This window comes from Phascolarctos cinereus, unplaced genomic scaffold, assembly GCF_003287225.1.
Source record: "Phascolarctos cinereus isolate Bilbo 61053 unplaced genomic scaffold, phaCin_HiC Scaffold_1;HRSCAF=81, whole genome shotgun sequence".
Lineage (NCBI taxonomy): Eukaryota > Metazoa > Chordata > Mammalia > Diprotodontia > Phascolarctidae > Phascolarctos > Phascolarctos cinereus.
Genome location: NW_027555514.1, coordinates 42731042 through 42856465, shown reverse-complemented (window position 1 = coordinate 42856465; position 125424 = coordinate 42731042). Strand labels below are relative to the sequence as shown.

General features: G+C 41.2%; 1 protein-coding gene across 1 annotated transcript; it reads right to left on the bottom strand.

Annotated features, from left to right (window-relative positions):
- Positions 1-28034: 28034 nt before the first annotated feature.
- CDCP1 (CUB domain containing protein 1) lies at positions 28035-110347 on the bottom strand. Its single transcript, XM_020987338.2, is given in 11 exon segments — positions 28035-32504; positions 32507-32790; positions 36372-36412; positions 36414-36460; positions 47970-48335; positions 49626-50006; positions 54456-54677; positions 67897-68265; positions 69990-70346; positions 72989-73195; positions 110083-110347. Coding segments are annotated over 11 exon segments (2514 nt in total). The 5' UTR covers positions 110174-110347; the 3' UTR covers positions 28035-32355.
- Positions 110348-125424: the final 15077 nt, after the last annotated feature.

The following is a 125424-nucleotide window of genomic DNA, read 5'->3' as shown; positions in this document are numbered from 1 at the left end:
TCATATTGTCAGAGAAGACACAGACCAAAAAAGCCTCCACAAAAAAAATTAAGTGAAAAATAGTATGCTGCAACCTGCATTCAGATTCCATCAGTTCTTTCTCTTGATATGGATGGCATTTTTTCATCATGAGTCCTTTGGTACTGTCTTGGATCACTGTATTGCTGAGAAGCGCTAGGGAAGGGGTGGGGAACCTGGGGCCTTGAGGTCAATGTGGCCTCCTAGATCCTTGGGTGCCACCTTTTGACTGAGTCCAAATTTTACAGAACAAATCCCTTTTACAAAAGGGATTTGTTCTGTGAAGTTTGGATTCAGTCAAAGGGTCACACTTGAGGATCTATGGGGCCACATGTGGCCTTAAGGCTGCAGGTTCCTGCCCCCCATAAGTCATTCACAGTTGCTCATTATACAGTATTGCTGTTACTGTGTACAGTGATCTTCTGGTGGTACAGCCATTTTCCATTTGGATTTTAAGGCACTGTTCTTCCTGTCCTCATCTCTTCCTCCTCCCATTACCTCTCCTGTGCCCTTATCCTTCTCTTCCTTTCTAAGATGATCATTCCTAAAGAATGAGAGTCAATATTGAAAGGAGCCTCAAGGACACACAACCTGTAGGTGGACCTCTGCCATGTTCCCTGCCCCCAGTGAGTGGTCATCTGGCATCTACTTCACTGAAGAAGCAGGGGGGAAGAGGGTCAGAACATTTCAGGAGCTGGTCCAGGTTTCACTGAGCTATGAAACAGAGATAAGGATATTTCTACTATTTGCCCCACAGGGTTGTGAGGCAAGCCACTTTGTAAACTTTAAGACATTATTTCATTCTCAATTAGTATGAATAGTTATATGCCCAAAGCTCCATCTTTAGTGAAGTGAAAAATTAATCTGGATTTTTTAAGGTTCTGTCCAAGCTAGTGGTTTAAAAAAAATTTTTTTTAATCTTTAGGCAATGGGGGTTAAGTGACTTACCCAGGGTCACACAGCTAGTAAGTGTTATGTGTCTGAGGCCAGATTTGAACTCAGGTCCTTCTGAATTCAGGACCGGTGCTCTATCCACTGCGTTATCTAGCTTCCCCCCTAGCTAGTGTTTTTACCATGCATGTACTCAGTAGAAAAGTAACAATATAAGTCTAAAAACTGTAAGAACATGGATCCAGAGCAGGAAGGGATCTTGGAAACCATCTGAGACAAGAAAGAAGAGGAAACTGAGGCTCAGGAACTATATGTGACTTGTCCAAGGTCACATGGGTAATAAGGATCAGAAGTGGGATGTGAAAGCCTATCCTTTGAGGCCAGAGCCCTTTCCTTAGTGTGAATAAATACATCAGGTCCTTTCTCAGGACAGAAAACACACAGCAGCTAAGAATAGTGGAGATCCTGTAGGTAGGCAGGCATTGAAAGTTGGGGAATTAGAACAGGTAGCGAGGGGCCTTGACAAACCTGGGTTGCTTCTCAGTTTGGCTGAGTGCCTGCTATTGGCCTAGGACCGGACAGTCTTTCCAGGGATAATTCACTTATAAGCCGCACCTTTTACAGAAGAGCAGCAGGGAAGTTACATTACGAGATGAACTGTGGAAAGGAAGCCAATAACGCAAACATTCCCTGAAGGATTAAGTGTTGTGTGGCCAGTCTAAAGCAACTTCTGACTTTCACCACAAGGATGCGCTATCGCTTCATGCAAAGGGCAGGGAAACGCCATACTTCAGAGCAGGGATCACAGGCAGAGCTGAGGCTAGAACTCAGGTCCACCCTCCTCTCAGGTAAGTCAGTCTTCTCTCCAGGTCACCAGGACATCTTGTGCAGCCGCAGCTACTAGTTCAGGAACCCTTGTATTTCAAGTGCACTGAAGCTGTGACCTTCCCCAATAACCTACTGTTGAAACAAGATGGCTAATTTGCTAAGTGCCTTCTTAGGGGGAAAGATCATAGGAGAGACCCAAAAAGTCAATGAAGTTAGAGATTGTGCAAACTTGAATATGATGCAATCCAAGTCAGGTAACTTGATCAAAATAAGTTGGGAAATAGTTACTCTAGTATATCACTTGGTTTGACCAGGAAAACCTTTCATTAGATTTATGGCAGGTGAAAAAACTTGTCAAAGAGGTGGCAATGGCTTTTTAAACCACTGTGGGGTGGGGGTAGGGGGACAAAGATAACAAAAGAGGAAAAGGCACACTCATTCACTGGTGGTATTGTGAATTGATTTGACACTTCTGGAAAACAATCTGGAACTCTACCCCTCAAATTACTGAATTCTACATACTCTTTTATCTAATAATACTATTAGGTATGCCCTGCAAGGAAGGCAAAGACAGAGGGAAAGGACTCTCGTAAACAACATTTGTAACAGCTCTTCGTGTGGCAGCAAAGAAGTGGAAACAAACTAGGTGCCCCTCAGCTGGGGAATGGCTGAACAAACTGTGGTCTATGACTGTAATCAATTTTATTGCACTATAAGAAAAGATGACTATGATGGATTCAGAGGAATAGAGAAAGATTCATATGAACTATTGCAGAACAAAATGAGCAGAACCAGGAGAACAATTTACGTGATGACCACGATAAAAATATCACTCTGACTCAAGTAATTACTGCTTCAAAAGGCGAATGATGAAACATACTTCCCACCCCTTAGCAGAGAGGTAATAGACTACAAGTGCAGAGTGAGATATCATTCTCATACATGGCCAACATATTGATTTGTTTTGCCTACTATTTTTATCTGTTACAAGGAAGGGCTTCTACTGGGGAGGAAGGAAGGTGAATTAGTGGGTCGTGATATATGAAAAAGAAAGAATAAGGCCTTTTTAAGGCTATACAGAAAAATGGGCAGAAGGGTGTGGCACAGAGAACAACCGATACCACCTTGTTGATCTTAACAATAACTACACAACAAGCTGTTCATTGTGCAGTCCTCTTCTCTGTTCTTTACATTTGAAAAGTTCGTTGATGATTAGATTCACGATTTTTAAAGGTTTTTAAATGAAACCTTGTGGGGCAGGTACGCCAGCCTGGCGTGATGGAACAAGCCCTGAGTTCTTGTCCCAGTCTGGCTGCTTCTTAGCACGTGACTTTATTAAAATCCCTTTACCTCTCTGAATGTTTCTTTGTTAGTAAAATGAGAAAGTCTATCCTGATGACTTTATAGAATTATTAGGACAATCAATGGACAAAATGTGTGAAACTGCCTTTTAAAACAAGTGCTTTTCAGATGTAATGGATTATGATTCCACAAAGAACCAAATAGATCCATTTCTAGCACATAATACTATGAAGAGAAGGTGAAAGGATATTTTGATTGGTTCCTTTACCATGGATCATTTTCCCTCTTAGGCATCTTTGCCTAACTAGCTGTCTTACCCCCACAGTAGGAAAATGCTGAAAGGACAGAGACAAGGCTTTAAAAAGAAATGAGTAATCTAAGAGTCACATTAAGGTAGAAATGATTGGGGTTAGCTCTGTTTGCTAATGAGTGGAGATGTTCCACGATGGAAATGGAGACTACAGACACTGAACACAAAACTTCTAACTTCTCAGTTGTGCCTAGGTCAGCCTTGCCTATGGTTGCCAAATCTTCTATTAACCTGGTCTGGCCTCGGGATGGCTGTGAGACCTCAGCAGGTTCAAACGCTGGCTCGGCCCTTTATGTCATGTGTGACCTTCAGCAAGTCACTGGGTTGAACTAGATGGCCTTAAAGACCCCTTCTAGCTCTAAAGATATGATCCTATAATCTCAATCCACCACTGCTTCTTAAATAAAACAGCTAATTTTTATTCTAAACTTAAATGAGCATTTCTATATATATAGAACAGTAGTTCTATGAATCAAACTGTAGTTTTATCTATCATGTGTAGCTTGCTTTCAAAAAAATACATTAAATTCAATGTGTAACATTCAAAGCCGTCCTGCTTATCCATGATTCTTCCTGGCCTTCCTCCTCTTCTATGCATTAAAAAATACTTCAATGACCTTTTTTTTTTTCTCTCCTTTCCCTGCCACCTCCAGCCCACCTCCTTACCTCCCAATGGAAAAAACAAACAAACAAAAAACCAAGCCTTTGTAACAAATATGCATACAGTCAAGCAAAACAAATCCCCACATTGGCTGTTTGAAAATGTATGTCGTATTCTGCATTTTGAGTCTATCACCTCCCTGTCAGGAAGTAAGGCAGCACGTGCTTCATAGCTGATTCTTTGGAATTGGGTTAGTCACTATATCCATCAGAGTTCTTGTCTTCATACTGTTATCGTACAGATGATTTTCCTGGTTCTGCTCATTTCAGTCTGCCTCTTTCTATACGTATATTTTCAGGTTTCTCTTGAAACTACCCCTTTTGTCATTTCTCATGACATGATATTCCATCCCATTTAGATAACAGAATTTGTCCAGCCATTTCCCACTTGATGAGCACCCTACTAATTTCCACGTCATTGCCATGACAAAGAAAACAAGATGGAATATTTTTTACATACAGGTCTGTTCCATTCACTGATCTCTTTGGGGTATAAGCTCAGTAGTGGTTTAGCTGGACCAAGGGGCATGTACATAGTTTGATGACTCTTTGGTCACTAGTCCAAATTGCTTTCCAGAATGGCTGGACTCCGATCTCTCCAACAATTGTGATTTTCTTTTTTTTTGTCATCTTAGTCAATTTGATGGATGTGAGAGCACCTGAATTGCTTTAATTTGAATTTCTTTACTAGTGATTTAGAGCACTTTTTCATAAGGTTATTTTTTTTCATAAAATTATTGATAGCTTCAATTTCTTCCTTTGAAAACTGCCTATTCATATCTTTTGACCAATTATCTGTTGGGGAATGGCTCTTGTTTATTTGTTTCTTGGCTGAGATATTTATCAGAGAAATTTACTGCAATGATGTTTTCTATTCCTTCTTTCCCTTCTAACTACACTGATTTTGTTTGTACAAAAACTATTCAATTTCATGAAATCAATATTATCCAATTTATTTTCTAAGATTCTTTCTATCCTTTGTTTGGTCATGAACTTTCCCCCATCCATGGCTGTGAAAAATAATCAACCACTTCTTTTTTTCAGAACCCAGTTCGGCTCTATCACAGCTCCTGGGACAAGGATTTGGAACGGGATGGACCCATGAGGGTAGGTGATAGGTTATTCACCGTGAGTTTAGGTGGCTTAGGCCTCATCTTCTGGTTATTTTTGGCAGGGTATGGGTTTAGTTCTGAGGTCAAATTGCAGGCAGGGTTGGAGTGGGAGGGTGAGGAAGAGCAGTTAAAAGCCTCAGAAAAAAAAAGATGGAATCAATCAATCCACAAGTATTTTTAAGCACCTTCTATGTGCAAGGCACTGGGGATACAAGTACAAAGAAGGAAACAATTCCTACCCACAATCAGCTTACATTCTAGAGGGGGAAATGAGCACTACATTTTTAAAAAAATGAATAAATATAAATCCATATGAAATAGTCAAATACACGGTAGTGCCCTGGCAATTGGGGGTATCAGGAAAGGTTTCATGTAGAAGATGGAACCCAAGCTGCTCCTTAAAGGAAAAGCTGCCTTTTAATTCTAAAGCACAGGTAAGGAGGGAACATGTTCCAGGCAGAGACAGGAGATGGAGTATTGTATGAAAAGAACAGAAAGGCTGGATAAAGAATAGTGGACCAGGAGTTGCGGGGCTAGAGAGGCAGACTGGGGCCACAGTGTGTAGGATTTAAAAGCTAAATGGAGGAATTTATGTTTTATCCTGGAGGCAGTAGGAAGCCACTGGAAACGCAGACTCACGTGATCAGATATGACCTTAAGGTGAGTTACTTTAGCAGCAGTGTGTAGGATGGACTGGGGAGTTCAGTAATGGAGACCAATTAGCAAGCTGTTTCATTAGGTAATGTGGGCCTGAGCTAAGAGGACAGACCTGCAAGTAGAGAAAAGGAGTTAGATACAAGAAATATGGGGGCAGAAGTGGCAAGATCTGACAACTGATTGGGCATGTGGGATGGGCATGTGAAGAGTCCAGGTCATACTGGGATTTGGAACCTGAGACACTAGAAAGATGGCAGTGGTGTCTTTGACAGAAATGAAGAATCTTGGAAGAGGAGAGGGTTTTAGTAGGGAATGTAATGAATTCAGTGTTAGATTTCATTGACTATCCATAATAGCTCATACTTTTTTCTATTAAGGCTTATAAGGTACCCTAGAGGGAAAGAATAGATACTGAACTGCAGAGATAGAGTGGATAGGAACCTGTATTTCTAGGTTGGAACCAGGAAGCCAAAGAACCATTTGCAAAGGAGATGGCCATGTTTCATATTCTGTCCAAGGACATCAATACAACATTGTATATAAGAGCTGAAAAGAATCAGGCATCATCTACTCTAATTTTTCCATTTTGTAAAGAGAACTGAGGCCTGGGGAAGTAAAGTGACCAACCCAAGGTCATACAGCTAAAGGCAAAACTAGAGTTACACTGAAATCAAAGTCGAGGGTTCTTGCCAGTACATATCACTCTGGAGACACACTAGTTTACAAATCACCCTGCACTTGTACCCATTAGACAAATATATTAAAACCTTGAAGAATTTAACTTTAAATGTTTTATTTAATGGAGGAGAGGGTTATTTCTCCTTGAGTTATAAAGATGGAGTGGTAGTAGGGTATTCTGGGCTAGGACTAACCTAGGCCAGTCCCATGATTCAGGCTCAATGCAATAAAAACAACTTCACTAATAACAAAATATTTTTTAAAATACAATTTTTATAGTTATATGTTAGAATTATTAAATGTTTAAAAGAAAAGCAATCCATACATAAGAGGAGACCTGCAGTTCCGTGTTCTAAAAATACAATTTCTCAAGTTAAGGATACCAAACTCAGATAAAACACTACTGCTCTCTCACTGCACAGTTGCCACAGCAAGTGGTCATAACTAGTGAGGTGCTCTGGTAAAACCACCGACGCCATTTCCCCCTCGGCTAGGTCAAGAGTGTTAAAGGACCAGCATGGCCGACCTACTGCTAAGACTGCCACATGGTACACAGAATACTAGGAGGAGACCCAAGGAGGAAAGGGAAGGAAGAAGGTTGGAGGTGGGGTGGAAAGGCGAGGAGGTTGTATGTCCCTCCTTAGAGATGGAGAATGAAATCTCTCCATCCACATCCCTGGCCTTGGTACTGAAAGGGGCAGCATCACAATGAATGCCTCACAACAGAAAAATTTTGTTCCTGCCACAGGGGGAGACCAGAATAAGGCCTGGATAGGACAGGTGCTGACAAGGCTTTTGGGCCTCACTCAAGAATGACGGAATTCAAAGCAGTCAGTTTCCTAGAGTTTTGTAGTAAAGTAGGAAAATCATGTTTTTTGTTTGTTTTGCAAAGTCTGGCTTCTGTGAGAAACAGGAAAACCCTGAGGGATCTGGGAGTAGAGTAGAAGAAGGTTTAATTTGGAGTTAGAACACAGAACAGGAAACCACACCAAACAAATAAACACTTTTTTTTTCGGGGGGGGGGGACAGTGATAGGGGGTCACTGCCAGAGGCCAGAGTTCCTAACTTGGCAATTGTCCTGGGGTCAGACTGATTTCTAATGACTGCCTGAAAGTGCTTGTTTCCACAAAGATGGTAAGTAAGGGATGCCTTTGGATGGTGAAGCTGGTGCAGACAGAATAGATCAGCTGGTAAAGTACCACTTGGATTTTCATTATGTACCTTAAGACCCAGGGAAGGTAGGCAGGACTGGACACACCAGCTTCCTGCCACCCTTCCCTACACAATCAGTAGGTTCTGTGCCTGTGGACAGGCAGGTGTCACCTACCCACATGGTTCCTTGCTTATGTTTCAGTCACCTGGTGGTCCAATCCTTCCCATGGGGGGTGGGGAATAAAATCGAGATGAAAATAAAAATGATAAAAAGATCACAGAGAATAAAGAAATGAATGGAAAGAGAGGCAGAGAGAAATGGTGAGAAGAGGGAAAGACACAAAAAGTACATTTTAGTCAGCTATAAGAACAGCAATGAAGAGGCAGAGAGTTAGGCCTGAAAACCTTAAAATGGACCTTAGAGGACCTTCCTTTACTAATGAGCTCATTCTTACAAGGGGGACACCTCCAGTCATCCTGATTTATATCTTACCACTACCCAGATGGCTCTGGAGGAGAAAGTGAAGATGGTAACTTTGCACTGCCCTCACTCACTTAAATCCAATTCACTTGCAAGTCATGGCATCACCTTCCTGATGCCATGGTCCTCTTCAAAAATGAAGGACAAACAACAACCTGTAAGTAGTATGGGCTGCCCCACTGGGGACCCAACTGGCCAGTTCCAGTTGGGCAACACAGCTCCCTCCCTCCCTCTCATCGATTGATCAACTATAGAATCCAGCCCAAGCCCCACTTAGTAGTCATTGTTTGGACCCTAATGGCTCAGAACAAAAGTAAATAGCAATTGTTTCTTTTTTGGCCAGAAACCCTGAGGGTCTTCCCCTCCCAGACCAATTTTTTTTTTTGACTAGGTAAAAGAGGCCATTCTTTGTCTCTTTTCTTACTAGGCTTAATCTTCAAATGGGCATTGCCTCAATCAAACTGAGACCTGGGAAAGACTTAGCCTTTTTAAAGGCCAGTTTCCCATGGCATCCGAGGCCATCTCCAGTCGTTCTGATTTATGTCTTGCCACTGGACCCAGATGGCTCCAAGAGGAGAAAGTGAGGCTGGTGACTTTGCACAGCCCTCTGTTCACTTCAATTCACTTGCTAGTCATGATATCGCCTTCCTGATGTCATGGTCCTCTTCAAGAATGACAGACAAACAACAGCATTCCTTACAAACGCCAGGAAGAGAAACAAGGATAAGAGACTTGAATCTGTCCTGTGGGCCTCAGAAGTGTAAGTGTCTTGCCATACTAAGTCTAGAAGCTCCTCTTAATTATTCCTGGTCTATTCATTCTACTTAGCCTTGTAGACTTTTGAGCACAGCCTTAGTTGGCCTTCTTCACATCCCTGGTCATCTATGATGACCATAAGAGCTTCTCCTGATTTTAGAATCTAATAATTCAGGCAGTTAAGTGACAAACCACTTCAGTATATTTGCCAAGAAAACCCCAAATGGGGTCACAAAGGTTTGGACACAACTGAAATGACCAAATGAGACGTTGTGATTCACCTTAACTATGTAGTTTGTACCCTGGTGTTCCCTTACACCATAGAAAAATTTAGTTGATCTTATGCCCAAAGGGTTATAAAACTGTGCATACCCTTTGACCCAGCAATACTACTACTAGGTTTATACCCCAAAGAGATCAAAGAAAGAGGAAAAGGACCTATATGTTCTTTATTTATATTTACAGCAGCTCTTTTTTTGGTGGCAGAGAATTGGAAGTTAAAGGGATGCCAACTAACTGGGGAATGGCTGAACAAGTTGTGGTATATGATTGTGATGGCATACTTTCATGCTATAAGAAATGATGAGCAGGATGGTTCCAGAAAAACCTCAGAAGCCTTATTTGAACTCATGAAAAGTGAAGTAAGCAGAACCAGGAGAACATTGTAGACAATAACAGCAATGTTGTAAAGATGATCAACTCTAAAAGTCTTAGCTACTCTGACCAAACAATGATCCAGGACAATTGCAAAGGATTCATGATGAAAAATGCTATCCAGAGAGAGAGAACTGATGAGCTCTGAATGCAGAGTGAAGCATACTTTTAAAAAACTTTCTTTATTTTTATTGTTTTACTTTTTATTTTCTTTTGTAACATGGCTAATATGGAAATATGTTTTGCATGATTTCACATGTATTTGTCATTGTTCAGTCATTTCAGTTGTGTCCAACTCTTCCTGATCCCACTGGGGATTTTCTTGACAAAGATACTGAAGGGATTTGGCATTTCTTTCTCTAGCTCATTTTACAGATGAGGAAACTGAGGCAAACACAGCTGTGTTTGTGACTGTTTGAGGCCAGATTTGAACTCAAGAAAATGAGTCTTTCCAACTTCAGGCCCTGCACTTTATCTACTGCATCAGCTAGTGACCCACCTTAAGACCTTAAAAGTGCTCTATAAATGATGGGGACGATTATTACTATATCAGATGACATAATATTTGTAAAGTATTCAGTACTTTTATCCCAGCTCCGAGTGACAAATCTAACTCAAGGCCTTAAAAGTGCTCTACAAATGTTAAATATTATCATGACCGGATAAAATGGAGGCATCTAAGTACAACACTTTAAAAATGCCCTATCAGTGTTGAGTCCTCTAATGACTCAATGTCAAGCCCTGGCCAGCCTGAAGGGCTCACCTCATAGTCATCAGCGGCTACGACCGGCAGTGGGGTTGCACGCACCTGCTTTCTCTGACCCCGAAGGTCTTAGTAGCTCTGAAGCCGGTGGCCGTGAGTCCACCCTCCATATTTTACAGAGGGGGAAACTGAGACCCAGCCAGGGGACTTGACTTGGACACGGTGGCCCCGGTGGTCAGTTGGCAGGGGCGGGCCCTCTGGGCCCTGGAAGCACATGGCACGGCAGCTGCCTCGAAGTGGAGGACTTCTCTGGGTCTCAGTTTCCCCATCTGCAGCATGTGGCTCTCCACCCCGGGACCAGGCCAGACCTGCCTCCCTAGATCTGGGAGTAATGGATGTCATTACTACCCATTCCCCGCAAGGGTGTGGCGCTTCTCACCTGCTCCGCTTCCCTCAGCTCTGTCTGACAGGAGAAGCTCGGCCTGGGAAAAGAGTCCCGGCCTCCTGCCGGCCGCATCAGCTCCAGGTAGCTCCGTGCGCTGGGCCGCCCCTGGTGGGCGGAGCCAAGCCTCGCTCTCGCGGCCGCCTCCGGCGCGCCCCCTGCTGGGCGGGGCTGAGCTTCGATTCCGCTTCCGCCTCTGGCACGCAGGGTTACGTGAGTGGATGCCTCTGTTAAAGGTCTCCACTTTCAATAGGCCATTCCCTCTCCTATCGGGAGGCAGTCTGGGAAGAAAATTTTATTTTAATTAGTTCCAGCAACGTTTATTAAGTATCTGTTGTATGCAGATGTGACAGGTGCTGAGGATAAGAGAAAAAGTGAGGAGGACCTTAAAGAGCTCAAATTTAATTAGGGGAAAGAAGTTCATCCCCACTCCTGGCTGCCTTCAGGCCTCAGCTAAAGGCCCACCTTGATCCCAGTGCCTCCGTCTGTGGGTTATCTCCGTTTTATTTATCCTGTACACAGGTGTTTGCAAGTTGTCATCCACATTAAACTGTAAGCTCCTTTAAGGCAGGGACTTTTTTTCCTTTGCATTTTTTTGTACCCTCAGCGCTTAGCACAGTCCGTGGCACGTAGCAGGCACTTAAATGTTAGTCAACTGATAACTGTGGTGGCCTGAAAAGAGCGAGATGGATTTAGAGAGAAAACATGGGACTTTGGGTCATCTGTCAACAAGGATTTAATAAATATATTTACTATGCCATGCCGAGAGCATTAGGATTCCTTGGAACAACATAAAAAATGCTGTATTTAATGACCCTCTGATAATAAACATCGGTGAAAAGTGTAGGTGCCACCATCATGAAGGAGATGCAGAGAAAAGTCAAGGTTGAGGGATTCCTTGTGGACTATAAGATACTCTTCTGGTGATAATGAGCTTACTGCATCAAGCTTCTGGACATTGCAGAGCTGAAAGAGATCTATAATTATTTAAAGGAATTTGGCTCCTCCATCTATACAAGAAAGACTAAGTGGATGAAAAAACAGCCCAAACCTCAACATTCATTTGAATAGGTAGGCGTCCTATACAGTTTGCTCAACATAGGACAGATGCCATCAGATGGACAGTAAGCTTGGTCCATAGCTGAACAGGAGGAGAGCAGGCTGGACAGCTTTCAGGAAATTGCATAATTCTTTTACTGACTTCAAACTTCTGATGAGAGCATAGGCATACCTTTTTGATATCACCGTTCTACCGGTATTGTTGTAGGACAGCAAAACATGGAACACAACTGCCTTGGAAGAACTAAGGATGAGTGTCCCAGAAAGATCAGTGATGAGAATGAAAGGGCTGAGTATGTAACCAACTAGGAACTCTAAAGAAAAGGAGTAAAGGATGCCATCATATGACAGGAAGAGAAGATGGACTGGTAACAGGAAGGGATGGCAGGTAGGCATTTACATTGCTCCTCTAGTACATTTCTCTCTAGTTGAGAGAAATCGAGAAGGGCTTCTGCACTTTGGGCAGACTTGACACCCTGTGTCAAACTTTTGAAATAACAGAGATGAGAGTCCTACATGAATGGGTTGTGCTATGCTTTGTTGTTTGAACTCCCGGATCAAGGACATTACAGATCCATTTGTGTAGGTGCCAGGCTTTGTGCCAAATGCTGGGTATATATACAATGATAAAAAAAAAGGAGGCATCCTATCTTCAAGGGGCTTATGAATCACCTAACTCTACAGGCATACCTTCAACTATTACTCTTTTTTTTCCCACCTGTATAATATTAGCCATAGGTGAGCCACGTCCCCCCAGCTGTAAATCTGTGACTCTTCGTACCTAGAGGAGTAAATATAAAACAACTCAGGAGGGAAAGTGCAGTAAAAAACTGGGGTGAAGGGTGAAGGTGTATGGGAAGGAAGGGGATCAGGAGGCTTCAGAGAAGAGCTGGCACCTGAAGAACCTAAGGATTCTAAAAGGAGGGGGTAGCATTGGCCAGAGAAGTGCAAAAGTTTAAAGATGTCCCTTAGGTGCTCAACTGGTTTCCATGTAGGAGCTTAATGAAAATATCTGTCTGAATGAGTAATTTCAAGTACATTGGACTCTTGGTCTTCTTTATGCCAATCACTTATTACACACCTCCCAGCTCTAGGTAACCTACTGGGTGTTTTACTGGGAATTGGACACTATCCTAGAATTAGGTACTTTGCCACTAGTCTAGTGGGCTAGACGTGTGATTTCATTCATATAGAAATTCTTAGCAAGGAAACTCTTCTTACCAATGCATATTGTCATGTGCTCTGTAATTTAGAGATTTTCAAAGTTCTTGGACACTTAGAGGTTAAGTGACAAGCTCACACAGCCAGCATATGTGGGAGCCCTAGAGATCTTCTTGATTCCCTGCTGCTGCTCTCATAATTTTCTTTTTTTAAATTTTTTATTTTTAGTTTTCAGCATTTACTTCCATAAGATTTTGAGTTTTTATTTTCTCCTCCCTCTCCTTCCCCCTCCCCAAGATGAAATGTAATGTGATGTAGGCTCTACATAAACATTCATATTAAACATATTTTTGCATTAGTCATATTGTAAAGAAGAATTAGAACCAATGGGAGGAACCACAAAAAAAAAGAAACAAAACAAAACAACAAAAAAAGAGAACAAATAGTATGCTTCCATCTGCATTCAGACTCCAGAGTTCTTTCTCTGGATGTGGATAGCATTTTCCATCACTCTCTCATAGTTTTCAAAACACATTTTTTGCTGATGGAGCAAGACATGGTGAGTAACCCTCTGTGAGCTGCTGTACCTTGGGAAAAGGAAATCTGGTGAATAATCTTCCCTTATCAGCAGGACTGGAGCTGGTTATGAAGAAGAGGAAACAAAATATTTCTCTCCAGAAATCATCCTTGATCATTTCCTCTTTCCCCCTCTTTTCCTGCTTTTTTCCATTTTAGAAATGGGTTTGGGGAGAGAAAAAGAAGAGAAATTGAAAGAGGAAGAGGAGGAGAGATTGAGGTAGAAGCCAGGATCACTCACTCCTCAGTGCTTTTAAAGGGTGTTGCTGGGACCAACTGCTCACTTAACTTTTAGGTGCCCAGACAGCTCTCTGAAACTGTAAATTCATAGCATAGGCCAATTGGCAAAGGGAGTTCTTCATTAGGAGTTTTTACATGAGTGAAATCAGAGGGCCAGTCCAAAAAACAAACAAACAAAATGAATGAATGAATGATTAAATAAATGGAAATAAATTCTATACTTGGAATGCCCTCCCCACTGCCACCACCTTCTCTTGAAAACCTTAGCTTCCTTCAAGGATTAGCTCAGGTTTCCTGCCTGAGCTGGTCCTGTCTAGGGAGAAATAGGATCTCTCACATCTGGCAGCTGTAGCCTTTGAGCACTTAATAAGCAGCTACAGGGGGACTTGGGGGAGGGACTCAGCAAGACTAGGGACCCCCTGATGCTGGATTTCAATTATTTTGTCAAGTAAGTACCTGAATCTATATTCAATTATTGTAGGACATGGCTTTGAAATGATTGTAGATCTATAGTTATTATATATTTCATAATTATTGTGTTGTATATATATTATATATATAATTTCTTAAGATGATGTGAGTTGCTTAGTGGGGGAACTGTGTGCCCCCAGGATATTGGCAGGGTTTTATGCTGCTCAAGTATTAACTGCTTTTTAGGGAGCTGAGGGGGCCAGGGCCCAGGGGCTCTGGCTACCAAGGGGAGGAGTACACCTGGGATTTTGCTTTTGGCTTCCTCTAAATTTTAACACCCTGGGACAAAGATCCAGTTGTTCCACCCTGGTTACAACTCTGCCAAACATTACTGAGATTTTTGGCCACATAGCCAGAAATTTTGGGAGGTTACACCCTGTTGGCCCTGTTGGTTAATGTGTTTTGCTAGCTAATTATGTAAAAATATTTTTGCTAAAAATCTCGTGCAGGCTTCACAGGTTTACGGTTTTAGGATTTAGAGGGAAGGAATCTTAGAGAACCAACCCCTTCATTTGCAGATGAGGAAACTGAGGCCTGACAGATTAAGAGACTTCCCTGGAGTTACACAGTGGCTGAGCAGGGCTTGGAAGCTAGGTTTTCTGTGGGTTTCATTGGATAACTATTGACCATAATTGCCACCCATAGGACAGGGAAGCCAGCTTAGCTAAAGCAGCACCCTGAGGGCAAGACAGGAGGTGGCATATGCCGGATACACAAATCTACTACTGCTACTTCCTTTCATACCCCAATGGAAATAGCTCAGGACTCTCAACCTGAGAGCCTTGGGAATGGCAATGCCCGCCGGACCACAGGCTGTGCTGCCAGCCTTGGTCCCGAAATCATTATTCAGGGGAGCAAACTGCAGGGAAAAGGTCCTACTTCCTTGCCACCATCAACACTATCTGATGGCCAACTACCACAGACTCTCAAGTAAGCCAAGAGCCCTAGGAGTGGTAGCACTGTCTAGACCAGTGGTTCTGCTTTCAGCCCAGCCCTGAATCCATTAATGTTGGAAGCAACTCCTGTGGAGATGTTGCTGGCCAATTGCTCCTGCAGGTATTGCCACTATAACTACTGAAAAATCTAGAAGAGAAAGTTCTGGTCGCCTGACATCCTTGGCACTGTCAAATGGTTCAACAGCAGAAACTGGTTTAATTTTATCAGTAGAAATGACATTAGAGAGGAGGCATGACTGTCTGCTTTGCTGTTGTACCCTCAAAATCATGGGATCTTTCCATCTGACTTGCAGCTGAAACTTTCCACAGTGGGGAGTGTACTGCCTATCACTAGGCCTTAGCTGACAGAAATGACACCACATTTGATCCCTGGTTGACCAGTCTATATATTGGGAAGTTCCTTTGTACTAATAACTGGTATAGTCAGTTTCATTTAGGCAATGTTTGCAAGGTTCTCCTAATCATAATCAATTTGGCAAACTCATCTAATCCAGGTATGCAAAGTAAGCAAGGCTGTCCTGATCACAACCATTTGGGAAACTTTCCTAATCATAGTGGCCTTGTGGTCACAGGCCCACGATTGGGAGGAGGGTGCAGTCTGGCCAGTCACTGACTGATTATCCCTAAAGTCTCCTCCCTACTTGGACCTTGGGAATCTGCCCAGCTTTAGCAACCAGATATAAAGACAAAAATCCAGAGTTCTGTCGTCTGAACTGGAGTAGACATCCCATCATACACACACCCTATGCTTGCCCTTGCTGGTAGGACAGAAGGGCTGGAGAACTACATTCTTGCATGTCTGTGAGTTATAAACTGTTTGACTTGAGTACTTGTGTTCCTTCTTAGTACCTCTCCCATGATTTTTTCACACTCCCTATTAGAATCTGATATCCACAATACGTAGTGCTTTATATGTCACAGGCACTTAATAAATGCTTTTTCCTTCATTCGTTCATTCATTCCTTCACAGGCTGCATGTAGGAAGCTTGGGGGCAAGGTGGTCTTCTAAGTCCTTTTCTGTCGCTAACCTTTTTTGACTCCATGAATCTGTGTTAAAGCTCTCTTCTCACTAGCCTGTCCAAACACTCCTTGGATGCCATTTTGGTTTTGTTCAGGGGATTTTTCACCAAATATCCTCCAGGAAGCTCGTGGTAGAAGTGGCTCCCCCAGAAGATTAAATATTCAGCAGTCAAATGGTATGAGAGCTGAGCTTTTTCAAGTAGACCAAAGCAGATGTGGTGCCATGTCCAATTACTGAGCAGCCCTTGGAAATGATCCTGGAGATAAACAAACATCATGATCTTTCTATGTATATGTACCCAAGTGCCAGGAGCAGCTGTAGCAAGTGATCTAAAGATCAATGCCTCTGGCCCAGAAAGAAGAAATTAGATTGATTTTTTTTCCTTCAGACAAAGGATACCACTGAAAAAGGAACTTAAGCACTCACTTTTATTTTATTTTTAACAAAAACAAAAGTAAAAACATACTCTCAGCTGGAATGTACCAGAGTCACTGAATGCTGGAAGTTTTTCATATGAAAGGCATTTCTCATCGTGTTTATAGAAGTCCATTTTTTTTTTTGCTCCAATTTGCCTCAGAGAAAACTCATTATTTGCAGAAAAGAAACTAGCTTGTTTTCCCAAGGGAAGGAAAAGTCTGTGTCATATCTCTAAGCAGATCCTAGGGTAGGGAGGATGATTTTTGAAGAATGTATTTTCATTTTGTTTTATGAAAAATAGATTTTATTGATACTTTTTGTTTTTACCTTGCTTAGGTTTCTTTCCATATCCTTCATATCTCCTCCCAGAGAGCCATCCCTTATAACACAGAATATTTTGAAAAAGAGTAAGAATGGGGGAAAAAATCAGGGAAACCCTTTAACAATCAAAGAAAAATCTGGTGTTATAGGCAATGTGCCATATGGTGGAACCCAGCCTCTGGAAAGGAGCAGAGGGAGGTGTCTTCCTCATCTTCCCCATTTTCTTTGGGGCCAAGCTAGTTTGAAAGATGTATTTCCTGACTTTTTTTCTGTCGTTATTATGTTAGAATATAATTTCCTCATCTGTAAAATTAGGGGGTTGGACTAGATGATGCCCTAAGGTGCTTTCTTTGTGAAGTACTTTAAAAATTCTGTGAATTTCATCAACTGGAACAGTAGGCACAAACACTTAATTTTTGCATCATGCTTCTGTTCAGATCTCTGCTCTTGATGCCAATCATTTACTTATTTGAGAGCTTCTGCCTTGATTAGGGCCCATTAGCATGGAAACTGTATTTCCACTGGTGCCTGTCATACCAAGTTCTTTATTTAGTCATCAATTGAGTCTGATCAAGAGTGAAAGGAGCTTACCTGGGCTTCAGCCAACAGGTGCCTGTGTACACAACTAGACATTTGGCACAGGGAGACCACTGAAAATGACAAGGAAATAAGGTCATGTCAGTGCAACCTCAAACTGCCTGAAATGAGTGCCTGCCTTAGTGTTTTTGAACATATAGTAAATCTTGGGCCTTACTGATTTGGAGTTCGTGATAATTCTACCAGGGGAATGTTAAATTTTTTTTTTACTATCTTTGTTTTGTTTTTTCTTAGGCAATTGGGGTTAAGTGACTTGCCCAGGGTCACACAGCTAGTAAGTGTCGAATATTTTTGGTCTGAGGCCAGATTTGAACTCAGGTCCTCCTGATTTCAGGGCTGTGCTCTATCTACTGCGCCATCTAGCTGCCCCCTTTTTTCTTTACTATCTTTGAAGAAAGGTTTTGTTAAGCAAACTCCTGTAAACCAGATTATGAGAGAAGAGAGTTGAATTGACCCAATAAGAGCTCGCATTTACATAGAACTTTTAAGGTTTGCAAAGCACTGTATATAGCTGATCTTTTTTTTTTAGCATTTATTTTTTATTTTATTTTTTCAAGTCACTTCTTTTTAATTTTTATACCCTCAGGTAATTCTTGTTCTTTTATTTTTTTAAATTTTTTTCGTGAAAAACTAACTATATTCCCTTCATCCTATCCCACCCCCCATTTATTCTATTCTCTCTTTTGACCTTGTCCCTCCTCAGAAGTGTTTGCTTCTGATTGCCCTCTCTCCCGATCTCCTCTCCCCTCTATTATCCCCCTGCTCTCTTGTCCCCTTTCCCCCCTATTTTCCTGTAGAGTAAGATAGATTTCCTTACCCAATTGAGTGTGTATTTTATTCCCTCCTTAAGCCAAATCCTATGAGAGTAAGATTCACTCATTCCCTCTCACCTTCCCCCATTTCCCTTCAACTTAAGCATTTTCTTGTCTGTTTTATGTGAGATAATTTACCCCATTCTACCTCTCCCTTTCTCCTTCTCCCAGTATAGTCCTCTCTCATCCCTTAATATTATTCTCCAGATATCACTCCTTCATCTGCAGCTCACCCTGTGCCCTCTATCTATCTATCTATCTATATCTATCTATCTATCTATCTATCTATCTATCTATCTATCTATCTATCTATGTATCTATCTACATACATATAATTTTTTCCCTCCAGCTACCCTAATACTGACAAAGGTCTTATGAGTTACAAATATCATCTTTCCATGCAGGAATGTAAACAGTTCAACCTTAATAAGTCTCTTATGATTTCCCTTTCCTGTTTACCTCTTCATGTTTCACTTGAGTCTTGTATTTGAAAGTCAAATTTTCTATTCAGCTCTGGTCTTTTCATCAAGAATGCTTGAAAGTCCCCTATTTCACTGAATGACCATTTTTTCCCTGAAGGATTATACTCAGTTTTGCTGGGTAGGTGATTCTTGGTTGTAATCCTATCTCCTTTGCCCTCTGGAATATCATATTCCAAGCCCTTTGATCCCTTAATGTAGAAGCTGCTAAATCTCGTGTTATCCTGATTGTGTTTCCACAATACTTGAATTGTTTCTTTCTGGCTGCTTGCAATATTTTCTCCTTGACCTGGGAATCTGGAATTTGGCTACAATATTCCTAGGAGTTTTCCTTTGGGGATCTCTTTCAGGAGGTGATCGGTGGATTCTTTCAATTTCTATTTTGCCCTCTGGTTCTAAAATATCAGGGCAGTTTTCCTTGATAATTTCTTGAAAGATGATGTCTAGGCTCTTTTTTTGATCATGGCTTTCAGATAGTCCAATAATTTTTAAATTCTCTCTCCTGGTTTTTTCCAATGAGATATTTCACATTGTTGTCTATTTTTTCATTCCTTTGGATTTGTTTTATAGTGTCTTCATTTCTCATAAAATCATTAGCTTCCAATTGCTCCATTCTAATTTTTAAGAAAGTATTTACTTCAGTAAGCTTTTGGACTTCCTTTTCCATTTGGCCAATTTTGCTTTTTAGGGCATTCTTTTCCTCATTGGCTTTTTGGACTTTTTTGCCATTTGGATTAGGCTATTTTTTAAGGTGTTATTTTCTTCAGTATTTTTTGGGGTCTCCTTTAGCCAGCTGTTGACTTGTTTTTCATGATTTTCTTGCATCACTCTCATTTCTCTTCCCAGTTTTTCGTCTTCTTCTCTTACTTGTTTTTCAAAACCCGTTTTGAGCTCTTCCATGGCCTGGGACTGATTCATATTTTTTTTGGAGGCTTTGGATGTAGGAGCTTTGACTTTGGTGTCTTCTTCTGGTTGTATGTTTTGATCTTCTTTGTCACCAAAGAAAGGTTCTATGGTCTGACTTTTTTTGTGCCTTTGTTTGCTCATGATCCCAGCCAATTACTTGAGTTTTAAACTCTTTGTTAAGGTAGGGGTCTGCTTCCAGTGTGGAGAATGTAGTGTCCCAAGCTTTGGGGGTTTTGTGCAGCTGTTTTCAGACAGACTTTTAGGGACCTGTAAATTTTCAGTTCTTCCATGGTGGTATGATTAGGGGCAAGGTGTTTACCCCTTTCCTGGTCTGTGCTTTGGTCTGTGGGTGACTTGGAACTGTGAGGAGGATTTCCTCTTCACTACAACCTCTACCCTGCCAGCACTCCACCTCACCCTAGGACTGCTATCCAGAACTGTGACCCAGATCCAAGCACAGGCAAAGCAAGAGAATCCTGCAACAGCAGAGAGATCTCTGCAAACACCCTCTGATCAGTCACTGGATTCCCTCTCAGTCTGTGGGCCGGAAGCTCCGGAGGCAGTTGCCACCCCGGGCCCAAACTCAGGGACTGGGGCTGGGACTGAGCTTCTCTCTCACTTCAGTCACAGACTTTTCCCACCGACCTTCTGAGTTGTCTTTGGCATTTGTGGGTTGAGAAGTCTGGAAACCATCACAGCTGCCAGTGATTCAGTCCTCTGAGGGCTGCTCCATGTTGGCTGAGGACTGTTTTGCCTGTGCGCCCACTCTGAACTGTGTTCCTCTCCCCGCCTGGCACGATATACCGTTCTGATCAACCATCCAGGCTGTCTTGGGCTGTAAATTTGTTTCACTCTGTCTTTTTGTGGGTTTTGCTGCTTTAGAATTTGTTTAAGCCATTTTTTACAGGTATTTGGAGAGGTTTGGGGGAGAGCTCAAGCAAGTCACTGCTTTTACTCTGCCATTTTGGCTCTGCCTCCTACATAGCTCATCTTATTTGATCCTCACAATGACCCTGGGAGAGAAGGGCTGTTATTATCCCTACTTTTCTCTCAAGAAACCTGAGGCTTAGAAGGGCTTAACTTTCCCAGGGTCACACAGCTGGTAAGTGTCTAAAGCTGGATTTGAACTCAGGAAGATCAATCTTCCTGACTCCAGGCCCCAGATATGTGTGTGTATGTGTGTGTGTGTGTGTGTGTGTGTGTGTGTGTGTGTGTGTGTGCATTTACATTTATATATATACATAGAATACACACACAAAAACATGTGTAAGTGCTATGTCTCCTTATCTCTCCCAGGCTATGCGACTTTGGACGTGTTATTTAACCTCTGTAAGTTTCAGTTTCCTCATTGGTAAAAGGAAGAGGTTGGTTTATGTGACTTCTTCCTGGAAGGTTCCTTCTGGTTCCAAATCGATGAATCCTACATTATACACAGGACACTGTAGAGTCAGATGCTACAGGGAAGGAGCAGTGACCCATGTGAAGCTTTCAGCTCAGGTTCCTTCTGGGGGCTTGCCCTGATTGCTAAACCTTGTGGCCCCACTGAGCCCCAAGTTACCTGACTGGTTTAAGGCCCTCATAGCTTCATGGCCTCCTGGGTCGTAGGTGAAGAAAGCACCTGAACCTGAAAGGTCCAAAGATTGAATCATTCAGTAGACAGCAAACGAGTACAGGCAGGACTATGTCAGGCACGTCGTCATGGCAAGAAGCCAAAGCCATTAGTTTCTTTTAAGAAGAAAGGGGAACAAAAAACCAAAGACTGGATCTGAAGATGAGGCGAGTAGGAGAGTTGATAGTCTGGAAACTATGTTCATGAGAGCTGGGCATTATAAAATCATAGGTTTCCAGGGAGAAGGGACCTCATCTAGTCCAACACCCCTCATTTTACAGAAGCAGAAACTAAGATTTAGGGAGGTAAAGTTCACACAGATTAAAAAGTAGCAGAACCCAGTGCGTCAGGCTAAATATTCAGGGACAAATGGATGGTTTTTTTTTTTAATTGGAGGACTCTTATGTGCTAGAAACAGTTGCTTCTGTTCCTCTGAACCCTGGGAAAGTTGTAAGCTCACACACTTAGTATTTGCATTTGGGAGTGGGGTGGGGAATCACAAAGGTGCCCAGTGGGTTTTGCTCACACCCTTGTCAATCACCTCCAACTATTAGCCAATGAGGCAGCAAGCCAGGGAATCTAAACCAAAGGGTTCTTGAAAACCCACCTCTAGCTAGTCAGACTGGTTTGGGCATCCTAGAATAGTAACTGAAACAGAATGGAGCCAGGGGATTGATTCATGGCATCATAGGATTAGAGTTGGAAGGGATATTAGAGGTCATGTAGTTCAAACTACCCATTTTACAGAGGAGGAAACTGAGGCCCAGAAACGTTATTTAACTGACCTGCCCAAAGTGGCAACACAGAGATTTAAACCCAGCCTCTGACTCCAAATCCAGAATTCCTTCTATTTCCTATGGGACACGTTTGGGAGCATTTTGATAACCAGGGAATCACAGTGTGGTTTATTTTGTTTTTCATTTTTCCAGTCCTTTGCTACGTCGTGATAGACATAGCCAGTCTCAGTGGTGTAGTTGAAAGAATATTGTCTGGACTCATAGTCCAACGCCAACCTCCTCTTGCGTGGTCACTGAGCCCACAGTTCCTCTCTGGGTCAGATGTAGGGCTTTCTCCCAGAAATCTTTCAACATCTACATAAAGCTTCACGTACTCTGACCCTGTGGTTCATGACTTTGTTAAAAAAAATTCTTTTTGATAATTCTGTTTCAATCTAATTGGTTTATTTTGTGTATTTAAAAACGTTATTCTGAAAAGAGATCTGTAGAACTTACCAGACTATGCCATGACCCAAATAAGGTTAAGAACCCTGGTTTTAGAATGTTTGTCTAGCCTGTCTGTGATGGCATCTAAATGGGTCTGGAAGTGATAAAGACTTGGTCAAGGTCTTCAATCATTGCCTGCCACATTCAGCTAGAATTCTGCATCCCTTCAAGACTTAGCTTAAATCCCATCATTTGCAGAAGGCTTTTAACAGCTGTTCCCAACTTAGTGCCTTCTCTCTGGGGTTCTCTTCCACTTACATTGTATTTTCTCTTCTGCCTATAGAGTTAGTTGTGTGTTGTCTTCTGCATTCAACATACACACTACTTGAGAGCATGAATGGTATTTTTCCCCCTTTTCTTGGTATAGCTATACTTTGCACAGCGCCTAGTACATAATAAATGCTTGTTGACTGACTGACTGACTGACTGACTGACTGACTCACTATGGTCATCTCATAAGGAAAAGCAACCGAGCTCACTGAAGACTAACTGTCTTTTGGGCATTATTTATACACATGGCAGTTAGGGGACCCTACATCTTTATGTATCCTCACCCTGTTTTTTTGGTGGTGGAGGAGGGACCTTTTGTGAGACCACAGATTTAGACTATGGTAGATCTATAGAGAACATAAACATTTATTAGGCACTTACTATGTGAAAGGGCTATATTAAGGGCTAGAAATACAAAGAAAGGCAAAAACAAAGTGCCTGCCCAAAAGGAGCTCCCAGACCAATGGAGGAGACAAGCTGCCAACAACCTTGTATAGACAAGACATGTGCAGGACAAACTGCAGACAGTCACAGGAGGAGGGCACTGACATGGAGGGAGACCCGGAAACGATTCTTGCTTCTTCCAGTAAAGATTTCTCTAGGAGGTCCAGGGCAGGGAACTCCAGAGGTGGTCACCAAAAGAGGGGAGCACAGATGGTGACATGGACTGTGACAGGTCAAAGAAGATCTGACCTCTTTTCTTTTACTGGAGAGTCTAGAGAATTGATCAGTTAATCAACTCATCAGTGGTTTTTTAAGGTACTTTCATAGGTGCTGGGGGTGCAAATGCAAAGGTTGAAATGATCCCTACTCTCCAGGAGGTCACAGCTCCCTTAAGGGAGGGCCTAGGAAACAAAGGTGGGCTCTAGATTCAGGCTTTGGCCAAAATCAAGAGAAAATCAAAATTAAGATGCAAACCATACAAATTATACTACAGTTGGGGTCCACTGGTGGCTAATATTTATTTCTCTCATCACCTGCTAACTTGTCACTCCTGGAACTCCAAGTCACAGTACGTACCTTTTAATTACCTAATGAATATCAAAACCCCAGATAAACATGGCAAGGTAACCTTTTGTTGCTAAGTCTAAGACGATAGGATTTGATGGTGCTTTGAGAGACAGTATGGTATAGTGGTTAGAGGGCTGGCCTTAGAATTAAGAAGACTTGGGACAGCTCTCCAAGACAACAAGATGGGCATCTAGGTGGCAGAGTAGATGGAGTGCTAGACCTGGAATCCATCACAAGAACTAAATTCAAATCCAGCCTCAAACAGTTACTAGCTATGTGACCCTGGGCAAGTCACTTAACTCCAAGCCTCAGTTTCCTCATCTGTAAGATGAGAAAAATAATAGAAAAATAGAAATAGAAAAATTAGAATAGAAAAAAATAGAAAAATAATAGTGTTGTGAGCATCCAGTGAAATAACGTACGTAGAACATGTAAAAACATATGAAAATCTCAAAGTGCTATACAAATGCTAGCTATTATTATTAAGTTACAGAAAAATTGCTGATTTGCATTGATGAAGATTGTTTTGTTTTAGTTTTAGTTTTAGATTCTGTTCCAGTGCACTGCTATAGAGACTCGTGTGGTCTGTTCTGAAACTGTTCCTTCTTTCTCTGGGGAAGGGGAAATATTTTATTAGGTAGTCCTTACCCATGGGGGAGAGGGAGCAGAATTAGATGAAATAATTCTTGTAAAGAGTTTTGCAAACCTTAAAGTACTGTGTAATGCTAGCTAACATTATTATTGAGTTATAAATGAGTTGCTGATCTGTATTGGTGCAGGAATTTTCATACCTGGAATTCTCTGCACTAATGAAGTTAAAAGTCCAAACCAAAAAAAAAAATTGTACTTTTATTGCATGATTGCTTTGATTTGAAGTTGTCGAAAATTTGAACATTTTTATCTTTCAAAAGACTAGCAAAAGAAGAAACCAAATGGCACACCATACTTTCTAATGGTATTATCCCATCAAACACAAACGGCCAGACAAAACTGTTTTAAATATGGGAGTGATTTTTTAAAGTATAATTTAATTAGTTTGAGAAATCAGATAGAAGAAGAAAAAAAACCAACCTAGCTCTCAGTGAGTCCTGAAAGGCTCTCGAACTGATAAATCACTAAGATGAAAGAAGTTAATTACCTTGCAGCAAAAATGCTAGTTTAGGGAGTGGGTGGCCAGAGAGTCAAATGTGTTAACCTAATTTGCAATGGAAATCAAATCTGTCATGTTTTAGTTAAATTACAGTCACCCAAATCTCTAAATGCAACATTCATAAAAAAAATAAATAAAAGTCCCTGTTTGGATTAAGTTTTAAAAAATAAATCAAAAGTAAAAATGATCAAAAAGTGGAAAGGCTTCAAACTTCAAACCTCAACCAGTCTGACAATTGAACATTGTAGTTGGCACAGTGGGCTGACAAAGGTAGGAGCTAAATAATAAACAAATATCACTTTTTGCATTTTAGGATAACATTTTGGATAACATGAGGAACATTTTACATTAGAATAATTTTTAGGATCACATGAAGAATATCTTGTTCTTCAAATGTGAGCAAATCATTTTCTTCAGCCTTGGTGAAGAAATGTCTAGGCTTCCTGTGTTCATTTCTGGTCATTTCTGTTGACATCACCCAAAGGATGGCTTCTTCTCTTTGATGGAGAGTTGGTGAGCCATGGCCAATTCCCAGGTCCATTTTCAGTTTTCCATCTCTAGAGTTAGTCGTACAGATCACACATTCAGCCAGGTATTTGGGATGCAAGAATTATTTTTACTACAGCATAAAGACTCTTGGGGGGGACACTACATGTGAGCAGGTGTATGGGCACACAGAGTATTTGGAAAGTCTAGCTTTTCAAGCTAACATCTAAATCTTACTTTTCTTCCCTGCTTTATCAAATCAACCAATCTATTTTTAAAAATATATATGTATGTATATATATATTTATTTATTTTGTTGATGCCTTTTGTTTTTATATCACTCATTTTAATCCCCTCTGCAGACTGAATCCACCTTTGTGACTTAGAAAAGCAATTAAGCAAAAACATTTGATAGTGATTGCATCTAGATCTGACCAGTTCCTGGTCTGATTTGTGTTTTGGTGCATCTCAGGATTAGCACAGTCTTGGTGGTTATACTGCTGAGGTTGCACATGCAGCCTTTTGCTACTTGTTTGCTGTGATATCAGTGAATTGTAGGGGATCCAAAGGGGACTCAGAGAGCTGGACACAACTGAAAAATGACTTAACAACAGAGCTCACTGAGCACAAGTTACTTACTTCCCTTTCTCTCCAGTTTAAGTAAACTGAATCAGAAGGGAACCAGGACAGGAAGGACTTAAGAGGGGTAGCTAAGTGGCACAGTGGAAAGAGCACTAGGCAGAGTCAGGAAGACCTGAGTTCAAATTTAATTTCAGACACTTAATATCTGTGTGACACTGGGCAAGTCACTTAACTTCTGTCTGCCTGTTTTCCTATCTGTAAAATGAGGATAATAATAGCTCCTACCTCCCAGGGTAATATTTGTAAGCATTGAGCACAGTGCCTGGAACATTTTGTTTTGGTCGTTATTGAGCTGTTTCAGTTGTGGCCGAGTACTTTGCCATTTCCCCATCCAGTTCATTTTACAGATGAGGAACTGAGGCAAAGAGGATTAAGTGACTTGCCCAGGGTCACACAGCTAGTGTCTGAGCCTGGATTTGAATAAGAAGAGGAGTCCCCTGTGCCCTTTAACTGCCCTGCTTGGGACGTAGCAAGTGCTTAATAAATGCTTCTTTTTCTTTCCTCCTTATCCAGACCAAGGGAAGTAAGTGGTCAGTGATACCAGATTTATAGGGAGGTAACTGAGGACTTTCAGATTTCAAATCTGAGACTTTAGAGAGAGGTCTGCTGTGTCTAGCCTCTGCTTCTTTCCCAGAATATATGATTGGGAATTCTCTGCTGAACTTGATTTAACAAACATTTATTAAGCATCTACTCTGTGCCAAGCACTGGGCTAGGATGACGAAATAGTCCCAGACCTTACGGAAGGGGACGCAACATATACTCAGAGGGGCAAACACCAAGTGTATTTATAATATATATTTAACACTAAGCAATTTTAAGAGGAAGGGAGCATTAATAATTCGGGATAGGGTTTGGGGAGGGGACTCAGGAAAAGTCACCTGTAAGAGATGGTACTTGAAGTCTTAATGGAAGCTGAGGCTTCTAAGTGGCAGAAATAAACAAGGAGTAAATCCAGATGTGGGCAACCACCTTTGCAAAGGTCAGGAGATGGAATCTCGTGAAAGGGAAATAGACAGCAGCCAGTGTGATGAAAAAGGAGAGTGCTTGAAAGGAATGATATGAAATAAGGTAGCTGGGAGCCAGACTCTGGTGGGGGTGGGGGGCCTTCAATAACAAGTTGAATGTTTTGTATATTATGCTAGAGGCCATAATTAAGCACCAGGTCACTCACAGAACCAGTAATTTCTTAGTGCAGGTCCTGCCTCTGGTACATCCTGGCTGTGTGACCTTGGGCCAGGCACTCACTACTCAGTGCTCTAGGCAGCCTTTTCAGGCTCTGAGTTGACCTGCTTTGGTTAGATGGAGTTTCCTCACCTGGGAATTTCCTTTATCAATAAACTCACAGACTCAGTCTCTGTCTCTAAAGGCAATAGAGAGCCAGTGAATATTTTTGAGTAAGAGGATGATCTGTGTTTTAGGAATATCAATTTGGCAGCTGGGTGGAGGACAGAGTAGGGAAGAAAACAAGGAACCAATTAGGATGCTGTGGCTGTGGTACAAAGGAGAGGTGACAAAGGCCTGACGGGGGGGGGGATGGATGAATGAGGGGGCACCTGAGGGATGTTGTGGAGGTAGAATTGACAAAAGTTGGCGACTGATTCAATAGTGGGGATAATGGAGAGAGAAGAATGAAGAATAACCCCAACAGTTTTTGGTGATGGAGTCTGCAGTCTGGCCCCATGCCACAATTATCTTAATCTAGTCATGCTGCAGTCTTCCTCCATTGCAGATGGATCTCACCAAGTCAGGTACTCGTGGAGCTAATTCGGTCAGGTTCTTAGGCTTCCAAAGGGCATCAGATTATCCCATGGGGAGGTGTCTAGAAGCCAGAAGTGGTGATGAAAGAAGAGGGAATCTGGCTCAGCACAGAAAACGAAGAGTCCAATTTCTCGCCTCCTAGTGGCCTAAATGTGATTGTCTCTCATCCTTCACCTTGCATCTAAGTGAAAAGTAAAAGTAACTGGCTGCCAGGCACCAAGACTTGGTCATTTGACATTTTTTAATTAAAAACAAAACACTCTAGTATTATGGGATCAAGGGAAAGTGTGTGAAACACACAGGGTGACAACATTTGCCCCCATCAGTGTTGATCCCATCAAAACAAACAGCTGGGAGAATGGGGCACAAGCTGAACTAGGAAACAGGTAAAGCATCCAGTCGATAGAATGCGTATGTTTTCTGTAGACCATTAAAAAAATGACAGGAAATAAACAACATGTAGCCCAAAAACAACACATATCAACCACAAATAAGTTATTCTCCAGTTAACTGTTACAGAAACCATTCCAATAGGTTCTTTAAAAAAATTTTTTTTTTTTTGACGAAGCAGTCGGCATTAAATGCTTGCCTAGAGTCACACAGCTTGTAAGTGCTAAGTGTCTGAAACTAGATTTGAATTCAGGACCTCTGACTCCAGCCAGGGCCAGTGCTCTATCTGCTGGGATATCTAGCTGCCCCCAGTAGGTTCTTAAAGCACAAGAGTACTCTGTTAAGGGGTACGTTAGATGAAATCCCCATTTGCCTCTGAACTCGTAAGTAGAAAAGGAGATCTTAGAGCAGAAGCTATGCTTCCTTATGGGAAGGCACAAATGGCACCAGATCTGTACAGTTAGAAACACAGCCTGACCACCAGTCACAATATTTATTAAGTACTTACCACAGGCTGAGTATAGAATATGCCTTCAGTAGGTATAGATGAACTGCCAGGGATTAGGCAGCCTAGTTTGGTGCATAAAGCACAGGACTTAGAGACAGGAAGACCCGAGTTCAAATCTTGCCTCCTATACTTACTAGCCATGTGACCATGGGCATATCATTTAATCAGTAGGTATTTATTAAGTGCCTACTATGTGCCAGGTAGGTGCTGGCATTAGGAATACAAAGACAAAACTAATGTCTGTCCTCTGGGAGCTTTCACACTTACCTTTCTGAGCCCTGATTTCCAGCTCTAGAAAATGGAAATAATACCTGGAGCCTCACAGCGCTGTTATGAGGCCCAAATGAGATATGTATGTAAATCGATTTGCAAACCATAGGACTCTATATAAATGTCTCTTATTATTATTTTACTCAGAGGACCTAGGCCTTGATATGTATGTAAATCGATTTGCAAACCATAGACTCTATATAAATGTCTCTTATTATTATTTTACTCAGACAGAGAACCTAGGCCTTGAAGGCAAGAGTCGGGATTCTAGTCCAGGAGTGGGGAACCTGTGGCCTTCTAGGTTTTTGGGTGTGGCCTTTTGACTGTGTCCAAATTTTACAGAACAAATCTTTTTTATTAAGGGGATTTCTTCTGTGAAGTTTGGATTCAGTCAAAGGGCTGCACTTGAGGACCTAGAAGGCCACATGTGGCCTCGAGGCTGCAGGTTCCCCACCTCTGTATATGGTACTGTCTTCCTTGAGGCACTTTTGAAACAAACAAAACCAACCCAACTTTGGCTTTAGATGTTACTCTCAAGAAGGCAGCAGAGTTTCTCTTGGCTTTTATTTTTTACATATGAAAGGATTTTGAATCATTTTGGCCAACTAGAAAATGGTGGTGAGTCTGAATAGTGTTCAAATAACAACAAACCATGCCTATAGAAAGAATTCAGACCACGTTGGGATTGTGATTAGCTGAATCATTCAGGTTTGCTAAATGCAGAGGACAGACCTGGCAACTTTGGCCTGGTCATAAGACAATTTTTAAAAATCTAATTAAAGCTTAGGAAAGCCAGTGTTTGCCCAGGGACACATCTTGATAAAGAGGTGCCTTACCTGCTGAGAATAAGTGAACAATGGCAGTAGGGTGGCAAAAGGTGCTAACTTCATCCAATAGGTACAAACCTGGCTAAGGATGCATTAAAGGTATAGGCAAGCCTTCCCATCTTGAAACAGAGAGTGTCCAAGAGCAGTGTTCACTTTGAACAAAGTCTGAGCTGGTAGAAGATGGGAGATTGCAAAAGTCCTATTTACAGGGATGAATAATAAATTAAATCTGACCAGCTGAGATGGCCTGATTTTCTAGAATTGGTCCAGCCCTGAATTCCACAAAGGAGCATTTAAATTTGTTTCTTAAAAAGCAGGTTCTGCTGCATAAATATTGTTCTTGAGAATGTGTAATGCTGACAAGTCCTAAGGTAAGTATGAAACCTCCGTTACGGGGAAGCTTAACTCAATTCTATTCAAATCAATATTATGTCCCAGGCACTATGGGTTACAAAGGCAAAAAAATAAAACAATCTCTGCCTTAACAAGTTTACACTCTACTGGAGGAGACAATATATACTCAAGGAAGTAAATCCAAAGTGAGAGAGAGAGAGAGAGAGTGTGTGTGAGTGTGAGTGTGTGTGTGTGTGTGTGTGTGTGTGTGTGTGTGTGTGTGTGAGAAAAGTCCTCCTGAGTAGCAGGCGGCACCAAGGGAAGTAGGGATTCTGTCAGCAGAAGGAGGGATATGGTGAGAGCTCCGTGCACAAGCTGAATAAATGGGAAAAGCCGCTATTCTCATGATCCTTCTCCATTAAGTGGGCTACATGTACAGAGGCCTGAACTTCAGGGCACAGAACAGGTTGCTCTTCTGGTGATGTTGGCACACAGAACTTTGCTCAGCTGGCGTGCATTTTGATAACAATGCTAAGATGACAGTTTAAAAAATAATTTTAAAGGGGTAAAAATAAAGCTACTTCTTCAACAAGCTTGTGTTTTGCCACATTTTTTCCTGCCTGTTCACTTCAAAGTAGTGTATAACCAGCAATGATCTTTGTTTAAAATTTTATATGTATTTTACATGTATATACACATACATGAGTATCTGTACATACATATATCAAAGCTGCTATGTGCACAGATACATAAACACAAATAGATATATAGTAAGAATATAAACTCCTTGAGGGCAGGTCCTTTTTCATTTTGTCTTTGTTGTCTTCAGTGCTTAGTACTGTGCCTTGCACTGTGTGTTTGTGCACACCTGTGGTTTCCCCTCTGTAGGCAGCATCTGGTGAGGAAACCTTCAACCAATGCAGACCAGTGATTCTTCTGCAACTTACAGCCTTAAGGAGCAGCCTCTAGGCACAGAGAGGTTCTGTGAGTTGCCCAGGATCCCGGAGCCAGTGGGTGTCAGAAGTGGGGCTGTGAACCCAGCTATTCCTGACTCTTACTAAGCCATGCTGCTTCTTGCTTCAAATAAAGCAGGTGCTTAATAAATACTTGTTGAATTGAATTATAACATAAACAATTTGAAGATTATAAAAGAAGTCACCAAGAGGCCTGGTGAATTAAAAAAAAAAACTAGTTGGATTTTATTGCTTTTTTTCTTTTTTCCTTTAATAAATACAGGTCTAGGGGATAGGGCTCCTTGTAATTGCCAGTGGGGGCTAGAGAACCATGGGGGAGTAAAAGGGGAAAAGGGGACCAGTCATCAATATATTGAATCATATGCACACATGTGTGTATTTATACATACATATGTGTATGTATGTATATGTGCGTGTGTATGTATATCTACTTCTCTTTGAGCCTCAGTTTTCTCATCTGTAAAGTGAGGGGCTTGTACTAGACACCTCTAAAGGCCTTTCCACCTCTAAGTCTATGATGTTATGGATCCTACTTACAGAAATGATGTATCTAACTTAACTGGTCAAACAGAACCCAAAATACTTTAACTTTGAAAGAAGCCAAGGTGATCACTTTTTTTTTTTGCCTCCAGGTTAATGGAATCCCAAACCCAGCCACCCCAGATAATCAGCACATCTTTCTTGCTAAGCTATTGAGGAGGATTCTTTACCCATTCTGACTTTTAAATTCACAAGCAAATAAGTTTAAAAAACAGCCACATCTGCACCAAGAGGTCGCCATCGGGGGAGAGTCATACTCCCAAATTCATGAAATGGGCCAATGTGGGCACCTAGATCCAAGAACTCAGCCCTCTAGATGATGTGGCGAAGTCTCTTCGCTCTTCAGAGCCTCCAGAGCAGAACGATTCTGCTGCATTCCTGGGGTCTCACACTTCCTGGTTCCACTGTCCGACATGCCTATGCCAGAGAATCCCAGATCATTTAGTCTTTATTTCCTATGCAGGTTTTTAATAAAACTGTGAACTCTGATCGTTGTATCCAATTTAAAAAAAAAGTGGTTATCAATTTGTTACCACTAAAATGAGTTCATCTGGAGATATTTTCAGGAAATTTACCCTCCTGTTTCTACCATAAAAGCTCCTCTTTCCTTGCTTTCCTATAAGGATAACTCACAAGCCTCTGGGTGGAGTTACCATGTGCTTTTTGAGGGAGTCTTTTGTAGGGGAAGGGGTGATTCCAAGTTATTCCATGACATCTTCTAGTTCCTTCTTTTCCAGTAAGGGTATATCATTGTCTCCATTCCCTTTGACCTCTACCGATTTGGGATGAGAGAAAGTATAAGGTTCCCCATCAGACTCGGGAAGGAAGAATGGGAGAGGGTCCTCCGGTGTAGTTTTCTTGTAGAGATCCTGGAGCAGATGGGAGGTGGGGAAGGAGGTATATCTCCCATGGGGCCCTGGAAGGGTCGATACACATCCACTTCCGGACCGGTGGAGGACCCATTTGAGCCATTGAGCAAATGCCCATACACCATGGTGTCATCAATGACTGCATAGACGTGGGAGTCATTGTCTTTGCGCCCTTTGTGGAACTTCCCGGGCTTCCCAGGCATCTCAGTGTTGATATTGCCATTGTATATGCCCACCGCAGGGCCTTTGCCAACCTTCTTTTTCTTACTAGAAGATAAAGAATAAAACAAAGTGAGATAAAAACAATCGCTTTCCTGCAGTTATTCGTGTGATGGTCTATGTCTGGCACTACTGAGCACTCAGTAGAAACTACTTTTTTGTCATCAGAAACAGCTTTTAAAGGGGAAACAAAAAGAGGGGAAGGCCTTAAGTAACAGAGGGATAAATAGGGGCTTGGTTCACAGGGGTCATTACTGGGGACATTGGGGGCTCCTGTTTGCAGATAATATTGGGCTTATTGTGGCAAGACCGGGAGCACTGCAAAGCTTCCTGGAAGAGAGCTGGAATCACTGAAAAGGGATTGCCTGATCATCCACACAGGAAGGACCAAAGTAGATAAACAATGCCTATCTCATAAATTACAGCATGCATTTAGTTGGACAACGTATAAAGTTTGCTCAGTATTACATATATCTTGGATAGGTGCTTGCTTGAGGTGGACAAGCTGGGCCCAGAACAAGAGGAAGAAAGTAGGCTAGACTGCCTTAGGGAAATGTCAAATCTCTTAATGACCCCAAGCTTCCCACAGAAGCAAGGACTGGCTTTTAAATGCCATTATTCTACTGATGTTTCTATATGGCAGTGAAACATAGAATACAATAGTGTCCAAAGATTTAAAAATGCAGATTCCCTAGAAGGTAATAAAAAGGTACACGGAAGTGTGAACAGGCTATAACATATAAATGAAGGTAGACATCAAGGAATTGTGTGACAGGGAGAAAAGCTGGGCTAGTTATGTGGTGAAGGAAAGGGATGATAAGTACACAGGCCAGAATGCTCCATGCAGTACTCTTCTGCTATCAGAAGAAAGTAAGGAAGAGCCCTAATGTGTTGGGAGGACCCCTTGTGGCAAATTTATGGGAGGTCATGGACAAGAGTCACACAGGATGTGCAGGCATGGGTAATATTGGCAGAAACTTCCAAATTGATGTGATCACAGATCAATTTGAGCATGAAGTGTGTGCTTAAATTACACGTGGTACACTCTTTGATGACATGACCAATACTCTATGGTTAACATTTCTAAGGATACTTCTGCCTCCATCTGAACAGAGAGATGAAATGATGTAACTTTTCTAGAGAATATTATGTTTAGTTGGGAAAGACTTCAGTGAATCTTTTCATGAAGACGTGGTACTTTCATGTGTATAAGGCCAACTTCCTTTGAATCAGTCAAGGGTCTTGGACATTGGACTTCAAATGACACGACATAAGGCTCAGGAAGGAAAGTTTTGCCTTTGTTTTGGGGATCGAGGGAGATGGGGTGTGGAGCTGTCAAGACTACAGATTTACATTCCATTGTTGGCAACCTCTAATGACCCAAGAGGAGCAAAAAAGGAGAAATTCTAGTTCTCTCGTCAGAATCTCTTAATGACAACATTAACACTCAATTTTTATTGCTGAATTTTCCTCTGTGGCTTTAATTGGATGTGGAAGTATGCAAAAAAAAATTCCAACATTGGAAGAAAGCTGCCCCCTTGCCATTGTGAGAGCCATCCGGAGGAGGAAATTGACATTTAAGCCTATCAGTAACTGAAATGACCAAAATTATCTTCAATGAACATAATGGATCATAGGCCGTAGGAGCTATCTCTTCATTTACCCTGGACTGGTTCCTTGTCCCTTATAGAAGCAGAATAAATCCATTTCATTTAGCTATTAACATTGTGTTTTAGACCAAAATGAACTCCTCCAAAGGCCTCAGTCTAAGTGTCATGGTGGGTGGTTGTTTTCTCCTTTTAGTTCTAGAACAAATCCATCCAAGACACAGGTAAGGGCTTTAGTAACTGTCTTCAACCACAGATAGGACATTGATAACAAAACTGAGTGAGCTATATTCTTAAATAATTAGCTGCTAACTTTACAAACTTTTGGGTCATGGAAAGAGAACTCATTGTGTCCCCCCATCACACCCGGTTTGGACCTCTTTCAGGGCTCTATATTCCTCTGCTGTCTGTTCTAGATATAGCTCTGTGTTACCCCTCTTGCTAGCTTTTTTTTCCCAGTTAACAAGCATTTATTTTCTCTCCCTCCCTCCTCTCCCCACTGGATTAGAACATCCTTGTAGATAGAGACTGGGTCCTAACTCATCTTCACATGCCTCCTCTCTAATATCTTGTATGTAATAGGTACTCGATGACTTAATTTTAATCAAAGCACACCACCAGGACACACATGGATCTATGCTAGATTACATAGCATGGTACAGTGGCAAAAGCAATGGACTGGGGATCAGGGGGCCTGGATTCAAATCCTGACTGATGTGTGACCCTGGGCAAACCACTTCACTTAGTACAGGACCGTAGATTTAGAACCAGGAGGAGCAAAAGAGACTAGTGCAGGGGTGGGGAACCTTCTCTTTATACAAATGAGGATTCTGAGGCCCATAGAAATTAGGTTATTTGTCCAGGGTCACAAAGCTGGTAAGTGACTGAGGTGGAATTTGAACCCAGGTCTTCCTGATTCCAAGTCTAGCATTCTATCCCCTACTTCAGGTTGTCTCTCTGGGTCTCTGTTTCCTCATCTATAAAATGACAGGTCTGGACTGGATGGACATTGAGGTCCATTAAAGCTCTATATCTTTGATCTTATGAATTTAGCTTCTTCTACTGGAATATTAATTTAATATAATTTTTCCAGATCAGACCTGAACATTCTGTATACTGCAGGGGACAGAAGTGTACAGAGGAAAACCATCATAAAAAATAATAATTTTTAAAAAACCCAACCAGTTCCCTTAAATGTGTTGTTTCACACCAACCCACATTCCCTAAGGGAAAAAATTCCACTGGGATTATCACTGTCCATTTTCACATGATTAGTTGAGAATTTTTTGGACAGTTCTCATCCCAGATTAGTCATTTCAGTTGTTTATTCAGGATCACAACACCAGTTTTCAAAAAATTGTCTTTTGGCTTCCTGGAAGGACAAATCATCCTAAAGAAACAGATTTGGCTCCCTGTTTTGGGCTCACACAGAAATCTGAATTTACACGATCTGGCTCCATTGAACATTTTTTCAGGCTGAAGCTATTTTTTCTCTCATAAAAGGAAAAGCAGTCATTTTGAGGGAGCAGGAGGCAAAGGCTGACTCAGTCAACTGTGTCTTCCTTCGGTCCACAGCCAGTGACCTAAAGCAGTTTTAGGCTTGAGGGCTCAATAAGTGAGCAGTTAACAGCCATTCTGTCTCAAGGGTCAGAGTATTTGTTAGTATGAAGGGGACCAGCTAGCTTCAAAGTCAAGGTCCAAGAGAGTGAACACCTTGGAATAAGTTTGGGAAGACTAGAAAGAACATGAGCTAACTATAACTGATAAAGGTGAACGAGAGCCCAAATCCAGGCAGTCTACCAGCTAGCTTTAGGGGAAAATGGTGAAACCTTTTCTTCCGGCATTCTTTTCCCCACTTACTTCTGCAGGCTCCGCTTGGCAGTCTCTACTCCTACTCTCTAGTTTCCAGTTCGATTGTTGGTAGGGAAGGATGATGAAAGAATACAAGGGAAAATTGTTGGGTTGGGTAATCCAAAGGAATCTCAAGCTAAGCAGAGGAACTGGTGGAGAAATTGAACCTACCTCTTTTTGGCATAACAAATGAGGAGCCCCAGAGCAAAGAGGAAGTGTTGCTCCACCGCCCACAGCAGCAAGGATGATCACCGTCATGTCTATCACCAGAGAGAAAAGGGACACAGAGACACAGATTCAATGGATTAGGCCAGTGTTGGACTGAACTGCCATCCACACTCCAGAAAGAGATAGATGCTTGGGACATCCTAGACACTGCATCCCCACCAGCTGTGGGATATCTTTAACAAGAAGGCAACAGAGAAGCTGTAGGAAGTCAAGAAGAGAGAGTGATCTCCACTTTGTGTAACTGAATAAAGAAAAATGAGAAGAAATCACGGAGGAAAGTCATGCACTAAACTGAAGCTTGAAGAGTTTTTTTTCTTGTTTACCAATCCAAGCATCTATCACATATCTACTCTATTCTAGATGCTGTTAAAATGCTGGAGAAAAAAAAGAAAACAAAAGGCGAATGTTAGATAAAAAAAAAATAGAAATGAGAGAAAGACAAACCATAACAAATGAATGGAAAACCCAGGGGCTAATCTGATGGTATAAAGGGGGTCTTATTCATTTGGTCTGTCATACTATCTGTGAACCAGAGCAAAGTTTCCTTCCTTCCTGGCCTCAATTTCCTCATCTATAAAATGAAGGTGTTAGACTAATCAGGGTTTCTTAACTTTTTTGTGTGTCATAGACCCCTTTGGAAGTCTGGTGAAGTCTATGAATTGTTTCTTAGGATAATGTTTTTAAATGCATAAAATGAAACACAGGAATACAAAGGAAACCAATTATATTAAGATGCAGTTATTTAAATATTTGAAAAAGCAAGTTCATGGACATGGGTTCAGAACCTATGGAATAGATGAATGCTCCCTAAAGTCTCTCCTAACTTTAAAAATCCTTTGATCCTAAGTCATTTACACTCTTTGAGCTTCAGTTTTCTCTTCTATAGAATGAGGGGGTTGAAGTGAATAAAACAAAATTTATTAAGTGTCAGGCCCTGTGCTAAGCGCTAGGGGTACAAGTACAAGAAAACACAGCAGTGCTTGCCTTGATAAGCCCCACGATTGTTTCTGCCTCTAAGATTCTGTGATTTTCTTTGACACATTCTTGACTGCTTGAACTGTGGAACCCGAGATGGGTCATGAGGTGAGTCCAAGACTGGACAAGCTCTGTTATGTACTTGATGGTTTTTTTCATTGCTTCTATAACTTCGAACTACTTGTTGAACCCTGATTTCTGTTGTAATTGCAAAATATCAAAGTGCTGACATCCTTTCCTTTCCATTTCTACTCTAACTAATCCAGACCCTTATTAATTCTTGTGCAACAGTCTCCTAACTGGTGTTCCCACATTTAGCCTTGCCCCTTTTAATTCAGTCTCCATGCCCCTGCCAGATTAATCATCCTAATGACCAGCTTCAATCATGTCACACCTGTGCCTGAAGAACCTTCAGTAGCTTCTCATTGCCTAATGAGCTCAGTTTCTTAACCTGCATCTTTACTTGTGATGATCCGATGAGTAGCATAAGCAAAGAGTTTTGTAAACATTAAGGGGTTATCTGAAAGCTTAATAATAATAACATTAATAACAACAACAATAATAGTTATAACTCTCTCCAATGACCTTCAAGGCACCTTTCCAGTCATATTTTTTACTCTTCTCCTACCGGTGTCCTACACCCCAGACAAAATGGACACCTTTACTCATTCTTTGAATACAACCTTCCTACACTTTTTCACTTACATGATTTTGTTCTTTGTGTGGAATACTCCCTTCTCTCATCTCTTATAATTGAAATCTTATTTTTCAAGTCCCACCTTAAAGACTACCTCCATCAAGGAGTATCTTTTGATACCCACAAATTAATACTTTTTCTGAATCCACTCTGGCATTAACCACATCCTGCCTTCTATTATAGTTTTTTGTACACTTGTTTTATTCTCCTCACTAGATCATAAGCTTCATGAAAGCAGGGGCTGTGCCTTATTCATTTCTGTATAGCTGGCAGGGTCTAAGCACATAAGTAATCAATCAATATTGACTGAACTTATAGGATCACAGATGTTGAGTTGTAAGGGGCCTGAGAGGTCATATTGTCCAATCCCCTCATGTTATAAGATTGAGAAGCTGAAGCCTTTAGTAAAGTGACTTGCTCAAGAAAAGACAGCTAATTAAATGGCAGAACTGGGGAATTAAACCCAAGTCTTCTGATGCCAAACGTTGAGCTTCCATCATACATTATGTTTTTCTACCCTCACCTTCAGTAGAATGCAATCACCTTGAAAGGAAAGACTCTTATTTCTGTGTCTATATCACCAGCGCTAAGCATAGTACTGGGTGTTTCATAAATGCTTGTTAATTATGCTTTACTGTCTTAAAGTGAGTTGTAATGAGATTCCCTCTCCAAATGAGGCAGATGTAGACAACTTCAAGGATTCAAGTAAAAATGCTCCATTCCTTCAGCTTGACCTTGAGAATATACTTAAAGAACTTTCTCCTTCCTTTGTTCAGGGAAAAAAAAAGTCTCAAATCATAACTGTGTATCACCTAGATGTGCCTGTTGCTGGAAGCCATTTGAGTGCACTGGCAGAATCTTGCTGTAGATAGTGTTGATGAGGTCTCTAGCATTTTTTTTGAAATGTTATGTATCTGCCACCCTTAGCACTCTGGGGTTGGAGGGTTGCTTTTTAAAAAAAATTTTAATTTTAGTTTTTTGTTTTTTTGTTTTTTTTACAAATGCCCACTGGACTAGAATTGACTTAATGTGATTTTCAAAGCTTTGATTTCTCAGGTCACATGGGCCTTGATGTTGAATTTTATTGTGACTTGGTCTGCTTTTTGTGAAAGATGATATCTGGCAAAGAAAAATGCTAAAACCCCCTAGGATTCTGGTCCTTAATCAAATGGTCACAACTCCTAGGCCAGTAAGAACACACTGGCAATTATCTGTCTCTGCTGGCTCATAAGTGCTTGACAAATACGTTCATCTCCACATAGAAATGAGCTTGTGTCAAGGTGTTAATTGAGCTGCAGACAAATGCATCAGGAAGTAGAAAGACGAAGTACTAAGGGAGAATTTTGTTTGGGAAATTTTTGTTCTGTGTGAAGAAGAGTCTTGGGATGAAATTTCATTCTCCAAAGGAATAATTATCTCGTATGTATTTAGCGTTCCTTCATACCCCCCCCCCCCACAGCCAACAACCTTGTTCAAGACCCCACTTCTCACCTGGACCATTACAAAAGCTTCCCAGTGGGTTTCTCTGCCTTTAATCTCCCCTCTTTAATCCATCCTGCACACAGCTGCTAAATTGGTATTCCCAAAACATGAGTCTGACCATTTCACTACCCTCCTCAAGAAGCTTCAGCTGCTCCATGGTCCTTTTAAGATAAATTATAAACTCTCAAGTTTGGTACATATAGAAATGTTTTTAGTCTGGCTTTAGCTTATTTTTCCAGGCTCATCAGTCTTCTCATGTACCATATCTTCAAGCCAAAATCGCCTCCTTGATTCTCCATGCATGACATTCCACCTCCCATGTCTGGGCCTTGCACAGCTGTGCCCACATGACTGACGTTCTTCCTTCTCACCTCTGCTTCTAAGAATGTGTTTAGCTTTCCTCAGAGTTTTACTCAAATACTTCCTCCTCCAAGATGCCTTTCCTTGTCTGTCCTGTTTTGAGGAGGAAGACAGGTAGGGCCCATTACTTGGTATATATTCATTAATTAATCTATGTATGTGTAATTTCCCCCAGTAGAATGTAAGCCCTTTGAGGACAAGGAGTATTTCAGTTTTTGTCTGTTTCCCCACTCTGTTTATCATAATACATTTCACAAAGGAGCTAAGTAGACCCTCAGTTATCTATGTCTGTATCATATATACATATATTTCTTGAGCATTTATCGTAGGGATAGGGATTGTACCTATGAATGCATTGTCCCAAATGAGGAAACACCCTGCAGGTTTGCATCTCCTCTGCAATTTATAGTCTTTTTTTTTTTTTTTGGCTAGGCAGTGGGTTAGGTGACTTGCCCGGGGTCACACACCTAGTAAGTGTTGTGTGTCTGAGGCCACATTCGAACTCAGGTCCTCCTGAATCCAGGGCTGGTGCTCTATCCACTGCACCACCTAGCTGCCCCTGCAGTTTATAGTCTTAAAAGGCACCTAGAACATTGAGAGTTTAAGTGACTTGCCCAAGGTCATACAGCCAGTAGATGTCAGGTACAGGTCTTAAACCCAGTCTTACTGACTCCATAGCCAAATCTCAATCTGCTATGCTACAAGGTCTTGTGCATTTACTGTGGAAATAATACTACTTCTCTGGTCCAAATCTTCCAATAGTATGAATCATCAAGAATTTATTAAGCACCTATTATGTGCTAGGCACTGGGAACACCAAGATAAAAGTAAAATAGTCCCTGCCCTCAAGAAACTTACATTCTAGTGTAACTCCTCTGGACAAAGATTTTACATTTAGAAGAACTATGGTTAATGTTTACAGAGGGTCTAAAAACTACAATTCTTAGCACTCCCTGGCGCAGAGACTGATGTGAATGTTCAGGTCACTCACCAACCACCTTAGACTAGAACAACAGCGACGACGACAATGTTGAGAAGACAAGGTAGGCAAGGTAGCAAGGCCAGGTATTAAAGACAAACAGAAGCACCAGGCACGGTCCTGCTGAAGTACTGTCCAGAATGCAGAAGCTCAGAATGAGCTGAGACTAGCAAAGGAAGCTAAGAAGGGAGCAGAAATGATTTCTTAAAATCAATGTTGGGAGAAAAAGGAGGAGGAGCAAAGAAAAGGTGAGACCTTTGCTTGGGGTGGATGACATGACAACATGACAGCAGACAACAGAGACAGTAAAGCTGCTGAGTCTTATGCTGTTTGTTTTCTCTGCAAAGAAGAATTATCTTTGCACTGGAAATTGTAGCACAAAAAGGATCAACAGGAAGTTGATAAGCAAAATAAGTAAGGAGAGAGTGAGAGAGTACCTAGTCATCTGTGATAAATTCATGTCATCTGGCCTATACGTGCTGCACTCTTGGGTCCAGAAAGAGCTGGCAGACGTGATTCCTTAGCTCGTGATATTTGAATGATTGTGGAAGATGGAAGAGGTTCCACAAGATTGGAGAAGGACAAACATTGTCTGGACATGCTCCAAACCATAGGCCAGGCAGCTTGACTTTGATTCCTGGAAACATTTTAGAACGATTCAAGAGATGGTTGGCCAGCTTCCAGGAAGGAAGCTACAAAGAGCTGCATAGCTTCCTCAGGCACAGGTCGTGCTGGATTAATCTCCATTCCTTTTTTTGATAGAATTGCTAAACTTGTAGGTAAAGAGAATACCATGGACACGTATAAAGTATCTCATATTCTTGTGAAGAATATGGAGGAATATGTAGTAGACAACACAATCCAATGGATTCAGGATTGGCCAGATGATTGGACTCAGAGAGTAACTGATAATGATTCAGTATCTTCAGGGGAGGACCAAAGAGATCTGTGCTGGGCCCTGTGCTTTTAACTTTTGTATCCATGACTTGGATAAAGAAGGCTTAGATGGTATTCTCATTATATCTGGAGATGACACAAAGTTGGGAAGGGCCTTGAACACAATAGATGACAGGGCCAGGATCCAGAAGGATCTTGATAGATTAGAGCAGTGGGCTGAATCTAATAAGATAAAATTCAACAAAGATAAATGAAAAGTCTTACACTTGGCTTCAAAATATCAATTTCCTGAGTATGGGATTGAGCAGGGTAGGAGTAGAATGAAATAGCAGTTATGAAAAGATCTGGGGCTTTTAATGGACCACAAGCTCAACACGACTGCACAGTGTGATGTGACAGCCAATAAAGCTAATGTGATCTTGAGCTGCATTAAGAAGGGAATTGAGAGATGACGCCCCACCGTACTCTGCCCTGATCAGATTCCATCTGGAATAGTGTGTTCAGTTCTGGCACTGTAGCTCATAAAGGATGTTGATAAACTGAAGTGTGTCCTGAGAAGGGCAGATGCTGAAAGGCCTGGGGTCCATGTTATATGAAAACTCCTTGAAGGAACTGGGCATGCTTAGCCTGGGGAGAGAAGACTTGGTAGGGGGTGGATGTGGGCTTGTTCAGTTTGGCCCCGGAGGGTGAAAGGAGGAGCAATGGATGGAAGCTGCAGAGGCCAAGCAGGGCCTAAGATCAGAAGAGATTTGCTAATAGTGAGCACTTAGCATCAGTGCAATGGGCTGCCTCAGGAGGGAGTGGGCTCCTCCTCCGTGGAGGGCTTCACGTAGAGGCTCCGCTAGCTTACTTTTGGGGCCAGATGGCTGCTGAGGTCTTTTCTGATTCTCAATTTCCATGATTCTGTGAATCAGAACAGTCTATAAAGAAACAATGGCTATGATAGCAATAAAATGGTGAAGAACCCCACAGTAACATCCACTAATGCAAACCTCAGAGACACAGAAGGAAAAGAGAAGAAATATAAGAGCAAAGACAATTTAAAAAACAGTCAGTGCACACCTAAAGAAATCAAAGGTTTTATTTATGGACATTTGAATGTTTTTATTGATGGTTACCATTTGTAATTTGAAAAAGATTATACAACTAAAAAATTAAGAATGCTTCAAATATGCTATTTCATTTTTTTCTTTGGTATACCTCTATGGAGGAATGCATCTCATACATCACAAAAGTCAGACCATGAGGTGCAGTAGAAAGTGTGCAGGCCCTGACTTCAGAAGACCTGAGTTCAAATCTTAGCTTTTCTACTCATTTCCTGTGTAACTCTTGGACAGTTGCTTATGGCTTTTCGGGGTCTCAAGAGCTTTAGCTATAAAATGAAGAGGCTGGATTAGATGACTCCTAAGGCCCTTCCAGTTCTAAATCTCTGAGTCGTCCTGTGAAACTCTATTAAACTTAGACCTATGAATTTTCCTGTTTTATCAGAGAATGTGGCTTAGGCAAAACAAGCTTGAACTACTGGCTTTTACTCCCATTACATAATTGCCTTTCACGATGGTGAGAGGGCCAGAAGAACATCATAAAAGAAAAGGTTCTGACTCATATCTGTTGCCAAGAGTGACTAATAGAGCCTGGGGCATTGTCTGGATTTGGTCTGTCTCTCTTTCAGGGAGGGTGGCTGTGGCCAACTTTGAGGAAAACTTGTGTACCCTAGGTTAAGTAGAATGAATTTAACCTTAGACTTCTCTATTTTGAGACATCTTCACATCAATAGATGATGCTAAAATCCAAACAAGGTATCTCTGTGATAGCCAAAGAACTTCAATACTCTGAGAAAGATGCTCTGTGTGTATGTGTGTGTGTGTGTGTGTTTGTGCACTCACACTTACGGGTATGTTGGAGGGGCAGAAAGCTAAACATACATTTTTAGCAGGCAGCAACAATAAAAGGGAAAAATTATGACCACAGGTATTTGTGACAGCTTTCATTAGGATGTATATCCAGGAAGTTTGTTGTTGTTGTTTTAAGGCAAATATTTATTGAATACTCAATCATAAAGGATATTTTAGTTCAAATAATTTTGTTGTTTTGTTGTTCAGTCGCTTTTTCAGTCAGGCCTGACTCTTCATGACCGCATTTGGGGTTTTCTTGGCAAAGATACTGAAGTGGTTTGCCATTTCCTTGTCCAGCTCATTTTATAAATGAGTAAACTGAGGCAAAACTTAATAATTAACTTTAAAACTTAAGCATATTTTAGTGACTTGCCCAGGGTCACACAGCTAGTAAATGTCAAGTGTTTGGTCTGAGGCCGGATTTGAACTCAAGTCCTCCTGCCTTCAGGGCCGGTGCTTTACGCACTGTGCCACAACTAAACTTTAACTCAAAAAATACATACTTAAAAATGAGACAAAATAGCAATTTTTGTGGGACATGAGAATATGCCTGGATACATTTGGCATACCCTGCATATGCATCTATATTGATGATGTGAGAGAAGACTCTCAAATATCTCTATGGTTTATTCTCAAAATGCATTTCTTTAGTCTGGGCATTCCTAACCCTGAACTTCTTCTTCTTTTTTTTTTTTGATGAGGCACTGGGGTTAAGTGACTTGCGCAGGGTCACACAGTGCTATGTGTCTGAGGCCGGATTTGAACTCAGGTCCTCCTGACTTCAAGGCCGGAGCTCTATCTACACTGCGCCACCTAGTTGCCCTCTCCTGAGCTTTTTAAAAAACATATTTTGATAATATATTTCAAGGAATTGATTTCCTTTGTAATCTGTATTTTTTTTTATGCATTTAAAGACACTTATTCTGAGAAGGGGTCCATTGGCTTTACCAGACTGCCAAAGGAGTCCTTATACAAAAAATGGTTAAGAACTCCTATTAGTCTAAAAAAAAAATCAATAAAGTTAAAGAAAATGCAGAGACTACATCGAGCAAATCCATTGCTATGAATTTTCATTTTATAAAATATTTGCTGAAAAACTAAAGTTTCTCTTTATATCTCCAGAGAGAACACTTGGCAAGCCAACAGGCAATGAGCTCTTTGCCATACTGCCCAAGCAAAGAAAAAATAGGAGACTTTTTTTTTAAAGTCAATTGGGGTTAAGTGACTTGCCTAGGGTCACACAGCTAGTAAGTGTCAAGTGTTTGGTCTGAGGCCAGATTTGAACTCAGTTCCTCCTGACTTCAGGGCCAGTGCTCTGTCCACTGTGCTATTAGCTGCCCCTAATAGAAGACATTTCTCAGGGTGCCAAGCTCTCCCTTCCAACTTTGGTCAGGAGAAGTGAGGTAACAGCCTCTATTCCCTTCCTCACTCCCCTCCCAGCAAGACCAGACCCTGCCAGGAGGGCTGGCCTCATCTCTAATAGCATAAGGAGCCACACTCCTGAGCCAGTGGGGCCCATCAGCAGGAGTGGCGATAGAGCCCAGGAGGGGATTGTGGGGGCAAGTGGGGGAAGGATGTGGAGATGCCTGTTGTAAAGTTTAATGATCTAATCCTGCCTTCTACAAGCCACAGGAGAGCTGGAGCTCTGAATGGCAATGTGAAGGTGTCTCTGCTGGATGCACATCAGCAAAAGTAAACATACAGAACTCATGCTATGAGGCCGTGATTTATTGACCACACACACACTTTCCAAGGTGGCCCAGGCTGAGGCCTAGGAAGGTAGATGTCTGCGGTTTAGAATGGAGCAAATATTAAAACTATACCCATTCACCGAAAAGCCTGTGCTATGCCAATAAGCAATGATGAATAAGGGATGGGTGAACTCCTCCTGAAATTGTATGGGTTCAGAAGAAAAGAGATGCTAGTAAAACTTCACTGATTTTGACTGATTGAGAGGAATTCCAGCTCAAGTCTGGAAAATCTGATTTGTAACCTGTTTTAAAAACCTCAAATTGGGAAAAACATTGGAACAAAAGCTGTTTGAGGACCTATTTTAATGAACAGCTAAGGATTTGTAAGCACTCAATTAGCTGCTTGTAAATAAATGAATGTTTCTTAAACCCTGACACTTGGAATTTAATAATAATTTATGTTTGTGAAAAAAAAACCCAACAACAAGAGAAGAGAACAGAAGGAAGTTCAGAGGGAGCACAGAGCAACAGGACAGTTTTGTTATTGTGAACTTTTCAAATTTATTATACACTTAACTTCTAAAATTATTGAGTTTCAATTTCACACAATTCCTCCCCCCCAAGCAATTTCTATTTGTTTAGTGTTTTGTAGCTTATAAAGGAATTTCATTTATATGTATACATATATATTTACACAGTATGTGTATATATGCATATGTGTATATACACACATATTTGCATATTCATGTATAATTTCATTTGATCTTCATAATAACCCAATGAGGTTAGCAAAGGAGGACATAGGCTCAGAGATGTTAGTGATTTGTCTGTGTTCACACAGCAAGTGTCAGAGGCAGAATTTGAACCCAGGTTGACTCTTTTTAAGAAAAAATGAATAGTATTGTTACAACAGATGTCTCTCCTAAATAGATTTAGAAAGCCTAAATAGTTTGTTAAATAGACTAAGGAATACCCCCTGTAATCTCATTCACACTATTCATTTATTTATCTTCTTTGCTCCCTCATTCTTGAGTAGAACAAAGGTACCAAGAATGTTAAATTAGCAGAGTGTGAATTAAAAGGGTTTGAAAAAAATAGAGTCCTGTTACTTCTATGACAATATCATGATTGGAAGATCTTTCTTAGTATCCTAACTTTGGAAAGAAGCCACCTGATACTGTGATATAAAGGGTTCAGTTGCTGGACTTAGCATCAAGAAGACATGGGTTCAGATGTATGACCACTGGAAAGTCATTTAACCTCTCTGAGACTCAGTTTCCTCATTGATAAAATGGGCATAATGCCACAATCTTTTAGAGTTAGGAAGAGATCTGAGAGGCCAGTCACCCAACTGGCCTCTATTTGAAGACCTACAAAAAGCAGGGAATGCTGCCTCCCGCTCTGAGAATAACTGAATGTAGAAAGCTTTTCCTGACATCAAATCAAATTTGGCCTCTTACATTTCTCACTGCTCCTGGTTTTGCTATGCAGACCGACAGAACCAAGAAAAACCACTCTTCTATATGACATCTTTTCAAATACTTGATAATGGCTATGTATGGTATGTTTCCCTGAGTCTTCTCTTCTCCATGCTAATTATGCCCTGCTCCTTAACCAATCATTCTTCATGTGACATTGCCTGAAAGTCCAACTGTCCTCCTTTGGGCACTCTGCAGCTTATCAATGTCCTTCTTAAACTGTGGCTCTCAGAACTGAACCCAATATGTCTTCAGACATGGTCTGACTTGGGCAGAGTACTGAAGTACGATCACCTGATTCCTGGAAGCCATGCTCCTCTCAAGGAAGTCCCAAAACACAGGAGATTTTTGGTGGCTAACACATCACGCTGCCTCATACTGAGCTCGTGGGCCACTAAAACTCCAATTTTTTTAAAATTACTACCTCCCCATCCCTCCCTCATTTCCCCCTAACGAAACTTTGTAGTGCTGGCCTCACAGAGTTGTTGTGAGGCTTAAACTGTACATAAAGTGCTTTGCAAACTCTAAAGAACTCTATAAATGTGAGTAGTTATTGCTGTTTTCAGATAAAAAGAAGTACTGTCCCCATGAGGTGACAGCAATGGCAGATTTCATAATTAAGAGCTTATAAATAATCAATGATAAATGTTCACATTTATTTAGGGAAGCATTTTAAGGTCCACAAAGTGCTTTACATATATTATTTCAGTTGACCCTCCTAGCAACTCTGGAAGGTAGGTGCTATTATTATCATCCCCATTTTATAGATGAGGAAACTGAGATTGAGAGGTTGAGTTACTGCCCACTTAGCTAATAAGTGTCTGAGGCAGAATTTAAATTTCAGTGTTTCTGACTGTGGATCCAGTGCTTTATTCACTGAGCCATCCAGCTGCCTGGCTTGTCCCTCTCAATAAGAAGTCAGTCAAGGAGGTCATCAGAGCTCGATGTTTCATTGACATAATCCTTGTATTAGGACCATTTATAAATGGGTGCACTTTTCACCAAATGCTTTCAGTTCCACTGTAGGTCACTGTCCCCACTCTTCCTGGCACCACATCCATAATCTAAAGAAAACAGAAAGACTTACCCATCTTCTTTGGGGTGAGCGACACACAGAATTGAAGATCTAGCTGTTTGCCATTCATTGGGCTGCAGTTGGAAATGTTGACCCAGAAGTTGTGATGTAAATCTCTGGGCTTGGGTAGTGGCTCATCATCTCGGCTGACAATTTCTTCTGCCTTTGCCTTTTGCTCCTGGATGATCATGAAGGCCCTGCCTGTCTCACAGGACACACCCATTCTCTCCTTGGAGAATGTCAGGTGGGCCACCTGATTGTTGGGGACTGAGATGTTCCAGGACACTGAGGTTAAAGGGGGCAGGCCCCTATCCCAGTTAGGGGTCCGCAGGTAAACTTTGGCTTTGGAGTCCGGTGTCACAGTGAAAATACCTTCATCTGCAGGAAAGAAAGGAGATCTAGCTAGGTCGTTTACTTTTTTCCTTTAAGCATGCACTGGTGACAAGCAGTGCTTAGGGTATGGAAAAAACTAAGTGGAGCCTGGGTCCAAAATTGCTCTTGGGTTTTTTGAAAGGACAGTTGCTTTTCTGGGGAACCTAGCATTGCAGGCTCACTGGACATTACTTTCCTTTCCACGTTCTTTGATCCAGTCAAACTGACCTCTTTATTTCTCATAGACAACACTCCATCTCCATGCCATTATGCTTGGAATGTATCCCTCTTTGCCACCCCCTCCTAGAGTCCCTCTTTTAGCACAAGCACCATCTTCTGCATGAAGCCTCTCCCAATCCCACCAATTGCTAGTGCCCTCCCTAACTATATTGTGCATACATTTGTCTCTGTTCACTATGTTTATGCCATACATACTTATATTAGAACTTGCCGTCTCCCCCGTTAGAATGTTATAGGGATTGGTTCAGTTTTTGTACTTGTATCCCCAGTGTCTAACACGGTGCCTGGAACACAGCAGATGCATAATGAATGTTTATTGATTGATTCTTCTCCTAAGCACAAAGCCCTTCACTGCTTTATTGACAGACCACTCATTCATGATCATCATAAGCCTTCTTCAGAAATAAAGATTTTCTTTCATTTGTATTTGTGTGTGTGTGTGTGTGTGTGTGTGTGTGTGTGTTTACAGTAACTGTGATTTCATTGTACCTTGATGAATAAACTCCCTCTACCAATACAGGTCAGTACCCACTCTGCAACTTATGGCCTTGGTCACCTGGGGCACAGAGAGAAAGCAACTGACCCAGGGTCACACAGCCATTGGGTATTACAGATGGTACTTGAACCCAGAGCTTCCTGACTCCACAGCCAGATCTTGATCACTACAACGTGGCCATCTCTCAAATTTCAATTAGGAAAATAACTTACTTATTTTACTCATCAGGAAAATTCCAGGTGCTGAAAGAATTCAGCAGTCAGAGGGTGGGAAGAGACCTTGAGCAAGATTAACATGGAAGGATTTTCCATAGTTGTCTTGGGTGACCCCTTCTAACAACAACAATGGACCCTCATTGTTAGGAGGTCCTTCCTTCTGTCTGCAGTTTTCCATGAGAAGTCAATGATGAAGCCTGGGTTAGAAGCCACGATGTCTCAAGTTTTAGCCTAGCCCACGGAACCATCCCATCTCCCCATTTTGATCATCAACGTAACTTTATTTTTCTTAAGGAAGGAGTAAGTGGCTGTTGTGTCTAAGGGGAGCCCAGAAAAGCATCTCACCTTTGAGAGAGTGTATAAACGTCACCATCATCCCTTGTTTGAAAGCTTCTCTAGAGAACCCTGGTAAGAATGTTTTCAGGACCACGGAGATGTTCGTTTTCAGCTGAATTTTCTCAATTGACCCCCCCGGGCAAAAGGAGCCAAAATGGAGGTTCTGGCCTTGAACGGCACTGGCCAGTATGTAACTGAATGTGGTTTCACAGTTCTTCTCATGAGTGTGCTGCTGAAGCTTCTGGGCAGGAGTCAGCTGGAGGCTGAATTTGTCCTTTGGAACTAGCAGCTTCCATGTATAGTCTCGTAGCTGAACAGGCAGCTGGATGATGTCATTGGCGACAAGAAGTTGGTAGCTCTTCCTGCTACAGTATCCAATGTCCATACAACCTGCACAAATAAGGGGCAAAGACCAATCAATCAGGCAAGTGTGAATGAGGCAGCCACTGTGTACCAGGCACTGTGCATACAGATTTTTTAAAACAGAGTAATCTCTCATGGAACTTCTATTAAATATTAAATTGTTAATATATTAAATAGACTAAATTTATTCCAAGATATTTTAGGGGGTGGTTCCCTCTCTTAAGATGTTAAAATCATAGGATAGGGGGGAAAAATCACAAAGTAATTAAATACCAGGACTCAGTACAGTAAAATCTTGTGTTTTTTTCAGTCTTTGCAAGAAATTTGGATTTAAGTAATGACTCAGTCATTCACTAGCTGAGTGTGACCTTGGACAAATAAGTTAACTCTGTGGGTTCCAGTTTCCCCATCTTTATTTATTTAGTTAGTTTTTTTGGAGTTTTTTTTGGTCAGGCAGTGGGGTTAAGTGACTTTCCCAGGGTCACACAGCTAGTGAATGTGATGTGTCTGAGGTCAGATTTGAACTCAGGTCCTCCTGACTCCAGGGCCGGTGCTCTATGTTACTGTGCCACCTGCCTGCCCCTCCCCATCTTTATATGAGGGGTATAGACTAAGGTTTTGTCCAATTCAAGTAAATGATTTGACACATTTATTAATCACTTACTATATGCAAGGGAGAGAAAAATAAAAAATGACAGCTGCTTTAATCAAGATAACTTACAATCTAGTAGGAAGAATGTGACAAGCCCAGAAATAAACATGATTCCTGGAAGAATGTGATTAGGACATAGGAAAGGGGGGCAGCTAGATGGCACAGTGGATAAAGCTCTGGTTGGAGTCAGGAGGACCTGAGTTCAAATCTGACTTCAGACACTTGACTCTTACTAGCTGTGTGACCCTGGGCAAGTCACTTAACCCCCAATTGCCTCACCCAAAAAACAAAAAACCAAAAAACCCCCCCAAAACATAGGAAAGATCTCAATAAAATACAATAAGAAATGTGCCCCCACTGCGTCCTGGGCCATCTCCAGTTGTCCTGATCTATATCTGGCAACTGGACCCAGATGGCTCTAGAGGACAAAGTGAGGCTGGTGACTCTGCATGGCCCTCCTTCACTTAAATCCAATTCGCTTGCACTTCATGGCATTACCTTCCTGATGTCATGATCCTCTTTGAGAACGAAGGACAAATAACAAGAAGAAATGTGAAGAGGGAGAGATCGATTTCATCTAGGGGTAGGAGATGAGGGAAGGTGTAGATCAGGGAGGTAGTATCTGATCTCTCCTTTAAGATTCAACAGATAGTGATGTAGAAGGTGTGGCCTACAAGCATGGGGTTCCACCTGTGTGAAAGTGCAAAGGTCAAAAGGTACAAGAAGAATAGTATGGCGTGGAAGGCCATGAATGTCAAACTCAAGCTCTGAAGCAGGAGTGGCATGGTTAGACCCATCCTTTAGGAAGATCATGATAGCAGTGGAATGAAGAGAACGGAGAAGGGATAGAACAGAGAGAGACAAAGAATCCAGGCAAGAGGTAAAGACATTTTCATCTAAGAGCAGGGGCCATATAAGTGGAAGTGAAGGGCCAGATGGGTGAGACCCATGGCCTAGGGAGACTCAGCCAACAACAGGACTTGGCAGTTGGTTGAATAGAGAGGTAGAGGCATCATCCAAGATGACACATGGTAAGCACTTAATAAATGCCAGGTGACTGATTAACCAGTTATGACAAAGTCTGAGTGATTGAAAGGGATGGTGGTCCCAGCATCAGAAACAGGAGAGCTGGATGGAAGTTCAGGTTTTAAGGGAAGAGGATGAGTTCAGTTTGGTACATGCTGCCTTTGAGTAGGACGCTCAAGCTGAGCTAAGAGGCAGTAGGAAATGGTGGGAGATCCTGTCTCTAAAAGTCTGATTCTGTTTTCTAAAAACTGTTTTTGGAAATTCATTTTCATTTCTCTAAGGCAAATGTTCTTAACTTTTTTTTATACTATGGGACCCCTCTGGCAGGCAGGTGAAGCCTATGGATCCCTTCTCAGAATACTGTTTTTAAGTAACTGAAGGGAATAATTACATTTCAGTTAGATGTTGGTGAAGATAAAGATATCGCTTTTTTTCCTATCCGGGTTTGTGGGCCTCTAGAAATCTGTCAACCTAGTTAGTTCTAAGGTGTGTTGAGCTCAAGGCCTGTGATGATTGGGGTCTGTGGCTTGGGGCCATTCCGTTCCTATGAGGGCCATCTAAAACATGAGGTTTATTCCTCACTCCCCACCCCTGCCCTGGGCTTATTATATATTCACTGCTCATCCACATGATTATCTCTTAAGAATCAAACATGGTGATATCTATACCACCTCATTCACTGCATATGACCTGGGCAAGAAGATGGGTGATGAGAGTGATCCCTCTAATATTAGAGATTACTCATTCCAACATCCCTTCCTTCACTTCATAGACGAGTCACCTGACCCCTCGAGAGGCTGAAGTGCCTCATATGAGGCCACAGGTACCTGCACAGCCACAGAGCCTGAACAGGAATGCAGGTCACCTGATGGGTGACTACTTTTTGAAAGCCATCATGTTGGAGAAATCGTCAAAGCAGTCGACCTCACCCCAAAGCTGCACAACAGGGCCATCCGTCTCTGACCCACCAACTAGTGCTGAAGAACATTAGCTTCTGACAGTGCTATTCCCATTTATGGCAGATGTAATAGCTCCCTTCTCTTAAAGATGAAAACTAATATACCCCGCAAGGGTAAATGGCCATAACTCAGGTCCTGATGACAAACGCTGGTTAGGCAAGCGATGGGTGAAGAGTACAGCGCAAGCCATATCACCACTGCACACAACTAGGGGCAAGTTGCTGCATGTATCATTTGGGATCACACAGGGTGCCAGTCTCCAGAAACAGGGCAATCCCTTGAAGTGGTGACTGGATAATAATACAAGAGAACTTGACTAGAATTTCCCAGCCAGCCTTAAGTGACTACAGGCAAGAATTGTAACCCTTTTCTTCTGTCCACAGTCTCTTCTCTTGTCATTCTTCCTTTTGCCAGCTTTTTAGTCTCTGCTTCATCTCTTCTTAACCTCCTCTCCAAAGTTGGCACCAGTATAGGAAGAATGGGATCTTATCTCCAGGTGTGTGTGTGTGTCGGGGGGGTGTCTGTAGAAGGATGGGGTAATTTTCTTTCCCAGGGACCACAATAATAATTACCAAAACTTTTATAGTGCTTTAAGGTTTGCAAATCATTTTGTGTACCTGCCTCAATTGATCCTCATAACAGCTCTGTGCAGTAGGTGCTATTATTACCCTATTTTGCAGAGAAGGAAACTGAGACTGAGAATAGGTAAGTGACTTGCCCAGGGTCATACAGTTAGGAAGTTTCTGAGGCAGGATTTGAACTCAGGTTTTCCTGAACTGAGGTCCAGTACTCTATCAACTACCTCATCTAGCTATGTACCACTCCTCCCCAGGTTCCAGAAAGTTCTCTAGGTGGAACTGCCCTCTACCTCCCTTAGTGCCAGTGCTCCCCTCCCCCCCGCCCCAAACCAAACCCTTACTGGATCTGGCTCAGGAATAATTCTGAGTGGTTATGGCTGTGCTTTTATCCATAACATTTCATCTTTTTCACAAACTTCAGTGAAGAAGAGTAAAAGTTCTCTGGTGATTAATAAATGCCTATTGATTTGTTGACATCTGTAGTGTGGTGCCACAGAAAGATCCATGGATGTGGAGTAAGAGGCTGTGGGTCCAGATTCCAGCTTTGCTATTTACTATCTGTGTGACCTCTGGGGCTTCATTTCCTCATCTGTAAAATGGAGTAAATGAGCTCTGCTGTTCCTTCTAGTTCTATACGCAATGATCCTAGCTATGCATTTTGCCTTTCTTTGAGTGTCTGGTGCTTTGCTCAGTGCCTGGCACATAGTAAACACTTAATAAATGTACCTGGTGTTGTCCCTGCCTGCAATGCTCTTTCCTGCCTTGCCAGCTCCCTTGAAGACTTAGCTCAGTGTCCATGGCTAACAAGAGGTTTTAGTACCCACACATTACTTGGTATTTTTTGACATATATTTGAATTGATTTGCTTGTGCACATACTATTTCCCAATAGAAAGGGCAATCAAACAGTAGTTCCTTGACGGCAGGGACATCTTTGTGAGCCTAATGCCTGGTGCTTAATAAATGCCTTTCACCTCATTCTTTGCATCTGAGTCCCTAGCACTGTGCCTGATACGTGTTTGGTAGGCGCTTAGTGAGTGTGCTTGCTGAACTAAATCATTACATTTAGAGTCTGTTGGGTCATAATTTTTGGAGAGATACTCCCCTTTCCTTCCTCCCCCCCTTGCCAGAAAAGAAAACGGGGCAGGCTGGGGCAGGTAGAATAGGAAAAAAAAATGCAGAGAAACAAGCACAAGAGATTTAGTGTCTACAGGGGTAAAGAGAATGCCAGAGCATGCCAAGAACCAGAAAACAAGTCCTACTGATTGTCTTTTCTGCATGGATCCACAGGCGGGTCATATCATCACAAAGGAAAGAAATCTCATATTTGTTGCCAGATGTCAGGGTCAGGTTGGGGCTGCATCTGGTGGGCCCCTCACAGATTAAGCAGGCAGGAACAAAGTGCCGGTTCGTCCTGACTGGTTTTGGCTCAATGGTCAGCGACATGGCTTTTTCACTTCTCAAGTCAATGGTGTAGACCTTGTCTGAAAAAAACAAAGATGGGGAAAAAGCCATCAGTAGCAACCAAAGGAAATGATAAGGCCGACTGCATGGGATAGTGGAGAATGTGCTGGGGAGCCCTGGCCTTGAATTCTGCTGTGGTGGCCCTGGACAAGTTACTTCATTTGTCTGAGACTTACTTTCCATACCTGTAAAATGGGAAGAATAACAGCTCCTACTCTCAGGGTTATTGTGAGAATCAAATGATCCTTTGTGCTATGCAGGCCTGGAGATGACATGCTACAGTGTACTTAGAGTTAGGAAGACTTGAATTCAAATCCTACCTTAGACACATGCTATCTGTGCTACCCTGGACAACACACTCTATGTCTTTGGGGCCAGATTTGCTCCTCTATAAAATTAGATTGCAGATTTAATTGTAAGATCCATTAGATGGTAAGTTTCTTGAAAGCAGGGACTGTCTTGTACCGCTTTTGTAGTTTTGGTGCTTAAATGTATAGTGAATTAAAAATTAAAATTTGATTAAAATGAGGGGGCTGAGCCAGATCTCTAAAGTCCCTTTGGGACTTTTGGGTTCTAGATCTATGATCCTTTAAGTGTCAGGGCTGGAATTTGGACCCAGTCTGACTGACTCTAGACCCAGAACTTAATGCCTCATTGCAGAGGGACAAAAGAATTCAAAAAAAATTTTTAAATTTCATTTTTAATTTATGGAATAAAACAAACATGTCCATAATATAGTACAATAAAAAAGATGATTGTACATGAAACCATAAATCTACTGTGTATAACTTGCTATTCCTTTCAAATATACAAAAAATTATCATGTAAATTTTTTTTCTCCCCCCACCCAATCCTTGCCCTAGAGATGACTATCATTAGATACAAATAGAGGGGTGTGTGTGTGTGTGTGTGTGTGTGTGTGTGTGTGTATACACATATATATGTATGTATATATGTACATATACATATGTGTATGTATATATATACATGTGTAATTATTCTATATATACTTTTATTTATCAGTTCTTTTTCTAGATATAGATAGCATCTTTCTTCATATATACTTTATAGTTAATTTGGATATTTATAGTAGAAAAATAATTTATTCACTTGAAGTCATTCTTAAAACAATATTGCTATTACTGTATACCATGTTCTCTTGGTTCTGCTCATTTCACTCTTCGTTACTTTGTGCAAATCTTTCCATGTTTTTCTAAAATCGTTGAGATCATCATTTCTTATAGCACAGTAGTATTCAATCACAATCATATATCACAACTTGTTCAGCCATTCCCCAATTGATGGCCGTCTCTGCAATTTCCAGTCCTTTGCCACCACAGAAAGAGCTGCTATAAACATTTTAGAACATATAGGTTCTTTTCAAAATTTAGGGTTGCCTATATGAACTTGGAGTTAAGTGACCTGGGTTTTGAAACCTTACTATGCTACTATCTGTGTGACCTTGGGCAAATCACTTGAACTCTCTGGGGCTCAGTTTCCCCATCTGTAAAAAAAGGAGGGTAAAATGGCCCTCTTCACCTTTAAATCTTATAATTCTGTTGACCTCAAACATATTTAAGAAAGTCAGAGACATTAAAGATTGGGGGCAATTGGCCCTAAATATATTTTTCCCTTTGCATAGATTTCTATTGTTCTTAGAGAAAGTTTAATTCTTTGTGATTTACCTAAACAGGGTATGAAGAAAATCCAGAACACTTTCAAAACTCAGCACTATTAAAAGAAAAATTACTGAAAAGTAATATTAGGTTGCCATCCATTAGATTGTAAGCTCTGTAAGGACAGGAACTGTCTTTTGTCTCTTCTTTTATCCCCAGTGCTTAGCACACTGCCTGGCACATAGTAGGCCCTTAATAAATGTTTACTGAATTGAATTAATATAAAAATGTGCTTTGGCTGTTTGCAATAGGAAAAAGTTTTGGGGAAAAAAAATAAAAAGACTCCACCCCCCCAAAAAAAAGCCACCCTCCTATACTCCATTCCATAACTACTCTGTGCGAGGTTAGCCTAAAAACGCTCAACCAGTGACTGGGGTAGGGAGAGTGTTAAGAGAAAAATGGCCAAAAGTAGGGCTACAAATTGAAGGCGACCCAGGGCTGTCCCAGAGATGTTGAGATACAGTCTCTCTGTTTGGTTACTTACTTCCACTATCATTCCAAAAGGGATTAATCAGGGGGAAATGTCTTCTGATCTTTATCTCCAATCAGCCATTAGCTGAGTAAAAAAATATCCCTTTTGAAATATCAGGTTGTGTCATCGGCATCTTTCCAATTACACCAAGATTCAAGAGATGGAGATCTGGCAGTAGCTATCTAGCAGAGCAGCCAGATTGGGATTGAAATCTAGTGATGGGGAGCATTCCTCCCTCAGCTCACTCACTTTTCCCCACAGCATTGCGGGTGTGCTTTTGCAGACTCTAGCTAAGACTGCACAACAATTGAAAACTTACTGATCACCATTTTGTTTCAAGATGGCACAGAAGGACAGATCCAATTTAAAGCATGTTGTGATATGCTTTATCACAACAGCAGGAAACCAAAATGTGGTCAAAATTAATCAGGTCCTTTCATAGTCATTTGTGTTCATATCAAGAGGTTGAGGTGAAACAGAAATCTCACTTTGTTGTGCCAACCAATGTGGACAGTGGAATCATTCTAATTCTTCAGACACTGGGGAATGCCAGGGGGAATGTCGGCTCTTTCTGTTAATGAATAAGCATTTCTTAAGTGATTATTATGTGCCAGGCACTGTGCTAAGTGCAGTATGGTTCAGTGCAAAGAGCGTAGGATTTGGTTTAGAGGACCCAAGTAAAATTGTAACTCCTCCATTTATTCTCTGTGTGGTCTTGGGTAGTTAACTTCTTGGGCCTCAATTTTCTCAACTATAAAATGAGAAGGTTGGATTAGATGACCTTGAAGGTCCCTTGTGTCTCCAAATCTATGGTCCTACAACTTTTTCTACCCAGCGATAGGATTTGATGAATGTATAGAAGTTTTCTGGATTATGTCATTTTATATTTGTCTTAATTAAACGGTACCATATATGAGATAGGTTCATTTTTGTATCATAGACTCCTCTGGTAGTCTGGTGAAGCCTATGGATCCTTTCTCAGAATAATGTTTTTAAATATCCAAAATAAAATATACAGGGTTAAAAAGGAAATAAGTTGTATTTAAATAATTATCAAAATATAAGAAAACTAAGTTCATGGACTCTAATTTAAGATCCCTGGATTTAATCTTAGATTGACTTTAAAAATTAGTAATAATAATATATTTTCCTTAGATAGTATGTTATTATTATTAATTTTTTGATAGATTCTCATATTGGGAATATCTGAAAGTCCTATACTTTTAAAATAAAGATAAAACATTTATTAAGTGCCAAGAACTCTGCTAAATTAAATGCTTGTGAAATCCCTAAATTTTTTTTTAAAAGAGTCTTGGCAATATGAAAATTCCCTCCTAGAAGATGATGGTACTTTCTTCTATTTTTTGTTTTTTGTTTTTTTTTTTATCACATAAATGGCCTTTAGGGTTTCATAGGAGTCATGCAGAACACACTCATTGCTATTAGCTATCTTATAGCTAATTTATTGGGGCTGACAGAGTTCCAGGTACACAATGTAGAAATTGTCTAAACACTCCTAACCAAGTATGAATCCTTTCAAGTGTGTGACATAGGAGGACAAGAAAGAAAGCCATTCTCTGTCTGATCTACAGCTGCCCTAGTTTATTTGGATAACAATGGTGCTGTAGCTTAAAATTTCTTCTCTTACTGTGTAGGAAAATGTTAACGAAAACTGACTCTACTGTGGCTGACCTATGCTGGAAGCTCACTACTAGTTACTGTGTTTTGTATATGATGGTGCCACATTACCCACCCATGAGTCTATTCTCTTTGCTTTCTTTCCCTTGGTAAATCTTTATGGGATGATCTATAGACTACTGAGGATATCCTTAAAGAAAATAATCAGAAAGAGGTGGGCTTTCACACATGGTTTACCAGCACAGATTGCATCTTTTAGCCACACGATTGGCAGAGGCCCAGAGAATACAAAGTCTCCCTATGTTTACTGTTCAGGTATTAGAGAAATGGCATGACTCCATTTCCTTATTTGTGAAATGAAAGGGTTGGACTTGATGGCCTTTGAGGACCCTCCCAGATACATAGGCCTGTGCCTGGGTGGAGCAAAGTACAGACCTAGGCGGCATAGTGCATAGAGTGCTGGGCTTGGTATCAGCTAAGCCCGAGTTCAAAACTAGCCTCAGACCCTTTCTAGCCATGTGACCCTGGGCAAGTCACTTAACTTCCATTTGCTGCAGTTTCTTCGTTTGTAAAAGGGGGATGATGATAATAGTACCTACCTCTCAGGTTGTTGTGAGAATTATATGAGACAATAAAGTATTATCACAAATAATAGTTATTAATACAATGCACTTAATAAAAGTGTTTTTATTACAAATTATGGAACAAAAATAAAATGTAATTAAATATAAGGTGGTAATGCAACCTCCTGCCTCTCCCCTCAAAAAAGCATAGATTGAGGGCTGAAGGCATCATAGAAACCATCTAATCCAACCCCCTCATTTTACAGAGGAAACTGTCACAAAGACCCATAGCTGGTATTTGTCTGAGACAGGATTAGAGCCCATGTCTTCCGGACTTCAAGCCCAGCATGCTGACCACTACAACATACTATTTCTACTATGTGTCTCATGTAGTTATTAAGATCATAGGAGATTTTGATAAATTTGACCATAGAGATGATAATTCCATAGCCTTCTGATTGTTAATGTCAAGCAAGGCATGAAATAGAAAGATGAATGCTCACTGAAGGTTTCTGCTATCCTCACAAAGCATGTCCTGCCCAGGGATTTCCTACAGAAGGTAAAACCCTCCAGATGCTTGCTTTTGTGGACAATGTCATACTGACTGAATCAAGCCCTGAATGTATTAGGCCCTGCCAGGCCTCCTCAATGAGATGCATAGTCACTGAGAAGGCTGTCCAAAAAACCCAAAAGGAAAAACAAAGAGTTGAAAAATGCCTTTTGTTGAGACCATGACATACAGTTGGAAGGCCAGTCTGTTGAATATATCTGAACAAGGCAGTACCAATGGGCCAGGGGTTGGCCCTTGAACAAAACAATTGAACACAAAGGAGAAACTGTGTTGGATTGAATTTACTAAACTGTGCATTGCTTCTGATGTTCCAACATGCTTCCCTACACCTCTCTTCCATACAAAACCCCCAGTGGTGCAGTAGAAATAGTGCTGAACTTTCCAGCTGAACATAAAGTCATGGTACCTGAGTGTGAATCCTGGTTCTGTTGGGATCTTTCCCATTTGATCTTGGGTGAGTCACTTAACTACCTCTCTGGGCCTTAGTTTCCTCATCGATAAAATAAGGGTGTTGGACTAGATGGTCTCTAAAGGCATCTTCTAACTCTGGATCTATGGTCCTAAGAAATGTTTTCCCCACTGAAAGTCTTTTTTAAAATAATATTTTGTTTCCCCCCAATTACATGTTAAAACAATTTTTAACATTTTTTAAAAAATTTTGAGCTCCAAATTCTTTGTTTTGGGGTAATTAATTAATTTATTTTTAGTTTTCAACATTCACTTCCATAAGATTTTTGAGTTTTAAATTTTCTCCCTGTCCTAGTTCTTCCCCCCACCCAAGACAGCATTCAATCTGATATAGGCTCTACATATACATTCATGTTAAGCATATTTTCCATTAGTCATGATTTTGAGTTCCAAATTCTATCTCTCCATCCCTCCTCCTTGAGATGGTAAGCAATCTGATATAGGTTATACATGCATAACAATGTAAAACATTTCCCTATTATTGGTTTTGTATAAGATGACTCAAAGAAAGAAAGTGAAAAATAATATTCTTCAGTCTGTATTCAGACAATATCAGTTCTTCCTCTGAAGGCAGATGCCATGTTTCATCAGTTTCGTGAGTCCTTTGGGATTATCTTGGATCACTGTATTGCGGAGAACAGCTAAATACCACTGCTAGGCCTGTATCCCAAAAAGATTTTTTAAAAAGGGAAAGGGACCTATTTTACAAAAATATTTATAGTAGCTCTTTTTGTGGTGGCTAAGATTAGAAATTGAGAAGATGTCTATTAATTGGGGAATGACTGAACAAGCTGTGGATGTGATGATTGTGATGGAATATTATCGTGCTACAAGAAATGATAAGTAGGATGACTCACATGAACTGATGCAAAGTGAAGTGAGCAGAACCAGGAGAACCTTGAAATAATAATTTCATATAGCACTTTGCAGTTTGTAAATCACTTTGCAAATATGATCACATTTTATCCTCCCAATGACTTAGGGAGGGAGGTACAATTATTATCCCTGTTTTCCACATGATGAAGTTGAGGCTGAAAGAGGTTAAAATTGATATGCTTACAGTCACCCAGCATGTGGCTGAGGTGGGATTTGAACAGGTCTTTGAAAAGGTCTTTTTGACTTCATGTCCAGTAACTTATCCATTGCACTACCTAGCTGCCAGTTTTTGAAGAGCTAAAGTTACAGGTGACTCAGTAAGCAACATAGAGAGACATGGTGGACATATAAAATATATCCAAGGGTGACCTATATGCAAAAAACAGATTGAGGGATGTTTTTGAGGAAATATGTGATCAGAAAAAGAGGTGTGCCTCACTACATGAGGAGTGAGAACAAATATGGATAGCTTGAGTACCATGCTGGTGCTGGAGCCTTTCAGCACCATGGCCAGATCCTCTGGGGGTGAGGTCATGGGAGAACAAGGAAGGAGTAGAATGGGCTGGGAGGGAATGGATGAGCAGTGATGTGCACTGAGAAGTTGAAGACCTACGTCAATGACATTATGATCCGCAGCAGTATTAAAGTAACTAGCCTTCCTTACAAGTTGAAAATCTTTTAGAACGTCCAGATGAGCTGGATCTGGAGTCAGGAAGATCTGGGTTCAAATCTAGCCTCAGACATTTCTAGCCATGTGATCCTTGGCAAGACACTTAACAGTAGCCTCCCTGTTCTTATCTGTAAAATGGGGTTAATAATACTATACTACACTACTAACACTACACTAAATTATTGCAGGGCTCAAATGAGAAAATATATGTAAAGCCCTCTGTAAATATAAATGAAGACCTCAAAGCTATTATTATTAAATAGCTACATGATGAGATATCAAGCAGGCACTCAGTTCTCCCCCCCCCCAAGACTAGGCAAAGGAGGGCTGGGCCTGTTATTTCATCAGTATGGAGGATTTCTGGTATGGTAACTCCCTCCACCAATACAGATCAGCAACTCATCTATAACTTACAGCAGACCTGCACAACTTGGTAGTAGGCAGCCAAAATTAAAATAGGCTAAACTTCTTTGGGCTGCAGATAGGTTAGACTAGAGACAGATTGATGATGGTTGGTTGTCGCGGATCATGTGATAAACAGGAGAGTAAGCAGTGGCAACCCTATATTTTTCATGGGCCACTGGAAATTCTTTGGCAGGCTAAAAGCGGTGCTCAGGCCATATATTGTGCAGGCCTGACTTACAGTCTTAGAGAGGTTGCCTGGGACACTAAGAAATTAAATGATTTGTCCAGGATCACACAGCTGCTTTGTGTCAGAGGCAGGGCTTGAACCCAGGTCTTCTGGTCCCCAAATCCAGCTCTCTCTGTCTATGATGGTATTCTGCCTCAGTGGAGCATGTTTTAGAACACTTAAAGCATAGAATATAAAAACCCAAACCACCTCTGAGCTCTCAGAGCTAATTACATCACACAATAAGGCGAGACCCTCTGAACAGTTTTGAAATTGCATTGTACAGGGAGAAAACTAGGTTGTGTGGATCTGGAATGTTCTAAGATGCAATGAGAGAGGCATAAACCTCAGCACTGACAAAAGTGATTGTTGTGTGATTGCCTCAGAGTCCCCAGATGTGAAGCTAGGCTCTCTGAGGTTGCTTTTGGTGGAGCAGAATGCATTATGGGACATTTAATAACAGCATGACTTGTTTTGAAAGGTGGGGTGACAAACATAAAATGGAGCCCTTAACATTACCCAAGCACACTTTAGACAGCTTTAGGCATACAACACTCACCCACAGGTTCACAGCTAACCTACTCCCTATTTCCAAGCGCCCCAGGCAGATAATGCATTACTCATCCTAAAACACAGAATGGGAATTTCTCAAAAGTGCTCAGGCTTACTTGCTTCAGAGCTATCATGTATTTATCAAGAAAACTTGGGGGAATTGAGAGGATTAGGGCAGCGAGTGGTTAATTGTGAGAACTGAGTGAACCATCTTAACTCCATTTTGTGACTCAATTCTGGAGCTAGCTCAGTTTCCTTTCTAGTCTAGTCCAAATTGTGTTTTGTGATAAAACTTTATTCAATTGTAGGAATTGGGAAAGAACCTTATTGTATTGTTTGAGCCTAGCCTTGCGTGGCTAGGACGCTAGAACACCTCTCCCTATTGCTTACCGTAACTAAGGTCCTAGGATGTGCTGACCGGAAACACAGTCAGATTCTCAGATTGAGGCAAGGAGTTTTCTCCCAGCTGTACATCTCAAGCAACCCCCGTTTTTTATCTGAAAACTGACCCTGTACTAATCACTTATTGTTTCTGTGCTTCTTTGGTTGTTCACAGACACCTGGGGGAAGTGGGACACCTCTTTTTCTGATTTTAGGGAATTGCACCTGTTCACTCTCCACCTCCCATGTTGGAAAGTCCCTTAAATTTCCTCTGATTAGAAATCAGATTACCTAATGTATCCTAGTTAATTGTGTTGCTTTAATTGGCCTTATTTGATTAGTTGTTTTTAATGTATAAAAATCTGTCTCCCCCTGTATTCAGGCAAAGCTGAGGAGGGTAACTGGTTCCAATTTGTTAGGCAATTGGCATGTATTGCTTGAGAAATCGATTTGCTCAGAAGCTTGAAACTTTTGTTTCCTCAGTCATTTCATCTTTCACCATCCACAAACTGGAGATGTTTTTATATTATTTTTAATAAATCTGAATAGGAAATGATATTTGTCCCTTTAAAAGGCCAAACTCAAGGATGCAAGTTAGGTAGTGGAGCTGATGGTCAGCTCCTGTCACACAGAATGAGTACTTAATAGCTGCTGGATTCACTAATGAGGTGCAGTATTCAGACATCAGAGAGCCAGGTCCCCCAAATGTGCACCGGATTACCACGGAGGTAGTGTGTTTGATGGGAAGAGTCAGGACACCTGGGTCTCAGCTGTGTGACCTCAGGTAAGTCATTTCACTCGGTCTCTCTGGGCCTTCGGTTTCTCTAAAAAGCGAGGACAACAACACTCCCCCTGCCTCACTCACAGGGTCCTTATGAGGATCAAACAAGATAACTGAGGAGAAGACGCTGAGTTCTAAGGAACTGTACCAGTACAAAGCACCGTACGCCTTTTATTCCTCAGCCTCAGTGATGAGAGAAGGGGAGCAAAATGAAAGCTGAGTCTCAGCTGAATGGCGTTCGAGGCCCTCCACCCTGGTGCCATGCCATCTTCCAGCCTAAATATCTTCTAGGGGGCAGGATGGCCTGAGGGCCTTTGTGCATTTTGGCTTTCCCTAAGAGAACCTGATCCACCTGGACCAACAGAAGGCAGTAGCGCTATAATGACTCTGGCGTCACCTGTGCATCAATTTCTGTCACACAGCTAGTAAGCAGTTTAACTGGGAGCTGAACTCAGGTGTCCTGGACTCCAAGTCAAGTACTCCGTCCTCTGCACCAGAAGTGTCAAATAACCATCCATGGGCTACAGTACTTTCCAAAATAAAATGTAATTGAGAAATGTTTCAACAAAATAAATAAAAATATGATAGAACACAGATAATGTTAACATGTGATTTTCTAAGTCAATATGTAGCCCTCAGGGATCTTTATGTACCTTCAGTGGTTCTGGTTTCTATTTGAGTCTGACACAACTGCTCTATACCACTTGGTGTAGTAGTAGTAGTGATAGTCATAGTAGTAGTGGTAGTGGTAATAGTAGTGGTACTGGTAGTAGTAGTGATAGTGGTGATACTGATAGTAGTAGTGGTTATAGAATAGAGGTGGTAGTGATGGTAGTAGTAGTTGTGGTGGTAGTAGTGGCAGTAGTAACAACAGCAGAAGCAGCAGCAGTAGTGGTAGTAGTGGTGGTGGTGGTAGTTGTATTACTGGTGGTAGTAGTAGTGGTAGTAGTAACAGTATCAGTAGTAGCCCCAGCAGCAGTGGTAGTGGTAGTGGTAGTAGTGGTGGTGGTGATGGTAGAAGTAACAGTAGCAGCAAATAGCATTAATACAGCACTTTAAGGTTTGCAATGTGCTTTGCATAGATTATCTCACTTGAGACGCTCTCTTTTAGGCACATACTTTACTTGTTGCTCCCAAACATGCCTCTGTGCCTTCTCCTCATGCCTCCCCATCTTTACGTGTTGAACACTGATCTGTTGCTCTGTTAAAGGTCACATTAAAATGCACTCCCCCCAGAAGCTTTCCCTGCTCAGCTGGGCTGGCAATGACTCACCGTCACAACTCTTTTTCTTCCTTAACACAAATTCTGATTAGCACAGCTACCTGGGAGTCTCATCTCCCTACCAGACTCTAAACTCCTTCAGCATTGGGACTGTGTCTAATCCAAACTCCTTCCCAGCACCCAACAGAGGCTTCATAAATGTCTGCTGATTCACACAGGATTGCATTTTTTTTTTAGCCATCTTTCTGGTCCAGAATGGGAGAGGGGGCAGTTCTTGGGATACAGTACAGCCTGGGACAGAAGGATAGAAATGGGAATCCTTGGAAAACAGAGATATAAGTTTGTCAATCTCAGGGGTTCTTAACCTAAGGTCTATGAACTTAAAAAAAATAGATAGCTTCATTTCAACATACATTTCAATATGGGCAGCTAGGTAGCATAGTGGATAGAGCACCAGGCCTGAAGTCAGGAAGGCCTGAGTTCAAATCCTGCCGCAGGCACTTACTACCTGAGACAGGATTTGAACTCAGGCCCTGGGCAAGTCACTTAACCCTGTTTGCCTCAATTTCCTCATCTGTAAAATGAGGTGGAGAAGGAAATGGCAAACCATTCCAGTATCTGTGCCAAGAAAACCCCAAATGGGGCCACAGAGAGTCAGATACGACTGAAAAAACCTGAACAACATTACAATGTGATTCGCTTCTTTTGTAATCCTGTGTTTTAATACATTTTAAAATACTTGTCTATCAGCTTCACCAGACATTGACAAAAGATCCATGACCCCAAAAAGTTAAGAACCTCTCATCTCTCCGTCAGAGTCAGAAAGAAAAACCTCTCAGAATAAAAACTATCTCATACCCCTTGATCTAGGAAGGGAAGAGGAGAACAGGTATTTATTAAGCACCTACTATGTGCCAGGCATGATGCTAAGTTCCTTACAAATATTATCTCATTTAACACTCATAACAATTTTGTGAGGTACATACTATTATTCCCATTTTACAACTGAGAAAACTGAGGCAAACAGGTTAAATGATTTGCCCAGGATCATCCAACTATCTGAGACTGGATTTGTACTCGAGCCTTCCTGACTTCAGGCTCAGGACTCCATCCACCTTGCTATAAGCAGAATTCTGTGTTAATTAAATAACTCCTAAAGTTCATCTAACTGTTCTTTGTTTGGATCAAAATGAAACCTATATTTGATGTTAGCTGTGGCACAGAGAAGCCGAACAGCCCAGAAGATTGAGAGGCAGCCTTGCAGGAAGACCTGAGTCCAAATCTAACACATACCGGCTGTGTGACCCTGGCAAGCAACCTAACCTTTCAGCGCTCCCAGGCTTCTCTCTAAGACTCTTAAGTGGCAGAGTGGATACCCAGTTATATCAGTGGAGGGAGTTCTGCACCCTGAGAGTTCTTGGTCCATACCAAGAAAAAGATAAATATCCTATTTAGCAATTGGATCCATTTTAGACATAAAGCATAGGTTTAAAGCTTTTGAAGGGTGTAGAGAAACTTGGAAGACCTTTTCAGCAGACTTTCAGCATAACTATGATAAACAAATCAAAAATCTAAATTCATGTCCTCCCCCAAACCCTTTCACATCTGTTTTCAATTTAGCATTTTGCTTACAGAACTGTCAACACAAAATATGTGAAAACCTGTATGTGACCAACTAAAAAAATCCAAGCTTGAAAGGAATAACTAGAAGGGGAGATGTCTTCTGCTAACCTATTACTGGCACCAGTTCAGGTCAAGACACCAGAGAAGCCAAGGTTCCACTTCTTAAAACGTCTGCTGAAACACTGACAAGTTTCCCTGTAGCCACATCAGTTTCTTAGGGTTTGAAGACCCATCAAATTCTTAAGGCCCAAAGTGTTGAACAAATACTTCTCCCTTGGGATCCAAGGATCTACGGAAATTGTTTCCTGGTTGACACTTGCTGTGCAAATAGCCATGTGGTTTTCATATTCCTTTTGGACACGTGCCACCCCACCATCCCATCTGTATATTTTAAAACTTGCTCTCTTGCTTCTAAGGAAATACACCAGAAGTAAAATAAATAGTCTCATCACTCTTCACTGATCCAGCATCCAGGACAAATCATTCTTCACTCTGGGCAAGTGGTTATTTACAAGGCTGCTCAACACAACTGACCCTTCAGACACTCACTTTCTCAGTGCTGTGATTTGCTCCTTGGATTGATTTAGTACCTTCCATCTCACTGTGCACACCCTAAGCATAAAGCGCCAATCCAATTCCCTTCTTAGTGCTGAAGAAACTAAATCTATAAGCTAATTTCCCTGGAATCTTGAAGCAAGTCCCTGCCAGAACTTGGAAATGATTAGAGCTGGAAGAGGCCCTAAAAATCATCCCCTCATTTCAGAGGAAGAAGATGATGAATTCAGAACCACTCAAAGCAGTTTCCATTACCCAATCCTGGAGTTCTTCCTCAGATGCCAACTGGGTTACTTATGTTATTGCAGCAAGGGACTGTGCATGTCTCTAGTAACCTGTTTCCTGAAACCCTTGAAGGGTCCAGAGTCCAAGATTGTTTTGAATGGCCACTGTTGAGAAAGAGGAAACACACCCATGCTTCTGCATCATTTCAGTCTCACTGTACACAAGATAAGTCAGGAAAAGAGAGCTCCCAACTGCTCTTCTTACATATCAACCCTTGCTGAGCAAGAGACTTGGAGAAGGATGAGAAGGAAATCAGTGAATGGAGTTTTACTTACTGCCTTCATTCTGAGGGTGCTGAACCAAAACTTGAAAGAGCAGTCGGAGGGCCCCAGGGTTTTGGGAATCCTGATCACAGCCTTGCAAAGACAGGTTGAAGTTTCCAGCCATGTTAGCCGGCTGCTTATCTCCAAGTTGAAACACCTCCGGATTAGTGAGTGATCCTGGGATATAGTACTCAACCCTTTCCTCCTTCCTCTCACAGTTGGAGAGGGTGTAGTTGAGGAAAGATACACTGGCTCGGAGGTAAGGGGGGATGACAAATTGCCATGACATGAGCTCATCTTCTGGGAACCCCTCGGGGTAGTTGGCAGACATCAGGGTGGCTGAGCCCTCTCTTTCAAACACGGATTCAATGATGCAGAGTCCTATTGGGAGGATGGAGCAAATCAAAATGAATCAAGAGGTCATGGGAACATACCACCCCCAGATCCCTATTATTCATGGTCATGGAGATGAAAACCGGGTAATGTGGGTCCAGTATCCTGGTTGATCATAAATAGCATATTTGACTGTGGCATGTTCATACTGGATGGAGATAAACGCTATCTGTTGGAATAATGGGGGCATCTAGGTGGCACAGTGGATAGAGCACCAGCCTTGAAGTCAGGAGGACCTGAGTTCAAATCTGGCCTCAGACCGAACGCTTGACACTTACTAGCTGTGTGACCCTGGGCAAGTCACTTAACCCCAATTGCCTTAAAAAAAATTATGGGAATTCAGAGAAAGGAAATATAAAGGATTGGATAGGTTAAAATAAAGGTAAAGAAAGCAAACCACAACCCAGAATTTCAGAGTTCGGAAGGGACCATCAAGCTCAGAGGCATCCTATGTGAAGTCTATGAGCTGCATGCTGTCCACAATGCTCCTGAGTGTGTCCCAAACCACATTAAGATGTAATTGGAAAATATGTATCAAAATAAAAAAATACAATAAAACATAGATAATATTACATTTGGAAACTAGGTCACTATTCAGCCCCCAGGGATGTTCATATTCTGATTAGCAGACCCGGTTTCTATTTGTTTGACACCACTGATCCAGTCCAGCCCATACACAAACAAAAATCCCCTGAGAACATACCTGACAAATGACCATGTGACAAGCATAATTAACAAAGGATCAGCTGGCCTTTCCTTGAAGAACTCCGTTGAAAAGGAGCCTCTTTTGGACAGCATCGACTGTTAGAAGTTTTCCCCTAATACCAAACCTTAATTTGTTGTTGCTCAGTCATGTCCAACTCTTTGTGATTCTGTATGGAGTTTTCTTGGCAAAGATACCATTGCCTTCTCCGGTGGATTAAGGCAAACAGAGGTTAAGTGACTTGCCCAAGGTCACACAGCTAGTGAGTGTCTGAGGCTGGATTTGAATTCACATCTTCCTGATTCCAGGCCTATTGCAATTTCTGTTCCCCTGCTCCTGCTTCTGCCTTCTCAGGCCAAGTGGAATTAAAACTTCATTTTTCCCAAATGACAGCCTGAAATACTTGGAAGACAAGAATTACATCCCCCCAAGCTGTCTCTTTTCTAGGCTGGGCTCATCCTCGTGATTTACTTATTGGTCTCATCCCATCGAACCGCAGTGATGTCTACAAGGTCCATTCACCTTCTTGGATCTCTAGTGCATCTTGTTAATTGTTTGGTATATGTGAGTTTAGGGGCAGCTAGGTGGCATAGTGCATAGAGCACTAGGCCTGAAGTCAGGCAGATTCATCTTCCCGAGTTCAAATCTGGCCTCAGACACTTACTGGCTGTGTGATTCTAGGCAAGTCACTTAACTCTCTTTGCCTCAGTTTCCTTATCTGTAAAATAAGCCGCAGAAAAAAATGACAAACCACTCTAGTGGTTTTTTGCCAAGAAAACCCTAAATGGAGTCACAGAGAGTTCGGACACGACTGAGAAACAAATGAAAATATATGAGGTTGCAGGCCCTCATTTCATTTAAGCAAACAAACAAACAAATGTATGAAGAAAAAAATTGTAACCAACACTTAAGAAAAAATGGCCTTGACATAGCATTTTTATATAATAAGGAATATTATAATGACACCCAATCTCACAATAGGACAACAGCAATTTAGTAGTGTGCTTACGTTTTATAGAAGACCTGTTTGCAATATTAAAACCGGAAGAGTTTCTGTTTTCATTCCATGGTAAGTATAAGGCCAACTTGACTCCTCCTTGCATTTTGATTCGTGAGACTGTGCCATTGCTACAGAAGGTTCCAATGTTGGCAGCTGTCTTCTCAATAGAGCCGCTGATGCTATAGGTAACCAAGTCCGGGCAAGTGTCTCCTGGACGAATCTGTCTCAGCCGAGGGCTGGAGAACTGCAGCTCAAGGCCAACTTTTGGGCTAGCTTTCACATTCCAGATGAACGTCCTGTTTAGGGCAGGTAATGTCGAAGGCTGCAGCTGTACTTCTCCAAAAGGACACGGACCTGACATGCAATCTGAAAATACAACAAGGTAAACACATCTGATTAATGTTACAACAGTGACTTCAGCATGCTTCTCTTCTTTCTCTTATCTCTTCTGCCCCTCCCACTCCCAACACAGAGCTTCCCATATGAAATTACTGGAGCTTGGTTAATGTGCTTTTATCTTCCATGAGGCAGACATATTTTTGGAATATCATGGTGTCCTAGATTTAGAGCTACGAGGGATCTTGGTGGTCACCTAGACCAACCCCTTCATTTCACAGATGAGGAACTGAAGCCCAGAGAGATTCAGTGACTTGCCTGAGATCACTTTAACCACACCCAGATAGGGGTCAATGGTATGGGTCAATTACCTATAGATAATAAGTGGCAGAACTGGGATTCTAATCCAGGTCCTCTGACTTCAGATCCAGCATTCTTTCCATTGCACATGCTTGCCTCCCTATGCTAGTCACTCCATGCTGAGTTAAATTTTGTAACTTGTAGAAGACAGTGCCAAGCCCATTTGTGATCAACAAAGAATTCCTAAGAGTCATCTGGCTGCATGTGGGGTCTCCATTATGGATGAAAAGAAGAGCCAGCTGTCTCGCTGCTCTGCATGCTTGGTCCTGCTATTTTATTACCGTGGCAGTTAGATGTTATAAAAGTTAACAGCTAATGACATGCTTTATTGTGCCTTCTACCTTGAGCCTTTTTAAATAAGGACCAAAGTGTTAGACAGGAGAGGGACTAAATTAAGAGGAGAGAAAAATCCGACATCTCTTAAAGCAATGTTAAAGACTTCTGATGCAGCAAAAATGGCAAACAAGAATATGTGTATGATTCTGTGTCACATTCGGCAAATCTTCATCAGTCCTCTGCCAGTGTCACAAACTTCAAAGTTGCCTACTATCCAACAAATAGGCATATAAGGGGCTAGTGTGGTTGAAATAATGCTTATGTTATCATTCAAAGATGGTATCAGTGACTCAATCGACAACAGTTCGTTAAGTGCTTGCCATGTGCTGAGTACAGGAGACACAGAGGAAGGCAAGAAACAGCCCCTGACGTCCATTCCAGCGGGGAAGACAGCATGCGTGTAACAAGATGCATAAAGACATACACAGAGCTTGTGGGGAATGCTCTCAGAGGTTCTCATGGTCCGTGAGCTCAGGGGAACTCACTTATTTATTTCAAATCCCCTCTTTCTTTTGCATGATACCCTTCAGTCACTTCCAAGAACTCTAAATCTGAGGATTTAGTCCAGTCAGTCCAGCCACAAAAAGAAGTCCCCCAAGCTCATGGTGCCATGCTAGTGGACCACTTCATACTTCCAGATGTGTAACAGCTGGCTATCTTCTGAGTCTCATCCAGTGATTTTAACATTTAGCTCAACAAACTAATAGGTATTTTTTGGTAAGGCATTGTGCTGAGTGCTTGGGATACAAAGATGTCTGGTCCTATCATTAAGGAACTATATACAAGATAAGTAGGAAATAATGAAGAGAAAGGCACTAGAATGAAGAAGAAAGGCTTCCTGTAGTAGACAAGATTTTAGTTGGGACTCAAAGTCAGGGAACGCAGTATGCAGAGAAAAGGAGGAGAGCATTCCAGACATGGGGGAAAGCCAGAGAAAATGCCTGGAGTTGAGAGACGGAGTGTCTTGTTCAAGGAGGCCAGGGTCACTGGACTGAAGAATATGAGGGGGAGTAAAGTAGAAGAAGACTGGAAAAGTTAAGAGAGGGCTAGGTTACACAGGGCTTTGAACACCAAGCAGAGGATTTTGTATTTGATGTTGGAGGCAATTGGGAGTGAGTGGAGTTTATTGTGTAGAAGAGTGACATAGTCAGACTTGTGTTTTAGGAAAATCACTTTGGTGGCTGAATGGAAGATGGATTGGAGTGGGGGAGAGACTTGAGGCAGGCAGACCCACCAGCAGCTATTACAGTAGTCTAGGTGTGAGGTGATGAAGGTCAGCACCAGGGTGGGGGCAGTGTCAGAGGAGAGAAAGGGACATATTTAAGAGATGCTTCAAAGGGAGATCAACAGTTCTTGACAACAGCCTTGGATGTGGCAGGTGAGAAAGGGAGGAATCCTGGGGGACGCCTGATGCATTGGGAGGATGGTGTTATCCTTGACAATAATTGGGAAATTAGGAGGGAGGAGGGGTTTTAAATGTCTGCTGAATCAATTAACTTTTTCTATAATTCTCCTGACTTTTTTCCTTCTGCCTACCTTGAATTCCTCACATAAACCATTCGTGTAGCATGGTCCTGTCATATGATTCAGATGACATGTCACCAAGACCACTATGGACCATCCTCAGCAAGGTCTATGGAAATTCTTCTTGATCTAAGGTTTAGAGCAGGGCTTCTCAACCTATTTTTGTGTTGTGAACCTTTGTAGAAGTCTGGTAAAGAGTATGGACCTCTTCTCTGGTTACTTTTTAAAGACAAAGTAAAATCCACAGGATTATAAAAGAAACCAAAAGTTAGTAAAGATAAAGACATAATTTTTTTTCTCTACCAAGTTCATAGACCCCTGAAATCTATCCACAGACTTCAGTCTGTGGACACTAAGTTATTAACAACTCTGATTTAGGACCACAGTATGAAAGAGAGAGTCAGCAGGGAAATGGAGAAACTTTAAAATATATTTATAGTTTTTTTTTTTACCAATATTCTTCTGGACTTCCAGGACATAATGCTTTGTTGGGTCAGGGCAATCAAAGCTAAAGATGGCTCTTTCCCCAGGTTTGATGATCAATGTGAAGGAGCGTCTTCTCTGGAAAATAATGTTGCAGATATTTGTTGGCAGAGTTACGGTCCCACGTTTTATAAAAACTGTGATGTTATCGCCAGGTGGGAGGAAAATATCAAATTCTGAAAAATAAGGAAAGGAAAAAAACTTAGTGAATTATGTAATTTAATAGATAAAAACCAGCCATGTCCCATTTTATGTTGCATGGGAAGGCTCCAACCTTTTGTCACATGTGTTCCTTTTCTCCTGATCTGATGCAAGGGATGGGCCAAATAACCAGAGATAACCACACAAATTAGGAAGAACCTTCAGTCAGTCATTAAACTGCTTGGCTTTTTAGGAATTGTCTTCTTTTAGCTTTTAAAAAAACAAACCAACAAAACTCCAACACTAAGATGTGCTCCCAGATAAAACCACTAAAAACTGGATGTCTTAGGTAATATTTCTCCATCAGTCACCCAGTTTTTAAACAGTTGAACTATTGATGAGGAAGCAGCTTCTCCGCTATCACAATTCCAGAGAGTAAAAAAGGAATTTTCATTTCCAGGGATGATATTTGCCTAAAGTATTACACTACAACATACCTTCATTATTGGTTTTAAATAGATAGCTCTCAACTTTTTCAGAATCAAGCTGGTAGCATCATTGATGTTCATATTTCTGAAACACACTATTTTAATGATATGGTTAAATGAAAGACAACGTGGGAGAGTAGAAAGAGTGCTGCCCTTGGAATCCAGAGACCTGAGTTCATGTCCTGCTTCTGATGATTGCTAGTTGTGGGAACCTGATAAAGCCATAGCTTCTCTCCCAGCCTCAGTTTCATCATGTGTAAAACAGGGACAGTAATACTTGGACTACCAGTTCACAGAGTTGCCATGAATAAAGTGCTCTATCAACTTTAAAACACTATGTTAAATGAGTTTTTAAAAATTTGTTTTTATAAAATTAACCTTGAGAAGCATCATGGACAGAGAACTGGTATTAGAATGGCAAAAAAGACCTGGGGTCCTGTCTTGCCACTGACCCTGGGTGAGGAATTTAATCTCTCAGTGCCCAAGGACATTCTCTAAGCTATAACTGAAAAAGCAGGAGCTCCCCTGTGCTGGTGGAGCAAATTTCTTCACTGGAAGTTCTCTCCTCCAAAAAAATCATAAGCCAATCCTGCCCTCCCCGCCAAAAACCAAACAAAATCCCAAAACTAACCTTAGTTGCTGACTGTCCTTCCTATGTGTACATAGATATACACACATGACAGTTCTTATATTTATACATCATCTTACGTTTTTACATCTATGAATTTATTAAACTTTTGCAAACACCCTGTGAAGTAAATGGTAGGGGGTATGTGCATGCGTGTATGTGTGTGTGTGTATGTGTGTGTGTGTGTGTGTATGTGTATGTGTTATATTACAGACAGATATTTTTATTATGGATTTTATTTTGGTCTGGACCTGTGATTTCCTTGTTGATAGAAGGAAAGAGGAAAAGTAGGAAGGACAGAAGGAAGGAAAGGAGGAATAAAGGAAGGAAAGTAGGGAGGAAAGAAGGAAGAAAAGAAGGAAAGAAGGAAGAAAAGAAGGAAAGAAGGAAGAAAGGAAGAAAAGGAGGATGGAAGGTAGAGAGGAAAGAAGGAAAAACTCAAGGAAGGAAAGGAGGATGGAAAGGAGGAAAGAAGAAAGGAACGAAGGATAGAAGAAAGGAAGGAAACAAAACATTTATTAAGCACCTACCACGTGCCAGGCACTGTGCTAAGTGCTCTACAAATATTATCTCATTTGATCCTGACAACAACCCTGAAAGATAGGTGCTGGCATTGTCCCTATTTTACAGTGTGGGAAACTGAGGCAGAGGTGAAGTGGCTCACTAATCATCACACAGCTAGTAAGTATCCGAGGCAGGATGCAAACTCAAATCTTTCTGCCTCCAGGTTCAATACCCTATGTGCTGTGCCGCCTAATTGCCTCACGTTCTCATGTTATCCTACACAATTGGCATGAAGTGTCACTGACATGACTTGCCCATGGCCACACAATAAGTGTGGCTCTTCCTGACTCCAAGGCCCCACCAGACCAGGCTGCCTCTTGATAGACAGATGTTTATAAAAAGCTACACAGACATTCTACCCAATAGGCAAGAACCAGGCAGACCTATTCAAACCCAGAATCCCAGAAATGGAGAGCTGGAAAAGAGGCCGTTCCATTTTTGGACAGCTCTAATTATCAGGAAGCATTTCCTGATGTTAAACCAAACCTGCCTCTTTGCCATCATAGTGCTACTTCTGACCTCTACTGTGACCTGTAAAATGGGGATGACCATACCTACAGTACACCTTGCTACCTCACAGGGTTGTTAAGAGGCTCAAACAAAACGATCCATAGAAACCTTCTGGTGTGGCACCTGCTATTACTACTACTATGAACTATTATTAACACACTTTAAAAGAATTTATAGCAAAGCAAACACCAGTGCTTCTGATGAGGGCTAAGTCACAAACAACAACAAAAACAAAATTCAGCCAGTTAAGACAGTGGCAAGGAACAACTGAAGGCTCATTTTCCAGTGTCTGAAAGCTGCTCATCTCACTCAATTATTAGTCAAAGTAATAAGTAGCAGGAAACAGAAATGCTGGGACCCCTAACAAAAGAGAGCATAGATTGTTCACTTGCATTTTTAAAAGTTGGTCTCCTTTCTTTTAACACCACCAAAATTTTTAAATACATTCCCTCCCAACCTCCTCTACCCAGGAAAGCATCCATTATAATCAAGAATAGTAACAGAGGAGAAAAAAAAAGTTTAGGAAAACCAGCCAACACATCAGTCTAGTCTGATTATGTTTGCAGTAGTCCATGGTCATAGTCTTCCACCTCTTGAAAGAAAGGGGGAGTACGTTTTCTTATTTCTTCTTTTTTATGTCTTTTTTTAAATTCTGAACTTAAATATCAAATAAAATTAGCATTTCCATATACAAGAAAAGAGGAACGAAAGAACAAACTGAGAATCTATAGCTTGCTTTTCCTTTTAAATATATATGTCCAATGGCTCATTATCATTCTAATCAAAGCAGTTGACAAATGGAAAGAGCTATTGATATTAATTGTCTGATTCCTTCTAGACATTAAAATGTAAAACTGATTCATCCATCTGGAAAAGCTCATTGTTAAGAAGAGAAAAATGGGAAAAAGACATGAATTTCTAAACCTAACATGGTTCTGTGCCAGAGCTCATAATAAATAGTAATAATAACTAGCATTTATGTACTGTCTTAATGTTTATCAAGTGCTGTACATGTACTCTCTCATTTTATCCTCACAACAACCTGGGAGGTAGGTGCTATTATTATACTCATTTTGCAGTTGAGGAAACTGAGGCAGACAGAAGGTAAGTGGCTTGCCCAGGGTCACACAGCTGGTAAGTGATGAGGCAGAATTTGCACTCTGGTTTTCCTAACTCCAGTCCCAGCACTGTATCCATCTTGACATCTAGCTGCCTCAAAAGAAGGTGAGGTACCAACTAAGAGTCAAAGAAAACATTGTTTGCTCCAGCCACATAAATGCCAGTCTCTACAATGTTGGTGAATTCCTGATTGCAAATAGTAGCATATCAGAGTAGATAGGGACAGAAGAAGGCACAGAGGAAAAGAGATTCAAGGAAGGTGCCATATTGGGATGAAATTCTAAAAGGAGTTGGTCTCCAATAAGAGGTCACAATAGGACAGGAATTCAAAACCCTTCACCTCGTCACATCTGGTGACTGAAAGGAATGGCCATGAATGTGGGTATGGAATTGTAACCACCACTAACTAGAACATGTCCAAGGGCACGTCCTAATCACCACGGCTGAGTCAGGTGGGACCATGCTGACGCATCAAAGGCAGGAAGTGGTGGGGGGAAGGTCTACTCATAGCTGTCATGAAAGGCCAGATTTGGGGGACAGAGGTCGAAGGTATAGCAGTCAGCTCCCTGATACACCCTTGTATTTGCCTCTAGATCCAGCCTGAACAACTAACAGGCTGATAGTAAGTTCTGAAAAGCAGTATCAATACCAACTTGGTTTTGCTTTTGGGTGTATGCTTGCTTGGGTCCTGCCATCCCCCCCCCCCGCCCCAACCTTGTTGGCCTCTACCTCCATCTTTGGGCAGATCTATCCTGTGCAACATGGCTCAAAAGCCTGGAATAGGCTGAGGGTTACCTTATCCTTGCTTTCTGAAACATCAGTGTCACAGAAAGGAACAAAAGGGCCTCTACTTTCTACCTAGCTACACCTCAGAAAAGGCACAGAACATGCTTATGGCCACTGACCATCATCCAAAATTGATAAAGGAGGCTATTTCACCACTTATTTTTGTGCCAGTGAACATCCCATAGCCCCAAGTAGCAGATTCAGGGTGACAGTTTGCATACTGGTGAACAGAGCTTAATCGTGTGCAGAACAAAGACTTTCCCTTTCACCTTCAACAAAGGCAGTAGCAACTTAGTGTTCAGCTACTTGGAGATAATGAGTCAAAATCCTTCTCCCTGGACCTTCCTCCCCCATTGGGCCTAATCATGCTCTTTGGAGCAACAAGGTCAGTTTATTCCCTATTCCATATGTTGCTGTCGTTCAGTTGTTTCAGGTGTGTGTGACTCTTTATGTCCCCATATGGGGTTTTCTTGGCAAAGGTACTGCAGTGGTTTGCCACTTCCTTCTCCATCTCATTTTTTATGGATGGGGAAACTGAGGCAAATAGGGCTAAGTGACTTGCCCAAGGTCATACAGTGTCTTAGGCTGGGTTTGAACTCAGGCCTTCCTGACTCCAGGCCCCATGCTTTGTGTACATGATACCACCTAGCTGCCCCAAAGTGCTATATAAATGCTAGTTTTTAATAAATGCCTGTTGACTCATAGACCCCTATGGTAGTCAGATGAAACAAACCTGTGAAATTCTTAGAATAATGCTTTTAAAATAAAAAAATAAAATTCATAAGGATTACACATAAGATTATTAAGGAAACTCAAGCTTAGTGAAAATAAAAATATGATTTTTTTTTCCCCTTCCAACTTCTTAGAACCCCTGAAACCTATCCATGGACTCCTTGGAGGTTCATGAATCTCAGGTTAATAACTCCTGACTTAGATGATCTCTAGGAAGGCCCCCTTTCAGCTGTGATTAACCCCTGAGTCACTGAAAGGTGAGCCCAAGTCCTCATCTCTACAAAGAAGTCTAAATATTGTGAAATTCTCTGGTCTATTAGTTAACCTTTCTGAGAATGGCCTCACCTAACTAAACTGGATGGGCCTGATCACTGAACAATATTTACACTTTTTCCAGAAAGTCACTCGCAGGCAGGTCTTGCCTTCAAGTCTAGCATTTTTGTTTGTGTATTTTTTAAATCAGGCTGACTCTCCCATTGTGGAGTCTGAACTATGGTAGATCCATAAAAGTCTATTCTGCTGTTGAAGAGGACCTTTGGTGATAGGAGAACTTACAGCCTCTCTCAGAAAGCCATTCCAGGATTTTATGACATCCAAAGCTGGCCAGCTGATAGCCTACTCAAACTTAATGAACAGTAATAAAATTCTTTTTTTTCTTGTTTGGCCTAATGGAAACATAGAAACAGTTGGTCATGATGAACAACATTCTCATATCTCATACATCCAAAGATACTCATTAAGCACCTACATTTTCCTAGCTTTCTTGTCATCGCCATCCATCATTCCTGCTGAATTAGGGCATAACATTTGGGAACCATGAAAAATAGGAGGAGAGTAAAGGCAAACCTTTTCTTCCATTAATTCAGGGCATAGGCAACCTGGTAGACCCCCATTTCTGGTGGCTCAACTAATGGATGGTGAACTTGGCAAGGACACCCAAGCAGCAGAATCAGGGACAGGTTAAAATTCCTGACCTGAAGGAAGGCTTTATTCCAGAGCCTCATCAGGACACAGAGGGGACCCTGGGTTCTTGAAGATCATGTCAGTTGACTACAAGCTCTGCTAAATTTAACCATGCTGGAAAATTTGCAGTTTAAATACCATGAATAAAATCCAAAGAGTTCTGGAGGCTTAAAAGAAAAAATAAAATAGAGAAATTGTTTATAAACTCTGCATGTTTCCTTTTAGGTTGTCTAGGGATGACCTCAGATTTTTTTTTAATTTTTAAAAAAATCTCTTGTTTTTGTATCACTTACATTCTTCACTGTATACCCCCAAGTCATCCTTTACAATAATGAATAAAAAAAGTTCAGGAAACCTAATCAACATATTGAAACAATCTGATGTTACGTGCAGTATTCCACATCCACGCCACATCCACCTCTGCAAAGAAGCAGAGATGACTTCCCATTAAATAACAATTAAAAAAAAAAGATTCTCTACTTGTATATTTCTAACTGTGAATGTACTGGTCCATAAATTAAGTTTTCAGTTGATACAGCCTTGGTAGTTCTGAGCAAGGAAGCCTTTGCTGCTTCAGCCTAAAAGGCAGCAATAGCCTCCTGGAAGCTTTTGGAACAACTAAAGATACTCACCAGCTCTCCGAAGGCTCTGACCACAGCCTCTAGACTAGACTAGGGGCTCTTAACCTTTATGTGTGTCCATGTGGAGTGTCTGGTGAAGCCTGTGGACCCCTTCTCAGAATAATGCTTTTAAATGCATCAGATAAAACACATAGGATCACAAAGGAAACTAATTACATTGAAATGCAATTATTCAATTTTTAAAATTTTTATTTTTAATTTATGGAATAAAACAAGCATTTTGATAACATAGTATAATAAAAAAGATGACTGCATGAAACTGTAAATCTACTATGTACAACTTGCTATTCCTTTCAAATATATAATGAAATTATAATGTAAATTTCTTTTTTTACCTTCCTTCTTTCAAGTTGGCTACTATTAGACACAAATAGGTATATATATGTAAAATTATTCTATACATACCTCTTTCTTTTTTTGGTAAATTTTATTTTAAACTTAAATACAAAATGAGAAAAGAAAAAAAAACCATTGCCATGTACACAGCAGGCCATAAGAGAGGATTCACTATAAAACAATAAATTTCCAATTCAAGAAAACCTATATAATAAATAACATATATTGTTTTCAAAACTGCTCAGCTTTTCTTTGCTTCCTTGTTTGTTTTCTTTTGTTCTCTGCTATGCACTTTTTGCTTTTTCTTTTCCCCTCCCCCCCAAAGAAGGCTACAATTAAGTGTAGAGATATATATGTGTATGTATATGTGTGTGTGTGTATATGTATATACACATATATATACACATACACATAGATATCTGTAAACATACATATATACAATATACACTCATACACACACACACACACACATATATATGTGTGTGTGTGTGTGACTGTACTATGCTTATTTCTTCCTATTATTTGTTAATCTGAAGATGGATAGCATCTTCCTTTATAAGTTTGACTTTTTCCATATTTTTCTAAATCAACCAGCTCATCATTTCCTACACTTCAGCAATATACCAACACATCCTATCTGAGAGATTGTCTATGAAAGTTTTCCCCCAATTTTCTGCATTCCTTCTATTCTTAGCTACATATGTTTCATTTATGCAAGAAAATTTTAATTTAAAATAATCAAAATTATCCTTTTTACACTTCAACAATGCTCTTACCTTATAATATAGTTTAAGGTCTGAAGCTGCTGAATCTACTTTCTTTACAACTCCCCTTCCCCTTTTTTTTGTTCCTGACCTTTTGTTCTTCTAGATGAATTTTGTTATTATTTTTTCTAACTCAGTAAAATACTTTTTTAGTAATTTAATTGGGATGACATTGAATGAATAGATTAGTTAGGTAAAACTGTCATTTTGAAAATTATATTAGAAGGCAGATAGATAGGCACAGTAGATAGAGCACCAGCCCCGGAGTCATGAGGACCTGAGTTCAGATCTGGCATCAGACACTTACCAACTGTGTGACTCTGGGCAAGTCACTTAACCCAAATTGCCTCACCAAAAGAAAAAAAAAAGAAAAAAATATTGGCTTTACCTACCCATGAACAATAAATATTACTTCAATTATTTAGATCTGAGTTTATTTTTATAAAAAATGTTTTATGTTTATGTTCATACAGTTCCTGTGTCTGTTTTGGCAGGTGTACACTAAGGTATTTTATACTGTCTAGGTATATTAAATGGTCTAAAACAATATTATTTTTCATTTTTGATTAAATCTATTTTGTCTTTAACCTTGTCTGAGATCATGATTACTATACCTACTTTTTTTCACACAAAATTCTACTCCTGCCCTTTATTTTATCTTTGTGTGTATATCTCATTTTTATAATGTTTCCTAAAAGCAATATATTACTGAATTCAAATGTTTAATCTACTATCCATTTCCATTTTATGGGTAAATTTGTTCCATTCACATTATAAGCTACAATTACTTGTTGTGTATTTTCTTCCTTTGTACTTTTCCTCACTATCCTTCTCACCCTTTTTATTCTCTCTCCTGATTCCTCTGCTTTTCTTCTACCCATTACCTTGCCTTCCTATTCCTTAACTTACCCACCCCTCTAAGAGTCCCTCCCTTATCTTCTCCAACTCTATCCCCTTGTCCTCCTATTTTTTTCCTAAATTTAGAAGACTTTTATGCCCATATATATATAGATAGATAGATAGATAGATATATAGATAGATAGATAGATATATGTTGTTCCCTCTTTAACCCATTCCCAATAAGAGTACGGTTCCAGCACTAACAGCCCTCCCAACTACTAGCTTCTTCTGTATCACATTTTTTTTATGCCTCATTTGTATGAAATAGTTACTCCTTTTTATCTTTACCTACAGTTTTATTTTTTTAGAATCACCCCATCACACAGCTCAGCTCACATCTTTCTTTCAAACTACCCAAATAATGATGACAGTCATAAGAGTACTGCTAATATTTTCACATATACAAAGTAAACAATTTGACCTTATTGACTCCCTTATAATTGGTCTTTAATGTTTACCTTATATTTCTCCTGGCTGCTACATGTCAAATTTTCCCTTAAGTTCTGGGGTTTTTGTCACAAAAACCTCAAAGTCTTTGAGTTCATTAAATATCCATTTTTTTCCATTCAGGATTATACTTAATTTTGCTGAGTTAGTTACCCTTCGCCATAACCCCAGCTCTTTTGCTCTACAAAATATAGTATTCCAAGAGCTACAGTCCTTCAGTGTAGTAGCTGCTAGGTCTTGTGTAATTCTTATTGTAACTCCATGATATTTAAATTGTTTTTTTTTCTTGTTGCTTTCAATATTTGCCTCTTAACCTGGAGCTTTGAAACTTGGCTGTGATATTCCTGTACGTTTTCCTCCTCGGATCTCTTCCAGGTGGTAATCAGTGGATTTTCTTCTATTTCTACTTTGCCTTCTTCTTCTAGAACTTCAGGGCAATTTTCCTTGATCTTGTAACACTGCGTCAAGATTCTTTTTTTTTGAAATCATAATTTTCAGGTAAATCCTTATATATTTTTTCTCCTTGATCTGTTCTCCAGGTCAGTTATTTTTCTGATGAGATGTTTCACTTTCTCTTCTGTTTTTTCATTCTTTTGATTTTGTTTAATGATTTCTTGGTGTCTTAGAATGTCATTAGCTTCCCCTTCCCCAATTCTAGTTTTCAAGATATTATTTTCTTCCTGAAGTTTTTGATTCTCTATTTCCAGTTGGCTGACTTTCTTTTCATAATTTTCTTGATTTTCTTGGATTGTTCTTATTTTTTTTCTAATTTTTCCTCAATCTCTCTTATTTGATTTTTAAAGTCCTTTTTAAGTTCTTCTAAGAACTCTTTTTATGCCTGGGGCCATTTGATATTTCTCATTGAAAAAGGAGTGGCTTTTTTAGCTCCATTATTTTCCCCTGAATATGAACCGAGATCTTGTCTCTCCTCATGGTAACTATCTATGGTTGGGTTCTCCTTTGCTTACTATTATTTAATGACTTATTTATTGTTTTATTTTGTTTTGTTTCATTTTAGCAGCTATTAGTGTAATCAAGTGCTAATGGGAAATGATGCCGCAAACCTTAGGGCCCTTCTTACTGTTATTTTCTGAGGTATGTCTTGGAGCTCAACCTTGGGCCCTCCTCTCTACTCCTAAGCCACACAGTCCCGCAACTGAGCTTGCTCTCTACAATCCCTCTGGTGGCTACAAACTACAGCTGTCCTCTCTGCCCTAAAACTGAAACCAGGAACTCTGGTCTCCTGCAAGTGCCCACAGCCAGCTGGGGCTGCTACTTCTCCTGCCCTTTATTTTATCTTTGTGTGTATCTACTACACTCACCAGGTGTATGCTAGCTCCTTCTCCCTCCAGCCACAGCCTAGGATGCATCTGGTCAGCACAGCTGTGCTTGGCTACTTTAAAGTGGAAAGTCCTTCAGTCTTCTCCTCCTTAGCTGTCAGATCTCCACACCCACCCACCTGTCTGCTAGATGAAAGTTTCTGAGAATGAGGCTCTCTCAACCCAGCTCTCCCCAGGGCTTATTGTTTGTTGATTTTGCAGAGTTGGCCTGGAGGTATTTGCACTTCACTCAGGCCAAACCTTCACCCGTGGAGGTTGGGTCTTTCCTGGAATCTTCTCAAATTATTTTAAGAAGACAACTGCTTTACCCCACGTTTATTTCTGCTGCTCTGAGGCTATGTTCTGTCTTTTTTTATGGAGGAAATTTGGAGAGCTGAAAATTTTCTGACCTACTCTGCCATCTTCCTAGAATCTCCATACTTCTATTTCAAAATTTTTTAAAATAATTAATTTATTTTTCATTTTCGATATTCACTTCCATAAGATTTTGAGTTTTACATTTTCTTCCCCTCCCTTTCCTCCCCACTCCCCAAGATGGCATGTAATCTGATATAGGCTCTACTTATACATTCATATTAAGCATATCAAGTATTTTTAAAAAACAAGTTGATAGACTCTAGAGAGTTTAGTTGTATTAACCCTCTGATCCCAGTCCCTGATACTGGCGTATTGACTTCTTTTTACACAATTAATTTTTATTTTGAATTTAAATACAAAATGTAATGGATATTTGAATACACATAACACAACAGAAAAGGCAATTATGTGTGAAATTCTTATCTACAGCTTACTTTTCCTTAAAGTATATAATAAGATCAACCTATAGCTATCAAACCCTTCCTCTTTGTCTAGCCTCTTCCCACATGTCGACCTCTCAGGCAGTGCTTCCAATCCTGGAACTGGGGAAGATTTTTCACCCTTGCCTTACTTGGCATCCTGAGGACCAAACCAGCCTGCCCGATAACGCTTTCCTTATTACACTTCTACCTAATAATGACTGGCCTTGGAAGGCTGATCCAAGGCACAGTATTGGCTTCCTACGGAGCAAGTTCCAGCCAAGCCTTAAAAAGTAGGAGGCTCCAGGCCCTGGAGGCATCCAGGGATTACTGTGTTTGAAACCCGGCCTCTCCCAGTTTCTTTTTGTTCTCCTTCCCCCCTACTCTTAAGATAAAGCAATGTGATAAAGGAGAACCGAGAAGTAACTTTCCCATGTTAAGAAAACGACTTGTGAACACATTATCCTAAATTTTCAGTTTAAAAGCAATCCTTTCCTTTCCTAATCTTTCTTTACCCACTTTAATCATTGTTTCCCTTTATCCTCAAACTGGAATGCCTAACAGAGGAAAAATACTTCTGCCAGCACCTCAATTACACATGGCATACTTGGATGTTTACAATATTACATAAATATTGTAATACTTGAGGGCGATGGATGAGTGCGTCTCCCAATAACTGCAGATTATTGTATTTTTACCTTCTGCCAGCAGTCTGTGATTTTAATGTTATTAGGTTTCATAAAATCTAGTATCACTGTTCGTAGTATCTTAGAGTATGCATAGGATAAAAAAAAATCAATTCAATCATTCTGTCTACTGGCATTCAAAAGGAGACTTCTATCCATCCTCCTGGTAGCATGAAGGCTTAAGGGTCTTAGAGCACATTCTAGATGGCTGACAAAGCCTGATATTTTATAATGAGTCATAGCTTTACCTCAGAAGGCACTCATTGCCTTCTCCTCCCCACACTCCCTCACTCTCATTTTTCCTTATTAGGATTCCTTGTTAGCGGTTTCTGGGGAGGGAATTTCCAACCCTTTTACTCACTGCTCAACATGACACACCGGATATTATACAAAGATCCTGGTGAGTTCTCCTTGTCATCCCATTTCTTTGGAAACCCAAACCGCACATAACAGGAATTAAGGATGCATATGAGGAGGCTAATTTGGTCGGGTGAATACTAGGAAAATTAATTTCCCCCCTAGGGTTACCAGTAAAACCCTGTGAAATCCATCTCTCTGTGATCTCTAAGATCACATACAAACTCCTTAGCCTGGCGTTTAAAGCCCTCCACAGTCTGGTTTCAACATATCTTTTCAGGTTTGTGTTAATCCTCTTTTGCAGGGTTTGTCCCAACTGGCCTTCTAGCTGTTCCACAAACTTGGCATTCCATTCCTCCAGGCCATGAACACTCCCCTTCCTCACCTGCACCTTTTAGAATCCCCAGCTTCCCTTTCCTCACTCCCTATGCTTCCTACCTAATTTAGCAGTGGATAGAACAATGGGCCTAGAGTCAGGAAGACCTAGAGGAGTTTTCATTCTACTGAAGAGACAGTGGTAGGGAACCAAATAAAAACAGATAATAGCTAACAGAGCTAGCATTTAGATAGTACTTTAAGGCCTGCAAATCCCTTTACAAACATTTTCTTATTTGATCTTCACAACAACCTTGGGATGTAAGTACTATAGTTAACCTTGTTTTACAGATGAGAGGAGGAGGAGGAGGAGGAGTGCTCGGTTCTCAGAAGTGACCAGGACAAATTTAGAGTTACATTCTTCTTCTCCAAAGGAAAAAGGACCAGGACAGGGCCCGTTTGCTCAAAACAGTCACTTGACAGGATAAATATCTTTCGGACACTAAGCCCCCCAAAACCTAGACACCAAGTTTGCTTAATAATTCTGCCCAACATTTTTAGCAAAGAAACATAAGCAATTAAGTGGTAATGAAAGCGATAAATTTATTTGAATAACAAAAAATCTACTAGGATGGAGTACAACCAGGGGTGTGCGGGAGTTGATTTTAACTGTCTCATGGAAATTGATAGTTAAAATTTCAGTGCAAGCATTTATACCTTGGAAATTGGCCAATACTGCAAAACAGGCCATAATTTATTTATATTTTTACTGTCTAGACTTAAAGTAATAGAGGAAATGCTAATAATTCAGATTAAACTTAAAAATATATCCTGCCAGTGAGGGTTTTTTTTTGGAGGGGGGAGAGGAAAAAAGTTAAAGAACCAGTTGTTAAACATTTACCAGCAAACCCCCTGACACAGCTCTTCAAGGTAGCAGACTCTGCTCTCTAGCTTCTATCAGATCTTTACAAAGAAAAAGGTAGCTTAAAATGGACAGATGTATTTCCTAAGTGGAGATAAATGCCTATGTAGTTTATAGCAATAGTATTTGAGTCACTAAGTTGAAGAGCTTGAAATATTTAAATTCATTTGAATTTCACATTGAAATTGTTTTGATTTGGATTTTGAGCACAAGAGTCATAAGATTTGAACCCAAGCCCTCTTGATGACAATTCGTTGCTCTTTCCAGTGTGGCATAATAAATTTTCAGTTCCTCAACTCCTCAGTGGGCCTCTCATTTTGTGTAGGCTTTTTTCCTATTTGTTCTCATTGTGTCTATTTGTCAGTCTTCTTAATGGTGAAGGCCTCTCTCACTCTCCCAGTTATCTATCATTCCTGCTGAGCCATTGCCCAAACAATGGACATTTAGGTTGTTTCAGGTTTTTTCAATAATATAAAGAGCCCAGTCATATATGGTACAAATAGTTTCCCCCCTACTTTTTAATCATTTCTTTCAACCAAGGGTTCTTAAGAAAAGTCCTGGAACTTGCCTTGTACTAATCCCCCAAAACTAAACATTGAAACACCTGTTACTGCAATAATCATACCAAAACATTTCCCCCAGTTTCACCTCTTAAATCTGTTAAATTCCAAGGAAAATATTAAACTGGCAAAGAAGTCTGTGTGAGGAGATCATGGGTGAGGCACTGGGCAGGAGAGAGCACTCAAAGGATCGCAAGCCAGGGAATTTATTACTCACAGGCATGTAAGCATGTGGCTTCCCAGCCCTACGATCCCAAAGCGGAGCACAGGAGGTGTCTCAGGTGTCCAGAGGGATAGATAACCTGATCTATAGGTCTCTACTCTTATATCTGATTGTTGTTGCTGGGCAGATTCACAGGGACTAGTGGGAAGGGTCCCTTAGAGCCATTCAATCGGCAGGAAACTGGACTGTGACCCACCCTGCCACCCCTTAGCAGTTACCTGGATTAGGTGAAGTTTGCTCTGCAGACTATATGTTCAACAGAGCCTTGAATTCCTTGCCTAAATGTAGCGGAGACTAAACCAATATTGGGTATGTAGGAATTTCCCAATATACATGCAAGTCAAGCAGTGATCAAACGTGGCAATTGTTCTGTCAGGCAGGGTTTAACAATAGGCCAAACCTCACATTATGGAAATCCTTTCCCACAGAACCATCTCAGACTAAAAAAGCGCCAGGTGACTCTGGACTTCTGGGATTTTGTATTATCTATCTCTGTAATGTTGTGGTATAAGGGGAAAAACACTGGACTAAGAATCAGAGATGCTGGGTTTGAGGGCCCACTAGGATATTCAATAGCTGTGGGGCACTGGGTGAGTCACAGCCTTGAAGCCTAGGTTTCCTCCATTATAAAAATTTGCATTGCTCATTACAGTAATTATGAAAAAGGTCTTTGTGAACTGCCAAGTGCTATATAAATGTGAGTTATTATTATTACAGCTGTTAATAACCAATTGGGTGACCCCCAGCCCAATGCTAAATTTAATCTAGGGTTAAATTGAACTTCATTGGTTCAGAGCAACAGAGAGGGTCCACAAGAATAAATACAGAAAACGGGAGAAGCCAATAAAACATCCCACTTTGAACACTGAGAATATTAAGTTGGGAACTTTGATTTGAATTAAACAACAAACATAATTCAGTTTATGACCACTGTAAATAATTCATGATTACACAGTAAAGTGCCTTAGGGCCATTTTATATTGCATTCATATTTTATTTTCCAAAACCCTGATGCATGAAATCAACATGAACTTGAAAGTCAATGAGAGTTATGAAGATAGAGAAGAAACTTCAGAAGATGAGAACATTAACCTATGCACACTCCTAGGGATGTCAAATAGAACCCTATTCCCATATCTCTTCTCTTTCCCATGGGCAGAGTGTGGGTAATGGCACAAACCTGAGTGGATTTCCATCATCCTCAAGTTGTATGAGTCCAAAGCTATTAAGCTAAGACTAGACTAATCTTGCAAATTATAGTGAATCAAAAGAGTTCGTTGCTAAAGGAAAATAATAGGCCCAAGAGAGAAACATAATGTATTCTGCCAGTCATTTTTGTGATAGATGATTAACTATTCAGAATGTTTGAGGAATGGTTTAATTCCACCACACTTCAATAAATCTGGGGTCTTCTTAACATGGATATCCACACCAGTGATGCAGACCAAAATGCATCCATGCTTCCTCATCCTGTGTTGATCCTTGTCCATCTTCCCCCTTAAATTTTCCATACCAGCTCCACCCAGTAAGCTAAAAGTCTCCTTCTGGGTCTTTTCACGTTGCCACACTGGCACCCATGTACTTGAACAGGCCACTTCTTATGCTTCACTCTGGCTATATGACTAACCCTCTTTTGTATTAGACGTCTCCTGTATTTGCACTCACGTCTGGAGCGCAAATCACGTTGGTGATAGGCCGTAGTCTACTTAGGACCACTGCCATAAATCTCTCTATAGACTGCCCAGTAAACCCTTAGGCCAAACTCTTCTGGATTCCCTTTAGAGGGTCTGGAATGTCCTGAAATTGGATACCATCTGCAAACAGGATCATCTAGAGGACCTCACCATCTACAGAATCTCTCTTGTATTTGGTTTATGCCCAGAACATGCTCTGTGACACTGATGAATACTCTTGGTGGTACAGTGGATAGAGGGCTGGTACTGGAGTCAGAAAGACCCGGGTTCAAATCCAGCCTCAGATGTGACCCAGGGGCAAGTCACTTAACCTCTGTCTGACTCATTTTCCTCATCTGTAAAAAATGAAGATAATAACAGTACCTACATCCCAGAGTCACTGTCAGGATTAAATGCAATAATATTTGCAAAGTGCTTTATAAACAAACTTCCAATCATTATATAAACACTGTTGTTATTATTAGTTTTGGCAAGCATACCTCTCCCTTTTGCTTATGTTCATTATGAGTACCACAAAGTATGATGACCAAGTGTTCCATGCAATGATGTTTCTTGTTGCTTTTGAGTTCATAATAAAACCAATTTCAGCCACTCCTTCATTTACCTCCGCCAGGGAGACTCTAGCAGCTAGTCTTCCTTGTGGCTGTAACTGCCTTCGTTTAATTTATAGATTGTCAGTATGGCTCGAGTTCATTTCTTCCCAGAGACCAGAGACCATCTTCAGCAAGGATCATACATTTAGATCCTCGACGGTTAAATTGGTACTTTCTGGTGACGATGATGTGAAAACTGGGGTCTTAGCCCTCTCTTCCCAGCTCTCCTGTTGTTACTGTGGAGCACACTAGCCCCCTCCCAGTCACCCAGGCGCTTCACCTTGTCTCCTCACTCACCCATGCCCCACAGAGCAAGTCTTGTCATTCCTTCCTTCACAAAATCTACCATTTATGTCTCCTTGTCTTCACTCACATAAGTACCACTGCAGTGCAGGCCTGTCATCAGATTATACCTAGAATATTGCCACAGCCTGTTGGCTGGTTAGGGGCAGGTAGGTGGTGTGATGGATAGAACATCAGGCCTGGAGTCAGGAAGACTCATCTTTCTGAGTTTGAATTTGGCCCCAGACATTTACTACCTGTGTGACCCTGGGCAAGTCACTTAACCCTGTCTGCCTTGGTTTCCTCATCTGTAAAAGAAAGTGGTAAACTGCTCCGGTGCCTCTGCCAAGAAAACCCCGAACGGGGTCACAGAGAGTGAGACGTGACTGAAAAACAGCTCGACAGCAACAACAAACTGGCTGTGCCCTGTCTCTAGTCTCTCCCCACTCTAGTTCATCCTCCACTCACTCACCAGCATGGTCTTCCTAAATCATTTGTCCCATGCTCAACAAGTGTCTGGATCAAATATAAAATAATCTGTTTGGCTTTTCAAGGCCTTCCTCACGTGACCCTTTCCTACCAGTTCAGTCTTCTCATGCATTTCTCACAGGGCACATACTCTATGACCCATTGACTCTATACTGGCCTACTCCATTCCACATCCATGCCATTTCGTCTTCTGACTTTGTGCTTTTGTCCTTTTGTCCCCTGTGTCTAGACTTCTCTCCTTCCTCACCTCTGCTTCCTGGCTTCCTTAAAAAGTCGGCTACTAATGGCCTCCTCCAGTGCTGCTTCCCATCATGAAGATTGTTGTAGACTGTCAAAGGCTATGCCAAGAGAACACAAACTCCAGCAGGGCCTACTCAGCTGGAAAGAGGCTTCTTGCTAGGTTAGTCACTAGTAGGTGATGGGGTTGTGGGGGCTTTGTTTTTTTTTTTTATATACAGCAACTTAAGAAGCGTTATTAAGTATTCATATTTTGTCAGAAATGTGAAACACTATGGCATGGAGGGGGGGTGGTCACAATCTGTGTTAATGAAAAGACTGTCTGCCCCCCACCTCCCCATGGAATCATAGATCTTTAGAGGATCGATGTATTATTTAAACTAGTGGATCCCAACTTGTGGGCCCAGAATTAGTGCAAGTGCCCTTGAATGGACACATTAATGAAGCATTGTAATTTTTATCTTTATTTAGTTCCTCCAAATATACAACCTCAGAATAATTCAGATGGATGAGAAAATGAATGCTTAAACATCTTTGCATTCATTCATTTAAAAGTATAACTAAATGTATTGTAGCCTTTTGCTTTCATGTATTTTCTTTTTAAAAAAATGAATTTCAAAAACCTTTCCGGGCAGCTAGGTGGTGTATGGATAGAGCATTGGCTTTGGAGTCAAGAGGACCTGAGTTCAAATGTGACCTCAGATACGCACTAGCTGTGTGACCTTGGGCAAGTCTTTTAACCTAGATTGCCTACAAAACCCCAAAACTTTCATACTGGACATTAAGACCATTACTTAAGCTTGTTTCATTACCATTACAATTAAGTTAGTTTCAGTGAATAAGATTTCATAACTTTTTTTCTCTTGCTCCATGGCTAGGTCCACCTATCAATTCACTTTCCTTCCTGTTTTCTCCTGCCCCATTACTACCTAAGAATAATAATGTTAATGATGACGATAGCTTGCATTTCTGTAGTTTTACATAGTACTTTAAGATTGGTGATGGGCTTTACAAATATCTCATTTCATCTTCACAGTAACTTTGGGAGGTAGATGTTATTATTGTCCCCATTTTGCAAATGAGGAAACTGAAGCAAATAAAGGGTAAGTGACTTGGTTGGGATCACACAGCTAAGAAAGGTCTGAAGTAGGATTTGAACTCAGATCTACCTGACTCCAGGCCTGGTGATCTATCCACTGTGCTACCTAGCTTGCCTTATAACAAATACATATAGTCAGAAAAACAAACACGTTGGTCACGTGGGAGGATGCGTATTTGGTTCTGTATCTCTAGTACCAGAGGTTCTTAACATTTTTTTGTCATGGCCCCCCCTGGCAATGTCTGGTAAAGCCTATGGAGCCCTTCTCAGAAGACTGTTTTTAAATGCATAAAATAAAACATATGGGATTACAAAGATAATCAATCATATTGAAATATAGCTATTGAGGCTTTTTTTTTTAAAGAGCTCAAGTTCAGCCAAGAGGTGAGAGGTTTATTCTATCCTTCATCTTTTAAAATCATGGCTACCATGTATTTCCCTCAATCAACAAATAGCACTATACTAATACTAACTATTGTCATCGCAGGTACATGGAATTTAGGGGTATTAAAAGAGGATCATCATAATCAAAAATGTTAGGAGTGTTAGGAACCATTGACTTATACCATACCTACATTAGCATTTTTCACAGAATCCAAATACAATAAAATAAATTGAACAGTAAAACTATAATTAAATATGTCTTTGGTGATTCATAAGGTACTTCAGATTATTACTAAAATCAGAGAGTGTCAGAGCTGGGAGGTACTTCAGAGAGATCATTTGGTTTAATTCCCTCCTTTTAAAGTTAAGGAAACCAGGGACCAGGTAGGTAAAATAATCATTAACCAAGATCACACAGTGAATTGGAAGCAGAATCAGGAATAGAACCTAAGTCTTCTGATTCTTAATTCATTGTTCTTTACTCCAGGCTACAGCATGTGTCCTCCTCCTCACCCTCCCTCCCTTTCTTTCTCTTTCTCTACCTCCCCCCTCTCTGCTTTCTTCCTCCCTTCCCCTCCCTCCTTCTCTTCCTCTTCTGCTTTCCCCATTTCCTTCTCATAGTCATAAACAAAGAGCTTAATTAAATGCATATTGATTGATTGATCATAGACTATGATAGCATATAAAGCTAGGAGAAACTCCTTAGAGGATGTTCCATAACCTCTTATTATATAGATGGAGAATCTCAGGCTGAGCTATAAAGTGAATTTTATGATTCCTATTAGATGTGTTAAAAAAAAACCCATGATGTATGAAATCAAAATTCAATGTCATTTGTAACTGTAATTCTACCAAATCAATTCAAAGAGGTACAAATCATGTTAGTAACTGGAAAATAGAAAAATTTCCAGGCCCTGAAAAATCACAGGAGAGAAAATAGAGCCTTACCTTGATGACAGAAAAAAATGGCTGAAATCATTTTTGGAATACCTGTTGGTGACATTGTCAAAGTCCCTTCCCTGTGTTCTTTCACTCTATGACAAAACAAATATAAAGACAGAACCTGGCCTACAGGCAAGTGTTTGACAAGACATGAGCTACCACAAGATAGATGTGACTACAGGATGTACATTCTTTAGGGATTAGTTGAGACAGACAAATTATTTGACTGAACATAAACCATGAGCTGGCTAACTAAAAATAAGTGAAGAATAGAATGAACTGTTCTTCCAGATTATTTCATCCTCCATTTAAAAATGGCTTATTTCAAGTCCATTTCCATTGTCCTTCCAAGTCTAATGGTGGGGCAGGAAATATTATATTACTAGAAATCCAAGTCTGATTCATTCAGTTTGGTTCCTGGCTGGGAAACATTCACTGGTAATGAGAACTGCTTTAAATGGTATTTGAATCTTCTTTCCAACAGTTATACAACTTTGAGCGTGAAAAGTACTGCGCTCTCAGTGAAAGGGTGGGTGGTGGTCATGGAGTCAGGCAAGACATGGATTCCAGTCCTATCTCAGATACTGGTTCTGTGACCTCAGGCAAGCTGTATAACCAGTCTGAGCCTTTGTTTACTCATTTGTAAAATAAGTATAAGACTGACAGCGCTCATTTCCCAGGTTTGTGAGGCTTAAATGAGATAATCTATGTAAATTACTCTTCAGACCTCCATATGCTCTGGAAAAAGTGTCAGATATTATTATTTGGACATGACTAATTCTTCTAGTCCACTAAAATGATTACACTGAATTCAAAGAAAATTTCCGTTTTCAAATTCTGCCCTAACAGGCTGTGCTGGTAAGATCACCAACACTGAAACCAGAATGGCAGCATTTGAGAGGGATAATTTTCAGTGAATATCAAATTCTAATTTCAACCTGTGACAGAATCTCAGAACTACAAAGAGCCCAACCGGCCTGTCTTATTCCTGAAAGAGCATCCTCACCACAACAGACTCAATGTGTGGTCATCTAGTCTTTTGCTAATGGCCCTAAGTGGCATTAGCTTTCTTGGCTGATGGAGCCCACTGTTGACTCCTACTCGCTGTGGAGCAGAGAGTCTGATAAACCCCCAGATCTTTTTTCAGATAAATTGCTATCTCACGGTGCCTCCTCCATATGGATTGGTAAAATTGATTTTTTTGAACCCAAGTGTTAGACTTTACGTTAATCTCTAATCTACTAGCCTTAAGGAAGAATCAGGAAAGGCTTCTTGTAGAAGATGAGATTTAAGCTAGGACTCAAATCAGCACCTTCTAGGCAACTTTTAGTCTTATGGAGTTGCCTAGGGCAGTGAGAAGTGGATGATTTGTCCAGGGCCATGCAGCTGGTGCGCAGCAGAGTGGGATTTGGACACAGGGCTTCCCCTCTTTGAGGCTGCCTCTTCCCTAGCACACAGCTGGACCTTGATACATTTTGTCGATTGGTATTATAAAGGAAAACTAAATTGATTGTTCCTTTTCATTTAGATAAATAGAGAAAGACTGCATAATTCAGTGAAAGAGCTGCATATTTGCCATCAGAGATTGCAGGGTTCAATCTTGAGTCTTTCCCTTATTGGCTGTGTGACCCTCCCTCTCTCTTGGCCTCAGTTTCCTCATGTAAAAAAGGGGGGTTGGAGTAGGTGAACTCTAAGGTCCTTTCCAACTCAAAATCTAAGATCCAATAAATTAAACCCTGGACGATAGCCTTAAACACTCTTCTTCTGAAGGCAGTAAAAGACAGGAGCCCAACAACAGCTCTGTTCTCCAAGTTACAGGTGAAGTCTCACCTCTGGCAGCCAGAGGAATCAGCTTTCAGGGCCTGCATCCCATCTGTAAAGTTGGGATAATGACACCTGCCTCCTACCTCCCCCCCAGGACTGTGGTGAGAATTAATGAGATGTTTGTATACTTAACTGGCAGCTCAGGAGAAAGGTGTTATGTCAACAAGGGCAGTCATTACTGTTATTATCTACAAGCTACCCAGATAGGACTTAAGTAGTGATCTCAGGACAATTAGCCAGAGAGCTCAGGGAGGTTCAAAGCTAAATCAGTGACACACTGCTGAGGCCGAGATTTTTGAGCTTCCCCTTTCAAAAGTACATTCTGGAGTCACTATTTTCAGGCACTGGGCCAGCCTTCCTGATATAAAGGGAGGAGGACAAATGAGTGAAGGGGAAAGGGAGAAAGAAAGCAGACCACTCTTGGAGAGGTAGGAGTGCTCAGCTCTGTTTGTGGTTTATGAAATATTCTTTTATCCCACAGTCACCTGCAGGAAATCAGTCAGCCTGAAGTTGGGTTGGGATTGGGTCAGCTTCTCAAAAGTCAGCTTGGCTTAGTGGAAAGAGTGCTGGACTCAGAGACCTGTTGCTTACAGGCTCTATGGCCATAAGCAAGCCAGCCCATGGGAGGCGGTATGGAAACAGAACTGGCTGTGTAGTCCAAGGAATCCTGCTTGACACACCCCACATTACCTTCACCTGCTCATTAACCCACCCCCCCACCCCGGGCTGTAAAAGAAGTGGGGCGGTAGTGGGTCATTTCTGAGGATCGTATAAGATTGGAGGTTCTAATTTGTGTCATGGACTCCTTGGGCAGTCTGGGGAAGCCTATGGACCTTTTCACAGAATAATACTTTTTAAAAGTTGAAGGAAATGCTAAATTTCAGCTAAAGATTAGTCTTTAGTTGAAATTTAGCATTTCCTTCAACTTTAAAAATTTTTTTTATATATATACATGTATATATGTACACGTACACACACACACACACACACACATATATACACACACACATATATTATTCCCCCCCCCACCCCCATTCAAGTTCATAGATTCCCTATCAGCAAATCTCAGGTTAAGTACTTTAGGGCTATAACCCTATGACTTCTCCCTCATCAGTAAAATGTGGCTAATAATCCATACATAACCTACCTCAAAGTTCTAAAGGGAGGAAAATATTTTATAAGTCTTAAAGTGTAATACAGGTGTGAGTTAATTATTAGGGACAGCCAGAGAGTTAGGAAGACCCGGGTACATGTCCTGCTTCTGACATGTAGCAGAGGTATGACCCTGGGCAAGTCACTGGCAACTCTCTAAGATTAGAAATTGCATAGCAGATGCTGATGGGCATGGGAAGAAGGAATTTCCTCAATCTCCAATGTCTCTTCCAGGTCCAGGTCTTTGATCTTACAAGCCCAAGACCAAGCTTAACATGTGGTTCTGAAATGGGCACACAAATACACAAGCAGAGAAATAGAGGTAGGATGATAGTGGATATATTCCATATACCAATGAAATCAGTCCAGTCAAAAAAAATTGTCATTACTAAGTTAGGGCACCCCATATGACATTCTTCCTTCCAGCTGAAGCACAATTTCTTGGCCATCACAGAAAGTCACAGAACTCGTGTTTTATATCATAGCAAGGAGCTTTGACACTTGAACTGGCCAGAAGATTTTCATTTAAAATCCGCAGAGGATAAAATTATCCAGGATACATTGTTCTTGTGAGTCATCTTCTTCCCAAGCTGTGCAAAGAGGCTTCTGGCCATCAAGTCCTTCTTCCCTAAACCTTTCCACTCACATCCCCATCTATAGCCAGGCACAATGCACCTTTCCATCTGTCTCACACAGTATGTTTGCATGCAGAAATTATCTGGAACACAAGACAGTTGGTTTGCTCTCAGGGCACAGACATATGAGTGCTGGATCTGGCATCAGGACTTGAGTTCAAATATTGGCTCTGTTAATTACTATTACAAATCATTTCCCCTCTCTGAGAATTGTGACTAGATCATAGGACCATAAATCTAGATCTGGAAGGGACCTCAGGGCCATCTGCTCCAACCCCTCATTTTATAGAGGAGGAAACCAAGGCCCAGGAAGTTTAAGGGGTAGAGACCGGGCCATATAGGTAGTTTCAGAGGTGGGATTTGAATTTGGGTTCTTTGAATACTGTACCAGAATCCCTAATGTCCCTTTCGGCTCCTAGTCTTTGATTTTATGGGTCCAAGACCCATAGATACACCACTCGACCCTGAAAAGAGCATCCATGCTCATACACACATAACAGAATAACAGCTAGAGAGCACTTTAGAGTTTGCAAAGCACTTTACAAATAGTGTCTCATTTTATCCATTACAAATTTTATCCTCCACTCATACAGTAGGCTGGTTTTATCCAACTTCATTTGCAAGCCCTCTTAGGAATAGGAAATCAAGGCTATCCCACTGTGCTTAGTAGAGAACCTCTTCCCTCTGATTGTCTATAGGTGTTGTAAACCTAACGTTTATTTAGGAATTGGCCAGAATGTGGAGTATCAACTAACAGAGATGAGGTTACTCCAGAAGAGGGACTCATTCAAGAAGAAGGGCTCTTGCCTTTCTTAGACAATTGACTCACTTGGACCAAATCCATTAACTGGTACTCCTTAAAAGGAATGTACTTTCCCAAGGAGACGCCATAATTAATGACGTTTGGTTTTCCTCCAACTAAGTTAACCTATAATGCCACTGAATTATACAGTAGTGTTAATAGTATAGCAGCATAGCTATTTCTTTTGAAAATAAATTTTTACTGATATCTTTTGTTTCTATATCACCTATGTCTCTCAGTGTATGCCTCCTTTCCCACCCAGAGAACCATATTTTATAATTTAAAAATATATATGTAAAAAGAGAGGGGAAAACAATCCAGCAAAACCAACGTGGGAAAAGTCTGACATTATACAGTGAAAATAAGTAGGGACAGATATCTTCTCATATCTGTTCTTTGGACCCAAATTTGGTCTTATATCATAGCATTCCCATTATTTCTAAGGGGAAATACAGTCTGGGTCCCAACTAGGAAGTCAGAAATCTGAGGCATGTATCTCTATACCCTGCTCTTTCCCCAAGTGCTAATTTCTTAAAGAAACTCTTTCTCTTTATTCTGTGTCAAAGAGGTTAACCTGTGATTGCATCCTTGCTGGAAATTCTCAGTTGTAGAAACTCCTGGCACTGCTGTAGATCAGAACTTACTGTTAATTTATAGTCTGAGAGAGATGTTTGTGGGTCCTGAGAGGTTAAACTATTTGTCTAGCATTTAGAAGCCAGGATGTGTCAGGGGAAGGACCTGAAAGCAAATCCTCCTGGCTCCAAGGTTTGTCCTTGATCTTCGGTGGCATACCGTGTCTGATCAAGACTGTGGCATAGTAGAAAGAGCCTTGGATTTGGAGGGAGCACTAATCACTCATGTGATCTTGGCTAAATGATTTAGATGGCATTAGATGATTTCTAGTATCTCTCACGGAGCAACAACTAAGTGGCTCAGTGGATAGAGCATTGGGCCTGGAGTCAGGAAGACTCACCTTCCTGAATTCAAATTCAGTCTCAGACACTTACTAGTTATGTGATCCTGGGCAAGTCACTTAACCCTGTTTGCCTCAGTTTCCTGATCTGCAAAATGAGCTGGAGAAGGAAATGGCAAACCACTCCAGTAGCGAAAACCCAAATGGGGTCATGAAGAGTTGAAAATGACTGGACAACAACAAAAATATCCCTGACTTCACAGACCGTGTCATGCTACCTCTGCTTGGACCATTGTCTCCACCTCATCACCACCAATAACCCGGTCTCTACCCCTTGGTCCCTTAGCTCTGATAGGGCAGTTTTGGGCTGACCTTGCTGGATGGAATCCTTTGTCAGACTTTAGAGTCTACTGTCTCTTTTAGAAATCTCTCTTTTCCAATAATTGAAATTCTAGCCATTCGTCAAGACCTGGCTCAGACACCACGTTCAATTGTGAATTCTTCCTAAATACTTCCTTTCACCCTCCTCTTTATTCCCAAAATACTTATTGGCAGTACTTATTTGATACTTACATGCTGCCTAGTATCATAGGGATACCCTTGGGGCACCTCCCTTCAGTTTTCACTTGCAAGTCAGGTCCTCTGGAGATGGCTACTACCAGATCAAAGGAGTCTATGAAACTCTACTTCTAAAACTGTAATTTGTGAGCCCCCACCGATAGGTTTATTTTTTAATGGTCAGGTATAGAACACAATTACCTAAAGCAAAGGCATTATTTACTGGAACAGCATAGTAAAATAATCTAAAATAGAACATTCTCTCATAAACTCAGGGAGTGCTCTCTTGTAAAACATACAATGGGAGAAGTGGTCAGATACAAAGATGAAATGCCCCAATGTAGGTAGCATTTGTAGAGGGGCAACTTACACGTCTAACACCATATGGCCCCTCATGTTTCATTATGATGTCTGAGTTAGGTTTCTTGCCCTGATGGGCCAATGGGCCTGCTCTAGGCTGAGCTTATCGAGCATAATGCTCAGGGGTTGTCTGTCATCACCACCACCACCTCTAGATTAGGGCTCAATTGAAGTCCTTGCCTAGACCTGCCATCGGTATGCTTTTTCAGAAAAAATAGGAATGCTTCCCCTAGCACCAGTGAGAAGCCTTCCTAGGTTTGTTCCCTCAGAGTCTGAGCTCTGAGCCCTAGTCTCCTGAGCAGTCCAATACCAGTTCTAGGCACAAAGCTTTCACTCTTCTGAGCTCTCTCCACACAGAGGGGTCAGTGTTCAGGAAGCAATGTCCTTGACTTCCCTTCTCAGTCTGTTTGTAAGCACACATCTCTTATGCTGTGTGGTTCTGCCATAAGATGCCATTACTGATGGAAAGGGAGAGAGGAATTCCCTCCCCACCTCACTGAACTCTGAATGGGATGCAAGCTAGTCCTCAAGAATAGACTTCTTCCTCCAGAGCAGATTCCTGAGCTCACTTCTCAAGCTTAGTGACTTCTGGATTGACTTGACCAGAATCAGTACCCTCTTTTTAACTCTTCAGTTTCTCACCTTGGCCTACCTCACTGAATAGATGGAGAAAAGGCACAAAAGCAACCCATGTCCAAAGCAAGCTCGTGGTCTCTGATGGTTGTCAACCAACTTTCTGCTCGTTTAATATGCAAACTCTGCCACTCAAAGTCTAATACTATTTACAGACTGCAAAAGGGCCACTCAGAGTCTAATTTCATGAAATGGGCTAGGCTCTCAATTGATTGGAGATCTTTGAATCAACCCCTATGCTACACCCAGTTATTGGTATACACAGCTTATCTTTTCTACTTCATTGTAAGCTCCCAGCCGTCAGGCACTGCACTGAGAGGCCATCCCTTGCCTTACAACTTCTCTCAAATACCATTCAGTGCCTGGCCCAGACACAGGGCCCAGCTGTCAAGTCTAGCAGGCTGCCCACACCTACTGCCATCCCCAAACCTGCAGCCAGGTACTGCTCACCAGGAAGAGTCCCCCAGTCTGGGAAAGGCAGACTGCCCTCAGAGTCCACTCTACCTTGGAAAGGGCTATTAAGGTCCAGCACAGCTGAACACAGAGTTCCTGACACCCAGAGATCAAGCCTTTCAGTCTCTGCTGCCTCCTGAAACTATCTGCAGTTCCCCAAGAAGGTGTAAATCCCCAGACTCACTAGGTAATGAGATCAGGCCTGTGAGAGCAAACCTTAGGAGCAAACCAGCTCTATGAGCACCTGGACTCAGGTCATTCTCTCAAGCCATCTATCTTTATCCAGCTTTTAAGAGGGGAAATCTTGCTTGAATTGAATGAAGGGAAAATATTTCTGGGTTGAAAGGGTAGGAGAAATTTTTGTTCCCAGAAGTGAAATATAACCCCACTCCCCAAAAAGTGAAGAATGAAAGTAACCCTGTGTCCCATCCCATCTCCATACAGCCATTCAGCCTAGAAGACTTGATTCTTCGGGTGTTATTTGGCTGGGCAAAGCTGTTTTACAAAGTGACTGTTTCCATGGTCCCTCTGCGTATGGTGACCATCTCATCTCCCAGAAGACAGACATGCTTCTGAATGACATCCACCACTGAACTTGGTATTGACTTGGGGCTAGCCAAGCCAGGTTCTGTCTTTTTACAAAGTTTGTCTTCTGTGAACACTTTTCAGCCCCTAACAGATCAGTTTTATAAATAATTTTCATACTATTTTTTCTTTTAATAAAGGTATTTTAATAGCTTTTGTGTCTCTTCTAGAAAGTGATTTTGTTCTATCTTTAATAAATGTTTTGTCAACTTAAAAATAAAATAAAGTACACTGGGCTTGGAGTCAAAAGACCATGGCCCTGACAATTACGAGCTGTATCAAAGAGGGCAAAGTCACACAGCTTCTCTGAGACTCAGATTACCCATTTATAAAATGGTGTTACTAATATCTGAATGATCTAGCTCACTGGGTGTTGCTGAAGAAAGTGCTTTATATATCAAAACCTTTACAGAAGTGTGAATTACTCATAATACCCTGAGCATAATAATTACTTGGAAAATATTAGGGAAATGAATGAAAGATTTGGGCAACTTAGGAAGAAAAGCTCACAGTGGGTACAGAAATGATAAAGGAGTCCAGCTCTTAGTTATTTCACCATTCTTTCTAAGTCTCAGTCAAGTTTCTGAGGGCATCCAACCCAACAAACATTTAAAAAAATGTTAAATGTAATAAATACTCCCTAAAGGAGAACATTTCCATATACAAAGTAGATGAGAAAAAGATAATTATGTGTCTCAGTTATGTACAGTTTGCTTTTAAAAATATGTATAATGAAGTAAATATGTTATTTTCAAAGCTGTCTTATAACAAGCATTTATGTTCAATCTGAGATAGCATGGATTAGTGAACTGAGTGCCATTAAGACTTGATGAGTTCTGATATGGACATGTTGGAGATACCTACAGGACATCCAGATAGAGATGTCCAACACAGAGTTAGTTATCTGGAGCTATAGCCCAGAGGAATGACCAGGGTTGGAAATATAGGTTTTGTAGTCATCTACACTAAGATGACAAATGAAAACGTGGATGGTCACGAGCTCACTGAATGAAGAAAAGGACACAGGACAAAGCCTTGGAGGACATCCAAATCGGAGAGATCTGAGAGGAACAGGAAAGTTAGCAACATGTAAAGATAAAGATAAAGAATTACCCAAAGAGCTAGACAAGTCTATAAGCGAGAACAGCCAAGAAACCAACTCCATTAAGACTCTTCGGTGAGACAGTCAGGAGAGTATAATAGCAATACTTCTCCAAGCCTATTTTCCTAAGACAAGATACCATTTCCAGTTGTGTGTTCTTAGTGGTGTAGGTATTAACTGTCATTGTCATAGCTAGACTACTAAGGCATGAAGAATTTTTTGAAGGATTTAGGCTCCTTTTTGTTGAGCATCTTATTAAAAACAGGCTTTGCTGAGACTGCAGCCTGGTGTTCCATGTCCAGAAAAACATGAGGTGAGAAGATCCTGGTATCCCTCAGGCATGGATGTTCACCATATGTGATTAGTTCTGAGGGAGGAGATACATGGTGTCTATTGTGCAAACCTCCACATTGGCTTCAAAGGCTCCATGACAACATAGACAACAACAGGAAGGCCCTGCTAAGCTGCGCTGCAATGGAATTTTCCCTCCTAGGGTGGCTTACAAACTCTAACATCCTTCAAGGGTTCTCTTTCCTAGTGCTTCAGTAGGGCGTGGAAAGTAGAATATCAGAATCTCCTGGCTTTGAATTTCATTTCAAACTTAAAAGTCATAACATCTGTACCAACCACCCAGCTACATAATGTGTCCAAGAGATATCTAATTTTATTTTACTTGAATATTTGAGGGATTGAACCCTCTAAAGTGAGATCCTTCCCAGACCAGCCGTGCTTTCACAAGTTCCTCGGCTGGATTTTTACTGAGCAGAAAGCACAGCTGCTGTTGTTCAGTCATTTTCGGTCATGTCTGACTCTCTGTGACTCTGGGGTTTTCCCGGCAAAGACACTGGAGTAATTTGCCATTTCCTTCTCCAGCTCATTTTACAGATGAGGAAACTGAGGCAAATAGGGTGAAGTGACCTGTCCAGGGTCACATAAGTAAGTGTCTGAGGCCTGATTTGGACTCAGGAAGATGAGTCTTCCTAATTCCAGGCCCAGCACTCTATCCATGATGACACCTAGCTGCCCCATGAGAAAGCGTGGCAGTTTCCAACAATACAGCCCATTTTTAACAATGTCCAACCTTTGTAATACAAACATGATGGGGGGGAGGGCATTTTACCTTTAGAAAAAGAGTAAAAAAAAATTTTTAATACAGTACTAAAGATGAATAGGTCAATAAATGTCCTGAAAAGTCTGGTCACCACATGAATTTCAGAAATGCCAATTTCATTTTGCCATTGATTTCCATTATAAGATCAGTCACATTTTCTAGCAAAAACAATTGATCAGGGGACTGAGTTGAAAATATTTGGAGAGAAAGGGATGAGGCTAGGACCCAGTTCCTTGGCACATGGGGACAGCCATGGTCAGTGGAAAGAGCCCTGGATTTTAAGTCAGAGAACCAGGGTTCAATTCCTGTGTGTCCTTGGGCAAGTGACATAACTCTCTGGGCCTCAGTCTCCCCATCTGAAGGATCCATAGGGTTCCTTCCATTTTCAAACTGATTATCTAATAAACCGTGTTGGGCCATGTAGGGCCTTGTAGTCATGGCTGTCCCTGCTAGTAATCACTTCCTCTCCTTTATAAGTGAAGATGAGGCAGCTGACCCCCTCTCATTAAGCACAGACTCGGATGGTGCGAGCGTGAGTGATGAATTTGTGCTCATCCATCTACACTCTGTCACGTGGCCCCTTCCAACAACTGGCACATGTCTTTAAGAAAGCTGGCTACGGTGAAGGTACCCTCCACGGCCACTGAACTGGCATGGCTGGGTCAACTGGCATTGATGGCAAGTGACTCCTTGGTCTGGCTCTTGTTCAATCTCTGCAGTAACCAACTAAACTAATAGGTCAACTGAGTAGGGATTTATTAAGCACCTACTGTATGCAAGGTCCTGTGCTGAGGACACAGGCAAAAACAGGAACAAAACTTGGCCCTCAAGGAATGTACAGAGGCAGCTAGGTGGCATAGTGGATGGAGCACTAGATTTAGGGTCTCGATGACTCAAGGTTGAATCCTGCCTTAGACATTTATTAGCTGCATGACCTGGGGCAAGTCACTTATCCACTGTCTGCCTCAGTGTACTCCATTTGCAAAATGGAGTAAAAATAATTCATACTTCTCAAGGGTTATTGTGAGGATTAAATGAGAACATATGTAAAGTGCTTTGCAAACCTTAAACTGACATAAATGCTAGTTATTATTTTTTGTTTTTTATCTTTCATTTAGTATTTTGTTTTTCTCCAATCATATGTAAAGAAACCAATTGTTAACATTCATTTTTAAAGTTCTGAGTAACAAATTCTCTCCCTCCCTTCCTCTCCACTCTCCTCACTGAGAAGGCAAGCAATTTGGTATAGGTTATACCTGTGCAGTCATGCAAAACGTATTTCCATATTAGTCATGTTGCAACAGAAAACATAGGGGAAAAAAGCCCAAGAAAAATAAAAAAACTTTAAAAAAGTTTGCTTTCATCTGTATTCAGACACCATCAGTTCTTTCTCTTGGGATGGGTGGTATTTTTCATCATAAGTCCTTCAGAGTTGTCTTGTGCTGAGAACAAATGCTAGCTATCATTATTAATTAGTCATCATCCTCCATTGATCTCCTGTCACACCAGCAGCTATGTACTTGCTGAGAGGCATAGTTGCTACATTTAGGGATTTGCCTTTCCTTCAACAAGCATTTATCGAACGCCTACAATCTGTCAGGCAGTTTGATAGGCATTAAGAGAGAAGACATACGTGAAAGAATCCCTGTCCTCAGGGACCTTACATTCTATGAGAGAGTATGTACACATATAAATCTACATACATGTACAAATCTATACAAAGTAAAAACTAGGTAATTTGGGGGCAAGCAGACATGGGGTGGAATTGAGGAAAAGCCTCATGCAGGAGGTGTATGTGAGCTGAGTTTTGAGGGACATTGGAGATTCTAAGAGGAAGAGAGTGACGTGTGTAGCACACAGTGCCTCACACTTAGACAGGTGCTTAATGAATATTAACTAGAAATTGAACTCACAACACAATAGAATTACAGAATATTAGGGATAGGAGGGACCCAAGAAATCATCTAGTAGTCCAATCATTGCCTTCATTTTACAAATAAAGAAACTGAACCCCAGGGAACAGAAATGATTTGATTATAGCCACACAACCAATAAGTGGCTGAACTATGCCTGAAACCCAGGTCTGACTCCAAGGCAGATTCTTTTTTTCTGTGCTAGTCTATCTCTCCAATAATCCAAAAGAATCAGTTCTCTCCTTGATAATTTTTTTTTTTTTGGTTAGGCAATTGGGGTTAAGCGACTTGCCCAGGCTCACACAGTTGGTAAGTGTCTGAGGCCAGATCTGAACTCAGGTCCTCCTGATTCTTGTTAAATTATTCATCATGGAATGAATTTACTTATAATGAAAGTGATGTGTGCCATATTGCCAGAGCTGAATCCTGAGCCATAAACAGTATCCTCTTGTCAAGTCCTGTATTTTGGACAGCATTCAATGCTTTGGGCCATTTAACCAACATTCTGATGCGTCTCTCTGGAAAGTAAAGTCAAAATATTTTACCAGCCTGAAATTGTTTTCATCATTAATCAGACCACTCTTCCTCATGCAGGAAGAATGCAGGTTAGAGGGCTGGATTTGGGGTCTGATTCTCAGCTCTGGGTTCAAATCTCAGCTCTGACATTTATTGTGTGACCTTCCTTAACTTTTCTGAGCCTCAGTTCTCATCTGTACAAAGAAGAAGTTGGGCCAGATGACCTGTAAGACCTCTTCCAGCTCTTATGCATGATCCAAAGAAGAAGGCAAATATAACAGCACAGACCAGGTCTGGTAGGGAAGCAACAAGAGAGAATTGACCACCTTTCTCCTGTTTACTAGAGTAAGCTGTTTTCCATCTTGGGAAAGTGGGTGAAAGGCTAATTACAAAGCTGTGTAAAACCATTTAAAATAATTTGATTGCAAGTATAATTTTTATAATCCAGAATTATAATTGAAGGGTAGAGACAGCTCTTCATTATTAAGGCAGAGTGCTCAGCTTCGGTTAGGGGTTGGAAACACTCAAGTACCACCACCTATGCCTCTGTTTCTTGATAATTACCACTGACCTCAACCACAAGCACCACTCTGAGTATCCTCATGATTCTCATAATGGTATCTCAGATCATCTCTGTTCTTCTGCATCTATCTGTACTTACTTCTTTTCATCACAGCCAGTACCAAGCAGATCTGTGCAATAAATCCAGCACAAACTCCTGCCCACAAGCCCCATGTTTCATCCCATCCAAGTACATCCAAGGGAATATAGGCATGTAAAAGCAAAGACAGGGCTTGTGTTAAGCGAGGGGAGGACGCCTGAAAGATCTCTGGAATTTTCTTCTTTTTTGCTTTAATTGTAAACCACGTACCCTGCTGAATCAGGTTGCTCACTAGGCGACTGGATAATAGCCCTATTCTCTGTCTTAGTATTAGTCATTTTTTTTTGTGAACCTTAAGAGAGAAAAAGAAATGTAGCATCTACTTCCTAAAGTAATGCCACTTGGACTCTGATGGGAAATGATCACAGAAGAAAGACCAGAGTGACCTGTTAAAACTGGAGGCAGACTGATTATCTAAGCTAAGGCCTTTATACTGATCAGGCTGAACCGAAGGGTTATACCCGCCTAACATAACACTCACTTGGTGCCATTTCTGTATGCACTTGGTTCCCATGCTCAGGGATGTGCTGGAGCCCGCTTAGACTACTCGGGAGACCCTTTGGTTAAATTTTCAGTGTGAACATTTATACTTCAAAATCCTTAAGCACTATAAATTAGGGTTTGATTTATAGTTTTGCTAACTGTCTAGTCCTAAGAAAGTGTTAGTAATAAAGAATAAAGTTAAAAGAATGTTCTGAATATACCCTTCCCCACAGTGGTTGTTAGACATTGACCACCACATCACTGCCTGGAATAAACATGGATCCTGCCATGCTGCTTTGGCAGCTGGGTGACTTTGGGTGAGTTGCTTCAATTCTCTGGGCTTGTTTCTTCAACGATCAAAAGACTGGACAGTATGATCTCCATTTCCTATCTTTATATTTGCACTGGCCAGTGCCAGTTCCTGGAATACACTCCTTTCCCACATCCTGAACTCAAGCTACCTCCTCTAAGGAACTTTTCCTTCTGTTCCTACTTATCACTTCTTTGTCCTTCCTCTTTTTAGGTGTTGTGTCCTCAGAAGAATGCAAGCTCCTCAGTAGATAAGGACTTTTTTTTTTCTGGTCTTTTTATCTTTAGTATCTAGCACAGAGCCTTTAACACAGTACATGCTTAATATTTATTGAATTGAATTAAATTACTGTCCCAAAATGACCAATACATTCCAATCTATTTACATGTATCCTCACCACCCCCATCAAATGAAAGAAAGAAGGCAGGAACCATTTCCTCCCACATTTTGTATTTGTGCCTCCACTGCCTCATACATTAGTATTAGTAGCAGTAGCAGTAGTAGTAGTAGTGGTAGTAGTGGTAGTAGAAGTAGTAGTAGTAGTAGTAGTAGTAGTAGTAGTAGTAGTAGTAGTAGTAGTAGTAGTAGTAGTAGTGGTGGTGGTGGTGGTGGTAGCATAGTGACTGTTATTTCATTGGCATAGGAAACTCCTAGTAAAGAATTCCCTCACCAATGCAGATTGGCATCTTCTCTACTTGGACACTGAGAGGTTATAAATGGGTTGCTCAGGGTCTATAGTTAGAGATGGGACTTGAATTCATGTCTTCCTGACTCTGAAGCCAACTTTCTCTATCACTTGGACCTGAAGACTTTCCACTCTATATAGTAAACCCTTAATAAATTCTTGTTGGTTTAGAATGGATACCAACATCCTAAAAATCCTGATTGGGACATTGAGGAAAATGAGGAAAATCACAGGAAATAACTAAGAAATATACTCTCCCCCCCAACCCCATTCCTTTTAGCTTCTTTATAATAACTTTGACCTCTTCCTCCTGGATTACCAAGATTATCTATTCAAACTAATGAGCTTTTATTTTTTTATTAGTAACTGTGATGTGCAAAGCACTATGAATGGTACTGACTCCTGCTTAATATAGTGGTTTAAAGCAAATGTGTCAAGCACATAGCCTTCCTTAGTACAATAAGAACCAGATTAAAATGTAATTGGGAAATATCTAACAAAAAAATACAATGAAACATAGAGAGTGGTTTTCTAAGTCAATGTGCACTAGCAGGGATCTTTATGTATGGTTTAGTAACTGTTTTCTATTTGAGTTTTGATATCGCTAATAAGGTATATGAAGCCTTGCCAATAGTGGGTAAATGTCATTGGATTGGCTTATATAGATAGCCCTTGGAAATTACAAAGTGCTTTACACCCATCATTTAATTGAATCCTTACAACAATCTTGTGAGGTAACTTGTAAAGGTATCACCAACCCCATTTTTAGGATGAAGAAACCAAGGCTCAAAGAGGTTGTGACTTGTCAGGCCATATAATTAATAAATGAGGGAGCCAGATCTCAAGTCCAGGTCTGGTGATGCCAAGTCTGCTCTTTCCCTACAAGGCTGTCATGTTCTCAATGTTGTATACTGATACAATATTCAGTAATACAGCAGAAAACAATGAGAAAAGTTATGTAATTAATCAGTTATGTTTAATTACCAGTTTAATGATTCAAATAAGACTTCATTTACCCTAATTGTGCACACCTGGCCTAGTTTCTCTTCAGTTTACTGAAAGATTACACATCCTTCATGATAACCGATGAAATCATAGCAACCTTTCTAATGGGGCAGGAAGTAGTAGTCACCATCTAAAGCTGCTTACTTCGTGAAGTCAGATCGGAAGCAAAACTGCTTTTGCTTATTGATACACTTAAAAAAAATGTTCCCCCCTCCCCTCTCTGTCTTTGCCATCTGTCTCTATCCTAGAAATCGTGGTCCTTCAGAAATTATTTTCTATGATTACTAACTAGACTGTAGACTTTCCTAAAGCTGTTAGGGTGAGGGCATGTTCATAAACTGTCCTCCTGAATTTTTTTGATCCTAATTTAAATCCTAATTGTAGTAACCCACCTCCCAGCCTCTTTTATGAAGAGTAGAATAAATCAGCACAGAGCAATGGGGTACATAGAAAGTCCAGCCTTAACAGCAGACTTTAAGAAACACCAGTAAAGACAGTGAAATTACAACCTTCAAGTAGGGGAAATTGCTTTCATTTTCTGATTCGATTTGCCAAAGGCATATGTCCCGGGACCTGGAAGTAAGGAGGAGGAGGGTGGAGTGAGACAAGAGTGAGAAGCTGGGGCCGGAACCCGTGGCAAACCTTAAAACTGTCAAGGTTTAAGTGGAGGTTGCCTTGGATTTGGGTTCAGGGAAGCTGGGTTTAGGCCCTGCTTTGTCATGGATTTGTGTGACTCTGGGTAAGTCATCTACCTTCTCTGGCCCACAATTTCCTCTTCTGGAAAGGAGGAGATTGGAGTAGAGTTCCAGCTCTAAATCTATCCTCCTATTGTACCGTTTTTCCTACAATATTCTTCTGTAGTCCTCGGAATAGGAGATAAAAAGAGCTCTAGAACAAATTGGGAATTAGGGGACTCAGCCTCTCACCACTCCTCTCCCCCATTCACTAGTTAATGCCCTAGGCAGCTAGGTGGCACAGTGAATAGACTACCGGTTCTAGAGTCAGGAAGATTCATCTTCCCGAGTTCAAATTTAATCTCACTTAGTTAATGCTCTTCTCACATACAAGCCAACCAACAGCATTCACAACTCACACATTCTTTTTCCTTCTTCCTGTGTTACAAGAGCAACTTACTTCCAGCCGCTCCCACAGTGAGACGGGGCGGGTTTAACACTTGCCCTAGTTGGGCAGGAGTTGGTAATCCCTTAGCCTTGGTGAAGGAGAGAAGGAAAGGTACAGGAACCGGCCACCTCCAGCAGAGAGAACAGCGCGGGTGGAATAGTCCACCTGGAGGTTAGGGCTCCAGGTGTGCAGGGAGCCCTGGGCGCCACCTTTCTCCAGCCCTGCCCCGGTTCTTCAAGGCGCCCCGCCCCCCACCTCGGCTTCCCCCCAACCCCAAGGTTCCTCCATCTCCCCCCCGGGAGCCGCTTCCGAGCGCACTTACCTGTCCAGCGCCCAACCTGCGCCACCGCGCCCAGGTGCAGCAGCAGCAGCAGTAGCACCGCCGCCGCTACGCCGCGGCTACAGCCGCCCATGGCTCTTGCTAGCCCTCTTCCTCATCCGCGGGGCAGGGGGATCTCTGCCCACAGTTCCCGCGGATCCCAGCAGCTGACCGGGAGCCCAAGGCTGGCGGCGGCGCCTCCACTGCGCCACTGCGCTGTGCTCCGCGCAACTCACCTGCGGGCTGGAGCGCTCCTGGCTGGCCCGGCCCGGCCCCGCCCAGCAGTGCCCAGCTGCATACCTCCTCCCTCGTCCCCCTCTTTTTTCCTTGTCCCGCCTCCCTAGTCTGCAGAGCTGCTTATGCTCGCCTCACCTTCTTTATTCCTGGGTTTCCTTTCCCTTCCACGCCAGCAGTCGAGGTGCCCTTCCCCCTAGTGAATTCTTTCCCAATCGTTAGGGTCTAACCCAGTTACTACCTCTCCAAGGAGTTTCCCCGGAGAAGCTGGGCAGGTAACAGCGTCCTCCCTTAGGCTTAACATGGCATTTTGTTCTCCACCTTCCTCATGTACATACATGCATTATTGAGGGTGCTGGAAAGGGCGCTAGAGTGAGAGCGGGGTTCGAATGTCGGTTCTACTTTCACATCCCTCGGTGAGCTTCACTTTCCTCATCTGTAAAATGAACATTGTACATTGGAAAGTACTCTGGCTCTGGAGTTCCAGGATGTTGGTTCAAATCCTGCCTCTGACACTTATTGCCAGTGAGACCTTGGGCAGGTCTCATCTGTAGAAAGAGAGGTTAGACGGCCTTTGAGGTCCCTCCCAGCTCCCAAATGAGGGGTGTAGCTCAGAGTCCCTTTCATTTTTATATCCGTGAGTCCATTATGAATTTATCATCCTAGACTACTGGTCTTATCTCCCCACTGTAAACTGCATTAGGGAAAGGACCAGATCATGCCTAAACTTAATATCTTCTTCAAGCCTTTTTCAGTGTTCTCCAACACAGTTATGAATGAATGACTGGATGGGGAAAACATTTATTAAGCACTTGCTATATGTAAAGCACTCAGTTTTCAAGAAGCTCATATTTCAGTGGGGGAGACACATACAGGAGGATTCAACCTTAAGTGAGGTAGAAAGGCCCCTGGTGCAATGACAAAGCAGATGGCATTGTGTCTTCTTTAGCATCATTTCCATCTCTAAAACCATATCCATTTCTATGTTGAGCCTTTTGATGGTGCCAAGGACTTTGGCACTGAGAACTGTCTTTTCTGGGTCTTTAGTAACTGTAGCTGTTGAGGAGGCAGGGGCTGAAGCACTTGGAGAGACAGTTGCCAGGCCACGTCTCCATAAAAGTTACTGTCCTGGATGATGGCTTGGCAGGACTTGGCAGGAAGCAGGCCTTGTGGTTTTTGGTGGGAGAACACTGCAGCTCTCAAGACTCTTGGGCTTGCCTGCCTGTCCATGGCAGTAGGTGCTTTAATACATAGAGGAGGGGGGACTATGCTTGGGAGGGACTCTGCTCCTTGATCTTCCCTGCCTTGGTCTTCCCTGCCCACAAATAACCTTTAAGGAAGCAATTTCCATTATCCTTTCAGGAAACAACCTTATTGCCACCTTGGGCCCCAGACAGAAGGAAGGAAGGAAACCATAGCTTGACCCTTTGTAGGGTATCCTGGGCAGAAACCAGGCTAAAATTCATACAATCTGAGGAAGAATGTAGAAATGAAATAATATGTATCTATTTTCTCTTCCCACCCCATCCAGTAGATTTAAGAATCTGTTTAACCTGAATTTGGGGAGTGAGATCACATTTGTAGACCATCCAAGTCTCTTACTTCTCTCCTATCATCCAGCTGGTTGACTTTGGGGTCTGTCAGTGGCCCTTAGCATGTCCACCAGAAGGTAGATAGGACAAAGAGAAGAAACTCAAATTAGACTATGCTGTTCCTTCTGAGTAGCTATGGTCAAGTAGTTGCTATTATTATCCTGATTTTACACATATGAAAAATTGAAGTTCATAGAGGGATATAACGTTCAGTGGTATTTAAGTACCTGAGGTGGTATTTGAACCCAGATCTTCCTGACTCCAATTTCAGTACCCTATCCACTATGGCATGTTGCTTCTCCATTTTCTTAATATGTGTTTGTGGTGGGGAATTGCATTATTGTTCAAATATCATCCTACACTTTCCTGAAGTTAGCTAAACTCTACATCTTATGTGATTTGATACTAAACTCCTTAGAAGTGTCAATTCACCAAAGGTTAATTGTTTGGGGGTATGAAGAAACAGACTACAGTCCAAAATCATGGAGTGAAGCAAGGAAAAGATGACAGCCTGGCTGTAATGAGCCTTCAGGTGCCTTTGAAAGATAGCATTTTGGCTTATGGAATTTAGAATCAGCGCAAAGAGCGTTGAGGCATAACATTATTTTGTACTTATAAACATTACTGGAGTGGGAGAAGTTGGTTGTTCGAAAACTGGCTTTGAACTGGAAGGAAATTTAATCAGCTTATGTATAATGCTTGCTTTGGGGTTAGAGCCTTTCTTGTAGTCAAAAGGATATGGGAATGGATCTTGAGATAGTTTAGTTGCCCTGCTGAAACTATATACACACATATACACTTGTAGACACAGTGGCAGGCCACTGGCAAAAGTATGAAGCTGAGAAATAAGTGGGTATTATCATTTGTGGTTGGCTCAGTTCCACGGGAGAATTAGCTCTATGGTCCTGATGGAGCAGGCACTGAGCCCAGAGCAGGTGCAGAAGAGGTCCAGTATTCCTCTCCCTGTCACCTGAACAGGTGGTTCCAGTCAGAGGACAGGTAAATTGAGTTTATTATGTTCTTGACCTATGAGTCAGAACTGAGCACCTTCCTCTCCTCTGCTCTCCCTCCCCTTCCCGGTTTTTTGGTTCCCAGAATCGTCTAGGAGCTGAGCATGGAGTGCTGGTGATGTGCTGTGCTTTATGACGTGCAGAGATCCAATAGAGTTAATGATGTAGCAAGACTCTGGACTTACTCTTCCAAAATGAGGCTAGCCACATCTCCCCATCAGGGTTTTAGGGGCAGTGGATTAGTTTTCTTTAATGTCATTAAAATTAACCCCCCATTCTTGTGTACCCTCCACACTTTAGCCACCGTTAATTAGTATTAGAGTTCCACTTAACCAAATTGATACCAATTAGCTTTCAGAAAGGAGTATTTGCTGTGAAGATAGCAACAACAGAAACAGAAAGTAGGTAGGTAGGTAGATGATAGAGAGATAGATGATGGATAGAGATATATAGATAGATAAATAACATTTGTTAATTACTTACTATGTCCCAGGCACTATGTGAAACACTGGGGATACAGATATGAGCAAGCGTGGCACTCCCTACTATCAAGGACCTTATATTCTAGTGGAGGGAAACAACACCTATAGGATGCTTGAAAGTGGGGAAGATTCCTCCTTACCTCGAGCGTAGTCTCCCCTTTACTACTTTGGTCCCTGGGGAAAGTAGGCTCAGAATTAAAGCAGTTTCTACATAGCACTGGTCCCAAAAAGTTTTCCTTTTTTTGAAAATTTTATTTTTATTTTCAATGACAAATTCTCTTCTTCCTTCTCTCATCCCTCCCCTCGCCATTGAAATGGTAAGAAATATGATAGTCTTTATATATATGAAGTCATGTAAAACATATATGTACATTAGCCATGTTCTGCAAAAAAAAGGAAAAAAATATGCTACTTTTTGCATTTTATCAGTTCTCTATCTGGAGGTGGATAGTACTTTTTATCATGAGTCCTTTAGAGTTTTGGTGGAACATTGTAATGATCAGAGTTACAGTGTCTTTCACAGTTGTTTATCTTTACAATATTGTTATTACTGTATACATTGTTCTCCCAATTCTATTCACTTCACTTTGTATCAGTTCATTTATATCTTCCTAGGTTTTTCTAAAACTAATCCCTTCATCATTTCTTACAGCACAATAGTATTCATTTATAATTTGTTCAGCCATTCCTCAATTGATGGACATAGCCTCAGTTTCCAATTCTTTGCTACCCCAAAAAGAGCCACCATAAATATTTTTGTTCATATGGGTCCTTTTCCTTTTTTTTCCCTTTTTTTTGATCTCTTGGGATATAGACATCATAGAATTATTGATGGGTCAAAGGGTATCAACAGTTTTATAATCTTTTTGGCATAGTTCCAAATTGTTCTTTAGAATGGTTGGACTAGTTCATAGCTCCATCAAAAGTGCACCACTGTACCTATTTTCCCACATCCCTCTAGCATCTATCATGTTGTTCCTTTTCTTTCATCTTAGACAATCTGATGAGTGTGAGGTGGTACCTTGGAGTTGCTTTAATTTTTATTTCTGTAATTATTAGTGATTTAGAACATTTTTATATGACTATGGATAGCTTTGATTTCTTCTCTGAAAACTGCCTGTTCATATCCTTTGATCAATTAGAGAATAGGTCTTATTCATATGAATTTGACTCAGTTCTGTATATATCTTAGAAATGAAATCTTTATCAGAGGAGCTTACTGTAAAATGCACCTCCCTCATTTCCTGTTTTTCTTATAATTTTGGCTGCATTGCTTTTGTTTGTGCAAAATCTTTTTAATTTACTATAATCAAAATTATTCATTTTGCCTCCCACAAATATCTCTGTCTCTTATTTGACCATGAACTCTTCTCATATCCATAGATTTGACAGGCAGTTTCTTCCATACTCCCCTAATTTGCTTATGATATCACCTTTTGTGACTAAATCACATATTTATTTTGAGCTTATCTTAGTATCAAGTATGAGATGTTGGTCTATGCCTAACTTCTGCCAGACTACTTCCTCACCTCCATAGGCTATGCTTGGTTTTGCTGAGTAGATTATCTTTCCAGTAGAAAAGGGTGTTGGACTAGATGATGCTTTGCTGTGTAAATAAATAAAAGAGACAATCAGAGTCCATCAAGTTCACTCACATTTTTTCCAAACTAAAGTTCAGAACAAAAGGTCAGGGATAGTATATTTGGTGATTGAATAGACTCATCCCTATGCATTCCCAAAGGCCATGAAACCTACTTACTATCATCTCATGTTTTATTCCCTATTATAGGATAGTTTTTCCGGCCTACTCCCATTGCACAGTTGCATCCAAGATAATGTTTTAAAATGTTAATAATATTTTCTCTCCTTTTCTGAGCCTCCTATAAGCTGTGGAGTCTATGGAACATGAGAAAGAAGTAGAAGAGACCCCTGGGCCAATCTAGGCCAATACCTTAATTTTCTTAATAAATTAATAAAGCATTATTATGTGTACAGCTCTGGGAATATGGACAGAAAAGTCAGACAGCCCCTGCCCTCAAGGAGCTCACATTCAAATGAGGAAGACAAACACATATGAAAATTTCCAGCTACAAGTCAGATAGAAAGGTCCCATGGTCCTTGGAGTGTAGAGGCAAAGAGGTTGGTAATGCCTTTTCATCAATGTTGCTTCTGCTAATAAAATCCAATCTGTTTCTGATGTTGAACCATTTGACAGTGCCAAGGACTTTGGTGACAAGAACCTTTTCTTCTGGGTCTCCAACAGGAGCGGCCGTATCACCCGCAGGAGCAGCATCTCCAATGGGGTTGTTTCCCACAATGATATCTGAAGCCACTAGAATGGAGTCCTGGTATTCCCAGGCCTTGAGGTCAGGGCCCTGGACTGCCTCTATCAGGGTCTGAGGGGAGATGGTGGTCCAGGTGGTGGTGGTGGTGTTTCAATTTGCCTAGCACGTGTTGTCTCCTGTCTGTCCTTCAGGGTCCCCTGCCTCTTCAGCTAGGCTGGCACACCAGCCCTGTGTGTTGGCAGTTGGTTGGCAGTCAATTGGCATGGCTGGTGCTCTCTCCATAGGAGCTGCTTCCCCAAAATGATGGCGCTAAGGGATGAAATGGAAACAAGATCTGTAGCTGGGGGCTGCTGCTCCCAGGCCTCCTGCATTCATCTGCCCATTGGTGATAGCTGGCCAACAGCTGTGACGGGTGGAGATGAGAAAGGCTGGCCCCTTCTCCATCATGATTTCTCCTCTTCACGATGGATGTGGGAGCTGGGCTGGAAGTAGGTCTGCTGGTTTGGGGAATATTTCAATTCCTGGGCCTGGTCAGGCTCTTGGGCTATCTCCATGAGGGTCTGAGTGGAGAGGGTTGTCCACAAATATGTTATAAATAGAAAACAGAGGCCCAGAGAGGTAGGTGGCTTTCTCAGGGTTATACAGATAATAACTGAAAGAGCGGTTATATGATCCCAGGTACTCTGTCTCCAAATCCAGTAAGCTTTCCACTAAACCCTGCTGCCTCAAGCATGCCTGCCACTTCCCAAGTCCTAAATGTTGTGATTTGAGGGCCCCCCAAAAGTCCACTTGCCTAGAAACAACACTACATATTAGAATCAGAAAGGGCCTTAGAGACCATTTAGTTCGATGTTCTCATTTTAAAAATGAGAAAACCAAGGCCCAGAGGAGAATAACTTTCCCATGGTCACAAAGCCAATAAATAGAAAAGCTAAATCTTGAACCCAGGTCTTGTGACTACTCCAAGTCCGGTGTGATTTCCACTAAGCCACTGTTCCTCACTGGCCTAGCCATTGTGCCTGAAACAGCAGTCATTCAGGACACTCCTTGGAGCTGAGATATGATCTACCATTAAGACCCAGAAATGGTGTTGTGGGTGGGGTGACGCATTTCCACCCTTTACTGCAGGAGTAGAAAGCAGGGCTCTGAGAGAAACTTTGATGGCGAGTGTGAGGGGAAGTTGGGTGGGTGTGGGAGGAAAATGTCAAACAAATATTTCAGTATCTATTAAATGCCAGGCCCTGTGCCAGCCACTGGGCACACAAAGACAAAAATAAAACCAACCTTGCCCTCAAGAAGGGCATCATCACAATGTATACACAGGTAAGTATATACAATATAAATTTTTATAAAATAAGGTAATTTCAGTGAATGAGGCAGGGCCTAGAGGGGAGACGGTGGCAGCTAGAAAAAGACCTTAGGTTGGAAGTAAGACATTGACAGTATGCAGTGCTATAGGGGGAGCAATCATAGGGCAGCATGAAGACCCTTGGGTGCTTCAGGTGACAGAGATTCTGAAAGTAGGGGCAGACGGTGACGGGACAAGAAGGCTGAAGGAACAGCAAAAGCAAACCACCATTGAGCCTCTGTCTGGTCAAGGACCAGAAAGAGCTCAGAGGTGAACAGCTTGGTGACTCTACTTTAGCCTGTGAGTCAGAGAGTACATCGATCAACTAATCGATCCCCAAGCACTTATTAAGCACCTACTGTATGCCAGGCATTATTTTAGATGCTGGGGATATAAAGACAGAGCTAAAACAGTCTCTGCCCTCAAGGAATTTATAGTCTATCTGCATACACCCAGCTCCACCAAGGGTGGTACACAGTGAACTTGCAAAACCAATACATTTGGGACACCATCAATGTCCCCAAATCCTCTGTTCTTGGGGGGAGGTGTTGGTCTGGTGCATCTGTCCTTTATCTCATTTGAGCAGGATTGGGATAACGCTTTCACCTAAATCACTTCAGGCCCTCATGTCTTGGTAGACAGCCCCTCTACTGAATTGCTTTCCAGGTGATTAAGCAAGTTACTCTGTTTCTTCAAGGATATGAATTATCCCATATCATTTCAAATATAGATCATTTTCTGTGAGAGGGCAGAAGGTGTGTGTGTAGGGGGGGACAGGAATGGTAGAAATACTTGATAATGTTTTTGTTTGGAACAGATGACTTTATCCATAATTCCTTATGATTTAAAAAAAATTTTTTTTAGAGACAATCCAAGCTGCTGTCCTCTGGTTAAGATGTCTTGGTCTCTTCTTCAGGAATGACTTAGTTCAGTGACTGATTTCCACCAAGTTTTGCCTGAGCAGTAACCATGCTGACATATATTTCAGTCTTGAGATGAGTAATACCCTCCACCCTCCCAAATAAGTCACCTCACTATAAATGGCAGGATCGCTGGGTTCACTTTGGTCCAATGTGATTCAGAGAAGTGGTAGAAAGAACCAGTCTCTTATCTGAGGCCATGGAAAAGTATTGGAACCCAAATCTTACTCCCTCCCGTCCCTAAGTTGTGCCTCATAGAATGTCAGCTCTGTGAGGATTAATTTCCAAGGCTCATCTTTAAAAAATTCAACATAAACACTGAAAAAAATGAAGATACAGGAAATTTTCCTTTTTTTTTCTTTTTCTTTTTCAAACTTGCACAATAGTCTCTATTTCAGTCACTTATCTGCAGGGCAAATGCCAAGCGAGAGCCTGTACATCACCTATGACTGTATAGTCCTCGGAAATGATCCACAGGCATTTCAAGTCAGTGCTTGCTGTACTCAGAGATCATCTTTCAATTTTACTCGCTTCCTTTAGGGCCTAGGCGGGAAATGCAGCTATCACCCAGCTACCAGGTATTTGCTTCAACAAGCCTTTATTATTTTGCTGCCCCAGATAGGCAGAAAAGAGTCTTAGACTCACAAACCATTGAAGTCCTACCCCTTTGTTTTTATTAAAGAGGGTGGGGGCTGGGCTGAAAGTAACCGAAAAAGGAGTCCACCCTGCTCTCCTCCCTCTGGGGCTTAAACTCAGAGATAGGAGGGATCCAAGCACTCACAGAAGTATACAAGTCTGAAAAGAGAAGGGGCCCCAGTGGCCATCTGTCCAATCCATATTCCTCAAATGAATCCCCCCTAGAGCAGGCCTGAGAGCAAAGTGGGGAACATTTCTTAGCCTAGCTCCTTTATGTGTTGTTCACTTGTTTCAGTCATGTCTGAGCCTTCATGACCCTATTTGGGGTTTTCTTGACGAAGATACTGGAGTGGTTTGCCATTTCCTTCTCCAGCTCATTTTATAGATGAGAAAACTGAGGCAAACAGGGTGAAGTGACTTGCCTAGGATCATATAGCTAGCAAATGTCTGAGGCCAGATATTTGATTTTGTTTTATTTTATTTTTTTAGGCGATTGGGGTTAAGTGACCTGCCCGGGGTCACACAGCTAGTAAGTGTCAAGTGTTTGGTCTGAGGCCGGATTTGAACTCAGGTCCTCCTGACTTCAGGGCCAGTGCTCTATCCACTGCCCACCTGGCTGCCCCCTGAGGGCAGATTTTAACTCAGGGAGATGAGTCTTCCTGACTGCAGGCCCCGTTCTGTATCTACTGCATCATCTAATTTATTAACTAGGATTAGATAAATGAGACAAATGCAGAAAAGGCAAATGATTTCCCTAAGGTCACCCAGAAGAACCAAGGTGAGAAACAAGGTCTCCTAACTCTTCATTCAGTGGTCTTGCCACAATATCATACTGTTTATGAAAAGGAATGTGTCAGTCAGTCAATAAATATTTACTAAGCACTTACTACATGCCAGGAACTGTATTAAGGGGTTGAGATATAAAGATATAAGACCCTAAAGGAACTTACCTTTCATTTCTTTTCTTTTTTTTAATTAATTAATTTTCTGTTTTCAACATTCACTTGTATAAGATTTTAAGTTTTGAATTTTCTCCCCTTCCTTCTCCTCCCTCCTCCCCAAGACAGCATGCAATCTGATATAGGCTCTCCACATACCTTCATATTGTACAGATTTTCACACTAGTTATAATGTAAAGAAGAGTTAGAACTAATGGGAGGAACTACAAGAAAGAAGAAACAAAACAAAACAACAAAAGAAAAGGAGAGCACATAGTATGCTTCCATCTGCATTCAGACTCTAAAGTCCTTTCTCTGGATGTTTTTCATTTCTTTTAGAGAAATTCTAGGTGTTAGATCTTCCTTTCATAGGAGGGGAATCTCAATGTGAGCACCATGTTGATAATGGCTTTGTAGCACCCTAGAATTTTGGAGCTAGAGGCATCATCTTCTAAGGTCCTTTCAGTTTCTAACTCTGTGTTCTATAATCCCTTCATTTTATAGAAGAGAAAGCATCTAAACCCATGTAGAGCCAGAATGAGAGTATAGATCTCCTGGTTCCCAGTCCAGTGCCTTCGCTACCCTATCATGCCTACTGTGTGTTTAGGGTTGTCTTGGGAAGGAGATGAGCAATTGTCTTGAGTCAGGCAGCTAGGTAGTACAGTGGTTTAGAGTGGCAGGTCTGGAGTCAGGAAGACTGATCATCCCAAGTTCAAATCCAGCTTCAGATACTTCCTAGCTGTGTGACCCTGGGCAAGTCACTTTGCTCTGTTTGCCTCAGTTTCCTCATCTGTAAAATGAGCTGGAGAAAGAAATGGCAAACCATTCCAGTATCTTTGCCAAGAAAACCCCAAATGGCATCACAAAGAGTTGAACTGGATGACAACCTGCATCCCGAGTCTGGTCTCCTAGGCCTGAATTTTCTTGGCTTTTATCTCCATTCTGCATCATAACCATCCACCACCATGGCGACCTCTTGCTCTTTATCATTCTTCAGAATCATTCCCTGCTCCCCACCCTCTCTGACCTTAAGCTTTCATGCCCACCTCACTACTGAACCTACTCTTGATCCTCATTCTGACCTCCACTCCTCCTACTACCCCACTGCCCTTTTCCAGCACCTTGTTGGGTGCTAGAAATACAAAGACACATTAAACAAAAATCGACATTAGATTATCCTTTAATATTTGCAAAGCTCTTTGTATATATGATCTCATTTGAGGCTTGTAGTTTTACAGATGAGGAAACTGAGGCCCAGACAGGTAGCATGATTTGTCCAGGATTACACAGGTCTTAAATAGATCTTTCGGGTTCTAACAATTCCATGGTCCTGTTTTTATTTCCCCTTTTTATGTGGATATTTTATTTTTTTTAAACTACTTGCTTTTAGTCTAGAAAACATAGCCAAGAAAAAGGATAGAAAGTACTGCAAATGAGCAATGCCTGAAAAAACCCACATGTTTAATGGGGGAGGAAAGTTTGGAAAGAAGCTCTTTGCAATTGTCACCTCCAGCAGTCTTCAGAACACCCCAAAATAAACAAGCAAAGTAATGCACGGATGTTTTTCCACCTGCTGGGCTATTAATGAGAGAGTCCATTGCTGGCTTCTCTCCTTTTTAACAAGCTCCCAGCAGGAGAGATACTTAACCCACAGGCTCCAATCTCTCAGTTATTCAGGAGAAAAATCTTCCAAGAGAGCTGGCCATTGACCATTTCGTGATGAGAGAGCCATGATTAGCACTCTAATGACAGAAGAGTTCCCTGAATTAATTTCCAAGCCAATGCAGCTTTAAACGTACACCAGCAAAATCAATATAACAATTCTCTTCAAATCCTTTGCTGAGGCTTGATTTAGGCCGGGGGCAGAGGGAGTGCTGGACTTAGAGTGAGAATATCTGGGTTCCAATTCTGTCTCTGCCTCTGTCTAGGTGTGTGAATCTGGGCAGGCCATTTCAACTCAATGGAGCTTAACTTCCTCAACTGTAAAACATAGACCAACCTCTAAGAATGCTAATGGCCCTTTTGATTTTAAATAGACATGTCTAAGAAAGGGTCAGAGGGACAGGGGGTCAACTTATCTACCCCACTTTGTTAGGGTAACCCCCCTCTCTACCTACTGGCCCCTTTGCCCTCCCTCTCTAGCTCCAACACCATCAGCTCCCTCTAAGGGAGTGACAATCATCTACCCTATGCTCTAGTCACCATCCCTGTGACTCCAAAACTATAATTTAATCATGCTTAAAAACAACAAGACCTTGTTCAGTTCATGCTCTGCCAAGCTCCCTCCCACCAGTTCCTTTATGAACCAAAAAAAAAAAATTAATATCAAGCTTTTCATAAAACCAGCAGAGCTTTATAGTGGTTTGGAAGCCTTGGGAGATTTTAGAATGCATGTGATACTTCCTCCCCTGGCCATCCTTGTTTGGGAAAGAATGTCCATCTGATAGAGACACTATCATTTAGGAACAAACATTTCACAATTTCTTTACTAATTGTCCCTCTCAGACATACTCCCACATTCCTCACTTATCATGCCCAGGGAAATTGAAAGGAAGTTGTTATAAGCTATGGTAGCAAAGACGCTGTGCCTGATTTATAGCTTGGACCCTGGGAGGATCCAAGCCAATAACTCTATGATATGATGAGTGGCTGAGTTGAAGGCAAATGAGTTTTCTGGAATGAGGACAAGATGGAAGATGGGGTCAAACTTTCTGAACCAAGGTGTTGATCTATTTCAGTAGGCTTGCCTCAAGCAGCACTATCATGGAGCCTCCAAACCTTTGTATTTGGTCTTGTGGAAATTATGGTGGTCATGGCAACAGGAGGACCAAAGTCCAAGCTAACACTGGGTAAATTCATCTTCTGCTTTCCTGTTTCCCAGAGCTCTTCTCACTCCTACTTATATAGTGGCTTCATTGTCCATAATTTTTTTTTTGCACAGCATTCTATGTGTCAAAATTATTCCTCTCTGTTTTGCCATATATACTTCAATATGTATGTACATATATATATATATATTATATATATATTGCATTATGTATTTCAGTATATTCAGTATATACAACAAGCATTTATTAAGAGCTGACTGTGTAAGATATGGTGACACATAGAGGGAGTGTTGTTCAGTCATGTCCAACTCTTCTTGACCCGATGGACACACCAGATCCTTCTATCCTCCACTATCTCTTGAAGTCTGTCCAGATTTCCTGTTTGTTGTTTCCATGACACTATCAGTTCATCTCATCCTCTACTGTCCCCTTCTCCTTTTGCCTTCCATCTTACCCGACATCATGAATACAAAACCAATGATGAAATAGCCACTGCCTTTAAGGAGCTTATATTACCTGAATGGCTTGATCTCTGTCACATCTTACAAACTAATTCACACAGAGCTATAAATGATTGCTAATAGTCTTCTAGGACTGTTCGAATTTTTTAAGCTCAGCACTTAATTCCTTTGTTTGAAAGTACTTCAGATTTAATGGTGGAATTTCAGGCAGTATGTCAAAATATTTTTGGGTGAGGGAATATATCTAGGGACCCTTGAATTATATCACACAGTTACCCATGAATAATAGCATTATTAGACCCTAACTGTAAAGAAATTTATTTCTAGAGAAAGTGCAGCTAGGTCACAATTAGTGTAAATAATGAATCTCCTGAAGTGATTGCATAATTGGAATTCACAATGCATATTTCCATTAGGCTGGAACTAATGACTTCATTTTATCTAATTATAAATTTGAATAGTGTGAATTCCAAGGTGTGGGACCACTGGGGAGGGTGGGGAGGGAGATGTTCTACTTGTACACCTAGAAAGATGTAATGGCTTAGCCTCTTAAGTGAGAGCTTTGAAAAAGGAATGAGAAGTTAATAGTGCTTTATTGGCCTGAGAGATTTGATGCAGATAATTTAGAATGAGAGAGTAACTTAGGTCCCAAGAAGATCAGATTCTCTCTCACTGCTGTAGCCCAGAAACCAGTCAGCATAGTCAGGATTTCTCTTTCCGTTTTCACTTTTTCCAATTCTAATTAGAGAGGTCTGTTTCATATGCATGATCTCCACTTGTTCAGTCCAATTTAATTGCTCTGTCACCAAAGATTAATCCTGATAGATAAGGAAGAGACATTGGGAAAATATTGACTTTGCTACGCATTATCTTCTCTTCCAGGGTGAATTTTCAGTGGCTTCTTTTGCGTCTTCACTCTGGTATTAGCATTATTCCAAAGTCTTGTCAGAAAAGCTGAAGTACTCATTTAAATAGATAAACTAAATGAGGCTTGGAGGAAGGCTGGTACTTACTGTTCCAGGGCTCCTTTCCAAATACCAAATGTGCTCACGTGGTGGCCTCATAAGAAGACTGATCAAGATCTCATGAGAGTCTTTTATAGAAGTCTTGGTCCCAGAGAAGCAACCCCCATCATCTGGCATGGGATATGAGAAGTCCCCCAAAATATGTTGTGTTCTTCCAGTCCTTGCCTTTCTGTTCCAATGGCATAGATTTCCTCTGGACTGTATAGGGAAAAGGCTTTGGGAGACTGTATTTTAAGTGTACCATTAATCAATCAATAAACATTTCTTAAACACCTACTATATGCCAGGAGCTGGGCATACAAAAGGAAGTAAAAACAATCTCTACCCTCAAGGAGCTTATAATCTAATTACAATAAAAAACTTCCATAGTTTTTCTTACTCTCTAAAGGAGAATCCTACAGTGTTTAATTGCCTAAAGTTTTCCTCCCTTCCTCCCTCCCTCCGTCCCTTCCTTCCTCTCTCTCCCTTCCTTCCTTCCTTCCTTCCTTCCTTCCTTCCTTCCTTCCTTCCTTCCTTCCTTCCTTCCTTCCTTCCTTTTCCTTCCTTCCTTCCTTCCTTCCTTCCTTTTCCTTCCTTCCTTCCTTCCTTCCTTCCTTCCTTCCTTCCTTTTCCTTCCTTCCTTCCTTCCTTCCTTCCTTCCTTCCTTCCTTCCTTCCTTCCTCCCTTCCCTCCCTTCCTTCCTTCCTCCCTCCCGTCCTTCCTTCCTCCCTCCTGTCCTTCCTTCCTCCCTCCCGTCCTTCCTTCCTTCCTTCCTTCCTTCCATACTCCCCTTAATATATTTGTTGACACAACATCTAGGGGCAAATTGAACATTTTGGAAGCTAGTGCTTGTTGCCTAATGGATACTCATGCTTTAGAATCACAGAATGTCTCAGTTAGAATCTCAGAGGCTTTCTATTACAACCCCCTCTCCAAAAAAAAAAATCTTTTCTAAGATATACTCAGGAAGTGGTCATCCAATATCTTCCTAAAGACCTCTGCTGAGGGAGAACCCACTTACTACCTTCTGAAGTAGTCCATTCTGCTTTTCAATAGCTCTTTCTGGTACTCATCATTAAAATCATCTGACTTTCAGTTAATCACTTCCTTGCTTGTATAAAGGGGTCTGAACTCCTCTCTACATCTCCCAGAAGCCTGTGTAGGAGTCAGCAGGTAAACTCATCACAACATTTTACTCTGAAACCTCCATCTAGTTTCTTAAACACTATGCACTGAAAACGTACCAGATTGTACCAGAGTCTCTGCTAGGGTCATGTTTTCATTTGCTGCGTCACATACTCCTGGGAGATATAATTCAGAGACTCCTGGACCATGCTTATGATTGTCCATTTTAAAGTTATCTGCTACACTACTGGTCCTCAGTTGTGCTTACTTTTTAAACTCTGAAGCTTCAATTTTAAAAAAATTTCCTGCTCCTAATCTAGTGCTTTCCCCCCTGTTCCACAATGCCACAATCCATCCAGAGGGTAAGATGCTCATGTCCACCAGGCTTCCCAGCACTTTCTTATAACCATTACTCCCCATTCCCCTAAAGCTGTCTTGGACTCAGGAAAAACCAGGTTCCATCCACCACATGTTCTGGCTGA